A 130,056-nucleotide genomic window follows, 5' to 3' on the forward strand; every position below is an offset into this window, starting at 1 on the left:
CATGGCATTATCAGAGAGAAGGAGTCCCAGCAACAGAACCAAATGTAGCCATGCTTCATTTCTCTTGAGAGTTTGGAATGAGGGCATTTGGGCAACCCCACTGAGAGTGAGGGGCCAAAGGGTTGAACCAGCCCACCCAGAGGATCTGTTTCTTTCTTCCTTCCTTGGCCCCTGTCCTTTGCTGACCTCCTCTTCCTTACTCAGTGGACCCTGGTTCTCTTGGAGCTCACCCTGGGGTGGGGGCAGGGAGGAGTGACCTATCCACTGTTTTTCTTGGTCCTTGGCAGCTTTGCCTAAGTGGACAAATCATAGGACGGGCTGATTGGAAGTCTTCACTGCTCTGATTTCTCTCCCGTTGGTTGCTAACACAAGTGCAATGCCAAATATACCACAATAAAGCTGAGAACAGGAAAAGAACGGAGGACCACCTTTTCTCTCCAAAACTATTCATGGATTAATGGCGATTTGCATTTATTTTTTTTTTTACATAGACTTTCACAATTAATACACTATAAGGCCAGCGTAAGTCTGGGCAGTCCCAATAAATTGGGAAAATAAACATGAACAAATAAAAAAAAAGTAGAAACTTAAAAGGGACCACAGAATTGCTAAATCTTATCCTATTCTCCAAGTCCCAGGGGATTCAGAATAAGAGATTCTTGAAGAAAAATGTGGATCTCTCCCTAAGGAAAGCATAGTACCTTTCTTTCCTACTGTTAACTATAACCCCTCGCCTCAGATTGAAATTGTCTTTTTGATGTTTCTATATGAAAGAAAGATAACACTCCAAATTTGGAATACCTATAGGAAGGCTGGAATCAATTTATTTTCTTATACTTAGATATATTTGCATCTAAGAAATTTTCACAGCATTAGTTAAAATTGGAGATTTGCAGGAGCACATCTAAGTGGAGAGTTTATTTGATTTGCAATGTAATCTTGTTCTGACAACGCACACATACCTTAGACACAAGAGGGTACACAGGAAGCCATGATTGATGTTACTATTCTGTCTAGACATAATTTGATTGTGTCTAATGCAGGAACCAGGCACAACATGGAGGATACGGAAATTTACAAACAAGCTTTTAATATCCAATTGTGACTCATTGTCCAAACAATGACAAGTTACTACTGAAACTTCAGAAGGCCTTACAAATAGTAAGGGTCTAATCCCAATCTATAGGAACTATACCAAGATGTAACTATATTTTCTCCTGAGCTAAATCATCTTATGGGACAATTTAGGTAAGAAATACACTTCTTTAATTCAAAATCACTTAAATTAATAACCCTCGATAAACAGTCTGATGGATTTCCTATATATTTTGGGCAGTTTATCCAATGGAATTCCTAACACAAAATGTGTCAAGTTGAAACAGATGTTGCCTTATGGAATTGCTTCCCTTTATTCTGTATTACGAAGAGGTTGGTTAATTGGTTGGTTGGTTAATCCTAAGCAAATCTTCAGAAGTCAGTGAAAACACTGGGAAGCATCATGCTTTCCTGCAACAGACATTTAATTACAACAATGAATATAATACAGTATCTTTCCTTAAGTAGGTTTGTGTGAGTGAACCAGAAAAATGCATGCACGCAAAGATGAGCATGGTGAGTATTCAGGGGAAGAGAGACAGAAGAAGTAATACTGCTTGGATGTATGATGCTAGCAAGAGATTAATGTTAATATTTTAGGTGTACTGGTAATAATGTCGTGATTTCTAAAGATCTTTACTTTTTAGAGATATATTCTGAAATGTTCATAAATGAAATGATACCATATCTGAACTTGCTTTTAAGTGTCTCAGGATGGATAGAGTGGGTGGGATAAAAGTGAAAAAAAAATCAGCCATGAGATGATAATTGCTGAAGGTGTTGAGGAACATTTTGCATATGTTTGAAATTTCAACAATAAAGAGCATTTTTTTTTTTAAGTAGGCTCCACACCCAGAGTGTGTGGCACTCTGTGATGGCACACCACTCTGGGTGTGGAGCCTGGCTTGGGGCTTAAACTCACCATCCTGAGATCAACCCTGAGCTGGGATGGAGAGTCAGATGCTTAACCGACTGAGCCACCCTAACAATAAAAAGTTGTTTTGTTTTGTTTTGTTTTTTAAGTCAAAATGGGTGTCTGGGTGGCTCAGTGGGTTAAGCATCTGCCTTCAGCTCAGCTCATGATCCTAGGGTACTGGGATTGAGCCCCAGTTAGAGCTCCCTGCTCAGTGGGGAGTCTGCTTCTCCCTCTCCCTCTGCCTCTGTCCCCCTCATGCTCTCATTCTCTCTCCCTCTCTTGCTATCTCTTTCAAAAAAATAAGTAAAATCTTCAAAAATTATTTTTAAAAAAGCTTAGGAAAATTCAAAAATGAAATTAAGAATACAATTCCATCTATAATAACATAAAAAAGAATAACAACCTTAGTAATAAATTTTTTAAAGGAAATGCCAAACTTACAGTACCCTGAAAACTAAAACCAATTAAGGAAGATCTGAACAATTGGGAAACCATTCCCTGTTCATGGATCAAAAGACTTATTGTTAAGATGGCAATATTCCCCAAACTGATAAGCAGATACACACAAGGCTCATAAAAATCCCAGCTGACTTCTTTGCAGAAATCAATAAGCTGATTCCAAAATTCCCATGGCATGGCCAGGGATGCAGAATAGTCAAAATAATCTTCAAAAAGGAGAATGAGAGGGGAAGATTCACACTCCTCAATTTTAAAACCTACTGCAAAGCAACAGTACTTGAAATAGTATGGTTCTGGTACAAGGACAGACACAAAGATCGATGGAATAGAATTGAGAGTCCAGGAATCTGTGGTCCATTCATTTTTGACTAGGTACCAAGACCACCATCCAATGGTGGGAAAGAACAGTATTTCAACAAAAGGTGCTGGGACACCTGGATAGCTACATGAGAAAGAATGAACCATATACCAACATTATGTCAAAATGGATCAAAGACCTAAATGTAAGAGCTAACACTACAAAACTCTTTAGAGAAAATATGGGCATAAACATTCATTATCATGGATTTAGCGAAAGAGTCTTAGATATGACACCAAGAACACAAGAACAAAAGGAAAAAAGATAAATTAGATTTCATCAAAATTTAAACTTTTATGTCTCAAAGGACATCATTAAAAAAGCAAAAACACAACTCATGGAATGGAAGAAAAATATTTGAAAATCATGTGTCTGATAAGGAACATGTATCCAGAATATATACATTTAAAAACCCTTACAACCCAATAATTTAAAAAAATTAATAAATGGGAAAAGGATCTGAATTGATATTTTTTCAAGAAAGATGTAGAAATGGCCAATAAGTACATAAAAAAATGCACATCATTGGTCATCAGAGAACTGTGCATCTAAATGACAATGAGATACCACTTCGCACCCACTCAGATGGCTAGAATCAAAAAGGGAGATGATAAATATTGGCAAGGATGTAAGGAAATTGGAACCCTCATACACTGCTGGTAGACATAAAATGGTATAGCCACTCTGGAAAAGTCTGACATCTCCTCAAAGGATTAAAACATCAAGTTACCATTTGACTCAAAATTCTGTTTGTAGGTATATATTCCTAGGTCTGTTCCTTTAAGAAATGCTTGCAGCAGTGTTACAGTAGCCAAAAGGTAGAAACTGCCAAACAGTCATCAACTGACAAATGGATACACAAAACCTGGTATGGCCACACAGTAGAATATTCTCCAACATACTACAACATGGACAAACCTTGAGAAACATTATGCTCCTCTCAAAAGACTACATAGTGTATTATTTCATTCATATAAAATGTCCAGAACAGGGAAATCTACAGAGATGGAAAGTAGATTAGTGCTTGCCTAGGGCTGGGGGGAGGGGAATTGGGGGATGATAGCAAAAGGGTATGTATGAGGCTTCTTTGGGGGGTGATGAAATGTTCTAAAATTGACTGTGGTGACAGTTGAATATCTATGAATATCTAAAGTCACTGAATGATACACTTTAAGTATATCAATTTATAGGGTACAAATTATAGCTCAATAAAGTTGTTTTTTAAAAGATCATCAGAACACACACACACACACACACACACACACACACACACTTGGAACAGACCTGAGAACAGGGCAATGGCATAGTGGAATAATTTTTAGATCTTCCCAAATTGAAAAATTGAAACAAGAAATCCATAGAAAACAACTCCAACAGAACTATGGGACAAGGTATTTTTATGAGCCCCCAAAATGCAAAGGGGTAGGGACAAACCATCGACAGCCAGAAAACATGCTTGGGAATGTCAGCCTGTGTGCAGAAGAAAGCAGAGAGAAACCCACTGAGCATGCACTTCAGATTCCTTCAGGGAGGTGATGACTTCCTGACTCCAATTGTTTCAAAGTTTTTGATTAAAAGTCTAAAATTATTTGCCTTTGTCCTTACCCTTTAGAATTGCAGGGTATTTTTAAAACAAAGATCCTAGGAAAAATAAAACCAACATAGCCCCCACCTCTGCACAACTTTGTGTCACATTCAAATGGTGACTCCACTTTCTTCCCTTTATTCTTTCAGCCAGATCATGTCCTGTCATTTTCAAAATTCCAACTCAAACCTCATCTCCTGAAGAAAGATTTTTAGGATTGATCCTTCCAGATTAACCGCTTCTCCAGGATGACTCAGGATGACCCCCTCCCATTCTCAAACACCTCTTTCCACTGGATTAATTTCCTCTCGTTGAGGTTTTGTGCCTTTTCCAATTGAGGCTGTCCAATAAGATGAGGCATTCCTGGAGAGGAGGCTGTTTTGTCTACATCCCCCCACTGTGTCTAGGATATTAAGTAGCAAACAACTGGAAGGCAGTTCTAATGCCAGTTCCTGAATGATTGTGGGCAACTGGGACCCTTCATGCAGCACTTTGAACAGCTCACCAACACATGCATGATTTCTGCTTGCTCATCAAAGTGCTATACTTTGCTTTAAAATGATGAGCTATCTTAAAGAAAACTGCAGTGATCTTCCTAAATAATCCTGAGGAAAGTGTTGAAAATATTGCACTATGCACAGTAAAGCTCCCAACAGCTTTTCTGTTTTCTAAAACAGAGCTTTAACTGTTTTTAATTTCAAAAACAAAGTTGTTTCTAGGTGAACCTCAGTTAAGTGCTGAAACACATTTTTGGTAGCCCAGTCTGAACATAATTTGCATTTGGCTAAAGAAAAGAAGAGATGGGGGTATTATGCAAAGCCACTTGATGCAGCATATTTTAGAAGGCTGTCCTCCCACATGAAGGGTGATAGATAATACTGATTTGTAATTTACACCCGATTAAAGCAGCTATGTAAGAGACCATCTTTTCCAAACAGTTACAAAGCCTTCCTTTCCATCTCAAACAGGTTTTGCCTCCCTCCTGGGAAAGGAAGAACCAAAGATGGGCTATTAACCCTGTTTTTGCAACCTTTTGCATCTGCGTTCTTAAAATGGTCTCGTATCACCATGTAATTGTGTAATTAGAGTGCTTAAAATTAATTGGACTTTTAATAATGCACACATTCATAGTTGATGAAGGTGACCATTTAAAAGGCAAGGAGTCTGCCATTAAACTTGGTAGCAACCATTTTCAAAAGCAGATTTTGTGAATCGTGTTATTGTGTATCTGACGGCTGCTTTTTTTCTCCACTGATGGGAAGTTAATTACTCAACACACTCCAGAGAAATCATGTTTTTTAATGGCTAATGCAAACTTCACAAAATAACAAATTGAAAACGTAATTTGCCTGTCTAATGCTCTTCCCTGGAGTCCGCTGGTCAATAAGCATTCACTGAGCGTTCAGGACCACGGCTGGCCACGCCCTTGAACCACCAGAATCTATTGCTGGCTCATCAGAAACCTCACCCTAGCAGAGACACAATGTTACCAGTCAGATATATAAATGACAGTTCAGCCTTCCCCTGTGTAAAATGACAAAGGAGGGAAAGCCTTAAGGAATTAGTGGAGGAAGCTGCTTCTTTCTTTCTACTCCATTCCTCACAAAGAGTTCAGCACCCGAGTCTTTGTATTTTCTTCTTCTAGATCTTCCAAGTTCTACAGAAGCTTGGAATTAAGAACTTCAAAAATTACCAGGCATATCAGAGTGATCTACTTCTGAACTTGGACTTAGGCGACTGCCAGTGAAATCTTCTGTTCTGATGCTCTGTGGCATGCCCGCGAGGGGGGACGAAGGAGGTGAAAAGCTCTCGTGTGAGATCTGCAAGAGCCTTGAAGGTCCTTGGCTCCTTCCTGGGCCCCACTCTGTCCACATCCTCCAATGACTCTGCTTGCCTCATAGAAGCAAACCTGAAACACTAGCAGAGAATAGAGGCAAGCACCCCAGAACTGGCCCCTGTACCCTGTAACACACATACTTAAGGGGCTGGCCCTCTTGGCTCTGTTACCAGCTTCCCACTTACTCCCTGTGGTTGTGACCATCCCTGGATTCCTTGTGCAGCCTCTGGGTGCCCCAGCTATGCCGGCTCTCTGCCCCACTCAGTCCCTCAGATATTTTGTACGTCCTCATTGCCTTGAGGGAGAGACAGCATCACAGCCAACACTGACTCCTGGAAGCTTCACCCCAGCACCCAGCGTGCCCCTTCAATAAGGGACTCGTAGGCATCAGAGGGGAAGTGGAGTGTGACTGTACCCCTTGAATATATTCCCCAAATTGTCACCTCTGTTCTCCAAAGATAATGTACTGATTGTTCACTCCTCCAAAGGCAAGACCACGGCGAGATGATGCTAGGGCAGGACCCATGAACACCAGGTCCACAAGTGGCCAGATGGGAGTGGCACAGAGGGTCAAGAAGTGGTCCCCCAGGCCCCAGCTTCACTCCTCAGACATTCAACCCCAGCCAGGCCTCTGCTCAGTGAGAAGAGGACCTGGGGAAGAGAAGCAAAATCTTCTCTTCCTTGCTCTTTGGTTTTTTGTTTTTTCCTCCAGTTCTTCCTGCAGACATCTGTTGGGAGGCTACCTAGTGGAGGTGATCACACAGGCATTTAGCTTACTTGCTGATTGTTACAAACCTGACCATTTCCCTATCCTCTCTGCAAACTGCAGCTCACAGGCATGGGGCCATTGTCCTCAAGAGCAAGACCGCTGCTCAGAGGGCAGCCACAGGCAACGCTGACTAGGAAGGCAAAAATTGGGTGTGGGTGTCCATTCTTCTGGGGTTTTTTTTTTGAGGGCAAGGCTGTATGTGGGCCTGATGAAGCAAGATTTCTATTCAAAACCGAGAAAACACTTATTGCCACCTGCTAGGAGCCAGGGCCCGTGATCAATGCTTTCAATATTGACCCACAATCTTCTGTTTTGTAGACAACTTGAGTATGGAAGCTTTGATCAGTGTGAATGTAGATTTGATCAAATGTTCACTTGTAATCCTCAACGTATTTAGCTGTAATACATGTTACAAAATATATTTGACAATACATGAATGTAGAAATATTAATTTTTCCATTCTCTTATTTCTTCAGTTTTATTCAAACACTTTATGTGGTGTTGACATAAGTATCTCTCATTACCAGAGCCAATTTGGAGGCTCGAAAACAAGGCTCTAAAGCACACAACTTTTAGTTCTTGACCAAGTTGAGATCTAGAACTTGAGATTTATTTATTTATTTATTTATTCATTCTAGAGCACTGGAAAGGGAGAGAGAGTCACAAGCCGACTCCCTGCTGAGCATGAGCCTGATTCGGGGCTCCAACCCACAACTCTGAGATCAGGACCTGAGCCAAAACCAAGAGTCAGCCTCTTAACCAACTGCACCACCAAGGCGTCCCAGAGATACAGAACTTTTTGAACAGTGTATTGTGCTGCCAGTGGAAAATTCCACTCCCATCACAAATATCCATTCTCATAATTAACTAAGTGTATGGTATGTGCCAAAGGCTGGTTTGTGCAAGCACACCCTGAATGCCCCTGGTAATTGATATCTTGAGAATGTACAGATCCCACTCTCCCTCTCTGTGTCCATCAAGCAGAATATGTAGAAGAATGTGTTGGTCAGCATTCAAGGTCAGGGGCTCAGGATGTGACCAACCCAGAGTGTCTCCTCTGTAACAAAGAATGTCCGGGTGGCAGGCCTTGATCTCCTTGGAACACGGCTGTGCAAGGAGGGAAAGGCTACATACAGATAGTTGTGAGGTTAGTTGCTACACTATAAAAGCCTGCTGAATGCAGATTCCAGGCTTAGAGTCCGTTTACTGGGGTCCACCTACACACTAAGATAGTTGAGTTTTTCATGCATCATGTACATGTTCTCCATAACTTGAATAATCACTCTATTCCTTTCTCAATTGATATTTTCCTTTTTTTTTTTTGTTTTAGATTTTATTTATCCATTTGAGAGAGAGAGAGTGAGAGACAGCATGAGAGGGGAGAAGGTCAGAGGGAGAAGCAGACTCCCCGTGGAGATGGGAGCCCAATGCAGGACTGGATCCTGTGACGTGGGGATCATGACCTGAGCCAAAGGCAGCCACTTAATCTACTGAGCTACCCAGGTGCCCTCAATTGATCTTTATAAAGCCTGTGTGCTAGGACATTCAATAGTTGAAAGTTAAGGTCATATGCTCAGGCTAATTCTTAAACCTGTGTCAAACGTCTTCCTTTTCTTTTTTTAACAAGTAATTCTTTAGGTGACCTCTACAGATATCCCAAACTAGCATTTTTTAAGTCGCCCCTCTCTTTTTTTAAGATTTAATTTATTTAAGAGAGAGAGAGAGCATGCACACAAGGGAGCAGGAACAGGGGGAGAAGGAGTAGAGGGAGAGGGAGACTCCCCTCTGAGCAGGGAGCCTGATACGGGGCTTGATCCGGGGACTCTGGGATCATGACCTGAGCTGAAGGCAGATACTTAATCCACTGAGCCACCCAGGTACCTCCAAGTTCTTTTCAAGTTGAAATGTTGTTCAAAATAAAGTAATTGAGATTGCATTCTATTTTATGAATCTTTGTAATGACAAGTATTAGGTGACTTTTTTCTCTGAGGAGTGAACTTTAGAAGAAGGAAAAACCCTTTCCCTTATATTAGGGAATATATATATGCCAACTTGTTTGATCATCACAATGATATACTGAACAGGTATAAAAGTGAAAGATAACTTTATGACAGAAGAGAATAAACCCTAACTCACTGGTAGAGATTTGATGACTATCAGACCAAAGATTTGGAATAATACCCAATATTATTGAGCATTTATAATATGCCAGGCACTTTCCTAAGCGTTTTACATGAATTAACTCATTTAATCCATAAAACATTATGTGACCATACTATTATTGATCCCATTTAAAATAAGAGGAAACTGGGGTGCCTGAGTGGCTCAGTGGGTTAAGCCTCTGCCTTCGGCTCAGGTCATGATCTCAGGGTCCTGGGATCAAGCCCCACATCAGGCTCCCTGCTCAGCAGGGGCCTGCTTCCCCCCTCCCCCTCTGCCTGCCTCTCTGCCTTCTTGTGATCTCTCTCTCTCTCTCTCTGTCAAATAAGTAAATAAAATCTTTAAAAAAAATAAAATAAAATAAGAGGAAACCAAGGCACTAGGTACTTTTGTCTAAAGTCCTTGATCGCCTATCTCTTACTCATGCTAGACAACTGCATGAGAACATATATTTTGTTCCTTCTAAAAGTCTAGAATGTCAATGGTTGATTGGACTTAAAACACCAAGTGATGATTGGGCCCTAACCCAGACCAGCTCAGGTCATATCTCTGCGATAGGGGAGGGGTGCTATTTTTTGTAAACGCCCCAGGGAATTCTAATATGCCAGCAAGTTGAAAGTCCTCTGGCTAGATGGATGGTTCTCGGGAATCTAAATGAGATCTTAATAAATTATTACCACATCACCATCACCATCATCACCACAATCAGTGTCTCAATGGAAACAAGCAACAAAGTACAGACCAAGCCAATGGAAAAGCAATGACAATAGAAACAAAGACACCAGAAGGCCATCCAGAGAGCTGGTGCCATTGTCCTTAGGAACAATAAAGGTTATGGTCTCTTGTCCACCCTGATAGAATTGAGGTGTCTCCATGCATACGGCCCCCTCCTTACAAGCACATTGGCACTTCACTTTTGAATTGAGGGGTCATTTAGTCCATCCAAATGATTGCTTCTTACCTGCATTGATTCTACCAGCGCACAAACTTGCACTAAATGCCTAGGATGCACAAAAAGGAAATAGGGGAAATAGGCAAATAGGCAAGATGTGTTCCCCACCCTCAAGAAGCTCAGTCTATTAGGAAAGATAATAAAATGTTGAGGAAATTAAATGCAGAAAGGGAGGACTTCTAGCCAAGGATCAAGGAAACTTTCTTGATGGAAGCACTATTCCATCTGGACATTGTGGATAATGAAGGGTTTATTTCATCTCATTTTATTTTATTTATTTTAAATTTTTTTTTATTTTTTAAATTTGTTTATTTGTTTCAGAGAGAGACAGAGAGAGTGTCTGCACGTTGGGGGAGAGAGAGATGGAGAGGGAGACAAGCAGACTCCCCACTGAGCGGGGAGCCCTACCTGGGACTCTATCCTGGGATCCTGTGATCATGACCTCAGCTGAGAACAAATGTCAGACACTTAACTGACAGAGACGCCCAGGCACCTCATAGTAGGGGGTTTTAAATAGCAAAGAAAAGAACACAAAATTAAACTAGAGAATCAAGGGAGTCTGTGCGAGGAGCCCCCTGAGAACAGTGGTTTGGTTCCACTAGCATTAGGTTAATGAGAGAAGGAGAGGGAGAGAAGGAGATGAAGTGAGTGCCCAGAGGTTCAAGACCTGGCCTCTTTGCTCTCAGGTCCATTTCTTACCATTCCTCTGCTCTGTTCAGTATCTCACGGAGGCTCAGGCTGCACTCCCCAGCTCCCCAGCCAGCAGGCCACCTGCTGGGCTTGCCAGGAGGCATGGGCAGAAGGCTAGAGGCACGAAGAAGAGAGGAACCAGGGATGCGTCTAACCCTCTTCCTGCCTCAGACTCAGCTCCAGCACTACCTGTTTCTGCCGTGGCTTCAGCTCCCACTGGACAGGCTCACAGGTGCTTATAGCACCTGCTGGTCACCCTGGCTTCAGTGTTCTGGCAACACTGGCTTCTATCTCTGACCCTCCAGACAATCACTGATGGGGATGCCTTACTCAGTCTGGGCTGCTATACTAAAGTACCATAGCCTGGGTGGCTTATGAACAATAGAAACTTCTGTCTCACAGTTCTGGAGGCTGGAAGTCCAAGGTCAGGGTGCCACCATGATCCAGTTCTGATGAGAGCCCTCTTCTGGGCTGTAGGCTGCCATGTTCTTATTGCATTCTCTCAAGGCGGGGTGGGGGGAGGGGCGGAACTCCAGGCTCTTCAACTCTTCAGAAGGACACTAGCCCCATCTGCCAGGGCTCCACCCTCATGGCTTCATTGCCTCCCAAGGGCCTCATCTCCTAATACCACCACATTAGGGATTAGGCTGCAACATATACATTTGGCGGTGGGTTGGGGGGGGGGCAGTAATTTTTTGCCCTTGCCGAATGCCGCAGTGCTTTACCGTCCCAGCAGTCGCCATCATGATAAATTCCCTGTCTAACATAGGGTTTAAAATATCGTGAGTAGTTGTTTTTTTAGTCAGATCCTGACTGAATCAAGTGACCATTTTGGAGGGGGGAAAAAAACTCATGGGGTCTTTAAGAACAGGAGGATTGCATAAGAGTCTGGTTTCAAGAATAACTCTATCAGTACAGACTTCATGCTTTGAATTCAACCTCTCCTTGTCTGACTCAGGTAACGGCCCACGTTGCAGACCACAGTTTCTGCCTTTCTATTCACTTTCCTCCGGGTTTCTGCAATTCCGTTCTCTGCTCTCTCTACTCCTTCCTGTCACGAGCCTTCCTTTTTTCTCCCTGCAGTGTGTCTCCCAGAACAAATTACTGTGGGTTGGTGGTTTTGACATCACTCAATTTAGTTCTTCTGAGCCCCAGGTATAAATGTTGATCATTCTCCTGGACACCTAGCTGGTACACATCTCAATGTGTCCAAAATAAAATCTGTTCTTTCTTCCCAACCAAACTGTTTATCCCTCTTTTTCAACTAGTCTTGGTTGTCCGTCTATAACCAGAAAACTCTGTATTTGTATGTTAGAAATGTCTTCATTTCACCTCCGCTCTTGAATGATAGTTTAAATGTGTACAGACATCACAGGTGACATTATTTTTCCCTTTGTACTTTGAACGTATCCCATTGTCCTTTAGGTTCTATTTTTGGTAGTTGAGATGTTTACTCATAATGTAATTATTATTCTTTTTTTTTTTTTAATTTTTTTTTTTTAAGATTTTTTATTTATTTATTTGACAGGGAGAGATCACAAGTAGGCAGAGAGGCAGGCAGAGACAGTGAGAAGGAAGCAGGCTCCCTGCCGAGCAGAGAGCCCGATGCGGGACTCGATCCCAGGACGCTGAGATCACGACCCGAGCCGAAGCCAGCGGCCTAAACCACTGAGCCACCCAGGCGCCCCTGTAATTATTATTCTTTTAAAGTTGATACATATATTCCCTTTGGTAACTTCTAGAATTTTCTCCTTGAATTTAATGTTTTGCAGTTTCTCTGGTGGGAGTGCCTTGGTATGGATTTGTCCATTTGTTAATACATGAGGGCTCATTATTTCTTTCCATTCAGAAAACTTTTAAGGCACGATTTCTTCAAGTACTGCTTCTACCCCTTTCTCTCTATTCCCTTGTTTTGGAATCTTAGTCCTATGTTGGATCTCTTATTCATGATTCCATGTGTTTTATCTCCTATCCAGTATTTTCCACACCTCCATGTTATATTTTTCCTGGTGTCAAACTCTAGCTCTCAACAGATCAAAATCCAATGAGCTTTTTAAAAAATTGCAATGTCTAAAATTTTCTTATTTCTAAAATATGTGTGTTGGGATATGGGCTGTCATGACATCGACACCACTTTTAATGTGGTCCTAGTCTGCTTTTCCATGCCTTTTCAACTAATATACTCCTTTTCAGATCACCCAGCGACAATTTTCCCCAAAGTTTGCTCCTCCTTTCTCATTCCACCCTGCACTTATACTCAGGCTCTGTGCCCCATCCCTCTGGCTTCAGGCACTGGCCTTTGGTCCAGGCCAATCCACTCATTGATTCTAATCCTGTTGGCCGCAGTCATTGGTTCCGGGATAGGATCACGATGAGAGCTCGGCTAATTCTTCACTTTTCTCAGTGGAATGAGTATTAAAAGTTACCTATCTTCTTGGGCAAGTGTTGGCAGGCTTCTTTAAAGAACCAGCTAGCAAATATTTTAGGCTTTGCAGAACAAGAGGCAAAACAAGGATATGGTGTCGATACCTCGATGGCAAGAGAGAAAACACTTTTCTACAAGAATTTGGTTGACAGGGGCACCTGGGTGGCTCAGTGGGTTAAGCCTCTGCCTTCGGCCCGGGTCGTGATCTCAGGGTCTTGGGATCGAGCCCCGCATCGAGCTCTCTGCTCGGCAGGGAGCCTGCTTCCCCCTCTCTCTCTGCCTGCCTCTCTGCCTACTTGTAATCTCTCTCTCTCAAATAAATAAATAAAATTAAAAAAAAAAAAGAATTTGGTTGACAAAAATTCAAAAAATAATAACTGAGCACTATTTTTCATAATATAAGTCTATTAATAAGAATAATGGAACTCTTTCTTGTGAGATACCATCTTGCTAACTTGGTGTTCAATGTAGAGTTCTTATTAAAATCAACTGCAAAGGGGCGCCTGGGTGACTCAGTGGGTTAAGCCTCTGCCTTCAGCTCAGGTCAGGATCTCTGGGTCCTGGGATCAAGCCCCCCCACGTCATCTGCTCAGCAAGGAGCCTGCTTTCCCCTCTCTCTCTTCCTGCCTCTCTGCCTACTTGTGATCTCTCTTTCTATGTCAAATAAATAAAATCTTTAAAAAAATAAAATCAATTGCAAATGTTCACATGCTAATGCTGAGACAGCATGTATTTCATTCATTACTAAAAATGTCTTTCCATGCAGGGAAGTGCTCTCAAATACTGATATAAATCCGTGATTTTATTGAGAGTATGCATGCCTTGGAAAGCAGTGCTACAATTCTATGATTCTTGTGATACTTGCATTTAGCACGCCATTGCATTTAAAATGAACCCCTTCCAGTGGAAGGTTGGGGAAGCTCAATTGCATATAGTTCAATAGATTCTGCAATATGGAAATTTGGTTTCCACTTGCAATGAGATTTGACAAACACTGCTAGAACCGCGGGTTGAGCTAAATATATCTATATCTATCTATATCTATATCTATCTATATCTATATCTATATCTATCTATCATCTATCTATCTATATCCTCTGCAAATTTGTGTGGGAATGGAGATAACATTTCTTAACTTTTGACAGCATGAGAAGTATATAAAGCTGCTTGACACTATGTGTGATTTAAATCTTAGTTGTTGCTGAAATGGTTTTACCACAGTTGAAGTGTTGGCATGTAAGTGTTGTTTTCCCTTCTAGTTTTTGGATGAATTCATTAAGAAACATTATCAAGTCTGCAGCAGAAGTGAATTTCTAAAGCTATTTGATGTGTGAAAAGGGGGGTAAATGCCATACTTTTTGCTCAGAAATTCCACCTAAGCCCTGGGCTGAAACAAGTGCAGCACAACTTGGCCACTGCCAAGCCCTTGAATGCCACGTGGCCAGGCCACTCAGGATATTCAGCTTCCACCTGACTAAACATTCATGAAACTGACACTGGTGAAGCCCATTAGCGTGAATAGAGTCCACTGTTGGTGCTCTTTATTCAATAGCATATGAGATCTTTAAATATTTTCCACCAAATACCTACTGATGAATTCTACAATGAGTAGCTATAGGCTTTAAATTTGTACATTTATAAATTTGTCCAACTACGCTCTTCTTCTACTTCACACGTTTTGATCACCATCAGAGTAACACGTCTTAGTAGATTCCACTTCAAGTTGTAGTGAAGTAGTGTTTTCTCAGCCTCTTTGGAAATATTCTTACCTACAGCTCTTACCTATAGTCTTTCTACAGACTATAGGAACCAATTTTTTGGTTACTTCCAGCCATTCATTTCTTAAATAAACAACAGCTGAGCAATATTTGGTCAAGAGCAAAGAAAAACCACTTGAAATCACTTATATTTTATTTTTTGAGAGAGAGAGAGAGAGTGGACGGAGAAGGAAAGAATCTTAAGCAGGTTCCATGCTCAGTCCAGAGCCCGACTAGGGGCTCAATCCCATGACCCTGAGATCATGACCTGAGTCAAAAATCAAGAGTCAGACGCTTAAGCAACTGAGCCACAAAGGTGCCCCCAAATTACTTATCTTTAAAAAAAAAAAAAGTCTTCAACTCCGCAAGGACCTGTTTCTCACCAAATGGCAATAGATTTAGATAGGTTTATGTTCTCTGAACTCATTTCCCGGCTAGTGCTGTAAAATGTGGTTTAATTAACTCACCACTGGGGGCTCCTGGGTGGCTTAGTCATTAAGCATCTGCCTTGGGCTCAGGTCATGATCTCAGGGTCCTGGGATCTAGCCCCGCATCAGACTGTCTACTCAACAGTGAGTCTGTTTCTCCCTCTCTGTATTCTTTCTCTCTCAAATAAATAAATAAAACCTTAAAAAAAATTAATTCACCACTGGTAAATAGTTGTCCTTGCTTAGTAAATAATGTCCTTGTCTATTAGGAAATTTACTTTGCAGCCTTACTTTCACGTTTCATCAAGCAGGAATTCTGCTTGATGAGACTTTCTTTTTCAAATGTTCTAATTTTTCTGACTGCCACTTCCCTGTGAATTGGGTGCTAAGTCTGGTAATGTCAACCTAGGTCATATTCACTCAGCACGCTGCAGTGTTATCACATGATAAAAAAAAATGCTTTGCCATTTAATCTAGTAAAGTCATCTGCATTCTCCCATGCCTTAAAAGGAGACATTCAAAGTCCATTTTTCTCTTCTTTTTTGTATTTCGGCATCATGAGTATGCACTGGTAATAAAACTTAAGATGCTGGGATCTACTGGGATCCATTCGCAACCAAGTCACTGTCATGTGTGGTGTGCTGGGCAATGTTTTAAGTGACGGGTGTCACAGAAGGATTCTGTCCTGACTATTCCACTCTGCCCTTGGCGGTGCCATTGCAATCAGTGAGTGTGTTTATGCTCCCATAGAACTTGATAGACAGGGAAATGTACATTTCCTATCATTTTTCAGAAAATAGTATTCTCTTTCTGATCGCTTTAAACCATTTGACTTATAAAACCATTCTCCACCTGTAGGCTATACAGAAGCTGGTCAGCAGGCTATAGCTCGTTGACCCTGTATAGTAATCCTAGGACTCCCTGGGACCATGTTTCCTTTCTTTAGGGGCAATGCTATCCAGCATAAGAGAATCTGAGGGTGCACGCCTACGTGTGGGTGTCCATGTGAGTGTGGTAGATAACTATCTACTACATAGCTCGATAACTATCGAGCTCCTAATTTGAGGGCCAAAGGCCCTAGTTTTTCTTGTCCTCCCTTAATTTTGTAATTATTCCAGGCTCCCTCTTTTGAGGACATACAAGATTCAATTTTGTCATTTGTAACTGTAATTATTCTACCAGTACTACTCAGTTTATCAATTGCCAGCAACCTTGGACTGGGTGAAAACATTTGCTTTTCAAATACTAAGAGAGACACCGCTATAAGAGTAGTAACACCATGCCTGCAGGCTCCATTATCCTAATCTGATGAAAAACTGCTTCTGGGATGAGGAGGGTTAGTGGGACCCTTCTCTTGGTGACAGACTCCCTTGTGGCACCTACTGCTAAGTCATGACCTGCATTTTTGCAACATCTGCTGCATGCGATCATCTTTATAAGGTGATATAACACATGTAAAAATAGATATTTCATTTTTCCTCCCTTAGTGAAGGCAATTGTCAGCATGCCCTCAGGCCACATTTTCTGCATGACATTTCTGTTCCTGAGAATGTGAAAAATAGGGGGAAATGATCAGAAAAGTTGAAAGTGTTAATAAGCCCAGATGTGAAGGATTTTATTGAAATCAACCAATAATTCTACTGTTAATTAGTGATGCTCTCCATCCGGCATTAGTATGAAAGTTTGGGGAAGCACACTTCTTGCCAATGCATATTTAGTGTTGTAAGGGACAGCTCTTCTGAGCAAACACTCTAACACAGACAGCACTGAGAGAAGCGAGACTGACTGGTGTTAATGGAGTGTCTTCTCCATGGCAGGCACTGTGTGGTCTTACCCATACTATCTCCAACCCTCCCAGCAACCCTGAAATATAGGTACCGGTCAACACATTTTATAGATGGAAGCAAAGTACGGTGTCCAGAGCCACATCAGCTGTGGGGTCAGAACTGGAATCTGCATCCATTTGACTTTAAATATGAAATACTATACGCTCTTGTCCTCACCCACGGTGTGGCTGCTAGCTATCCTTTGGGAGGGTTACAGAAAACGTTAGTCTAAATGGTTAAAGAAGACTTACTGTGCATTCTCATGCGTTCTCTCTTCTCAGCAGAAGGGGACATACAAGTATGGGCATCGGAAAAATCCTTCAGGGCTCAAGCTGTCACCAATGCCTATGACTCATTTTATTTTGGGACAACATACACAAGTCACAATAATACATCCTCTTTCTCTCTCCCCCTACTTTTTTTCCCCAAGAAAGGATGTTGCCATGAGGATAAAGAAGGGTCAGATGCTAACCGGCTCACAAAAGCATCCACAATGTAATCAGACACACATACTTTAAGTTCTATAAAGCTTCAGGAAGCTTCTCAAGCCAACAAAATGGAACTTCTAAGAAAAATCTCACATAAATTGTGTATGGAATGTTATAGGCTACTCTACAAGGCCTATGCTTCTCCGTGGTTATGACATGGCTTTAATTTCAGCAAATCACGAAGTAAATAACCACCTCTATTTGATAAAATAATGCAGAAGGATTTCCTTAGGGAGATTTTTACAGACATTTTTGAGAGGGTTCTGGTGGGTATTTTAGTGTTATTTTTTTTTAATAGTAAGAATACATTTATTGTACCAGGAAAGAATAACCAAACCAGAAAAGCCATATTTTTGTTACATAATTACAAGGTCATGACATTCAGATTCTTATCACCAGTGAGGATAGAAAGTAGGAGTGTTCCTTGGGGTGCCTGGGTGGCTCAATGGGTTAAGCCTCTGCCTTTGGCTCGGGTCACAATCTCCGTCCTGGGATCGAGTCCCCGCATCGGGCTCTCCGCTCAGTGGGGAGCCTGCTTTCCCCTCTCTCTCTGCCTACTGCTCTGCCTACTTGTGATCTCTCTCTCTCTGTCAAATAAGTTAAAAAAAATAAAGTAGGAGTGATCCTCTTTTTTTGTTGTTGTGGTAAAATATACATAACATGAAATTTACCCTTTTAGCCATTTTTAAGCATATAGTTTGGAATCATTAAGGGCTTTCATATTGTGTGACCACTGCCACCATCCATTCCCAGAACTTTTCATCTGTCCTAATGACCCATTAAATAGGACTCCCCGTTCTCCTCTGCCTCAGTTTCTGGCAGCCACCACTCTACTTTCTGTCTCTATGACTATGTTGCCTCTAGATTCCTCGTTCTATTGGAATCGCACGGTGTTTGTCCTCCTGTGACTGGTGTATTTCACTACTTAGCACAATGTCCTCAAGCTTCCTCTAAGTTGTAGCCTGTGTCAGGATTTCCTCCCTTTTCAAGGTTGAATAACATTCCACAGCATGCATACCTTATTTTGTTTATCCATTCATTCACTATGAACATCTGGGTAGTGTCACTTAATTTTTCTTTTATTTAGCAATTCACCTAGGGATATCTCTTTTGAAGTTCTTTTCCAGGGAACATCTCCCTTAAGCAAACACAGCATTCGGGACCCTCGTATACGGAGAGGGGAAGGCCTCTGGGCAAGTTCTTGAGCTGCTATGTTATCACTGCTTAATGCTTCACCTTGAACCTATATATGAAACAAAGCTTACCTACCTTTTAAACAAAATACACAGACACCTACTTGTACTGAATCTTCCCCTGCTCTCCCTCCCTGCTCTGGGTTTTATTCTGCCAAAACACTTTCGTGTTGTCCCATTAACACTGAAAAATTCCCCATCTCAGCCTGGAGCGCTGACACTACCTTATGATGGAGATCTGCTACCCCCACGAGGTCTCTGCCTTTCCTTGCTGTTGGTAACTGAAAAGCAATCTGAAAGCTGCACATGAAGTACGACATAAAGTAACCAATCTTTTTTTTAACATGTCTAAATGTGTTGTCCTTCAAAATTATCACCTCTTCAAAATGTCTGTAGAACCATCCTCACACCTATGTTATGAGTTTTATTACTTTACCATCACCAGGTGCTGTCATGGCTATTTGCCTTGTCCCCTACATGACTTAATTCTGTCTCATCCCAACTTCCTGCGCTGCTGTCATTGACTAGGGGGGCCAGTCAGTGAAGTACAAGTGGAGAATGTGAAGATGCAGACTACTTAATGTACATTTGTTCATGCATCAGATGCTTCCCTGCTTGGAGAGCTTTACTAAGTGATAATTGGTTGTGCACCAGAAAACTCAATCAGAGCAGTCTAACTCCATGGCTTCATATGCCTACAAGGAAGCCATTCTCTTTTTAAGATTTTATTTATTTATTTATTTGGGGGTGGGGAAAAGGGAGAGGAGCAGACGGAGAGGGACAAGCAGACTCTGCGCTGAGCACAGAGCCCAATGCAGGGCTCAATCCCATGACCTTGACATCATAGGTTGGTCATTCAACCAGCTGAGCCACCCAGGCAACCTGGGAAGTCACCATTTTCTTACTGTCTTCTCCCCTTCTTTCTTGTTGTGTCAGTATATCTCGCCCCACTCCTGGCCATGTATATCACATACAGTTGTGCAGGTGGTGCACTGATTAAGCTCACAATGTCACAGACAACACAGATTTATATATTTACTGTGACAACTTCCTGCCAGATAGAAGTAAGGTGTATTGGGAAAGAAAAGCCTTTTTCTGCTCTCTATGAGAAAGCCATATTTTGCATTCTCTGCTTCTGAAGATCTCATGCAGGTGCTTCCTTACACACATATGTGCATACACACACACAATTTTCTTTCCTGACCACTGTTTGTGCCACAAATTCTTATTTTAATCTTTCTTCCCTAATATGTAAAGTATCATAAGGTCTGAAAAGCATGGTTTAGTAGCTGATACCCAATCCACCGAAGTAACTGATTAGTTCACGCTGCCTTGTAGGACAGTGCTCTGACCAAAGTCCCAGGTCAGTTTTCAGGAATTCTCTATTACCATGCTATCTTCCAGCTCAGTTATCTGAGTCTGGAACAGAGGACTGCTTTACACCAGACAAGGAAGGATGCTGCCTGCAGGATATGATACGAAGCCTTGGCTCAAAATGATCTCCTCCAGTGGTAGTTTTTATTACTTATAATTTGCCAAAAAATCCCTGTACCAGAAGGAAACTTGCAGATAGAACAGGACAACCCAAAGAGCGTTGCCCCACTCTTCCCCAGCCACGCAGGCAGCACTAACATCACAGCACATCTCCCGCAGGAGGGAGGGATGCAGGAGCCCTTCCTAACTCCTGCTTCAGGCAACCCCTACATTGCTCCTGCAGTTGGCATGCATTTGAAATCTCCTTGCAAATTCTGAATTCTAGACCAGCAGTCTCATTAAAATGCAAACACCTACCAGGAAAAATACTTTCAGGCTTCACCCCAGCATACAACATGAGAATCTTATGTGATTAATTTTTCACCCCTTTACCTCTACAATCAACCAGAACTTCCACTCTTCTACTTCTGAAACAACCCTCCACTTTATCGCCACGTCCTTTCTACCACGAGTCCTAGCGCGTTCTGGCTCCTGTCCACCTGGGCTGTTGTGCCCCTCCCGTGACTGTTCCCTACTCTGGCCTCTGCTGCCAGGAGACCTGGAGGACAATGGACGCTGCTGCCCCAGGGTGTCTGTGTGTGTGTGTGTGTGTGTGTGGTCACACCCAGTGTCTACTGACTAAAGACCAGCCCCTGAGCCTGATCAGGCTTGGGAAGATATTTTAAGGGTGACACCAGAGTATTTTGTAGAAAGGGAACTGTATTTGCCTAGAAAGATAGGAAGGGAAAGTCGCTAGGGTATGGGCAAAACCAGGGGAAACAAAGTGCACTGCAAAGAGATAAACAGGAATTCCAGGGTTGGGGTGGGATGGGGGGGGTCTAGGCATGAGGGGAGGGGCAGAGGAGAGAGGAGAAGACGGTATGTGTCTGTGTGTATGTGTGTAGCAGGGAAGGGACAGAAGACAACACAGATGGCTATCCCCGGTGGTGCAGCGGTCAAAGAACTCTTAGTGACCCAGCTGTACATGAGTGCTATAATCAGATGATGAAGCAAACGGATGGTGGATGGCAGGAGCCAGGTTTCTCGCTGGGAGGAGCAAGGGAGGGAGCTAGAGGGATCCATGTGGCAATGGAGTGAAGTTGGAGACATCAGGAGGAATGCATTCTGGGACTGGGGCAGGAAGTATACAAGATCAACCTGGAATACTTGCAGCCACAGAAAGTGAGGATGATGGATTGGATAATTAAATAATTGGATATTTATGAAAGGGTTTGATGAGACAAAACTCCCTTAATGAAGAATTCCAAATAATTTATATAGATATGATCCCTCAGGGAGTTGGTGCGTAACTGCCCGCTTTGCACATGTAGGCTGTGCAGAGTGGCTTTCCTGCAAAGAGGACAGAATGGGAAGGGGACAAAGAGTAGTTGCACAGTGGAAGAACCTGACAAACACACCTCAGCCAGGCAATCGAGGCCAACATCAGGCAGTCACAAATCACGATGACAGCATGAAGCCCTGACGTGAAGGGACATAAATCCTAGGTGAATGCAAGATGTCAATGACAGGGGGAAATGGGGGCCTGGGAATGATCTGTGCCATCTTCTCAATTTCTTCTGGAAGTCTAAAGCTGTTGTTTTTTTGAAGTGTAAAGCTGTTCAAAAAAAATAAAGTTTATTTTTTTTAAAAGACTTCTAGGAATGGGAATGTTAGATATGCAATTTCAAATTGTTCATGCGTCTGGCATATTAAATCTTCCTGCATCCCCAAGCCTGATGGAAGGTCTAGTGTATACTCACTTATGCTGGTGCGACAGTGGGGTGGAGAACAAAGACCTACCTCTCATCTGTCCCTCTCCTGAGACCCATGGCAGTAGTGTCCTCTACAAAGGGACTCCAGGGCAGGCATCAGGGTCAGCACCCAGGAGGAAACAAGCAGTGACCTGTGGCACAGCTGGTGTGGCATGAAGGAGAGAACCACGACAGGCAGCTCCAGAGTAAAGCTGAGATCCACTCTTCTTTCTCAAATACCTTAGCGGAAGATGTGTTGGCCAAGTCGAGTCCGGAAAATTAGTCTAAGTATTTCAAACAGAAGGAATGTAATACAGGAGACGGGTGACAAAGCTGTTGGAAGAGTTAAAAAAACAAAGAGGAGGGATTTTGGAGGCATAGGAAAGAATGGAGCGATACGCAGAGATGAGAAGCACTGAATGGCCATGTGCCCAGCCCTGGAATCGCCCTGAAGAGAAGCCTTGATTCTCTGATGAAATCCTCTAGACTGCTGGGGTCTGGCATCACCCACCTTTGCTAGCAAATGGCTAATGCTAGCAACTTCCAGCAACTGCTAGCAACGGCCACCCTTGGGAGCCAGAAGCAGAAGATATCTCTTCCTGCCGGTCTTCTACCAGGACCTCAGAGGGGTAGATCCTTTCAGAGGCTGGACAATGCAGTGCACACACTCCCAACCCCTGCAGAACAGAGCCAAGACCCCAAGTACAGAGGGAGGTTGAGGCGACCAGTAAGTGGCCCCTGACCAGGGCCTGGTGGATTCTTGGTTTGTACTAACTCTCAAGGCCTTCCAGAACCTTTCCTCTCCAACATTTGTACCTTCTCTTCTCAATCCCTGCCCAGACAAGCAAACATCTCCACTGTGCCCTCTGGGATCCCTTCCCTCCCCAGCGCCCCTGCCCTTGCTTTCCCTCCCCCCTGCCCCAAACTGGTCCACCCAGGGAGACCCATGCTCAATGTGCACGAGTAAAAATCTTACCTGCACTTTCAAATCCTGCTCACGCTGCTCTTATTCTGCCAAACCTTCCTCTCACTGTTCTCACCTGGATGCAGAGGTGTGCTGGCTAAAAGGGAAAAAAAAAAAGAAGCCCTGATTTACAGAAACTGCTCATTTCCATGGTTTAAATAAACACTCTAGCTGGAGCTGTTGACACTCAACTTTGGTAAGCATGTACCCGCGGACCTGGCGCCCCATACTTTCTAGGAGCAGTGTCTCTGGTGAAATTACTTAGACATCCACCCTGTCCCATAGCGCCCCATACTTTCTAGGAGCAGTGTCTCTGGTGAAATTACTTAGACATCCACCCTGTCCCATAGCGCCCATAGTGAAATTAATAGACATCCACCCTGTCCCATAGCGCCCACCACTAGTTACCAGGAATTGTGGTTGTTTCTGCGCATGTCTTCACACCACTGCCGAAGAGCATCCTGGCGTGGGGGAAAGTCATGGGCTACAACCCCATTCCCAGGCTTCCAGCTACTGCCTAAACTCTCAGGGCTTCTGTTGCTCCTCTATTGAACAACGCAGCAGCAAGAGCGCCCCTATCCCACGGGACTGTTACAAGAATTACAAGAGCCCACGCGTCAAAGCACCTGGCGTTAACAAGTCTCTGGCCTGTGATAGAGGTGTAAGCAGTGTTTTGAGGGCAGCCTGACTGCAGGATGGCGATTCCCATGGCAAAACAGCTCAGCGTGTTGCCTCCCATTCAGGGATTCTCAATGAATTACGGGGGAGATGAGGGATAGGGGGTTTTTAGCCCTCTAGGACGGGAGCCATATTATGATTGTTTTTAATTACCCCTTGTAACTAGTAACTGCTCAAAAATATCCTTGTTAACATATCCACAGAAAGAATGACGTTGTTGATTGCAAGGGCAAGGTGGGGGTGGGCACAGGAGCCCAGACCTGTTCTGGGGAGTGGAGGTGGGCCAACTGGGAAAAGACAAGAGAAAACAGAGAAGAGGGGCAGAAGGAATGACAGAACCAAGCCCACAGTTTCCCTGATGAGTTTGGAAGGCCTCTTTGGCACCTCCTTTCCCTGGTGTCTTTGCACGTCTACTGGGCACAATGCATGCTATTGCCTTCTCCGGAATTCTGGCTTTGGTTGAGTGGGTAATCAGGATTCCAGGCCACCAACAGCATTCTTGGTGATGACGGCAGCAGCAGCAATTTCCCTGCAGCCACTGATGACATTTTCAAGTACTTAATCCAGTGGGGCAGGAGAATGTGGCAATAGCACATGGTGGCAGAAAAAAATGCCCAACTAGGAATGCGGTACAGTTAGGTAGAGAAATAGCATATATTTCACAATGTGGCCCTGTTTGAATTGGTAGATACCTATCAACTAAATCCTACCTACTAACCAAATAGGCTTGAAATCTGCTTACAGCTTCAATCTGATTTCCCCAATAGGTCAAGTGTCAACAAAATCTTTTCTCACATCTCTGCTCGTCAGCTTTAATCTAAAACTCACAGGATCATAGAATCAGAGGAGAGCCCAGAGTCCTGCTTGCTCTAGACGTTTCAGAGCAACAATTACAGATCAAACCCAAAATGTTAATGATAGGTAAACTAAGATTCACAGGCAAAAAGGAAGTTATTCCAGGCTCACAAGTGGGCTCTGGAAACCCTGCCTCTGTGGGAACCTAGGCTTTTGGCTCCCACGGTAGGGCTCTCTCTGCCTCCAAAGGAAGTAAAGGAAGTGTCACTCAGGAGCTTCTTTTGATACTTCAGACTGGGATCTGGGCTCCTTCAAAGTTGGCCACTCCATGTGTGGGCAGCCTGACAGCAGGATATTCCCTACCATTCAGTGATTCTCAACCAGTTCCTGGGGGACACCAGGGATGAGGGGAAGTTTGCATTTAAATCACGCAATCCCAGCATTTGCTCTGTGTAGTTTCAAGGCTATAACGTATGACTGCTTTGATTTATTGCTAATTGTTTACCATTCTTGGAGGTTTCTAATAAAGCTAACACAAAGTGTTTGATTTTGGCAAAATGGGCTGGCCTTCCAGGGACGCTGCTGGCTCCTCTGATTTCTCCCTGGAGCTGAGGACCAGCACTTCTAGCCAGTAGCTCCCCAACATTTTCACTTGACTTGGCATCACAGGTCTGTGCGTACCATCTTTTCTTCTCTGTCGGGACCAGCTTTCTGTGACTCCGATGACGAGCGTCTGGTATCTGTGGGCCCTCGGACACACACTTGTTTGCAGCTGGCATTCAATAAATGCTTATGGAATAAATATATTCAGCCACCACATACGCGATCTGTACAGCACCGCAGTTCACCTAACTACTTGAGTACATATACACTCAACAAAAAGCTTGGAATGAAACATGTGCTGACATGTTCAGTGTTTTTCTCGAGGCGGAGACAAAGCGCGGTTTCATCCCTTCCTTTTCCTGGTTTGTCCTAATTCTATACCACCAGCATTACGTTTTCATAGCAATGACAAACTGTTTTTAGAAGAAAGACATCCCAATCCAATCATAGTAGAGAGAGAAAAACAACGCAGCGGGTTTTGACTTTAGCAGTGTTTGCAGGATTAATAACTTTCGCTGCCGCTATTGTAACTGAAGCCAACACAACAGCCCACGGAACTAGACAACTTTCTGAAAGAGGCGTTCAAAGAACTTCAAAGACTTGGCTAAATTTAGCATAAATATTTTTCGTCGCCACATATGAGTGCCCGCCGCCTGCCACCCTCCGGGCCAGATTCAAAAACCTGGCGACCGCGGTCCCGCCCTCGGGTAGGGGACGCACCTCTTAGGTACCGAACCCCAGCCGCACCTCCGGGGAAAACAGGCCGGCTCGCGCATGCGCCGCCCCCGCCCCGCCCCCGGCTCGCAGCCACATTCTTCGAAAACTGAGGCGCCAGCCGCGGCAATTGCGCCTGCGGGGAGAGGGAGCGGAGGGGCGGGGCGTTGGGAGCGCGAAGGAGGAGGCGGGGCGAGGGCGGAGTCGCGCGTGCGCGGTGCTGCCGCCAGCAGGAAACCCGGCGCGCGGGGGCGGGACAGCGGGGGCGGGAGGCAGGGGGCGGGGCTCTCTTGAGCCGCCGCCGCTGCCGCTGCCGCCGCCGCCGCCGCCTCGGTCCCCGCCGCCGCGCATTGTGCAGCAGGCGGCCCCCGCGCGGCAGGGCCCTGGACCCGCGCGGCTCCTGGGGATGGTGAGCAAGGCGCTCCTGCGCCTTGTGTCTGCCGTCAACCGCAGGAGGATGAAGCTGCTGCTGGGCATCGCGCTGCTCGCCTACGTAGCTTGTGAGTTCGCTCCCGGGGCCGGCGGGGAGCCCCATTCATTCCCGGGCGCCGCGGCCGCGAGCCGGGGGTCGGCGGGCTGCGTGCGGCCCCTCGGCGGCCCCGCTGCCCGATCTCCCGTCCCGCACCCGGCGGGACCTGCTCTCCCTGCTCTCACCCCTTTTCGGAGGCTGCGGACCAGTCTCCCCCTTTCCGCTCTTGTGGCAAAGCAGCTGGCCAACTTGGGCGCAGACCCTCCAGCGCTTAGGCCCCGGCGCGGAGACCGGGCGGCCCACAGGAGGGGTCCTTGCCCCGGGGCTCTGGGGCAGCCGGGCCGCGCGCGGCGAGACGCCTCCGGCCTCGGCCGGCCTCGCGTGCTCGGCCCCAGCCTGCTGCCTCAGTCCTCCCCGCCCCGACGTGTGGGACTCCTGTCCACGTCGCCCCGGCAGCCGGCGAGGGTCCAGCCGGCGATTCCCGAGCGTGCCGCGCGAGGACACCTTGGGGACAGCCGTGGCCGTGCCGCCGTGTTGGTTAAGTAGGATAAAAATACTGTTGCCGTTGGCAGAGCCCCCGCTTCGACTGTTTGCTCCGCAGGAAAATTACTCAGCATTTAACTATTGGGGAGCCAAGTGTTGCTGGCCCCCGCCGGCCCGTGAGGCTGAGCAGCCTCATCACGGTACCTTGTTTTCATGTCAGTGGGGCCAGATGTCCCGGGGCGCGGGGTCCCCGGGGCGCAGCGGATCGGCCCAGTGGGGAGGCTCAGCGCAGGGAGACCCAGGGCGGCGCTTTGCTGTGTACCGTGTGTACGGTTCCCGTGTCAGTCATGACTTCCAGCCTCTGCCTGAGACAGGGCAAGAGGGACGGACACTCTGCAGGCAGGTGCTAGACCCTTGTCTTCTTAGAGGCGGAAACTCTTCTTTGCTTGTGTGCTTGCTTGCTTTTTTAAGAAAGATCTATTCGATGGGAGTATATTTTAATTGTGGCTATTAATACTTTACCAACTACCACAGTTGGACTAGAAATAGCTGCCAGTGTGAGCTCCGTTTGGATCCTAGCCACCAGACTGATCTTAAATGAAACAACCTACTAACTGGTTTGGTTACCAAGATCTGATTCCAGAGGTGACAGGGGACTTGAGAAAGTGACTTCAGTTGAGCTCTAGGAGGACATGTATTATTCAGACCTAGACTGTCCAGCATAACCCAGCTGTTCCAGGAGGTGGAGTAGAGAAGGCTCAAGCAGGGCTCTCAGATCCTAGACAGTTTCAAGCCGGGGATGGGTGTTAGATGTGAGTGAGTAGTTTGAAAAGGAGAATGCTACCCTTAAGTGTTTGTGGTCAATCTTGAGTAAGCTGAGACCCACGGGAAAGATCCCTTGAAATTGCATAATTATTGTTATGAAATAATAATACCTAAATTTGTTTGAGTGTTTGTGTGTATGTGCAGGCATGAGTCTCATTGGCTTATTTAATTATCTCAACAATCCTGGGAAATACTTTGGTTATTCCCACTTTAGAGGTGAGGAAATTAAGACCAAGAGAAATTAGGAACATTTATGGATGATTATGCATATGACAAACGGTAGGGAACCAAGTTTTGAACCCAAAAAGGCAAAGGAGCTTGGTGTAGAACCCAGATCTGCAGCAGGCTTAGTGTTGTTTTTAGGACTTCTAAAGTTAGAGGTGTTTAGAATTAATAAAAGGGGATCTAGAGAGCCATGGGACGTTTTTCACCATCCATTCCACCGGGAAATCCTGTCAAGTCCTTACTGTTGTCTGTGACTGTGCTTGGTGCCAGGGGAAACTGAGAAGTGCCATCTTGGCACCTAGAGGAATGGTTCTCAAACTGGAGTGTGCATCAGAATTGCCCCGAGGGTTATCAGAACACAGATTTTTGCCTCCCACCTCAAGTTTTTGATTGAGTAGTCTGGGATGTGCATTTCTCATAGCTTCACCTGGGGAGCTGTTGCTGTGGTCTGGGGACCACTGTCTTAGAAGGTGAAGTGGCCAAGAATTAGATAATCACCCCAATGAGGGTTAATTTACAAACTGGTATGAAGGGGAGCGTGTATGAGAGTTTATGACAGGGACTCCTGGATTAGAGTGACCAGGGGAATTTGTTTCCATGAGGAGCTGAGGCTCCAGCTGAGAATTGGAGGATGTATAGCATCAGGAGGGCTAGGAGGGAATGTGTTCCAGAAGGAATAGCATGTGCAGAGGTCCTGTGGCAGCAAAGTACAGGGAGTGCTATAGGAATGCAAAGCAGGATAGTGTTCGTAGGGCACGAAAACAAGGTATCCTAATGAGGCTGTTCAGCAGACAGAGGCCAGAGTGGGCCAGCTTGGGAGAGGCCTTGGGCCAGCTTATAAAATCTGTGATTTTAGTTTTGAGGGGCTTAAGAATAGGGTGGATCAGTGTTACTAATGAGCAGGGAAGGCATATCTGAGACAGTGTGGGGGAGTTGGGGGGAAAAGTTACCGGGCTCCAGATTGGTAGTGTCCAAGGACACTGAAAATGTAAGTCAACAGGGCGACCATTGACAATCTTCCCTTCCTATTAGGAATGGCAAGAAGAGAAATCTCTTTGAAAAAACTGTCCACACTCCCACTTAACACACACACACACCCCCTCACGGCTAGCCAGTCCCTGTTCTGGAAGTGCATTGTCTGTTCCTCTCTAAGGTTCTGCTAGTCTTTCTCCTTCTCCTCGGATCTTTCTGAAAGATGTGGGGTGTTTTTTTTGTTTTGTTTTGTTTTGTTTTTTGTTGTTGTTGTTGTTTGTTTTGCCTACTTGGGCCAGAGTCTCCCTTCCTGCTCTCAGTGAACATTCTGGACCATGTCTAGGGCAGTGAGCTCGTACCACCTTGCACTGCACATGCCTGTGTTTCCTTCTCAATAAAATTCCCAATCCTTGAGGACAGGGATTGTCTCTTAAGTGTTTCAGCCTGTGTAGTACTCAGGTCAGTGCTATTAGCTCTTTGGAAGAGCTCAGAGGTCTGACTGAAAATCATGCCAATCTGCTAGGCCGAGGCTCCCCAGGTGGACTTATCTTTCCCCATTTTTTTTTTCCTTTTCCCGTTTTTTAACATGCAAATAGTTTGAAAAGTCAGTAGCCTCTGCAGGGTTTGTTGGACAAAACAGAGTCCCTGCCTCTCTTTGCCCCCGACCAGAGGCAAGCACTTAACTTCCTTTCGCTGATTTTGCTGTTGTCTTTGTGCCATAGAATGATACACTTCCTGATTTGTCATTTGTAGGTATTACTTAGTGACGTTATTCTTTGGAAGATAATTGTTTATTCTCTTAACTTGCCCTCCTCTCCCGTGTTCACCATCACCTGTGTAGATGTAGTGTAATTTTTTTTTTTTTTTTAAGATTTTGTTTCTTTATTTGACAGACAGAGATCACAAGTAGGCAGAGAGGCAGGCAGAGAGAGAGGAGGAAGCAGGCTCCCCGCGGAGCAGAGAGCCCGATGCGGGGCTCAGTCCCAGGACTCTGGGATCATGACCTAAGCCGAAGGCAGAGGCTTTAACCCACTGAGCCGCCCTGACGTGGTGTAATTTTGAGATCAACACTTGGTATATATGTGTATGACTAAATGCTGTTCTGATTGTAGTGAGCCATGCTGTCAGTGACTTTTTGTTTTCCCTGGAGCTAATCACTGACTTTTTCTTTTCTTTTTTTGTTCTCTATGTACTATTTCTGATTCAACACCAAAGGCTTTGTCGGTTGTTTGCTGCGTCTTCCCCCAAGATGTTCAGGAGCAGTGGACCTCTTGATGGGGTGCCTTCCTGAAGAAGGGCCCCCAGAGCCTTTGGACCTGCCCTGCCCATCACAGACGTCCTGTCTCCCAACTTACCCTTACTTATTTCACACTTCTTTCACTTGGACATGCATTGTGGAGGTGAATCTTGAGACCGTCATAAGTGCCTTTCCTTGCCTTTACCCGGTAGATTGTTGATGTCGAATTCTAGAAAAAGATTCCCTTCAGAACTTTTCAGGAATTGTTTTGTTACTTTCTGGCTTCTAGTGTTGACAAGTTGTTTCAGGTACATGCCTTTCCATGGGACTTGTGTTTTCCTTCGGGAAGATTGCGGGATCTTCTTTTGGCCCCTGATAGTCATCATTGACTGCCCATTTCCAGCTTTCTGCCCCTGGCTTTTTCCTCACTCCCAGGACCACTGCAGTCCCTGTGCCCAGGAGCAGAACTGCAGAACCGTGCTGCACTTCTGGGCCCAGTGAGTAGTCCAGAACATGTTTCCTCCCCTTTGGTTTGATAGCTGGCATCAATCAAGGTGATGGTACTTGGCGAGCAGCACCCCGCCCCACTTTGGAGTGACTTAAACTTGAAGAATGCATCTTTGTTTTTAAGCCTCTTAGGGTCTGGGCCTACTCGCTCCTTGCTGGAGCTCAGCAGAACCTGCCCTGACCAACCTGTCTCCTGTGGTCCGAGGTGTGCCTGGCCCACCTCGCATGCCTCCGTGCCCCACGTACTGGGTACTGCAGAAACAGGCAACCCAGAAACTCTTGTGGTTTAGTTCCCGGGATTTTCTTAAATTATTCCTTGGTTGTTTCCTCTCCTCCATTCTGTGTTTTCTCTCTCTGGAATATTACTACACTGATGTAGTATTGCCTGCTCTAGTCCTTTTATTTCCTTTATTATTTAAAAGTTTTGCTCTATTTTTTGGAAACTTCCTCTTTGTATTTTAAGGCTTCTGGTGATTTTTTAAAAATTTATTTTTGCTATCATTTTCCATTTATAAGAGCTCTTTTTCTCTCTGGATTAAAAAAAAGAAACTTAAAAAATGTGTTTTCATTTCATGGTTGTATTCTCTTCTTGGAAGTTTTATTTGGGCTTTGTCACACTGAAGAGTCTCTTCCCTCCGGGTCCCTTCCCATTTTTCTTGTTCGAGGCTTTCCTTGGCTTTCTGGTAGCCCTAGGTTGTATGCTCCCATTTGGGAGGAGTACCGAAGGTCTGTCCTCCAGGCTCTGAGCTCTGGTGACAAGGCTCTGCCAGGCTTCTGCTGGATGGGGAGGCTCGGCTGCCTGCGTCCTGGGGGCCAAGTGGGGACCGGGCTTCGGGTGTGAGCAGTACTTTGATCATTGTCCTAGGCGGACCTGGGGCTCCCCAGTTGGAGAACCCCTCCCCGGAGGTGGGGCTGCCCATCTGCCAGGGCAGGGAGTGGAGCTGCCCCTCGTCCTGTTGTTCAGACAGATTTGAAATTACGCCTTCTGTCTCAGTGGCCTTGTCACCCCACTTCCAGATGCAGCAGGCATGACCATTCCTGACCCCCCCGGGGTGTGGCCTGGCCTTCCCCACTGCCTGCCTCATCCTCCTTTCACCTTCTAGCCTTGTTCTGTTCCCCTTTACCTCTCCACCTAGGCTCAGACCTTTAGCAAGAATGGAAAAGAAGTCTACCTGCTGATGTAATGAGTTTAGGAGCCATTGTTTTCACCTTCAGCTCTTGGAAACTAGAGTTGTGATGTCCTGTAACATTCACTTTATGTTTGGTGTATCGTGGATCTTGTGCATTCCTGGCACCTCTCTATCCTGTTGCTCTTATCCCACTGCAGAGGAAAGCCACCAGATGAAACGCTGAAAACCATATAAAGGTATGGCGTTTGCATTTATGGGAACAGACTTCCACCTTGTCTGAGTTGGGCTTCCCTTAGAATACTTTTGCCCTTAAGCTTATCAGCCCCATGTGGCTAAGGGACTGTTCTGGTGAATTCCCTCAGTAAACATCCACTGGCTTGCTGCCAGGGAGACACAGGGAGCTGGCATCGTGGTGCCAGCAGACTCTAGGGAGTAAGGGTAGGGGAGACACAAGCAAACGGTCCAGGAGCTGGTTCCAGACTCACCTGAGCGTGAAGATCAGCTTTTGCTCGTTAAATGCAGGTTCTCAGGATCCTCTGAGACCCACCAAGCAGGGGCTGGGACTCTTCCTCCTGTCCCTCCTTTGGGGTTGGAGAGGGGCGCCTTGAAATTGTTTTGAGTCCTCAACATTTTATTTTAAAATTTCCACACATGTTCTATTCAGCAAATACCCAAGTACTACTCTGCCCAGATTTACCAGCTGTTCTTTTTTTTCCACATTTGTTCTTCCTCTCTGTTTTAATGTATACATTTTTTTTGTTGTTGAAATAGTTGGAAGTTGCAGACATAATATTGCTTCACCTTCAAATACTTTAATGTAGATCTCCTAAGACTAAAAGCATCCCCTGTGTAATCTCATACCCTAAAAATTAACATAAATAATATTGTCTAACATATAGTCCATGTTTGAATTTCCCCACCATCCACATCTGTTTCTTTTGTTTTGTTTTGTTTTTGTTTTCTAATTCTAGGATCAGTCAAGATTTATATGCTGCATTCAGCTGTTAGGTCTCTAACTTTTTTTTTTTTTGATTTTTCATAACACTTACCTTTTAAAAAAAAGCCCCAGCCAGTTGTCCAGTAAACCGTCTCGCATTCTGGATTTATCCAATTTTTCCTTACAGTTAAATTCGGCTGGACATTTTTTATACTAGTGCTTGTTAATTTGCATTCCATCAGGCTCATCGCACCGTTCCTCATACGTTGGACACCTGGAAGGGCTGGCCGTCACCACATTTCATTTTAAAGGTGCCTTTTCCCTATGCACAGTTCTGGGGGTGATTCTTGGAGACTCTGAGTATCTTCTTGTCCAGCCACTGCTTTTAGTGTCCTTTGGCGGTCCTCTCCTGGATCAGTTTTACACTGGGAAATCCCAAGTGGTGATTTTCTGATTCTGTAAGCCCTTCTGTGTTTATAAACTTGTGTTCTTCTGGAAAGAACTTGCCTCCCTCGTTCATCTCTCACTTTCTGTGGTAGTTTCCTGTGCCTGCTGTAAGAAATCACCACAAATTAGGTGGCTTTCACCTGGGAGAGGTTTATCATTTCACAGTTTGGAGGCTGGAAGTCTGAAATCAAGGTGCTTAAAGCTGCTCTCCTTCCAAAGGCTCCTTCAAGGCTCCAGATGCTTTGGGCTCTGGCTGCATCCTGCCATCTGACTCTGTGGGTGGTCACATTGCCTCCTGTCTGTCACATCTCCTCTGTGTCCCCTTTGAGGACACTTGGCACTGGATTTAGGGCCCAACTGGATAATCTAGAGTGATCTTTTGGTCTCAAGATCCTTAATGATACCTGCAAGGACTCCCTTTTCCAAGTAAGATCACATTCGAGGTTCTGGGGATTAGGATGTGGACATATTTTGGGGGAGGTCACCAATCAATTCACCCCTCCCCACCTTTTAAAAAACTCTTTGTGGACTCCGAGATTCTTTGAGTCTTTGAGCACTTCCTTGATCTCCAGATGTTTCAGGCTCATCTTGTTCTTTCCCTGCCCGGGTCCTGGAATTAGCTATTGCTTGAAGGAGTCCTGCTTCCTTTCATTGGGGAACATTCAGGATTCAGAGCTTGGACCCTAGTTGTATGCATTGCCATCGAGGTGTCCTTGCTCCCTTCTCTTTCAGGGGACAGAACCAGGAAACATACACACTTTTTCCAATCCTGAGTTTATGCCCATATGCCCAATTTAAATCTTACCAGGTTTCTTCCTTACCTTCCCCCATTCCATATTGCTGTGTCCTTTTTTCCTCCACTGTGAAAATCTCATTTCTGACATCAATAAAAAGTCATTGCCTCTCTGCTACCATACAGACAGAATGGTTTCAGAATTACTACGTTGATACCGTACCAACAACAAACTTATCGTACCAACAACAAACTTACCGTACCAACAACAAACTTAACCAAATGCAGGATTTCTGTAAAGTTCTTTTGGTCCTCACAATGTGTCCCACTGAGGATGTGCAGTTAGAGTATTGTGTTCCAAAACCACTTGCAATAAATTTTTTGATACCTGACGCAAGTCAGTTTTCATTTCTTGGTTTGTGTTCAGTTTTCTTCTTTCTGATAAAGTATTCAAGCCATATACATGGTCCAGAAGTCAAAGTATCTAAAAAATTGGCTGCCTCTTGGGGAAATCTCAAACCTTCAGCACCGTCTCTGTTTTAATCCATCTTACAGCACATGTCGGCATTAGTCTGTGTGGATGCATGCCCTTGCTCTGGGCGTCTACCCAGCAGGTAGCATTCTGTGCAGACTCTCTGCCTCCCTTTCCTGGAGAGCAAGCGCTCCGTGTGGATGCCCGTGGTTTGCCCCCATCCCCCCACCCCGTACTGTAGTACAGCTCTGTAATACTCTGGCATGCGTGTGCACCTGTCTCCTGTGGAAGGCATTTCAGTGATGTCAGATGCGTCGGTGTCACAAAGACTGCTGCCGCGAAGGAACCTGCGCACACGCTCCCACCAGGGCTGCCAGCAGCTGCTTCTCTCAGCCTCCGCGGCAGAGGCTGTCGGCAGACGTTTGCATTTTCACTGGTCTGAAAAATGGCATCTCGTTTTAATTTGCGTTTCTCTTATTGTGAGTGTCATGAAGCATCTCTTTTGAGATGTTTAGGGCTATTAATATATCTGCCTCTGAGAACTTGTTTTCGGGTTCATTCATTTCTCTGTTGAGATGTTGGTTCTTTTTTCCACTCATTTCTTTTTTAAGGAGGCTCCACACCCAATTTTGGGCTTGAAATCAGAACCCCAAGATCAAGAGTCACATCTTCCTCCCACTGAGTCAGCTAGGCACCCCTCTTTTCCACTGACTTTTAAGAATTCTTTATATATGTGTTAACTGTTGTTTTTGAAGTGGATGGCGATTATTTTCTCGTGCCTGGTGTGGTGTGGAGAAAAATATATTTGGTCTTTGTGCCCTGTTGGCATAATGGTCCTAAAACTCTTGGGATTTCCTGAATGATAGGAGTGTCTTTTGTTGCTTATGAGAACCTCTCCTTGGTCACAACTGAGTTGATGACAGTGAAGTGATTTAGGTTGGGCTCCTGGGCAGCCAGGATGGAGCTGGTCTCGAGAAGGACCCCACCCACTAGCCTCCAGGAGGGGAGAATAGGGTGCTGGAAATTGAGCTCTACAGAAACTTCTACAGTGGGGTTTGTTGAGCCCCCCAGTGGAACTCAATGGTGGGACTGGGAGGGAGAAAGGGCCAGAGAGGGCATGGTGCTCTAGTCCCCTCCCCATACCTTGTCTAGTGCATCTCTGCCGCTTGGCTGTTTCTGAGTTGTATCCTTTATAATGAACCAGTACGTGTAAGTAATCTGTTTGCCTGAGTTCTGGGAGCCATTTTAGCAACTTATCAAACCCAAGGGTGTGGGGCGGGGAGAGGGGGAGTCATGAGAATCTCCAGTTTATAGCCACTTCATCAGAAGCATAGGACTTGTGATTGGTGGTTTTTTTTTTTTTTTAAGCTTTATTTATTTATTTATTTGACAGAGGGAGATCACAAGGAGGCAGAGAGGCAGGCAGAGAGAGAGGGGGAAGCAGGCTCCCCTTCAAGCAGATGTGTGGCTCGATCCCAGGACCCTGAGACCACGACCTGAGCTGAAGGCAGAGGCTTAACCTGCTGAGCCACCCAAGCGCCTCTTGTGATTGGTGTTTGAAGCAAGGGCAGCCTTGTGGGACTGAGCCCTTCACTTGGGTCTGTCTTAACTCTAGGTTGTTAATGTGAGAATTGAATTGAATTGTCGGACACCCACATAATGAGTGTGCAGAGAGTTGGAGAATTGATTGTTAGTGTGGAAAAAACCCATGCATTTTGTGTCAGAGGTGTTCTGAGGGTAAAAGCAGATTTTAGAACGTGGGAGTTTTACTTCCAGCAGTTTTCTATTTCCTTATGTAGTTCTTCAGACACTGGCCAGGGTGTTTGATGTGAGAAATGAGACTGGGGACTGGGGAAGAATGAGAATGCCCTTAAGGCCCAGGGGTTGGTACTTCAGTGGATGGACAGTAGGATTGAAGGCAGTGGTGACAGCATGACCGTGAGCATGGAGGTGACTGTGCAGGGAGCAGGTCCTTCTGGTCCTTTAAGGCAGCATTTCAAGTCAGCCTCCACATACACTTCATTCTGAGCTGAGTAAACATTTGATCAACATATTTCAACATATTTCAGAATATGCAATTGCCAGCATTAGGGCAGGGCCACATCAAATCAGCCCATCTAGCTGGGACACTGCATGTGCTGCGGGCATCCCCCCACTTCATGTAGATGCACCAGCAGGGTTTAGGCCCGGTGTGTGGTCTTGCTGTGTAGGCCCGGAGATCAAGAGCCTGGTTGTTGTGATGTCGAAGTGCTGTCATGAGTAGATGTTTCTTTAACAGGCAGGCCTGGCTGCCAGATTCTCCATGTTCACTGAATCTGCAATAATGCCTACTCCCCAGCCCCCCCTCCTTTTTTTTTCTTGCTTTATGTTCAGGAATGTTTGGGTCTTAGGAGCTCCTGCAGGATACATGTGGGAGGAATGATTCCGGGTTGACCCTTTTTGGAGAAGGGCATTTTCACTTGCCCCCACTTGGCTCCTTCTGTGGCTTAGGGACAGTCATCTAACTGTGTTGTTTCATTTTTATGCACTTACAACATGGAGGTACTGTCTTCTCTTATACCTTGCAGGTAATAGTACTTTTTAGAAAACACCAAGAGGAATTGACAGAATTTCTTTACAGAGATGATAGCTTCGCTTGATGAGCCACTTGGGAGAAAACAGGTTTCTAGGTGCAGGTGTGAGAAAGTGACATGTGGGGAGGGCCTGTCCTCATGTAGGAAGGACAGTAACAGTGGGCAAGTAGGTGCTCCCCAAAGGGTGGGCCAAGGTGGTCTTCCTCTCCCTTTTATTCAGAATGGCAAGAAGTGAATTTCAAGTTAATCCATGAGCTTCTTTGAGTTTTTGGTTAAACTTTCCATTTTTCTAACCAAAATAACTAAGTGCCATAAAGCAGCAGCAACAAACACTTGAATTCCCCTTCTCGTTGTCTTTTTCAAAAGAGTCTGAACATCTTGGAAAATGAAAACAATTTTGTTAGGGAGGTGAGACCTTGGAATTTTATTCTTAGTATCTTTGAACATTTTTATCCTCTTTCTGAAAACGAGCTGTTTCTAAGTTAGAATTCAGTTGACATATGTAATGCAAGTGACCTGAGTTTCGTTTATTTATCTGTTTTTAAAGAGTTTATTTATTTCGTTTAGAGGGAGAGAGTCTGCCCCACAGAGGGGCAGAGGGAGAGTTAGAGAGAGAATCCCGAGTAGACTCCCCACTGAGTGGGGAGCCTGACACGGGGCTCAGTCCGTAAGATCATGACCTGAGCCAAAACTAAGAGTTAGATGCTTAACCAACTTAGCCACCCAGGCACTGCTATTTATTTATTTTTAAAGGTGTGAGCAGACAGCTGTGTTATACCAGCAACAGAAGACTGAAGGGGTAGGATGGCTGTGTTGGAATCAAGGGAAAGAATCACATTAATCTGACTCTTTCAGTGGCCAATGACAGTCCTTGTGGAAATCCGTCACTAGTGAATGGTAAGGGGCCATAAATGGTGGTTCTCCTTGAAACTTGCATATAGCCAAATCAGGATCTTAGTTCTGTTCTTCCTTTTAGTTTTTTTTTTTTTCTTTTATTTTTACAGAATTTCATTCTGATTCCTTGCTCTCCTTACTCCCAGTGCGTCTTATTTAAAAGACAAAATTTCTATCTTTGGCTCTCAAAGTAATGAAGGCTCCCCCAACCTCCGGCTTCTGCCACTGATGCAGGTGTGGAACTCTAGCATGAGGAGTAACTTACTTTGATAATGCTACTATCTTGAGGCATGGGGGAGGATAATCTCCCCTATTTCATAGATGGGGAAACTTAGGCAGAGGGCAGTTACATGACCTGCTCCAGCGAAAGAATGTTTCACTTTGAAGCAGCCTTGTGGGGGGTGCCTACAAGGTGGAGGGGGCAGGAGGCATTTTAGAGGATCCCTGAGCATTACTTTTGTCTTGTTGGTAGGTGGTCAACTGGCTTCTGGTTCTCTTGTTTGGCCCTGCCATAGGAGTCCCCCTCTTCTTTCTGACTCTGGCTGATGAGCATGGTGGGCCCAGGTGGCTGCTGGGTAGCTTGTCTCCAGTGAAGCACCTATGGCCCCCATGCCCCAGCTTGGGTGGCTGGACAGCCTGTCCCTCTGTTCCAACAGTGGTGTCCTGTCTAGACTGGGGTGCTGAGTTTGCAAGGCCCGCAGCCCTGCTGAGCCAGAGTAGCCAGACTTGTACTTGCATCTGCGTGGCTCACCCACCTGGTCCCCCACCACTGAGCACCTGGGACTTTCCAGAGGTCTCCAAGGCCTGCCACCCACTCTTACCCTTCCCCCTTCCACATTCCTACATCCACCTTCTCACACACCCACCTCACCTAGTCCCTGGTACTCCCCCCACTGTCTGCTCACTTCCCCCTTCCTCTCTCCCTCTCCCCCTCAATCTCACCCCTTCCTCTAAGGAACACCTTACTCTCTACCTGTCCCCTTATCCCCTCTCCTGCTCTCCTCCCCACACCTTCACTGAGTCTATACTTGCATCTCTTTCCCTACCTCCCCACTCCCTGCTCTCACCACCCCCCCCCCCAAACTCGCCTCCTCATCTGGCTTCTCCCGTATGCCCCTTTCCTCATATTCTGCTGAACCGTGCCATCCCTGACAGGGGCTGTAGGCAGAAGGCTGACATTTTCCAGATCTTTCAGGATGACCTACAGACACAGCCATTCCATGTAATTCTCACGCTGTGGATGGCCATGCCCCTAGTGGGAAATCTACGCCCTGGTCCTAGAGGCACACTGGTCCTAGAGGTGTGGTGTCTTTGGCCTCGGTCCAGATGACACCAGTGGGCATCGTGGTTTGGGATGTCCCTCCTCAGTCCCTCCTGCACCTTCTTTCCCTCTCCACCTCTTCAAACACAAAATGAAAAGGCTGACTTAAAAGCCTCATCAAGATTTTTTAAGTTCCCATTTAAAACTAAATAATTTGTCAACAGAAAATAGTGTACTCTATGTAGAAAAACTAGAGAATGAAGTACAAAGGTAAAATCTCAATCCTCACAATTTTAGCATATTAAAATGTCTTTCCATACAGAAATAGTGATGTCTTTTTGTTTTTAATGAAATCTTTCTTTTTGACCCTCAGTATAGTTTTATAATTTCTTTCATGTAGGTTTTACACATTTTTCTGTGAAGTTTATCAAGTTTCTCTTTAGCGTTCTCAGTAAAGATCCGATAACAAATATATTATTAATACAAAGCAACTTTTAACATCAGACTGCAAAATTACCCCCCCAAGTTGTATTCTATTTTTAAAATATTTCTCTTTTGTGCTTTGCACTAATCCTCATATACACATATTCTCTTTGTGTCTTGTTCTTAATCATAGTGTTGTTCTTTCTAAAAAAGGTCACTACACCTTGACGTGTTACATCATACCTTCACATTCTGGGTTTGGTCACACGATGGCTCCTTTCACTGTTTAGAAATTGAGGGGGAGGTGTGAATTTTTCTTTTCTTCCTACCTACTGTAAAAAAATTTTTTTTTTCTGATGTTCTTTGCCTTCAGTATTCTAAAAATAGATTCATCAGGATTTACGATCAGACTTATTCTGTGGTGTTCATTGGAGGCTAGTTGAAAAGGAAGTGCTTGTGTGGAGAGTTCTAGCTTTGTCACTCTTCAGCAGATTCACCATCCACTTGGCAGCAAACGTTGATTGAGTGGCGGGCTCTCTGCTGGGATCTGGAAGTGCACGCCTTCTCTTGACTTCTGTTTCCACCGGGAAGTGGGAAGTGATTGGTCCAGAGGGAAGAGCACTGGGTCAGTTTCAGAGTGAATCCTTGGGAAGGGAGGTCTGTGATTGTGATTTAAGCTTTGCGGGCTGTACTAGGGATGGTAGGGGCCATGACTTCATCTCTCCCGCCTGCAGCCCCGAGGCTGGGCTAGGCTGGGCTGGGGAGGATTCGCCCTTTGTTGCTCTCCTTTTACTTCAGTGAATCTGTTTCTTCTTTTTGTCAGAGAACTAATGGGATGCCTTTATTTGCTAGCCTCAGGGGACGTCTGTTTCCTTTTCTGTTGTTGGAGAGAAGGTATTGCCACACTTCCTTAGGCTAAGCCTACCATCTGTTTAAGTGGAATAAAGCAAAAGAAATGATGTGGCAACTTTGTATCATGCTAGAGATCTGTTGGTATCTGTGAAGCTATAGGAGAGGAGAAGGGAGAGTCCACTTCTTGTCATTTTATATCTGTCCCCGTGATTTGAAGAATCAAAAGAGCTTGTTTGCTTTCTGACGTGGTCTGGCATTATTCTATCTTTTTTGTACACGTTTCTCTAAACTCGATATTACTGTCTACTAGTTAAGATTAAGCAGCTTTTGAATGTTTAATTAAATAGTACTATGGGACACCTGGGTAACTTAGTCAGTTAAGCATCTGCCTTTGGCTCAAGTCATGATTCCAGGGTCCTGGGATCAAGCCCCATGCCAGGCTCTCTGCTCAGTGGGGATTCTGCTTCTATCTCTTCCTCTGCAGCTCCCCCTCCTTGTGCTCTCTCTCTCTCTGTCAAATAAATAAAATCTTAAAAGAAATAGTAGTACTGTGTAGAACCTTGAGAATACGAGGGGAATATGTTTACAAATTTATTGGTGTCCTGTTGTGAAGAGGTAGAAGTGATCTTCTCAGGTGAAGATTTGGGGACAGAATGCATCTTAATTCCAGCTGCAAGAAATAGACGCATAGTTGTGATAACATAGGGTAAACATGGTAGCTTTCTGTTGATAGACTGTTGCCTGAGTAATGACTTGAAGAACCTGGAGGAAACCAAGATATTTTATGGTGCTTAGGAGTAAGTTACAGTTTGGATAGTAAGGTGCAAAGGGCATTGATATCATATATGTCTTTGGGGCTCAGTTTTAATTCACAGTTTTTTTTTTTTAAGATTATTTATTTATTTATCTGACAGACAGAGATTACAAGTAGGCAGAGAGGCAGGCAGAGAGAGAGGAGGAAGCAGGCTCCCCGCTGAGCAGAGAGCCCGATGCGGGGCTCGATCCCAGGACCCTGGGATCATGACCCGAGCCGAAGGCAGAGGCTTTAACCCACTGAGCCACCCAGGTGCCCCTTAATTCACAGTTTTAACATTCTAACAATGTGGAAACATTTGGAAGATCCCCTTCCCTCTTCTTCCCCCTTCCAGCTAACTCTGTTTCCCTTCCTGTCAGTTCCTGGGTGACATTTAGTATGTATGTATGAATCATCTAGATAGTTTCCTCTGCATTATGTGTTCCTAAAATATATTTAGGTACTTTAAAAATGTAAATGGTTTTATACCATGGATTTTTCTGTAATTTGCTTTTGTACTTAACATATGGAGAAAATCTTTCAATGCAGAGATCTCATTTGTCTAAATGGTTGCCTGTGCTTTGTAAACCATGATGCTGCCCTGCTTGGAATGGACAGAAGCAACATAGTGTCCTCTCCAGACCTAAAAAATGTATTTCACACTTTCTTCCTGCAAGTTGTAGAAATTAAAACAATACAGAAGTATATAAAAAGGTCTTACCCCATGTCTCTCAGACTTCTGTGAAGACACCTGAATGTAGTTTTAAACATCACTTAATATCGACATTTTTACATGTAATAAAGACTTTTAAGAGGACCATATGCCCTCTGCAAAAGCCTATGGTTTCTTGCCTTTTTAACCACTTTGCGGGGGGGGGAAAAAAAGGAACATCTTGGGGCAAAATGCTTTCCCATGGGAATGTCTGTACAATTTTATTAGATAAGCCTATGAGACTGTATGAGTCACTTAAAATGTTGTATAGCCTACGGTCAGGACCTGCCAGTTGGGACTTAAGGGAGTGCAGGGCAGGGCCTAGAAGGTGCTGTTGTTCCTGTCTGCTTCTAGCACTTGCCTACTCCTGCAGCCTGGGCCCAGGAGGGGAAGCCTGAGGGAGGCCCCAGGGTGGGGTTGGTGTCACAGGTAGGGCACAGAAGCAAGTGCCTTCCCTGAGGCTTGTGAAGCTCACCAGTTACTAGAGGCTGCTCAGCCACCCCAAGTGGCCTTTTTCTTTGGGATAGTTTTCCTCCTGTCTTAACTGCTCAGGACAGTCAGAGGCCTTGCTGATTGCCCGGGGTTCTGGGTTTGGGCCTTGGCTCCCTTAGGGTAGGCAGGAGGTAAAGATCACCATTCAGTGACTGCCACTTTTTGAGGTATGATGCTGCCTGACCCTGAACCTCTAATTCTGTTAGTGGGAACTGAAGATGGTGACTCTCCCCGCTTCTGCACAACTGACTCATGGTTTTGGCTCAGGTTGTGATCTTGGGGGTCAAGGGATCGAGCCCCGCATTAGTCTTGGGATTCTCTCTCCTCTCCTTCTGCCTCTCCTGCTCATGCTCTTGTGTTCTGTCTCTCTCAAATAAATAAATAAGTCTTTAAAAAGGGGGGGGGGCGCCTGGGTGGCTCAGTGGGTTAAGGCCTCTGCCTTTGGCTCAGGTTATGATCTCAGAGTCCTGGGATTGAGCTCTGCATCGGGCTCTCTGCTCAGCGGTGAGCCTGCTTCTGCCTCTCTCTGCCTGCCTCTCTGCCTACTTGTGATCTCTCTCTCTGTCAAATTAAAAAAAAAAAAAAAAAGTAATATATATTCTTACCTTCTTTGAAAAACATTTCAGTTGTGCTGCTTCAGCATTTACCCGAGGGGAGTCCAATATTTGTTGTGTTCTGGTAGGAGGATTGTTGAGGTTCATCAGTGGTGGACGAGGGCGCAGCTTTCCTTGGCCTGTGCTGGTTCTGTTCAGGTGGAGGCAGGCAGCCTGGGTGGCTGGGGAGGGAGGGTTTCCCCAGGACGGCAGCAGCAATCCAAGCTTTTTACCTAGGCGACGAGTTTGTACCAGGCTGTGCTTTGGGCGTGGGGAAGGGTGCACATGTGCTTGGTTGGGAATCATCAGGTGGGGAGGAATTAAGCCTTGTATCCTGGGTTGACTTCAGGTCCGCCTCATTGCTAGATTAAAGGACTGTTTTGATTTTGCTTATGTTTTTGCTGTTTTTCCAACTACTTCAAAACTTAGGGGTGTAAAATAGCAACCATTTTATTGTGCTTACGGGTTCATCGGGTCAGGAATTTGAAATGTGGATAACTCTTCTGTTTCATGATGTCGGAGACTTGAGTTGGGATGGCTCAGACAGCAGGGGCTGGAGAATGTACTTTCTGGGGGCTTCTTCTCGGGCACATCTGGCCCCTGAGGACGGGATCAGCAAGGACTGGTTGTTGGCACCTGTACTGCACCTGGCTGTGAGCTGGCTAGCCGCCAGGTGGTCAGACCTCGTCCACCGTGGCCAAGGACCCCAGAGACAGTGTGCCAGCCCACTCTAGGGAAAAGCATGCAGTTTATGACCAGCTCCCAAAGCTGCAAAGCGTCACGTCCAGCCTCCCCTATTGCGTCACTTCCATCCTCCCCTGCTGCGTCACTTCCTGCCTCCCCTATAGGGGGAAATGGTCCCAAGTCCACCAGATTCAAGGGGAAGATACACTGACCCCACCTCCTGCGGGGAGGCTGTCAGAGGTTCTTGGACAGGTTTATAGTGCCACCTGGAAGGCCCTGTGTGTAAAACACAATGACACCACACAGCTCGGCAGTGAGCGCTTGGCACAAAGTGAGTCATAGCTGAGACGAGGCGTTCTGTTGTAGTTAACACGCTCGAAAAACCTGGAGAGGAACAGTAAACAGAGTCACAGAAGAACGCGTGCGGCCCCGTGCATGTGTTTGAGCAATGCTGCAACTTCCTCTGCCAGTAATACTCATTTCAGATGAGCTCAGGGTGCCCAGTGTTTGTACAGGGTTGCTGATTTGCATGCTTCTCCAAATTAAAGTGTTTTTGACCTGAGCAAACAGGGATTGGAATTGCCGTTTGCTCTCTCTCGAGATAGGGGCCTCGTCAGCATGCACAGAGGCTTTGCTGTCCCTGGAAGGATTTCATGACCTCAGGGTTTCTCAGTTTTAGCTGGAGCACCTGCCGCAGGCAGGGCTCAGAGGGGAGGGGATTAGCTCAGAGGGCAAGTTTAGAAAAAAACAAAACCAAGATGACTTTTATCACTGGAGATGGTGACTCTGGGGCCTTGAATGAGGCCTCCCACTTGAAAGTGTTGGCAGAGTGTGGGTGGTGACCAGCCATGTGACCTTGAGCAAGTCACACGAGGCTCCTCTTGGTTCCGGTCTGTGGCTGTGAAGTGGAGGTGACAGCATGACCTCGTGTCTAGAAACAGGGAGTGGGAAAGGTTAGTGTGGGATAACTGGCAGCAGTGACATTGGCCTCATTGTGCTTGCTGCTCGCATGCTTTGGCCTTGACGTGAGACTTCCCAGGGCTGTGGTCATCGCCTGGCTGGATACACACTCAGGGCCAATTTCTCTTGAGCCTTTGAAACGTTGTCCTCAAGCAGGTGTCTTACCTGTACCTCTAGTGGATGCTGGCCTTCCTGGCTCCGGGCCTCTGTGTCTCCTTGCCTGGTAGACATCTTTAGCCCGGATCACTACAGGATGCTTCCCCAGGAGTGTATGCTAATCCCAGGCTGGTATCCCCTCCCCCAGCCTCCATCCTCCACCGCTGGTGTTCCTGCCTCCTGATTACAGCCATTCACCACCCTCTTCTGTCCTCGGCATTCTCGACCCATCTGTCCCTCACACCCCTGCTTCCTGTTTGGTCAGAGCATGGCCGCACACTCTGAGTGATTGCTGGTCACCCTCTCACAGAGGCCTGCTGTCTTGGAATGCTGGGAAGGGGATCCAGAGGTGCGCATATTTGTTTCATCAGCAGGAGGCCCATCGGGGGCTTGGCCCATCCGAGCCTTCACTTTCATCTTTCCCTCCCAGGGTGCTTCTGCTAGCATTGCCCTCCCCACCCTTCACCGCCGAGGACATCGTCTTCACAGGGCAGTAGATGTCCCCACCGTGTGCTGCCTGCACCCCCATCTCCACAGGTCAGTGACCTGTTGCCTCCTCTCTGCTCCCCAGGAGTGGGCCAGTGGCAGCTTGTACTTCCCTGACGTGTATCGCGTAGAGGTGTTCTCCCTGTAAGGAGAAGATCTCCGGCACTGGGGAGGCACTAGTCATTCTGGGATCCCTTAGAGTGGGGATTGGTAAGCAGCTATGGCCCATGAGCCACAACCAGCCCACCGCTGAGCTATGAAGGTCTTAGCAGTTTTTACCTGGTTGAAACAAAGTCAAAAAAGGAGTGCTAATTCATAACACACGAAATTCAAATTTCTGTGTCCTTGAATAAAGTTGTGCGGGAGCAGGATCATGCTTTTATGAATTGTCTTGGACTGTGTCACACTTCAGTGGTGATGTTGAGTCGTGGCTTCAGATATCATAGAGCCCACAGAGCTTAAAATATTTACTCTCTGCCCCTTTACAGAAAAAGTTTGCTGACTCCTGCCTTAGAGCAGTGATTCCCAGTCATTTGGGAGAGCTTTTCACTCATGCATTCATTCTTTCAGCAAATACTGAGCGAGCACCGAATGTTACATGGAAGTATCTCGGTGTCATAGGGAACAACAGTGAATGAAATAGTCTTTGCTGTCTTGAGGCTTCCATTTTCTTGGCTGGAAACATACAAACACAGAACTTTATAGATAGGTACATGGGTATATTATCTGGTAGTAAGTACTGTGAAGAAAAAGGAAGCAGGTGGAGTGTGGGTAGGGAGGAAAGAAGGGGTGTGGGGGAGCACTGTTAGGGATGGACTGGTCAGGAAGACCTCACTGAGCTGATAACCTAGATGAACAGAGGGAGGCAGATAAAGAGGCATTTGAAAGGAGAGTTAGCACAAGATCCTGAGGCAAGTTGGAGAACTTATCAGGGTCCAGAGTAGCTTGAGCCTGGACTGTCTGAGCAGATAGGTGGGCAACAGGCGAGGTGTGGCTGTGGCAGGCCACCAGATCCCTTGGCGTGCAGGCTTTCCACCTCCTGTCTCCACTGCCTCTCTCTCCAGGTGACTCTGCCCTCCTGGGGCATTTGAAAAAAATGCAATGCCCAGGCTCCTCTGCAGAGATCCTGATTCAGGAGGTCTGAAGTGTAGACGGTGTAGGGCTCCCAGGCTCTGGGAAGCCCAATGTTTATCTCTTGAGGCTGGAGAAGGTAGACCCTCACTCCACTCTCCCCCAGCCCCCTGCCAGTTCCTAGTCATTGTTAGGTCCTGGAGAAACTTTTCAGTCTAAAGGGCACCATGGGTTAGGAGCTTTTTGCTGCAAGACCTCATGAAGTACTTGGCACCTAGCAGGGGCTCTATATCTAAAAGTTTGCGCTTTTAAAAAGAGGCTTACATTCATGCTGGTGACCGTCCTCTCCTATTGGTTTTTGCAGGCACACCACTTCTCCCACTGCCCTGTCTTTGAAGGACTGTTTATGAGCTGGGTCAGTTCCCCATTGTCTTGTGGGTGGCTGGCGCGCCCCACCTTTTCCTGCATGAGCAGGATCAAGCTGTTTCCCCTACCGTGTCTTGTCAGCTGAGCCTCATCTCCTCCCCTGGCCCACCTTGCTTGGGGTCCTCCCTGACCATCATGTGTATGTCGCCCACCATACAGGTGAAGTCATGCACAGGGTCTTAGCTCTCTCCTCATCCTCAGGCCCCAGTCTTGTTGGATGACTGGCTGGTGGCTGAGCGAAAAAAGGATTTTTTGTGAATACTGAAGACAAAGCAAATCCTGCATGGTTCTCCAAATGCGGTCACACTGTCTAATGTCACCAAGCCGAGTCGGTGAGCCCCGGCGTGCTGTTTTGTAAGATGTCTGGTTGTCTGGGCTCGCCTGCAGGCACGCTGGACATATAGTGTCTAATAGAGGTGTGTGCCCATTAGCCGGGCTGGAGAGTAGTTCCCCTAACTTACACTCCTTCCTCTGACTTAGGATAAAAGTCCATGTGCTTTCTAGGTGAGAATGGTCATCAGAATGCCCAACAAAAACATGCTAAAGCATATGGCAGCCACTTAAAAGGTACAGGTGTGAAGTGGAAATGGTTCTGTTTGAACCAGTGTCGTGACAGTACTTAAAATAGGGTCACAGGATTCCTGGTGAAGAACCCTCACCTTCTGTGCAGCCTGGCATTCAAGGACTCAGAATCTGTCCCCATTCGAAAACATTCTAAAACCAATGTGCCTTTAAAATTTCAAGCTTTTATGGGGGATTTTTGAGAGCTCTGTATGCGTGGTTTTGCCTGGACTTCCAAGGATTTTCCCCCTAGACTTCCTGAAATCAGGAATGTGGTGGAGACCCACAGGTTTCAGATTGAGAAATTATGTTCTAAAAGGATTTGTCTTGAGTGCTATCTGATTAATATTTAAGAAACCAGGTTAGGCAAATAGGGACTATGAAAACGTTGAATGAGCATTTTAATTTTTTCTTTGTTGGGAAAGGATACTCCTTTTTAATCATCATACTCTTAAAAAAAATCACTTAATTTTTTTTGGGGGGGGGGCCCTAAATGAAAATTTCTATGTGAAGGATTTTCGTGAACAGGGTTTCCCTGCATAGCATGAAGTCTGGATACAGACAGAGAATTGGGAAACCAGTGTGCCTCAGATTGTGGGCAAAGTATTTTTAAAATAAAAATCAGAATAAATTAAAATAGCTTGAAAGCTGTGTAAGGGAATTTGGTTTTAAGCCATTTGTCAATGATGGTGAATGACTATCTTTTTTCAAATACTTTTCTTAATCCTGAGTCCTTGTATGGTATGTAATTGACTTAATTTAGTTCCATTTAGTACAGGTATCTTTAGGGTATAGCTCTTAGTAATTCCCAGCGATCCCTCTGCGACACTGTAAGGGGTCAGATTCACTTAAGCAGATTGCAGAATTCTAAAAGCAACATTAATTTTTAATACTGTGTAACTTTTAAACTGCGTGCCCTGCAAGGTTCCAGGCCAGTCTCCGCACAACACAGGCAACAAAGCTCCGTAGTTGTTGGAAATTGCTTGTGTTTTCCTCCTTGGAATGAGTCTGCGGCAATTTGGGCCATTGGGCCATTCAGGAACTTTTCCTGCCTGCTGTTTGTCTTTGGTCTGTGCTGGGTGCTGAGTTCTTTTTGTTCTCTAAAACAAAGCAGGCGGAGCTTTTAAGAGTTTAGAAGGAGGCCAGCAACACTTGACATAAAAACATCATAAAGATTAATTGGTAATAACAGTTCTGAAGAGAAAAAGTACTAAGTAGGGGATTAATGTAATAAAGTGAAGACGTTTTTTGACCTCCTCCTTTCGACTAATTTTGGTGGTTGGCCTGCTTGTGTTTGCTCTTGCAAATGTGAATCAGAAACCCCTCACCTTGCAGGGAGAACCATCTGTAAACTGCCAGTTAAGAAGTGTGTTGTGGGTGCTGTGATACCTCAGAGGGCTCCTGATGTCCCCTGGAGCAGGCAGGGAGGTTGGGGAGGTTTTCCCAAGAACATCATGCTCAGGTGAGGTGTGTGCACTTCTGGCCAAGGAGAGCCCTGAAAATGAAGCTGCTTTAGGGAGGGTGGAGGCTACGAGTGGACAGGGGTCCTGGGGGAGAAGCCTTACATGAAGGTCTGATTAGTGAGGAGGGGAGAATGGGGTTCATGAAGCTCTTGGTGGCAGGGGGAGGTGAACTGGAAAGAACAGGGTGAGTTTCCAAGTGCAGGGAGCCAATCCAAAAAGTCTGAGCAACAAGAATAGGATTAGGCGTTAGCCGCGTATAGCCATTATTACCTCTTCATAAATGGCGGCAAAGAAGCGTTCCCTGGGGTGGATCCCGAGGCCCTCACCTGCTTCCCAGGGAAGGGACACTTGAGCAAAACCAGGAGGAAAGGGAAGAGTGCTCAGAGCCCTGGGGTCTCTACTTCAGGGAGGGAGAAGACACCCAGGAAGAGGGACAGCCTTACTTGGTCTTAGGTGGTGTAAGGGATGACAGAAGCATCAAGAAACACCTTTGAGATAGACCTTTTAAACCGACTCAAGAAAAGGCTAAAAAGAAAACGAGAAACTAGTAACCATGGAATGATTGGAAAAGGTTGTCACAAGGCATAATCCACCGTAAGGCATCTTCAGGAGTGGTTAATTCCCCTCCTGAGGGTCCACAGCCCGAGAGGGATCGCTTCCTGGTGTATTTTGACAAGCGACAGCATCCTAAAGCCAAAATGAAGTGATGTTTGTTTGAGGAACACAGTGAGGAACAGGACCCGTGAGGTTTGGCAGCTGTGGGTTCGTCCACAACAGCAGCTGTTGTGAGCAGGGTCTGAGCTGACCGCTGACCCACAGGTTCTCAGGTCTTCTGTGGGGAGGGGCATGGCATTCAGCAAGGGTTTGGAAATCTTTTCCCTCCTTTTTAAAAGGCAGGGTAAGAACACGTATAGATACAAGGAAATGTAAACAATTACATCACCATTTAAACGGTATTTTGGCATCTTCAGACAGTCTTATTCTAGGTGATTTTTAGTAATGGAAATCATACTGCATGTATATTTTCTCATCTGGAATTGTCATAACTGCATTACCATTTACAGTGTATTTTCATAACCATATTTTTTTAACCAAGATATAATTGACATGGAACATTTATATAGTATTACATTAGTAACATATGTAATATTATGTATTAGTTTATATTATTTAATAGTTATTATCTACTTATATGTTATTATATATATTTATATACACAGTGTATATTATCATCATCACCACACATAGTTACACATTTGTGTGTGTGTGTGTGTGTGAGATGAGACCTTTTAAGATTTACTCTTAGCAACTTTCCAATAAGCAATACAATATTAATATCTAGTCACCGTGCTGTACATTACATCCCAGGACTTATTTTGACCACTTTCACCTGTTTCACCTACACACCCCCTGCTCACTTCTGGCAACCACTAATCTGTTCTCTGTATCTATGAACTTGGGTTATTTTTTCCGTCTGTTTTTGACATTCCACATATAAGTGAGATCACATAGTATTTGTCTTTTCTCTGTCTGACTTATCTCATGTAGTGTAATGTCCTTGAGGTCCATCCATGTTACCTCAAGTGGCAGGATTTCCTTCTTTTTATGGCTGAATAATCCATTCATCCATGGATGGAAACTTGGGTTGTTTCTGTGTCTTGGCTGTTGTCAGTAAGGCTGCAGTGAACATGGGGGTGCAGATATCTTTTCAAGTTAGTGTTTTTGTTTCCTTCAGATAAATACCCAGAAATGGAACTGCTGGATCATATGGTATTTTTATTTTTAATTTTTGAGGAGCTTCCTACTGTTTTACATAGCAGCTGCCCCAGTGTACATTCTCACCAATGGTGCATGACTTTTTCCTTTTCTCTGCATCCTTGCCAACACTTGTTATTTCTTGCCTATTTGATAATAGTCATAGTGGTATTTAATGGCTTTCCAATTTCATTGAATGGCTGTATCATAATTTATATAGCAGTTCCCCAACTGTAGGATTTTAGGTTTATTCCCTCCCTCTCTCTCTCTCTCTCTCTCTTTTTTTTTTTTTAAGGTAAGTAAATCCATGATTTGTGAAGGTTGCTTTCCTGTGTATATGTATATCCTGAGGTTAATACTCAAAAGTAAGCTCACATGGTCCAAAGGTATAAATATTATTTTTTTTAATGAATAAGGAATATAGTATGGGTTTATTTTAATTTTCCCATTTCTTGCTTATTTGCCACTTTTATTTAGTTATTTATTGCTCTCTTTTGTATCTGTTGCTTACTACTCTGTTTGGAGAGGAATGTGATTGTATAGAATCAGCAACATGTGATTTTGGAAACTGAATCCTAGTCGGTAAACATTTATTAAACCCCTACTGTGTACCAGACAATGACAATAAGAAGATGGCTGGGAGTAGATCCTAACCTGAAGGCATTCCTGAGCTCACAGAATCACCATCTTGCGGGGGTGGGAGTGGGGGTGGGTGGGAGGGAGGTTTGCATTCGTTCTCTTTCTTTCTCTAACACCTAAGAGCATCGTGCCTTTAAGAGTCATTCAGTATTGGGGGAATGACTACAGGAGGGCTAAAGAGGAATGAGTACAAATATTAGAGACACTCATTCGTGGGAAAGCTTTCTTTATTAAATAATTCTCTGTTCAGTAATTGCACGTGGTGGCTCATAGTCTTTGTTTTTAAAGTCATCCATGGCAAAACTTCACTTGGGCAGCTGGGCTGGTTTATTTACATTTATTGAGCACCAGCTGTGTACACATGAAACCCGCCCTCCAGGTATCTGTAATCAAGGAAACAGGCCAGCAGATGAGAAACTAGACTCCAAGAGAGATGTGGGAAGTGTGAGAGAAAGGGTGGACTTCCAGGTGAAGTTAAGCCACAGTGTCAGGCCAGGCCGTTATCTAACCTGTCTGGGTTTTGGTTTCATGGACATTTAAAGGAAAAGGCTAGGCTGAGCCCTAGGATCTTGTTTTCAGACATGCAGTTCTTTGACGCTTGTGACTTGCTCTTCCTCAGACAAAGGTTGGGGACATACTGTTTATCAAAACACAAATACCGTTGAACTGCAGACCCCAAAAGAGATATTCCAAAATTAAAGAGATGTATTAGATCCTCTTTTCACTTAATCAGTAGGACTTAATACTTCAAAAGTGTTCATTTTGTTGTCTTCCTGAGCTGTAATTTAGATTCCTTACTGTACTTGAAAATATTGGTTAAACATTAAAATTGTTCTAATTGGAATCCTTGAATATCATGAAGTTAAATATTGACCTATTTTCTTCTTTCCCTTCCAGCTGTGTGGGGCAACTTCGTTAATATGAGGTAACTTTTTTTAATAACTTGGATGTTGTGGTTTGGTTTTATAGACACATTTCAGTTATTACAGATAGACTGTAGGTGGCATGGGCTAATTGAAGAGTTTAAAAATGAAACTTTTCTTTTTTGCTATTCACACCTGAGCTTTATCTTTTTTTCTTATGGATATTCTCCAGGAATACATCGGATTTTACTATTTACTCAGGGAAAGCCCATTTTTACTGGCTGGCTCCTCTGCCTTGCCCACCTCAGGGTCCCTTCCCTTCTTTTGTATACCGGAAAGGGTTGACCCTAGCTTCTACCATGCTAAAATGTGATTGTGTTCCTGGGTGGCTTGAACAAAGCATATGGTGGGGGTGTGCCTTTTCAAAGCCTTTTGAGAAGGGGGCATCTTTAGGAAACCAGGGCTGGCCCCAGGCTCTGGGAGCAGATCAGTGAATTCTGAGGCCACCTGTTTATCTCAGGACTCAGCCCTGAGCAGCCTTCTGGCCCCAGGGTGAGTTTTTTGTGCTTTGTGATAAATGTAGGAGGGACACTCAGAAGAGTAAAATCCTGTGTTGAGATTCCTTTTTTTTTTTTTTAAGATTTTATTTGTTTATTTGAGAGACAGAGATCACAAGTAGGCAGAGAAGCAGGCAGAGAGAGAGGAGGAAGCAGGCTCCCTGCTGAGCAGAGAGCCCGATGTGGGGCTCTATCCCAGGACCCTGGGATCATGACCTGAGCCGAAGGCAGAGGCTTTAACCCACTGAGCCACCCAGGTGCCCCCTGTGTTGAGATTCTTTAAAAAAAAAAAAAAAGATTAATAAGCATTCATTGTAAAAACAAGTCTGCTGCTGTTAGTACAGATTTACATTTAAAGAAAAATTTGTTCCACTTTGTATTCCTTGGTAGTGAAAATAAAAGAGCAGCGATCACAATTGTGGTGCTGGCGGTGGGCTTGGCAGTCAAATGCCCCTGCACTGGGCTACTAGGGTAAAGCATTGCTGTGCCCCCGCCAGGCCTTTCATATTGAGTAGATTTTGCAAGGTCAGTGGGGTGGTATGGATCTGATTCCTACCACCCGGGCATGAGTATCTCCTGACAAAGACTTTCTGTGTGCGGCTAGGAGGGGTGCTTAGATCCCATTTAAAGGAACTCTTGTTTTTTTACTTGGCAAAGCTCCATTTTGCCTCAAATCCCCAGGAAAGCCCAGCGAGAGACTTGGACTCCTATAGAGACACTTCCTGCCTCCAGTTTAAAATCCCCGTGTTGAGCATAACGTGAAAGTGAGATTATTTTAGTGGACTAGAAATAACCCTTACAAGGTAGAGGTGAGTGCGTGAGATGTATTTGAGATTTCCTCTCCTCCATTGTCTTCCATTCCTTGGGTGCACCCCCTTCTGGAAGGAATCTGGAACCTGGGACTGATGTTTTTGGGAAGGGGAGTGGCAAGATGGTCTGCAGCCTTTGGTTTGTGTTGTCATTTGTTCAGAATTAAGTCTTGATGTCATCAGGCCTCTCAATGGATCTCAGTTTCGCAGCTTTCTACTCAACAGGTCTATCCAGGAAAATGGCGAACTCAAAATCGAGAGCAAGATCGAAGAGGTTGGTTCCCTTTCCTGTATTTTGCTCCTGTTTTTTTGTTATGTTTGTCAATTTCAGTTCCTTCTCTTGTGTTTGTACCTTTCTTGTGGAAGCCTGATGCTAACCCATGATTTTGAAAACATCTCCTCAAGAATTACTCCCTTATTTAGAGGAGCCTTTCCTCTGGCTCCGCATTTGTCCATTTGATCAAGGTGTGACGTGCTGTAAATTCTACCTCAGAGGCAAAATGGATTTACGAGTTTGTCAGACTTTTCAAGTGACCTTCCCAGAATTTCTTAGAGAAAGAGAAGTGAGTACCTTCACCAGGAATGGAGGCCAGTGCCAGCATCCACTCACCCCAGCAGGTGCTGTAAGGAGAACTGGCCCAACTCAGATGCTGGGACTCGGGGAGCATAGGGAGTGTCCATGTGCACAGTTGGGGAAGCCCACACCTGCTCACGGAAAGCTACTCCTCTGGTTGATTATCCACCTTCTACTTTAAAATAATTGCTTGTGTTTTGGTCAGTTAATTGTAGACATAGGTACGCGGCTGTAACGTGGGCTGCAGGAGGAGAAGGGGAGTCTGTCATTTTGATCCGAAGCCAAATGTCACAGTGGCAGGGACGCTCTTGGATTGCTCTTGTCCTTCTGCCCCAGCTCCCAGTGTTAACACACAGGGATGTGGGTCTGCTCACAGCCTGCCCTCCATTCGTGTGCTGAGCAGATGACGTGGAGATAATGTACAGAAACAAGAGATTAAGCTTTGAGGGCAGCATTGAGGGGATTCTTTCTCCTGAAAAGAAGAGGGGGTGTTGAACTGCCTGAGGTGAGCCTCAACCACCTTGCTTGTTGTAAGGAAATTGAAAGGTTTATTTTCCCAGAGACTTAACTGTCCGTAGAGTAAGAGTTCCAGCATGCAGTGTATCACCTTGCTTCTTGACTTGTGATTCAAGTGATATAACGTAATTTCAAAGTGGAAGTGGATAGAAGAGGAAGTTAAAATCTGTTTTGCCTGATGTCGTGCCCATGTGGAATATCAGAGAGGGGGGAAGTGGTGGAGAACTGTCTTTGCTTCAAAACTGATCTTGGTTATTTTTGTTTTAGATCGTTGAACCACTGAGAGAGAAAATCAGAGATTTGGAAAAAAGGTATGTGCACTTTTGGAGGTTTTTTTGAAAATACTTCTTTCTTAGTGACTTTGAGTCAGTATCTGATACAAATTCATCTCAACTGTATAATTAATTCTTTTTTTTAATGTGTTATTCCATAATATGAAAGATACCAGGCACTTTCAACACAGGAACTTTTCTGTGAGAAGGTAGATGTTTACTGTAAAATCTGGATGCAATGTTTTTAAATCTTTTTTTTTTTGTCATTATGAACTATTTTTTATGAAAGCTATGGAAGCTTTTTTTGTCTCTAGAAAAAATTACTTATTTTAATAAAGTTATTTTTTCAGGAGGGGCACCTGGGTGGCTCAGTGGGTTAAGCCTCTGCCTTTGGCTCAGGTCATGATCTCAGGGTCCTGGGATCGAGCCCCGCATCAGGCTCTCTGCTCAGAAAGGGAGCCTGCTTTCCCCTCTCTCTCTGCCTGCCTCTCTGACTACTTGTGATCTCTCTCTCTCTGTCAAATAAATAAATGTTTAAAAAAAAAAAAAAAGTTATTTTTTCAGGAGTGTTCCTGAAGCCCAACTACACAGATCCTGCATTAAAAGTCCTTCCTCTGTTACCCTCTGTCAGTTTGATTTCTACAAACTACGATGATATAAACTAATGGCCACAAAAATTTTTTGTGGGTTTTTTTTTTTTTTTAATTTATTTGACAGAGATCACAAGTAGACAGAGAGGCAGGCAGAGAGAGAAAGAGAAGCAGGCTCCCCGCTGAGCAGAGAGCCTGATGGAAGGCTCGATCCCAGGACCCTGAGACTATGACCTGAGCTGAAGGCAGGGGCTTAACCCTCTGAGCCACCCAGGCGCCCCTTGTTGGGTTTTTTAACCCTTATTTGAATGGTACTCAAAAAATCCAAACATTAGAAGAAGAGAGGCTCTAAGGTGTTGTAATCTTCCTTTTCCAAATTCTGTGACTTTCTCAGTTCCTGCAAATTCATGGCATACAAGTTGAAGCTAAGCCTTACCTTCTTTTAAGTTACACAGGGCATTCGTGTGGTTTCTCTCATCTGTTGATTAGTTTGGGAGAATTCCAGAATAAGAAAATAAAGCTGGAGGACCTAAAACCTAGTACTGTGTGTAAGTACTATAAGAAATTAGGGTCAGTTATTTGCTTGTCACCATACATCAGGAAGGTTCCAGAACTGAGTCCAGATAAAGTGGATGGGAGGAATCATATAATCCAGTGGGAACATATTTGAATCAGATGCCAAAGCAAGTTATGCCTCCCTTTTTGTCGTGGTCTTCCACAACCCCCAACTCCCAACCCTCTGCCTGCTATGTGCGTCTCTGCTGCACCCACATTCTGTCTCTAAAACAATTGAGCTGCAGGTGCTAGAACTTTTTCCCTTGAGTTTATTGGGGAAACTGTGTGTCCAGAGTTGGTCTTCAGAAGTTTAAAAAAGAAAAGTAAAAACACTCACCCAGCATTTATGTAATGTTTTGTTTTGTTTCTTTTCTGGAGATGAGTCGGGATGATCTGCATTGGGATTATAGAAACCTTTTGTCAAGCCCAGATTAAAGAGGAGGAAATGGAAAGCCAGTTTTTCTTTGGGTTCGATATTTTCAATAAATGATCAAAGAGAACTAAGGGTGGAGAAAAGTCATCAAACAAAATGTGTTCATTCGTTTTCTTCTTGTCTTCAACTGATAGTTTATATGCTGTCAGGAAACTTAATTTCAGCTCTTACAGGACAAAAAGTTGTAATAGATCATGTTAATACAGGTTAATTAACAGATCATGTTAATACATATTAATACAACAAATACAAATTTGTTATTTGTCCTTTAAATTTTCTTGCCATCATTTGGGCTGAAATTAATTTGTTTTATAACATTACATTGGATGGGAGCCAGAAATCCTGCCTTCAGTAAGACTGGAATAATTTGAGAGATTTTAATTAGAAACTAAAAATTGTGTATGGTAAGAATAACTCACCAGGCTTTATGTTGCCCACCCCCCCCAAAAATTGCTCACCACTGATATCTTTTTTAGAGAGTAATATTTGTGAAAAGTGAATTAATTGGATAACTTCCCTAAGGCAATGGTTTACACACATGATCTTTTGAAATTGGAGAATTTTGTGATTCCTTTTGATATTTATGTGATGTTCTTTGTTTTTTTTCAAATTCGGGAAAGTAAAGCACAAGTATAAATATAATCTTGAAGAATATACCAGTAACTCATTCTTATCAAACTGAGAGTTACCTTTAAGATAGGTGCAGAGGTTAAGTGTTTTCTACTTATTTCTGCTTTACTAGTTACTCATCCTAAAATGGTTCTGGTCTCTAGGTTGGTGAGCAGGTCAGGTGACAGATGAGCCGAGGTTGTTGTGTTAGCTAGAAAGTCAAGTACGGACATGCCTTTGTGGTAGAAATCAACGGAGCTTTGTCTGGCTTTATTTTTCCTGAGTGATTTGTATGATAAGAATGATCAAAAACCCACCTTGACACGAGCGAGATAAGAACGTAACTGGACTATGTTGTCTTGATGTGCTTGTCATTTGGGGGCAAAGTGACCCCCAGGAAATAAGGATATTTTTGAAAGGTAGGGATTATATGTATACAGGAAGAGAAATGGGAACAATGCCATTCTAGAAGCCTGAATAAGTGGGTTATGTGAGTTTTTTCTCTTCAGTACTGTATCCCCCATTTCTTAACAGTTTGATTGCTTGCCATTTAATTTCATCTCAATATCTTTAAATGTTCTGTGAATAAATAGCAAGTAATGATGAGAATTTAACTTCTAAGTAAAAATGCTTCTTGCTGGCTACCTTCATGAACAGGAAGGTTAGAGTCTGGAATGGCATAAAATAATTACTAAAAGATTAATTTTGGGTGGAAAGAAGAGAACCATTATTCAATTCCTGCTTCATTTACCTCCCTTGCTTATCTCTCTCACACTCAGAAATGCAGAATGCAGGCTTCATGTGGGCAGCGCCTTGCCTCTCTGTGTTGTTTGCCTCTGTGTCCTCAGTGTATGGCACAGAATAGGAGTCCGATAAAAAAAATTCCTGAATAAATGAATGGATGGATGAGCCAGTACACCGCTGCATAGGGTTTTAACCTACTTCAGGTCTTTAAAGAAGCATGTGCCTTTCCCTTGGCCACTTTGACCAGTGCTGGTAAAGTGCAAGAGGGGAAGTCTCTGGCGTGCTAAAGGCGTGGCCGAGCTAGCACCACAGCAGAGTCACATCATACAGTCACCATACAGTCCCCTCACGCAGTCTCCTCAGGGTCACCTCATACAGTCCCCTCACGCTGTCACCTCAGAGTTACCTCATGCAGTCACCTCACACAGTCCCTTCACACAATCACCTCAGAGTTACCACTCAGTCCCCTCATGCAGTCCCCTCACGCAGTCACCTGAGAGTCCCCTCACGCATTCCCCTCATGCAATCCCCTCATGCAGTCACTTCACACAGTCCCCTTACGCAGTCCCCTCATGCAGTCACCTCAGAGTCACCTCACCCAGTCCCCTCATGCAGTCCCCTTATGTTGTCCCCTCAGAGTCACCTCACACAGTCCCTTCATGCAGTCCCCTTACGCTGTCCCCTCAGAGTCACCTCACACAGTCCCCTCATGCAGTCACCTTAGAGTCACCTCACACAGTCCCCTTACACAGTCGCCTCAGAGTCACCTCACACAGTCCCCTCACACACCCTCCCAGCTCTGTCAACGGTGACTGCAGGAAGGCAAACAGTGTAAGTGCAGACTGAGGAGGACCCTGATGAAGCTTACCACTGCTCTTATTTCTGGCTTTGTGTGCTTGACTTCTCTAAGGAAGAAATGAGGGTTGTAAGAGGGTTCTTCCAGCAGTTTAATAACTTGATCATACGTATGAAATCTGAAACTTGGTTGCTACATGTTGAAGAAGAACAAAGCAAGAAGCCCAGCCAGTGTTTTTGTTTATTTTAAAGGTTTTTAGCACACAGTGTTTGAAGTAGGTTTATCAGTCTGTACTCCACATGTGACCGTGTGTCAGGCACTTACATATTTTCTTCAGTTTTGTTGAACTGTATTTCCTATAAGAAAACTGTTTGGTATTTTCTCTCCGGAATAAATGGGCGACAGTGGGCTGGTGGGGAGAGGGTCAGTCTGGAAAGAGAGAGACACCATAGGTGCGCCACATGGCTGGCTGTGGAATTTGGGATTGAGGCTGGATGGTGGATGTGAGGCGCTCAGAGAAGAGAATGGATGTCGGGGCCATGTGAGGGGAGCACACAGCCAGTGCTGTGGTTTGCTTGGCGACCCTCCAGCTGACTGATGGAGAAAGTATTTGGAGTGACAAGAAGTGTCACTTCACAAACAAGGCATCTGTCAGGCTCCCAGAAGGCTTCCACTGTTCGAGCAGGAAGAATGTGCCCTGCCCCACAGTGAGAACATTCACTTGGCCATTACCCTGCTGCCTGTGGTGAGGACAGCTCCTGCAGGGCAGCCCTCTGGGGAAGGTGCTGTGATTACCCCTTGACAGCAGGAAGCCCTGAGGTGCACAGAGCTCTTGGGGGTCTGGGTCACAGAACTAGTAAGGGGGGTGGCCAAGGTTCTCACTTACTCCCTCAGATTCCCTCAGATTCGCCCACCTGCCTGCCTGGTTTTGTAGTCTGCAAGGGGTACTTGACCTTTGGAGAATCTGGAAGCTCTTAATAAGGGAATTCATCTGCATCGTAAAAGAAAGCCCTCCTGCCCCAAGGTCCAATTTAACCATGTTTCCACTCGTCCAAGAGATGAGAAACACTTGCTTCAAGGTCTTCTGTCTAATGACCTGTCATAGTCTGTTCAGTTCAGCGACCATTAAGCAAATGCCTTCGGTATCCCAGCTGGGATGTAGAGGGGATGAGACAGTGCCCCCGGCACCTCTCCAATTAAAATAATGACTGTAAAGTTGGTTTCTCTGAATTTACTAAAAGCACTTTTGTTCCTAACTGAACCACTTAACCACTTTAAGAATGGATATTTCAAATCTGCATTTATCAACTCCCATTTGATCTTTAATCTGCTGCTTGTACTACCCTGCTCCCGAAACATCAGTAGGGGTTGGGGACCCATGGGACCTTTATGGGGGGAAGAGGCATTATAAGGTGAGACTTAAGGTGGGTGCAGAGCAGACAATGGAAGGCAGAAAGTGCCGCTGCCCCGCCATTTTGTCCGGGGGCACTGGTGCAGAAGGAGATGCTGCAATTGTGAAGTTGCCCAGAATGAGGAAACAGGCTTAGTTAGTTTTTTTCTTTTCTTCCCCTTGCAAGGCACGGTGTCCTGCTTTGGGTCTGTAACTTCACACAGCTGCTTTCTTCCTTCCAGACCTCTACATACAGCATTGTAAGGAGGCCACCACCTCCCCTATTTTGTGTTAGCTCTGGCTGTTCATAGCCTGTACCTTGGTAAATTTTCCCTTCTCCAAGATGGAATCTCTATCCTCAGCTTGATTGCACACAAGAAGCCGGTTGCATATTTCTTGAATTCAAATGAGCCGATAACCTCTTGGTTCCTATAGCCCTCACTTGGAGAGGATAGAAGTAGTGGACAATAATAATGCCACAATCTGTCTTTGTTTTGATGGTCGTAGAGAAAATCCTCACAGGAGAGGTTTAACTTTCTTTTTCTCATCTCTTCTTTTTCTACAGCTTCACCCAGAAATACCCGCCAGTAAAATTTTTATCAGAAAAGGACCGTAAAAGAATTTTGGTAAGTTTGTTCATCTGATTAATATTTATAGTATCAAAAAACTGACTTTTTAAATAGAGGTATAATTCACATACCATAAGTCACCCATACAGAATATACAGTTTACTGGTTTATAGTGTGTTCACAAAGTCCTCCGACAGCACTCCACTCTAATTCCAGAATATTTTCATCACTCCGGGGAGAAACCCTATCCCCATTGTCAGCCATCCTCCTCCCAGCTCCTGGCAATCACTGAAACTACTTTCTGTGTCAGTGGATTTGCCCATTTTGGGCATTTCCGATGAATGAAATGATATAATATGTGGTCTTTAGGATCTGATTTCTTAAACTTATAGAATGTTTCTAAACTTTATTCATTCTGTAGCACAAATCAGTACTTCATTCCTGTCTGTGGCTGGATAATCCATATTATGGAGGTACCACATTTTGTTTATCCATTTCTTCAATTGATGGACATTTGGGGTTGTTTCTACTTGGAGGCCATCGTGCATAATGGGGCTATGAAACATAGGTGTACAAGTGTTTTGCAGACATAGTTTTTCGGTTCTCTTGGGTATATATCTAGTGCCACCAGCTGTCGAGACGAATCATGACCCATTGAATTGTCTTGGCACCCTTGTCAAAAATCAGCTGATCATACATGAAAGTATTTTTTTTCTAGACTTGTAGTTCTGTTCCTTTGACCCTACCTGTCCTTATGCCAGTACCACTGTCTTGGTTACTGTAACTTTATAGTAAGTTTTGAAATTGGGAAGTGTGAATCCTCCCACTTTGTCTTCCTTTTCAAAATAGTTTTGACTATTCTGGATCCCTTACAGTTCCTGGTAAATTTTAGGGTTAGCTCATCTGTTTGTTCAGAGAAGCCACTTGAGATTTCGATACAGACCACATTGAATCTGTGGATGAATTTGGGCGGTATTTTCATCTTGTCTTCCGATCCTTGAACACAGGGTGTCTTTCTATTTATTTAGGTTTTCATTAATTTTTTTAACATTCCTTTTGTAGTTTTCAGAGTATAAGTCTTACACTTTTGTTAGATTTATTCTAAAGTGTTTATCCTTTTTGATGTTAGCAGAACTGGAATTGTTTTTTAGTTTCATTCTTATGTTTTGTATTGCAAGTAAATAGAAATACAATAGATTTTTGTATTTTCTTATACATTGCAACTTTGCTGAAATCATTGGGTTCTAATAGTTTTGAGTAGATTCCTGAGGACTTTTTATGTACTGTTCAATATTATGTCATCTGAGGTTATGGAAATTTAACTTTTGGCTTATAAGGGAGGGTGCTTTCTAGTTCACTTCCTTGCCTAATTGTCCTGGCTAGAACCCTAGTACAGTGTTGGATAGAAGTGGGAAGAGCAGACATCCTTGTCCTGTTCCTCATCTTAGGATCCAGAGTCTCATCCTCCATCAACTGAGCCAGGCAGGCTCCCCTCATGTACTCTTTTTCTTTTAACTTTTAAAGATTTTATTTATTTATTTGACAGAGAGAGAGAGATCACAAGCAGGCAGAGAGGCAGGCAGAGAGAGGGGGAAGCAGGCTCCCCATTGAGCAGAGAGCCCGATGCGAGGCTCGATCCCAGGACCCTGGGATCATGACCTGAGCTGAAGGCAGAGGCTTTAACCCACTGAGCCACCCAGGCGCCCCTCCCCTCATGTACTCTTAAAAAGGACAATGTATTATGCTGTTGTTGAGTGTTTTGTAGACATCTGTTAGGTCTAGCTGGATTGCATGTTTTTCAAGTCCTTCTTTTTCTTGCTAATCTTAATAGTTCTGTCATTATTAGGAGTGAGGTGTTGATGCCTCCAACTATTGTCAAAATCTCTAGTTCTTCCTTCAATTCTCCCAACTTTTGCTTTGTGTATATCTTGGGTCTCCTATTAGGTGCCTAAATGTTTAAAACCCCTATATCTGCTTGATGGATTGACTCTTTTATCATTATAAAATGCCACACTTTATCTCTTAACATTTTTTTGTTTTAAAATTTATTTTGTCTGATATCATCATAGCCACTCCAGTTTTCTCACTGTTTCTAAAAAACTGTATGTTCTACTTTTTTACATTCAGCACATTGTATCTTCCAGTCTTCTGTGTTCCCTTAAGATTTAGTATAGCTGGACCTTGTTTTGTTTTGTTATTTTCCAATTCGGGAGCCTTTTGGGTGGTTGGCTTAATCCATTCACGTTTAATGTTATTACCAACATAGTTGGATTTATAACTGCCATTTTATTTTGTGTTTCCCGTATGCCTCATATCTTCTTTGTTCCTCCGGCCTTCCATTTTTCTTTTCTTATGCATTAAGTAAATCTTTTCTTATGTGACATTTGAATTCCTCTAATTGTTTTTTATTTATTTTAAAAATTCATTTTGTTGCTATTTGTTCTAGTGCTTACCATCTATATTTTATCTCAGGATACTCTACTTCAGCTTTATACTGAATTCCAATGAGATACAGAAATGCCACTCCCACATAGTTCTGTTACCCAACCCTTCTTGTGATATCATTTTTCTGCATTCTATGTATCACTTTAGTCCAAGTTACAAATGCCACAGTGCATTATTATAATTATTTTATATTTTATTATTTTTAAATTTTATATCTTGTAAATAAGCTGAGGGAATAAAGGAGAGGAAAGATGTATTTACAGAACTTGTTACATCATCCTCTTCATTTCCCTGTCTAGTTTCCTTCATTGTTCCTGTGGGTTTGAGTAAACTTTTGATGTCATTGCCTTATGGCAGTACAACTTTGCTCCTACCTACCCTCTTCATGCTGTTGTTGGCAAATGTATTTTCTTTTTTTATTTTACAGGGCAAGTAATATACTAATATGCAGATTATTTTTTTTTTATTTTTTTTATTTTTTATTTTTTTTTTTAAAGATTTTATTTATTTATTTGACAGAGATGACAAGCAGGCAGAGAGGCAGGCAGAGAAAGAGGGGGGAAGCAGGCTCCCTGCTGAGCAGAGAGCCCGATGTGGGGCTCGATCCCAGGACCCCGGGATCATGACCTGAGCCGAAGGCAGCGGCTTAACCCACTGAGCCACCCAGGCGCCCCTGCAGATTATTTTATATAGTTGTTTTTGCTGTTGTGGCAATGGTGGAATATACATGACACAGTTTATCATTGTGTCATTTAAGTATATGGATCTGTGGGCTTTCAGTATGTTCACATTGTGCTGTACAATTTGGTCTTTAAATCGATCAAGAGTGGAAAGGAGAGCATGCCATTATATATTGTCTTTTATAATTACCTAATTCCTTTATTTGTTCCTTCCCCTCTTTTTTCCTCTGTGGGAAATGCTGCCTGGGATCATTTGGCTTCAGCCTGAAGAACATTGTTTGGTTTTTCTTATATGCTGGCTATTGGCAATAAATACTCTCATTTTTTGTGTATCTGTTTTTGTTTTTCAGTTTTAGAAGTTTGAGTTCTATATAAAATTCTTGGCTGACAGTTTTCTTTCTTTTCTTTGAATGTGTTACCCCACTGCTTCCCCCACTAGTTGAGATAGACAGTAGGCTTTTGGTCATGCTGAGGGTTCCTTGTGCGTGAGGAGTCCTTTTCTTTGTCTCCTGTCTACTTTCCGTGGGCCACTGCCACAGTCATGAGTTCATAGCTTAAAACAACAGAAACTGAAATTCTCCCACTACTGGAAGCTAAAATTCTGATGTCAGGGTATTGGCAGGGCCGTGCTGTCACTGAAGTTTCTAGAAGGAAGTCTGTTTCATGCCTTTCTCCAAGCTTCTGGTTGTTGCCACTGGTTCCTGGATTCCTTGTCTTGTAGAGACACATCCATCCAGTCTTTGTGTCCATCATCACACGGTGTTCTCCCATGTGTCTCACACTGGATCCACAGTTTACCCAACTCCAGCATGACCGGATCTCAACTGATTACATCTGCAGCCGCCCTATTTCCAGATAAGGTCATGTTCTGAGATTCTAAGAAGGATATAACTTTTGTAGGGCAGTATTTAACCCAGTCCAACTGCTTCTAGAATTTCCTCTTTGTCTCTGATTTTCAGCATTTTTAGGATGATCTGACTCCATGCATCTGTGTTTGCATTTATCCTCCTTGCATGGAGTTTGTGCAGCTTCTCGAATGTGTACATTCATGTGTCCCATGAGTCTGGGGAACTCTTCAGCCATTATTTCTTCAACTGTTTTTTCCGTTCCTCCCTTTCTTCCTTTCTGGTGCTCCCATTACATGCGTCTTGGTGTGTTTGTTGGTGTCTTGTACTGGTCTGAAGGGATCCACTTCCCTTTCTTTTTTCCCTCTGCTCTTCAGGTTGCACAAACGCTTGATTTATCCTCAGCTTTGCTTTCTTCCTTCTGCCACATCCAATCAGTTGTTGACTCTCTGTCATGAGTTTTTCTATACTTACCAACCCCCAAATTTCCATTTGTTTCTATTTTGTATTTTTTCTCTTTTTAGTCTCTGTTTACTTCTGGTAATTCTCACGAACTTGTTTATGCTGGCTGACTTGAGGACTGTTGAAGGTGACAGCTGGGCCCTGACATAGGCAGTTTTTGTCACGTGGTGGTTTTCCTGGGTCCAGGTCCCTGGGTACCTTTCCCCTTTCACCAAGCCTTGTTTTATTTTTTCGTGTTTATATACTTGTTTAGTGACTTGGCTGTTCTCCTTCAGTGATGTCTGCTCCCCTGGAGTATGGGACTCTGATGGTCGCTGCCCAGAGGCCACAGCCTTGGTGACGGACACTGTCACCCTGGGATCCAGCGGTTCTAGCAGGCTCTTACTGACCATCTCGTAGCCTGATTGTTCTGTTAAGCTGTCTGCTTGTGTGGTATCACACTGACCAGTAGGCCCCAGTAATTGCTAGTTGAGCAAGCTGTGCTGTAACCAATGCTTCGCATAAATTGCTTCTCAGTCTGATCCCGTTAAATTCTGGCCCCTTTGCAGCCGTAGATTTTTAGGCCAGTCTTTGAGGTTTGCTCTGACCCCCAGGGGACTCTTGGGCCTGTCTTTCCCTGGCTCTCACTACTAAACTAGCTGGCCTGGGGCTAAGCTTGTCTTCCTAGAACTATCAGGCTCCTTTCTGTTGCTTACCACTTAAATCTCCAGGGTTTTTGAGATAACCTTTAGGCTTGAACTTCTCCACTTTCTCTTTCAAATTAAGTCTCTTTCTCTGGGGAGAGCTTTGGAGCTCCTGTGTTTTTATTCACTGTCTCATCCCCCAGAGGGAAACCTCTGAGCCAGGACTGTGAAGAGGAGGGAGTGACTTTGCTGCTTACAAGCAGGGGGCTGGCAGGAGCAGTACGCCTGGTCTTCCTGCCTTGCCTTTCTGGGCATGGAATCCACTCTGTGAGTGAGCCCGGGCAAGGGTGACCACAAGCCCATTACTCAGTCACAGTGTGCCATGCCTGGAATAGAGCTTCTGCCACGGGAGTGGGAGCTGGAGGAAGAAGGTCTCGCTTAATCACTTGGCTCACGCCTCACTAATTGAGCCTGTGTGTCTCAGGGAGGTGGGGGGGGATGAGAAGTGTGGGTGGCCTGCCCCTATCTGGTGAGATACCATTATCTTTTGACCGGGAGCACCGTTGTTTTGGCCCCAGCTAACAGCACCCACTCTGAACTATGAGGTGAAGGGTAGAAGGTGCGAGTGGGCCATGGCTCCAGTGTCACTGATTCTGTTCTTACTGAATTTCAGTAGATTTTCTTGCATAAATGTTTCTTCATTTGCTGTGTACCCTTAGGACAATTTCCGGAGACTTTAAATGGTTAGGCTTTTGAATTCTCACCAGTTACCTTTCTTTTGCTGGGAGACAGGTCTGTGGAACGTCTCACATTGCCACTCTATAAGAAATGTTTTATCTGGGACGCCTGGGTGGCTCAGTTGGTTAAGCAGCTGCCTTCGGCTCAGGACGTGATCCCAGCGTCCTGAGATCGAGTCCCACATCGGGCTCCTTGCTCGGCGGGGAGCCTGCTTCTTCCTCTGACTTTGCCTGCCACTCTGTCTCTCTGTGCTCGCTCGCTCTCGCGCGCGCTCTCTCTCTCTCTCTCTCTGACAAATAAATAAATAAAATCTTAAAAAAAAAAAAGAAATGTTTTATCTGTGACTTTGATATGTAAATGGTTGGTACACAAGGTGTTTTTTTTGTTCTTTTACCTGCTATTTCAGCTGTAGGACTGTGTATCCCAAACACGGAAATACTAGTCTTGAATCCATATTAAACCATGTATACCCATAATCTCCGTTTTCTTCCGGAAGTTACGAAAATCTCACCCTGAGCAGACTCTAACATCTGTTATATTTGTACTCCCATCTTTTGGGATTATTTCTACCATATTAAAAACGTGTAGGCACTTAAGCGTGAATTGAGAAATACACCTGTGTCTTCAGCAGCAGAGAAAAATTAATTTTTCCAATCTTTCTGCTGCCACATGTCAGAATGATCAGAATATTTGATGCCCCCCATTAACATATGAACACTGCACAGCCTTGAAAGGATTATTATTATATCCCTGTGGGATCATCTTCCCGTCAATGCCGAGTATTACTGAATTTATTTCACTTTTCACATCAGCACAATAAATGGGCTGAGCATCCTTCACTCCTTGGCCGTCTCATAGGTTAAGCCACATTTCAGAGTCATCTGGTGCCACGTTGTTGCTAAAACCCAAAGCCTTTTCAGTGGTTGTGGGGGCCTTGGCACAAAGAAGTGGTTTGTTACAAAGGCATTCTTCTTGCTGACTTTACCGAGCAGCCTGAGTTTGATTGCTGCCCTTGAACTGGACCAGGTTCTCGGCCTGTGAGCTCCCACAAGAGCGGAAAGTACAGGCAGTTGAGGTGAGCTCATAACTGCAGAGCCATGCGAAGCTGCCTGGAACCCATTCAGTTCCCCTGGAAGAGGTGTCTCCTGTCCTTTCTTCCTACTATCTTTTTAGGGGGTTAGCTCCTTGTTATTCATAAGGGTATTGCCTGGGTTTTGCGATTCATTTTGTGGGGGGGGGGGTGTGCTTGTAAGTGATGAGATTCTGTCAGTTTCGTTTCTGTTTGAAGTGCTTACCTATTGGGCTGAAATTGATTAGCGAGAGACATTGTATAACCACCCAGCTATGTTCCATAAATCTTTAAGTGTTTTTGATAGAAGGCACTTGCTCAAGAAAAACAGTTCAAATGCATTTCAAGCAAGGCTGAGGTGCTTCCAACACGTTTATGTTACCACTAAAACTAGCGAAATGTTGGAGGCAACCATGTATAATTTAGTATACTGCATTTCTGCTGGCTGTGAGTAGTTGCTCGGTTATTTTAGGTGTGGAGATAAAGTTAGCATGCGACAGAACATCTCAGTTTAAGAAATATTTGCATATAGATATAGAGTTACATTAAAGAAGGTCAAATTTCTTTGAAAAGAGATGTAATTTTTTTGGTTTATGAACTGTGGAAGGTTTGGGAAAATGCAAGGAAATGAAGGCCAAATAAAATGAATGTTCACCCCTCAAGTTAAGCAGTCATGGAGCTAGATTTGGAATTCATGTGTTTTTCCTGAAAATTCTGTCTTCAGGTCATCATTCAGGTATACAGGTGAGATGTAGGCAGGCTGAGGGTAAAGCATGAACCAGACAAATCTACAGGTAGTGGAGAGAATATGAGATTAGGAAGACTGTGAGCTTATTTTGTCCTCACTAGTGATCTGGGGATCGTGGTCAGAAACTCTGATCCCCTGGGTGTCTTGTTTCCTATTTGCAAAGCAGAGGATCTGGGAAATGGGGCTCTCCGTAAATAATAAATACAGCTGATGGAACTCTGTGGAGCAGCAGGACCTTCCAGCCATCCGCATTCTCAACCGTGATACAGCTGACCCTTGAATAAATGGGGGTGAGAGGCGCTGGCCCTCCGTCCCCCACTCCCCACGTGCTTTCAAGAATTCCGCCTGTACCTTGACTCTTCGCCTGCTCCTGACTGACCGGTTACCATAACATGGATAGTCAGTTCACACGTGTTCTGTGTGTTACGTGCATTACATATTTTGTTCTCAGATGGAAATAAACTGGGGAAAGGAAAATGTTACAAGGAACATCATGAGGAAGAGGAACTGCCGTCACAGTCTTGGCCCGTGTGTTTCAGCACACAAATCAGCCTAAGATTGGAGCCATGCAGTCCACACCCACGATGTTCATGGCCCAGCTGTGTTTGTATTGTCATCAGACCATATGCAAATGTCCGATTGGTGTGGATGGGTTCTTCCGTGGCTGGCGTGACCCCTCCCTGTCCCCCAAATGGTCCTCCTTTGCCCCGGGTTGCTTTGCTCTCACCCGTGGTAAACATTTGACTTACTCAGATTTTATCTGCACTTCATGGCAAACTAAATGTTTTAAAACCATACACCTAGGGTTTTATGTGTTGTGTTTGTTTTTTGTTTTTTGGGTTTTTTTTTTTTTTTCCAGTAAGAGCTTTGGAAGAATTGGCTTTTTTTTTTTTTCCTGGCATTAATTCTTTCAGTTTGGAACAGGAGGGTGAGGTGAGCGCAAGTTTTGATGGCAGAGAAGGCAGAGCAGAGAACAGAACAAGACAGAGAGGTGGTTTCCCATGGCTGCTCTGCTTTCTGGGTTCATTCTTCTCACTCCTTCCTCCCTAGAACGCAGTCTGCTTTTTCTGGCCCCCTCCACTTATACCATGTAATTTGAATAAAGCCTTTCTATTAGTTTAAACAGTGTCTTTCAGTCGTGATTGCCTCTTCATGTTGGTTGTGGCTCAGGTTTGGGAAGCACAGATTGCCAGCCCCCTGCACCCCGCAGCGGCATCCTGTCCCAGTGGGTCCCGCCCGCGGATCCTACACCGTAGTCGTGCTCCCGCTCAGACAGTGACCAGATGGTTGAACTTAATCACTTAGAGCTCTGATCTGCAAACAGTATCTTGTTTCTTACTCATTTTTTCCCACAAGCAGATGGAAGGATAATCATTTTTTTATGATGTTTTTGTGTCCAGTTTAAAAAAAACCACCTGTATGATTTGGTACTTCACCGAATCTCTGCATGTTGCTAGTCACTTTTTAAAAGAAAGTCATTCTGCCACTTTGCAGGAGTGGTGCTAGAATTAGACAAGTGATGTTTAGTGTCTCTCCGTGATAAAATAAGAACTTTTTGATGTAAAATTCTGTGAGAGGAGACATTTGGAAACTTGAAACTACTTTTCTGCACTGTTGACTGGGTGGTAGCTTTAGTGTTTAGGCTGCTTAGAAGTCAGTGGTAGTATGACGACTTGTTCTGGAGGAAGAGCGAAGATGCTGTCCGTAAACTCTTGGTGTCTTCCTTCCTTGCTGTCCTCCCATGTTTTAAATTGTGGCTGCTCCAAAGTCACCCTGTCCTCTTGTGCTTTCTCTGGGGACGTGGGGCATGTGCAGATAACCGGAGGAGCGGGCTTCGTGGGCTCCCACCTCACTGACAAGCTCATGATGGACGGCCATGAGGTGACTGTGGTGGACAACTTCTTCACGGGCAGGAAGAGGAATGTGGAACACTGGATCGGCCATGAGAACTTTGAGCTCATTAACCACGACGTGGTGGAGCCGCTCTACATTGAAGGTGAGAGAAAGCAGCCACTGACTGCGTGTTGAGCCTGGTACGTGGGCTCCCCAGAGCTGCCAGCCCCCAGCCGGAGCCTTTTGCCCTGACCACAGTGAGTGTGAGCTGTGACTCATTTCTGAAATGGTCTTACTGGGTACAAGGCACTGTCGTAGTTTCCGTGATAAAGAGCAGTGATGGCAGTGTGGGTGTTTGACTGCACTGCCCCAGCACTCCTGGCTCTGGGCATCATGGGCTGTTCCGGAAGGGCTTGTGCAGTGCACGACCCTCCCCACTGCATAACACATCCGATGCCTGCCCCACTTGTGTGGAAGTCGAGCTTCCTACAGGGTGCCGGCTGGTGTGGAATGCTACTTCCAGTGATATTCCACAGCAGGAGTTTAAAGCCTCAGTAACTTTGCCACTCTCAAGGAGTCAGGGATTGGGGGCTATAGTGGGTTGGACGGTGGTCCCCAAAAAGATATTTCCATGTCTTAATCCCCAGAACCTGCGAATGTGAGCTTATGTGGGGGAAAGGGTCTTTGTGGATGTGACAAAATTAAGGATCTCAAGACGATACCAGCCTGGATGCCCCGGGTGAGCCATATTTCCAGTTGCAAGTGTCTTTGTAAGGGACAGAATGGAGAAGCCACAGATGCCTGGGGAGAAGTGCTGGTCTCACAAACACCAGGGCTGAGATTGAGGCCACACAGCCCCAGGCCAAGGACCGCCTACAAGGCAAGGAGGGATTCTCCCCTAGAGCCTTTGAGGGAAGCGTGGCCTTGCCAACACCTTGCTTTCTAGAACTGTGGGAAAAGAAGTTTCTGGTGTTGTAGTTCACCTAGTGTGTGGCCCTCAGCTACAACAGCCTCAGGAGGCTAGTGGGGGGTTGTCTAAGGTGTACTGATGAGAACCTCCACCAGGTGCTTGCTCAGTAGGCCTCTTGGGGTCACCCACCTTCTCTTTCATTCTCACTGAAATCTGACCAGAGCCCCGAGAGGTAAATGGTATCATCCTCCCTTGCGTATTTGCAGAAAACTGGCATTGGGTTGTGGGCTTCCCAAAGCTGTAGGGCTCTTAAGTGGTCAGGCCAGGACTCAGCCTCAGGTTTCAGGCTCCAGAATCATCACCTGGCCCTCCCCCTCCTGCATGGATGGTGTGGCGTTCTGCTCCTCTAAGTGGCCTGGTAGTGAACATTTTGGAGGGACGGTAGAGTTGCTGAGAAGTGTTTATTGTATGGGTATGCCGTGCTTTATTTACTCCTATCCTTAAATGTTCTCCAATGTTTTATTATAACATGTCTTCCTTTGAACTTTATTTCCTTAATAAAAGACTTTTAATGTGAATTTTGCCAAATGCCTTGTCCTCATTGTTCAGTGTTGTCTGTTTCACAAACAGGAGTAGCACTGAGCATTATCTTCAAAAACTACTAACAAAATAGTTTACTAATTTGATAGAAAACACATGGTTCTTTGAATAAAAAAGTTAATTTTTTTCCTAACACGTTAAAATTCACAAAAGAAATCTAAATAGTTCTTTTACCTTTTTAAAAAAATTTGCTTTTCATGGGAGTTCTTCATAAGAGGGATATTAATCAGTAGATATATATTAAACATTTGCCCCTTCCCCCAATTCTGGTTTTGCCTTCTAATTCTATTGAAATTTTATAATTACAGTCTCACGTGTGTATTTTCCCCATTTGTTGTTCAGTTTCTTTTATGCTCTCAGTGTCCCAAGAATAGAGAAATATTGAGCCACGGTGTTTTTGTTTATGTGATTTTTTTTAAACATGTGATTAATCTGTCAGGGATTTATTTCAGGGTTAGGCTGTCGTTTGTGAGGTGACCCAGATGATCTAGGTAGTAGATATATTGGCTCACATTCCCCCGGACTAGATCCTTGATTGTGGGTTTGCTGTGAGGGTAAATTGAGGTAACACACATGATAGGGCGCTCACAGGAAGAATTGCAGACTGTGGGAGTCTACGTGCTGCAGTGAAAGTCCTCACTAGTGGAATTAAGGTCATGAATCAGCCGGCAGCAGTAGGACATCGAGATTATCTGGGATTATGTGGGTGGACCCACATAATCACGAATATTGAAAAGTGGCAGCGGCAGCAGGTGGAGGAGCTTATTGGAGAGATCTGGTATCAGGGATGCCTCCACCGCCACAGGCATTAGGGAGGTCAGGGGGATTCAAAGTGTGAGGAGGACTTGACCCATGGCCGCTAGCTCTGAAGGTGGCCTTGAGCCAGAGCCTGCAGGCGGCCTCTGGGAGCTCCCAGCCCACACTCAGCAGCAGGGAGATGGGGACCTCTGTGCTGCAGCCTCATGGACCTGAATTTTGGCAACAGCTTGACTCGCCCACCAACGGCAGGAATGCAGCCCTGCTAACACCTGATTTCAGCCTGTGAGGGCAGAGAGAGAACCAGCTGGGCCACACTGCGCTTGGCTTCTGATCTGCAGACCTGCTAGATTATAAATGGGCACTTTTTTTTTTAGCCTCTAAGTTTGTTAGGGCATCAGATGAATTAGCATACAGTGAAATCCTAGCCTAAAGATACTCCTGTTTATACACGTTCTTTCCCCACAGTCCAGACCAGAGCCCTGGCATAAACTGGACAAGGTGTCCCTCTGTGCCACATGGAATGTGCAGCCCAAGCCCTTGTCAAGGGCTTAACACAGGGGCTGGGCCCTCCTAAGTACTCCCCAAATGATAGATGCTATTATTATTCCTCTTTCCCCTTTCTTTGCACACGGCAGTAAATGTTTGTGAAACAAAACTATTGATCACATAATTTCAGTACTCCCGAGAAACCAAAACTGGGGAAAAATGGTATGTTGGTAAATAAGTTATCTGCTTTGCCTCCGAGCTTTGACACCAGCACTACTGGAGACCGTTTCTCCCGCTTCTGGCGGTAGACTCCATGTGGAGACACATGTGAACGCAGTGAATGGACTCACACCAGAAAGGGTTCACACTTCTGCCCTTTGCTGGTGGGGGGAGTGGCCCCCGTGTGGGGGAGCAGAAGACATTTCTACACCTCTATAGTCTTAAAGCCTGTTTTTCACTTTGTCTGACCTTAGTGTAAGATTCTTACACATGCCCGGGACAGTCTCCCCACCTCCTCCCCGTCTGGTCGCTCTTCTCCCCCCATAGTGCCCACCTGACTCAGCCCCAGACGGGGAGAAGAGCACCCATCACTGGATCCCACTTGTGGGTACAGCTGTGCATCTCAGAGGTTGTGATCCTCCTCCCCTCACCGAAGCCAGGCACAGCATGAATTTAACCAGATGAACTCAGTTTGGTTTTCCCCCTCCCCTTGGTGTTGTCACACAAAGGATGACATGATTTAGGGCACCCTTGAGTTGACCTGTCCTCGCCTTGTGCTGACAGTGCCTGCCATAGTTCACCTCCCCATCAGTTTTTCCTCTGATCAAGTGTCACAGCCTGTGCTCATCCTAAGGGGTATTACCATTTGGTGTAGTGTGCACACCAGGCTCTCAGCCTCGACGAACGAGATGTGCTGATGTGACAGAATCAATCTCCTCTGTGAGGGACAGTGTATCACAAGTATGTACACCCTGTGTTTGGTACATACCTCTCCTTTTGAGTCCCTTCTTCCTAGTGAAGGAACCCCCACTTGATGTGGTATTGACACCATAGCAGGAATGTTCTTCAGCTCTCAGAAGCATTTTATGGGATTTGGTTTGGTTTCTTTGTTTTTCCGGGGCTGGCAAGTTGTCTGGGTTGTAACGGGGTAACAGTGGTGTCCCTTAATTTGGCATGTCCGTAGCAGAGCTTCATTCATTTTCCTTCCACACAGAGTTCCTCCTGTTGTTATTTTCAAAGTGTAACCATTAAGTTTCAGAAGCAGAAGCATTAGCGATGTAACTGCTGTGGGAAATTAACTGTTGTCTGCCCTCGGGATGTGGTGGTGGCATTGGGAAGGGAGAAAGTGATTGCCACACACCTGGGGTCAGGGCTGAGAGGGGGGTACCGGGGAATTCAGGGATGGCCACATGGTCACGAATTGTAAGACTGATGAAGACCAGCGGTGCTGGTGGCATTGGGGTTCTGTTAGAGGCCTCTGTGTCCCCCTGCTGCATTGGAGGGTATTATAATACTGAAATAACAGAATCTGGTTTTATATTGCTTTAAAAGAACTCTGAATTTTATCAAATGAGACATTGAATTCAGATGGGGAATCTCGGGAAGGAGCCAAGTTAATCCTTCCTCCCCATCTAGTAAGGGTGCAGGGAAGTTTCAGACCAGCCAGAGTTGGGGGTAGTGGGGTGTTTTCAGGTTTTGTGAGGGAGATGCCAGGCCACGGAGATGGTGGAAAGGAGGCTCAGCGTTGGGGCAGCCCCTCTTTCAGCCTGGAGGGCTGGCCAGTGGATGTCGGCGGCAGGCGGGCTCCCAGAGAAGGAACCATGTCTAGGGAAAGAGCCGGGTGTTCCTGGAGGCAAGGATTAGGGATACAGGACACTGAGCACTGACCCTGGAGGCTTTTTCAGAACAGAGCTGACTCTGTGGGGGGGAGGATGGAGATTTAGCCAATCCTTGACTTAGAATGGTCAACTTAAATCATCTTCTGACTTTATAGTGGTGTGATAATAGTACACATTCAGTGGAAACCGTACTTAAAAAAAAAATTTTTTTACAGGTTTTATTCTTTTGAGAGGGGGCAGAGAGAGAGAGAGCACTCGTGTGTGCATGAGTGGGGGAGGGGGAAGGAGCACAGGACGAGGGAGAAGCAGCCTCCCTGCTGAACAGGGAGCTTATATGCAACTCCCTCCCAGGACGTGGAGATCATGACCTGAGCAGAAGGCAGACACCCAACCTATTGAGCCACCTTGGGTCCCATACTTCAAATTTTTAATCTAGATCTTATTCTGGGCTAGGGACTTGCAGTCCTGTCCTCTTTTGATGCTGGGCAATGGCAGGGGCCGCAGCTCCCAATCAGCCAGCAATCACAGGGGTTAGCACCCTATACATTTACAACCATTCCATACCCAGACCACCCTTCTGCTTTCAGTTTCAGTACAGTACTTGATGAGGTACATGGGATATTCAGCACTTTATCACAAAGTAAGCTTTGTATTAGAGAATTTTTGCACAACTGGAGGCTAATGGAAGTATTCTGAGCACATGTAACACAGGCTAGGCTAAGGTATATGTTCAGGAGTTTATTTTATTAGTACTTGAACCCTATGAATATAGTATAGTTTTATTACTGGCGAGTTTGCAGGTACGGGCCATGATGACTGTTGGGTCCGTTATCAAAGGAACGAGACTGATACAAAGTGAAAGTTATGCAAAGCCTTATTCTGTGCCAACCATTGGAAGTCAGACTGACCGGCCAGGGCCGCCTCCGAAGAGAGCGACCCCTCTTTGGTCTTACAGGCTAGTTTTATAGGGCACAACTGCAGACCTCTACGTATGTGGATTTGGCTGATTGGATGTCTCCTACCTGTGTGTTTTAGTAACGGTTACCCGGAACCGATATAGTAACTGCTGAGGCGTTTATTAAACAAAATGGCCTTGTTTTAGGTGTGTGTTTTAGCAACAGTTACCTGGAACTGATATCAGTAACTGCTGAGGCATTTATTAAACAACGAAATGTCTACCTGGGCAACATGGAGTCACTATGGCTAAGTAGGCCCAGGCAGGCCCTAGGGGTTTAACAGGTTTTAATGTGGAATTGGCCCCAACAATGACCCCTCCTTGAGAAAGCCGCCCCACATACACATCAAAGTCATTTTTGTTGTTGCCTTTGACTCATGTCCAGGCTCCTGGTGTAGACAGCCTGGGCCCCTCCCAAGAGCTGTCCCAATTTACTTGTCCACCATCTGCCTTAGCAGGAATCTTGAAACCAGCATTTCTATAGAGGACAGAAAAAGAGACACTCCTCGCATCATGGGGAGTCCATTCCTGGGACATGCAGTACCTGTGAGTACGAGGTGTCCGGGGCAATGAAAGCAGAAAATGACAGTCGTAAACACTTCATGAATACTCACTGTGTTCCAGGCACGGTTCTAATCACTGCGTATAATTAAGAGTTTGAATTCTTTCAGCGTCCGTGAGGTAGGCAGTTATTATCCTCACATCGCAGGTGAGGGAACGCGTGCGTGGAGTCCTATAACCCACCTTTTCCCAGGCGCAGGGATCCTGTGCAAGGCCAGGAGGGGCAGGCGCGAAGTCAGGGAAGACAGGAGAGGCTGGACTATCGCACCCAGATGCCCCAGAGTTGACCGTGAATGGTGGCTAGTAACTGTGTTTGCCAAGAGCATTGGGTCCATGTTGATGTAGGTATTTGAGGAGTGCTATTCTGATTCAGAGATTTTTGTTGGATTATAACTTAGAATTCTTTTCCTCCTGTTCAGTTTTTTTTTTTTTCTTCAAATGTAAACATAAAATGCAGAGGCTGCAGATCTGATGTTCCCTCCCACCTCCCCATTGAACTTGGAGCGGTGGGGGGGCGGGAACCCCTGCAGTGAGGGTCCGCCCCATAGGTGCTTTCTCGACACGGTGTTATCATGGTGATCCCTGAGCACGTTGAGGGGATTCTGAGGCAGATGAGGGTGGCTGCCAGCTTCAGGAAATTGACCGGCAGCTGTGCTGACCAGAACTTTTGATCCTGGGGCTGAGCCAGACCTCGGGCATGTAGTCTTCTCTTTGCATTAAGTCAATATTATTTGATATGAAATCAAGCCAAAAATCCCCCTCTTTTAGTTCTTCATGCTAAGAGAAATTGGGTCTTTACACTGAAAAGTCCTCTATCTTCTTAGATCCTGTTTTCTGTCATAAATACCGGTGTTCGGAGACAAGGGCCCAGCCGCACATTCCACGTGGCACATCTTGTCCAGTGTTTATGCCAGGGCTCTGGTCTGGACTGTGGGGAAAGAACGTGTATAAACAGGAGTGTCTTTAGGCTAGAATTTTACTGTATGCTAAATAATACACATATTCACAGCAAGAAACAACCTTTTATTTTATGTATTTTCAAAGCTTCAGGGTGCAACTCCTTGATGGGTATCTTATCAGTTTAGCAAGGTGTGGCTCTGGCACAGGGAAGCAATGGACAAAGGCTACACTAGGAACTTATATTTAAAAAGAAGAAAGAAAGAAAAATCACAGGGAGATGCAAAGATTCAGTTGGCTTTTATGTGGATTTCCCCTTTGATAGGAGATTGCACTTGATTTCTTAAAAATTTTTGTTTATATATTTTTTAAGATGTCCTTAATGAGAGAGAGGGGGTGGAGCATGACCAGGGGGAGGGGCAGGCAGAGGGAGAAGCAGACTAACCTCAATCCCAGGACCCCGAGATCATGACCCGAGCCAAAGGCAGACGTTTAACCCTCTGAGCCTTCCAGGCGCCCCTACACTTGATTTTTTTGATGGAGTCTGAACAACGATTTTGAGTGATCTCGAGTTGTTCAATTTTGACACCTTTTTCCTTCTATATTTAAGTATCATCGGCATGTTTTCCAGGCACAGTGAAGTTCATCCTGAACACCCGTGGGAGTTTGGTGTGTGGTTAGTGTAGCTGCAGGGTCGTTGTTTTCCAGATTCTCGGTGGGGCTGAGCGCGCCTCAGCTGTACCCCACCCCTTGCCCATCCTCTTCCCAGCATAAAAATAACGTCCTGTGTTCTGGCAGGAAGGCTGTTTTGGACCTACTTAAGGAAATTCTGTGAAAAAGGAAAACACTAGTTTGCTTTACTGTTTCCCTTCCTTGATCATTAATTTGAGCTCTTTTAGGGCTCATTGCTTAGGTCCTGTTTTTCTGGCGATGATTACAGCATATGGGCCTTGTAAATGTTTCGGGGTCACAGGAGGGTCACCTGGTGGACACAGTTCCAGCGAATGAATGGCCCTGCCTTTCTTTCTCCTGTTGTCTTCCTCTCCCTCCCTTCAACTTAGATTTTTGGATGTCATGCTCATTTTTGGTGTATGTTTCTTATGATGAAATTGACATCTTTTGAGGGCATTATTCCCCCTCCACTGTGAGGATTAGCTTTGCTGCTGTATTATTATTAATATCGCTCAGTATTTTTGTAGCACTTCTCATCCTGATTATTTACGCTCCTTCTAAATCCCTCCACCCCCCAACTCTCCTTTTCACAATTGCTAACCCAAATAATTACTCAGCAGCCTCTGTTGCTTGGTCCTTTTTAGGACAGGAACTGGAGTTAGAGTCATTAATTCTCCTGGCAGAACACATTCTCGTGGGAAAGAGGAGCTGTTGGAAATACTAATTTTCATAAGACTTCAGATTCTTCTTCTTCTTCTTTTTTTTTTTTTAAAGATTTTATCTGTCAGAGCGATAGAGAGAGGGGACAACGGGGAGAGCAGCAGGCAGAGGGAGAAGCAAGCTCCCTGCCGATGTGGCACTTGATCCCAGGACCCTGGGATCATGACCTGAGCCGAAGGTGGACACTTAACCGACTGAGCTACCCAGGTGTCCCAGACTTCAGGTTCTTCTTAAACACGATGCATCAGTGTTGCTTGTTAGACCACGTGACATAGTTTTTACGGCACACCTTAGCCTTTCCAGGTGAGATGACCAGGAAGCTGCAGTCAGGCTGAACCACAGATGTGAAAACAACAACAAACCAGATGCAATAGCCTTTTGGATGAACAGGCCCCAGTCTCTGGGTCGGCTCTTCACCCAGCTCACTTTTAGTGAGCACAGTTCCAAAACGGGCCATGGCCGCGGCGGGGGTTGGTTTTCCATCACAGATCCCCAACCCTGTCTAGCCCTTCTGATGCATGAGATCTGCCCAGGAGTCTGCATTTATGTGTGTGCATGGGTGACAAGGTGGGGGGCACCCTCCTGCAGAGAGCAAAGCTATGTGGAGAGCCTAAGGAAGAAGGATCACTTGTTCTCAGTGACTGTCATCTGGTGAGGTGGGCATGCCAGCATCCTGAGCGGGACAAGGCAGAATGTGGGAATTAGCGGTGGGGCAGTGGATGGGAAGGGTGATTATCCCAGATCAGGGTGTACAAGAGGGCTCCCCTCACAGACCGACTTCTGAATTGAGCCTTGAGGGAGAATGTGTGGACTCCTGTATAGGCAAAGGAGACAGTGAGGAGGTTGGAAATGTTCGTGCCTTTTGCTTGGTGTTGGACTTGTGAGGGACGAGCTCTTTGGTCCCCTTTTTCTCTAGTCTCTGAGGCACTGACTTTCTTTTCTGCAGGTCTTGTCACCTCCAGAGTAAAAACAGTGCTAAGTGATTTGTTCTGTGAGGTCACAACCCATACCCTTGATTTAAATGGTCTTTGGGAAGAAGGGAGCCAGCTCCAGGGGCCAGGCACACCGGCCGCGTGCTCTCTGAGGTGGCGCTCAGCTCTGAAGGCCTGGCCAGGTTTAGTCCGTGGTGGGACTGGCCTCCTCCTGCTTGGGAGCAGCACTGGGGTGCAGTGAGAGGTTTTCCAGAGAGAAGGTGCAACATATGCATGTGGAGCTGGTGGGCTGCTGCGTACACCTGTTGTCCTTGAACTTAGAAGCAGGTGAGTGGGGACAGACCCGTGCTCTTACCCGTCCTGTCCGTAAGCTGTGCAGAGGGTAACAACATAGCCTAAGAAGGGTGGCTTTCTGTGACACCTGGCTTGTTAACTTACACCTCACACAATAAACTTTTTGTTTGCTTTTTATTTTTAACAGTGGTTCAATTCAGAATGACTTGGGTGGAGGGCGATCAGAAAGCATTCACAGGATTTTCCTATCATTAAGATGGAGACTCTTAATGAATTTCCATGTTAAGACTATAAACGATGTCAAAAGGTTTTGGGTTTTCTTAGTTTTCTTGAAGAAAGATTAGCCTTTCAAAAGTATGGGTTCTGTTTTTAGATTAGTAGTTTCCAAATGTGGCTTTAAAATGTGTCTGCATGTGTGTATGTGTGTGTACATACACACAAATCTATATATACAGACACATAAATCCAGAGTCTCTCTACCCGGAGTGTCTGCATCTGGATGCCAGGGGTCCAGGTAACCCCCGTTCAGAAGCCTCACGGGGTAACTGCTATATAACAAGGACCGACTGAGGACCTTGAATGACTGGCTCAGGAGCCTGATGTTAGCTCTTAGATTCCCGGGGTAGAGAAAGGGAGGAGAACGTAAACCCAGACCATTCATTTTGACTTCAGCCTTAGTAAAAGTCATACCCTTTTCCCACTAATACTCTTTTCATCTGCTTTTACTGCTCGTGAGTATCTTATTTTGTGTTTTGCTGTCCTAATCATTTTCAGTTGCACTAGCCAGTCCTGTTAAACATACTGTGTTAGAACCGATATCCAGAACTTTTTCACCTACAAAACTGAAACTCTGTACCCATTGAACAATAATGCTCCTCCCCCAGGCTCTGGGACCAGTGATCTATCTTCTGTTTCTGAGTTTGATGACTCTAGGTAGCTCATACAAGTGGAATCCTATAGGATTTGTCTTTTTGTGACTGGCTTATTTCACTTAGTGTCATGTCCTCAAAGTACATCCCTGTTGTAGTATGTGACAGAGTTTTTTTTTTTTTTTTTTTTTCATTTTAAGGTTGAATAACATTTCACTCTGTGTGTGTGTGTGTGTGTGTACACACATGCGCACTGTATTTTGTTTATCTTTTAATTTGTCCGTCCATGGACACCTGGGTTGCTTCCACCAGGTGACTATTGTGGATAGTGCTGCTATGAACATGGCTGTGCCAATATCTCTTAGAGACCTTGCTTTCGGTTCTTGGGGGTTATGTACCCACAAGTGGGATTCCTGTTCTTAAGTTAATTCTATTTTTAGTACTTTGAGGAATCATCATACTGTTTTCCATAGTGACTGCACCATTTTATGTCACCACCATAGTGTGCCAAAGTTCCACTTTCTCCATATCCTCAACAGCACCTGCTATTTTGGGTTTTCTTTTCTTTTTTTTTTTTCTTTCTTGATAGTAGCCATCCCAGTGGGTGTGAAGTGATACCTCATTATGGTTTTGATTTGCCTTTCTCTGATGATTGGTGATGTTGAGCTTCTTTTCATGTGCTTGTTGGCTATTTGTATTTCATCTTTGGAGAAATTACTCCTTCAAGTGCTGTGCCATTTTTTGAGTTCTTCGATTATATTGTTGATTTGTAGGAGCTCTTTATATATTCTGGATATTAACACCTTCTCATATATATGACTTGTAAATATTTTCTCCCATTGTGTAGTTTGCCTTCTTACTGTTGATTATGTCCTTTGATAATGTCAGAAAAGTTTTTAAACTTGACATAGTTCCGTTTTTCTATTTTTGCTTTTGGTGTCACATCCAAGAAAACTTTGCCAAATCCAATGTCCTGCAGCTTTTTCCCTGTTTCCTTCTTAGAGTTTTATTGTTTTAGGTGTTACATTTAGGTCTTTTGTCTATTTTAAGTTAATTTTTGTATGTAGTGTAAGATAAGGATGTAACTTTTGTTCTTCCGTATATAGTCAGTTTTCCCAGCACTATTTGTTAAAGAGACTGTTACTTTTCTTCACTGAATGGCGTGGTATCCTTGTAGAAGATCATTGACCCATGTACACAGGATCTATTTCTAGACTCCATATCCTTTTCCATTGGTCTGTGTGTCTGTCTTTATGCCAGTAACACGCTGCTTTGATTACTGTAGCTTTGTATTGTTTTGAAATCAGGAAATGTAAGTCTTCCCACTTTGTTCTTTTTCAAAATTGTTTTGACTGGTCAGGGTCCCTTGAAATTCCATATGGATTTCAGGATGATTTCTTTTTTTTTTCTGTTTATGCAAAAATCACTGTTGAGGATTTGGTAGAAGAAGAAGACTTTTTAAAACAATCACTTCAGGAGTTGGCCTGAATAGTCTTAGCCAAAAAAACCTCATAAATATCTAGAAGATGAGACCTACAGTCTTTTACAGATTGTTCTTGCCTCCCTTGAGGAATGGTCACTGTATAGGAAAAACCATTACCGGGTTGTTCCATGAGCCTATTGCACTACCTAGAATCCCTTCCCGAAGATACTGTCTGCTAGATAGAACCATCTGGCTTGCCCCTTGTCCTCATCTTTGTGGCTCGTGTGTACTGAGCCTCCCAGTTGTGTTGGGCTTGAAAGACTGAAATAATTAGGATGAGTTAAGTGGAGACCAAGCTCATAGCCTAGAATATCGTGCTCCTATGTCGAGTGACCACTTCTATCCCTCATCTGAGTATAAGAACCTGCCATCCGGCCCTCACCCCTGGGTGGGAGAGTGTGTCCAGAAGCCACTCCACTGCCCCTGTCCTGGGCATGACAGGAGATTTTCAGTGGGGGAGATGTGGTGAGTGGATGTAGTTAGAGAGGTTGGGCATTTTGGGAAGGGAGGGGATGTTCTGAGAAAGTTCTGTTGGAGAATTCACCATGGGGACTGTTTTTCCCCATTGGCCTGTTTTGCCTGTTGTTTCTGAAACCCAGCCCCTAACATGCCATTACCTAAAAGCAGTGGTGCCTGTCTGGGAAGATGGTGGGAGGCCAGGGAGATCCCTGTGGGCCCTCTTGCTTGGGGGTTGAGGGCGTGTACAAGGAGGGTTTGTTTTGGCAGCAGCGTCTCTCTCGGACCCCCCATCCTTTGGCTCGCTGTGATGGTGATGATGTTTTTGCTCACCCAGAGCTGAAGTGGGATATTGTGCACGGCACAGAATCATTTGTCTGCAGGGATGGCCTTCCGATATATGCTTCTTCATCCCTGCTGTTTCATAGGGAGACGTTGCTTCCCAGGAGCCTCTCTCCTCTGTGGCCAGTGCTGTCTGACCCTGGAGAACAAGGGTTGGGGATGGCTCACAGTGAACTCCTGTGCAGGAGGGGAGTTGTGGAGAACCCAGTCCTTTTGCCATCCACAGCCTTAAAAACCACTCTCCCGATCTAGCTCTACTGATGGCAGTACCATTATAATGCTCAAAAAGCTCTGGGTTTGGATGCCTGTTGAACTGGCTTCAAATCCAGGCATTGTCATTATTCAGCTGCTCCACCTGCAAGCTTCTTAATCTCTTGTGTAGAACAGGAGTAATGGCACTTTACCCTCAAAGTCCTGATAATAATTATGATGCATTATCTGCTGCTTGGTGTTGGTTGTCAAAATCTGTGTCTTCAAAATGTCTCCTGCTCGGAACTCCGCAGTCTTCATTATTGGTGCAAGTCCAAACTCTACCCTGGTATTTAAAGTCTCACATGCTGTTGCCATACCAAACTTGTCACTTAGACCTTTCAGAGCCTCTGCAGAAATTCTTGTCCTTTCCCATCCCTGGTGCACAGCACCCTCATTCCTAAGTAGCCTGAGCGTGAATGAGCTCCTAGCTCATCTCTTCCCACAGCTGGGTCCACCTAGAGGCCAGACCCCTTGCCCAGTCACCTTCATCAGACCAGGATCCTCCAGAGCTGGCAGTTTGTCATTGTATCTCTGCCTGTGTCCTTCCTGAGGTAGGCGTTTGATGCCTGAAGTCTTGTTCTCAGCCTTGGTCTCCAGGGTGTCTCTTTGCTCATGAGCCACTGAGCAGATCCTCAATAATTAATGTCAGTGAAAACAAACAAACAAAAACAACCCTCCAACTGTTTTTTGGTTTTATGGACACAAAATATGTGAGAACCAAGCAACTAAAGCATATTTTAGTGCTTTTATGTCAGATTGACTTCACAAATTAAAAACCTTGTTTGCTTTAGATAGTCGTGCTTCATTCAGTGTCCGGAAAATCGGTCTTCCTTCCTGTTTTCATGCTGTGTCTGGGTCAGATCTCAGAAACAGTCGACTCAGTAATCAGATCGCCTCTGATCAGAAGAGAATAGGCCCAGACAGACTTTGTGTCTTTGTTTAAAGTTCTTCTAATTACAAAAGCAGATTTGTTTTTATGAAGAATGAAAGAGTTACAATGACAACTTAAGTGAAAAATACAGAAGTGCCTCTGTTGTATAGCCCGATTCTTCGGAGTCAGAATGTTTTTAGTGTTTTCCTTGGAAATCACGGACTTCCGGTTTTGTCTCCCTTAGTTGACCAGATATACCACCTGGCCTCTCCAGCTTCCCCTCCAAACTACATGTATAACCCCATCAAGACCCTGAAGACCAATACCATCGGGACACTAAACATGCTAGGTAAGTTGTCCTTTCCTTATTTTGCAGCGCTTGCTAGGAATGTTCTAGACAATTCCACGCATAGGTCATTGACATTCTGTCAGTTTGATCTTGGTCTGTAGACCCCTTCCTCATCCCCTGTCCGTGCTCTTTCAGAGTGCCTTATGAGCCAGGGGACACAGTGGTCCTAGTAACTGGTCTGCATGGCATCAGTTAAATCCCCTGGGAGTAACCACCGGTCACTGTGACCACGCATCCTTCTTCCCTTTCCCCTGTGACATGGTGTGTGGGCCTCTGGGCTGGAAGAGGCACTGGTGACTCTGACCCAGGGTTGGGCCGCTGTGGACTGCACACACCGGGGTGTCAGGAGCGCTCCTGGGAGGAGCAGAAGACTAGCCGAAATGATGGGGTTGGCCAAGCTGAGTCCCCGCGTCTAGACCGAACTGCGGGGTTCACTTTGAAGGCGAAAGGTGACAGCATGAACACCGTAAAGTGGCCGCCCGTGCGCGTTCACAAACAACACGCCTCAAATTTATAGCTGTGGTGACCCATACCTATTAATGCTTAAATTATAGACATCTGAAGTTTGACACGGGTCTCAAAAGCTAGGGGTCTGATGAGTTGCAAAGGAGAAAAAAGGAACCACTTTTTAAAACGTCAAGTGGAGATGGATTTAATTATGGGAACATTTAGAAGAGCTTCTATAAATGGATTTTGGAAAATACAGCACTAAATTTTAAGCCTGGAGACAAGGGATTGAAAGGGCAGCCGGAGATTGGTTTTTTGATCTCTCAGACTAAACATTCTGGGGGGTCAAGCTCTGCGTGAAGTAAAATGATTCATTCCCCTAGTCTAGAAAGGGCATTTGTTCTCCTCTTTGTTTCGACCTGCCCTGGCCACCAGAGGAAACAGAGTCACACTTCTGCTCAGAGCTAAGACGTTGGGAAAGCTGCTTGCTGTCCATTCTTGCCTCCGCCAGCTCTTGCCCCTGCCCATACTCTCTGGCTCCCCCAGCTGCCTCCTTCTTACCCGAGCTAGATGCCATGGGGGAGAGGCCACGAAGCCCTGGCTGTTTAAGAAGATGGTATTCATGGTGCAATCACTGTGCCTGAGGCACTGTCCTGTCCTCAGATAAGGATCATCCTCAGGCTCTTCTGCCAGGGAACTTGGCCTTGGCGTTTCCTGGAGGAGGTGATATAGGGACCAGGCACCAGTGGCATGGAGGAGGAAGGGACCTTTCCAGGGAACGCTGTTAGAGTTCCAGGCAGAAGAGACCCTTGAGCCATGGCTGAGATTGGACTCGGAAGTCTGGAAGGAAGGGTAAACTCCTTTCAGGAACAACAGGGGCAAAAGCCGAGGTCGGGGGGACAGTTGCTAGGCTGCAGAGACCCAAGCAGAACTTCATATCCTGAATGGAGAGAGATGCTGTCATTAATCATTTCACACTTGAGACAAGATGTAGTGAACCCCACGCGGCCCCTTCCTGGTGGGCCCCTTCCCCTTCTGCGGCTCCCTACTTCCCTGGGCCTGCACTCAGCTTCTTCAGGGTGAGACTGCTTTGTCTGGTCTCCGTGTAAACATCTGGGCACTCCAGCAGTGCACGTGCGCTCCCCTGGGTCCCCCACCAAAGGGTCCTCGTGGTGATGGAGATGTCATTGTCCTGAGTGTATCTGCGTCACTGTCATGCTTGTGATACCATAGTTCTGCAGGTTTTTACTGTTGGGGGCGGGGGCGTCACAGTAAAGGGTACACGGTAAAGGGTCGTCTGTATTGCTTTGTACGACTGCATATGAATCTGTAGTTATCTCAGAAGTTTATTACCAAAAAAAAAAAAAAAAAAGAAAGAAAGAAAACCCCAGCTTGGGCCCCTTCCTTTTGAAACTCCTGTCATCATGGTATAAATTATAAAGCCTATAAATTGCATGTCATGCTCTGTTCCTCTAACATTTTTTATTCCACTGCACTGTGGCATTTGCACAGATGATCTCCAGATCCTTAGTGCTCAGCAGCCCAATTCTCTTGTTCCTGTTGCTGGTCTTCTGTCCTCACAGCTCCTGAACTTCCCTCACCCGGTGCTCCCACACCCGCCACCCTGGGCCCTGCACAGTGGGGCCTTTCTAGGTCGCCAGCCACCCCTCGCAGTGTCTGCAGGTGGCACGTGCATGCCCAGCTTTTCACGGGCAGCTCCGTGTGCAGCACAGCTGGCCCCTCAGTCTGGTGATGTCTGTGCACACAGGCTCCCTGGGGGAGTACATTCCAGAGGCCCCGGGTTAAGCAAAGGGCAGTGGGTTTCTTTGACTCAGGGCAGTTGTGAGCCTCTGAGGAACTGCTTAACATTGGGAGTTTGTGTCTGGAGGACTTTCCATACTTACATGACCACCATAGAGAATGATGTTCTAGCCTGTTCTCCCTGCAGGGGTCTCATGCAGGACACAGTTCAAAGCTGGACACGGGAATGTGGAGACTTGCTTTGGAGAAGGAGCCATTGACGCTGAGCCTCGAAGGAGGCAGGAGGACAGGCTAGAGGGGCCGGGGGGTGGGGAGACTGGCTCGGGCACCGTCGGGTACCCGGTGACCTGTTGAAGAAGTGGCAGGTGGACCAACTTGCAGGGGGGCAGTAGAAGTGAGGGTGCAAAAGGACTTACCTTCTGCCTATCAGTGGTAACCCTGAATCCACACCTTCCCAAACTAACAGACTCGTTTTTGGCTCTGCCTCCACTTACCACTATCCGACTAAATACTGTGCTTCTCAGGGTTCATTTGCGTTTTTCTTACTGTTTTTGTTTTTGTTTTGGTGCCAACATCGGTACAATACGAGGGAATGGTTCACAGTGCACAGATGATTAGATACGATTCCTACTAAAAAATTGCATAAATTGGCTACAAAAATGAGCAGGCCCGTGTCATCCCCTCGTTTCCCCGAAGCTGACAGCCTCTCTGATTGTATCTTTGCTTTCTGTAGGACTGGCCAAACGAGTCGGTGCTCGTCTGCTGCTGGCCTCCACCTCGGAGGTGTATGGAGGTGAGTGGTGGGGCCCCACAGGGGCACTGGCTCTGGGCCCACGGGACTGCCTTACGTGAAGAAGGAAGCAAAACTGAGTCCAGGCTTCCACTGTGAGAAGGCCCCGTCTGCTCTCCCTGTTTGTGCTCAAGGCGGTGGAGAGACTTCCCAGCTCAGCCATCCATGTCTGCTCTCAGTGGGCTGAACCCCTTTTCCTCCTGTGGAAGAACACTCTCAGAGGGCCCCATCCTGTCCCCCGGCCATTAAGGCCCCACCACGGATGAACACACTGAAGTATTTTTCCCAGTCTGCTCTGAAAGGACCCCAGAGATCACTGGTCAGGGATTTCTTTTGCCAGTTGGTTTAGCTGATCCCTGTTCTTCAGTGTGAGCAGTGGGTGTGGTGAGCCTGACCCACCGAGATCTCTGAGGTTGGCCTTCGCTCGCTTGGTACAGAGAGAGGTGCTGATTGTCTGACCTGTTGTATATTGATTTCTGCAACAGTCTTAAGTAGGTAGTGCCAGAAAACTCCTGAGTGTGTTTTGCCAACCTGCAGCACCTCCCCTGCCATGAGGCCCATGAACGTGGCCAGCATTTGGACCGGGGCGAGGGCTGCGGTGCGGTTCATGTTGATTTCTGTTCGGCCCCAGACCAGCTGCTGCAGCATTGTGGAGAACTGCTCAGCTGACGTAGCGGAAGCTGGACTCTGACGTGGTGTAATTCGTCTGCTGTGCATCATTATTCTGGGTGGAGAAGTGAGGAAGTCAGGACAAAATAGCAAGAGATGTGTGTTGTTTTTTTAAATAAGGGAATCAAGTGAAAAAAAATCATAGAAACAGAAATTCTGCTAAGTGCAGTTCTAGTCTTTGTAATCCCCGTGAAGAGGGACAGCATCATCCACTTTGAAATCTGGGCAGTTAAAAGCAGCTGCCGCCAACCTGTTCGCCCCATTGCTTTTGGAACAGGCATTGAGTGGACTTGCATTCCCCCTTTCTGTCCTTCCCAGAGCCAGACTTCCCAAGGGATTGGTGTGTTTCCCTTTGTAGAGCATGGGAGGATTCCCCTTTGCTTCCTGTGTCACAAGAGGAGTGGTGTTGATACAGTTCAAAGGGCTGAAGCTTTTTAAATGTCTCAAATATGAAGGTACTCCTCTTATTGGTCCAAGAGGACACAGTGATGTGTTTTTCCATGTCCAGCCTTCTTCCTCATTTATTATCTGCATATTTGATGACACCTTGTGTTCCTTAAGGTTCTTAAATGACCCCAGGGTGTAACTGGCTGGCTCTGGGGTTTGATCAGTGCAGTAAACGGACGCATTGTGGAGTGGGGGCTTGATGTAGGTTAGCCTCACAACATGCTGAGAAATTGGAAATCAATTTTGACTCTAGATCTTTTATAACGACAATGTGGGGACTTTGTAATACCATCTCTTGAACCTTGAGCATCTGGACACCTCAGCCCGTGGGTGCCCATTGAGGGGCGGAGGCAGGGGTGTGTCTGATCTTCTGTTTCTTGCCATTTGCTAAATTTAGGAAGGTCTCTTTGGAGTCTAGGAGGCCCAGTTCTTGTCAGAAATCCCCAGAAAAGGTCTGCTCTCCATCATCTGTTACATCTGTGTGAAATTAAGTCGCTGATTTCTTCTCTTGGGAAATATTCCCTATGGATCCTCCCTCTGATCCTGCAGGAAAACTATGCCCCCTTCTTAAGAGAATTTTAAACCACAGCAGCGGCTAGAGAGGTCTGAATCTGTGCCTTGATGCCGTCACACTGCAGGGGGCTGCCAGCCTCCTGAAGGGGGCCGGCTGGCTCGGGAACTTGTGCGTTCACTGCTTGGGTCCTGTTGTCCCCATGAGCTATAGTCAGATTTTGGCTTTAAGATAAGCAAGAACTGAATGTATAATATAGAGTCCCTGTACATTGTCCAGATTTCTTGGCAAAGATTTATACATTTAAACTGTGGCCGTATGTACCATATACGTTAGGTTTTAATTCACATTCCAAAAATATACTTGCGTTACAAAAGAATTTGTTACTAGGTTTCTTTAAATAGTCTGTTCTCTTGGCACATCGTAAAATGGGATTGATTTACACACCAGAAAAACAGGAATTGGAAAATATAAAATGTATGTTAAAGGAACAAGCAGCCCTTACGGCACTCTGTCCTTCTACCTGCGTTGACCAGGGTACTAATCGTCTCACTGAGGTTCTCTGAGCTTCTCAAGTTTGTTCTTGGGTTGTTGGCACATGGGAAAGTCCTTGTGATCTGCAGAGATGCTCTTAAAATCATTTCAATAAGTACTGCTTTACTATAATTATGTATTTTATAAATATAAAGATTCACATAGATTACATTTAATTATAGTCTTGTTAAATGTTAAGAACAATTTACAGGAGAGAGGAGAGTCTTGAATTTGAGAGACTTTGGTCTTTTACTTTTTTTCCATGTAAAACACTGTCCTTAGTTAATATGAGAGGTAAGAGCAGTGTGTCACTCTGGAACTTGGGAGAATGGACTGTCCCACACTGATAGGAATCTCCCCATCTGTAAATGTTTACCTTGGTCTTTCTAGAACAATCTTGAGCATCATAAATATTCATCATTGAGAATGCATATGAACCTGATGAACACAGTCTCACTTTCCTGTACTCCTAGATCCTGAAGTCCACCCTCAGAGTGAGGATTACTGGGGCCACGTGAATCCAATAGGACCCCGAGCCTGCTACGATGAAGGGAAGCGTGTTGCCGAGACCATGTGCTATGCCTATATGAAGCAGGTATCGAACTGGGTTCTGGGGGCTTGGGGTGTAGACGCACAGAACGCCTGTTCCATCAAACGCAGAGCACCATACGGGAATGAAATGCCGTGATTAAGTCCGCCTGACAGTGGTGACTGGGGAAGCTTAGTTTCCCACTTCTGTAAATGAGTAGTGTTATCAACAGCTTTTCCTCTGTATGTCCTTTTTTAAAAACAACATCTCATGGAGATAAATGTTTCACTGTGGCGTGCTGTTGTGTGGCTCTGAAGGTACATTTCTCTATTGCCTGATTGTCCACCAGCAGTTAGTAAGTGCTTCTGTTTTCCTGAAGCCTCCAAATCAGTGAACTTTATTATTATTTTTTTCTTTTTTACTTTTTTTGGACTTATTTAATAGGTATAAAAATGAATTTGTGATTTCTTTAATTTGAATCTTTCTAGGGATTGTTATTTATAGTTATTTACTACTATTTCCTGATTTCTTAATTATATATTGCCACACTGTGGGGCTTCTCCCATGGATGACGTCATGTTGCAGATCTGCTCATGCACATGCTGTAGCAGAAGGAGCCCACGAGACTGAGAGGTGGAGTGTCAGGCACCCTGGCTCCGCCTCTGTGTGCCTTGGACCCCTCTGTCACAGCTCTGTGACTGCAGGCGAGGGCCCAGACTAGCCCGTCTTTTTTTTGGTCACTGTCCCTGAGCTTGGATCAGCTTTTGGATACCATCACAGACGTGCCCTCTAGTTGGGGGAAGGGGGGGCATGGGGTCAAATCATTGCAGACTAGAGTCAGCTGGTCTGGCCTGTGCTCCTAGGACCTGGAGATTTGGATGTCTGTCCCTGGGAGCAGCATTCTGAGGCCAAGGGTCCCTCATGCAGGCGAGCTCAGATTCAGAGGGTCCTGTGTTTTGCATGACAGAAGAGGCACCTCGATGTGCCTGCCACTGAGAGTCCCTGAGCATTTTTTTTTCTCTCAGAAGAGAGTTGTTGGGAGCTTTTTTCTTCATATTTTTAATGAAATACCAACATTGGAGACACAGGATACTGTGCCAATGGAGGTGTTTATTTATTCTGTCTTCTCTCTCAGCCAGAGGAAAAACTAATTGCTTTCTAAGCTACTTTGGGCCACCAGCTTGTTATTATCTATTTATTTTAAGAGGCATAAATGAGCTCTGGAAAGGACATTTCTTTATCGGTCTTGAGCCCAGAATACTTGATGCCACAGTTTGGGGAGGTCTCTGAGATGTGGAGAACAGCCTTTGGATATGTTGGTGCTTGAGAAAACTAACATGAAGGCTTGAGGCGGCACGTGTTGCATTTTACTATAGAATAAGTTTGAAGACTGTTGTGCTTTTCAACTGTGTACTTGTGCTTTCAGTCTTGTGGTATTTCTTAGTTTTTATATAGGGTAAAGCTGGTGGGCAAATAGGACATTTTAATTCATCTCTTAGTTTTTATTTAAAGAGTCTAGTGAGTCTCTGGAGAACACCTACTTCCTCAGGGTAGGTGCTCACGGTAATCGTAGTATTTAGTAATAGTAGAGCCAACATTTATTGAGCACTGACTGTCTGCCAGGAACTGTGTTACATACCCGGGCACTAGCCAGGGTGCTCTTTTCAAACACAAACTAGTGCTGCATCTGCACACATCAGCCAGCTCATGAGCTCAGGAATACAGCATCTCAAAAAATCTGTATCTGTCAACATTTACCTTTCTGCCCACAGAGGTCTTGGGAGGTTAATGGCAGAGGCAGCATTGCCCGGAAAACTGTAAAGTCATGTTCCCATTAGAAGCTCCTTGTGTATACAGTTGGTCTCTGCCTACATGTCCCTGATAAGAGTGCCGACACAAGGGTGTCCCTGCATAGCAGGGGCCGTCCTTGGGAAGGATAGTCACTTCCCGGACTACTGCCTCTGCTGTGGAATGTCTGGCATGTGCTTCACATACAGGAGGCCCGAACAGACGACTGTTGCATGGATGGGAGAGTCACACGGTGGTCAAGTCAGTATTGGGTTCTCCCTGGGACACTGAGGGCTCTGCATGTGGGAGCAGTGCATGGATGGTCCTAGGTCTGAGAAAGCCGTTGGGAAGCAAGACTCTGTGCTTTTTGAGGAACTTGGGGTCTAGGCTGATAGCACCTGGTAGTCTGTAGATCCATCCAGTCTCATCACACTACTCAGCACACCTGCCCAGGGACTTGGGTCTCCCTGGGGGAGTGTTCTGGTCACTGTTGTCCGGAAATGCCACTTGCCTCTCTTGGTGAGTTGGTACTTCTGACCCGATGTGATGCAGTAGCACTGCTCCTACTCCTTCGACATGGCCATTAGGTCAGGGAGGGACCAGATCATTTCTAGTTCTGGTGGTGGCCCAGCAGACAAGTGGAGGTTATGTCTCTTGATGTGGGGACAGCGTGGTCAAGGGTGGTGGGCTGGGACCTTGCCTGAATCACAGCTCTAAAGAGGCCTGTGAGGAAGGCACAGCACGGGCTTCCCACCATCCCTCCCCTAGTATTTGTCTTACAAATACTATGCTCCCTTACAGGGAAAGCCCTGGGTCCAAGACCGGACCCCCTTGGGGTTCTCTCTCTGTCTTTACTCTGGACCCTTGGTGAGGAGGAGGAAAGAAACATGGCTGTGTTTCCTGTGGTTGAGAGGTGTTTGGCGTTCTGCTCTGTGGCAGGAACAGACACTAAGAAAACACATATGCGTAGGAAGGAAGAGAAGTTGTTACCCATAATCCTATCTGGAGATGAAAATAAGGACAAAACAAAGGAAAATAAACACCACCCTGTGAAGATTGTGAGAATGTAAATACTTACATCATTAAAACAAATCTTTTACTCAGGATTCTGTCTTAGCTACCAAAAAGAGTGGGTCGAGCACCTCCTGCCCACATGGGGCCGGCCCTCTGGGAGTGGCCTGGCCTTGGGGCGGTCAGGGTTGGCCTTCTGGGTGTGGCCTGGTCTTGGGGGGTCAGTGTCGGCCCTTTGGGTGTGACTTGGTCTTGGGGAGTCAGTGTCAGCCCTTTGGGTGTGACTTGGTCTTAGGGAGTCAGTGTCGGCCCTTTGGGTGTGGCCTGGTTGAGGGGTGGTCAGGGTTGGCCTCTGTGGGAATGGCCTGGTCTGGGGCAAATCAGACCCTCTTTGGGGTTCCCACCCCAAAGTGCCTGATTTTCAGAACTCTAACTTTGCTGCTCTTGTTCTTAGTGGACATAGCCCTTCTGGACTCAGCGCTCAGCAGGGCACCCTGCAGTCTGGAGGCTGTGCGGTGCCAGGCTGCAGTGGGTACTGCAGAGGACCCAGACCCTGTGGGCGAGGAGTGCCTGTGGGGCGCTGGCCTCTGTTAGGGCTCAGCCTATAGGGCAAATCTGTTGAACCTCACCTCATTCTCATGACCCCTTTAAGGTAGTAGGTGGGTCGCCCATTTTATAGATGGGAAGGTAGCTGCAAAACTTGTGTTGAGGTCCTTGGCTAGTAAGTGGAGTTTGAACCCACACCTGGCTGTGCAGCTGCCAGTGACCCTGATGGGGCATTGCAGGTGAGGAGGCTTGGTTCAGCTGGAGAAATTGCAGCTGCAAGTCCAAGGGCATTGGCGTCCTCTGAGGGACCATGGGCAGTGAGGACACCCAGAGCCAGTAGTCCACACAGGTTTACTCAGAAATTGCCAGCTGCTCCTTAGAATGGTGTGGGTAGCTAGCAGGGAGCAGTGTCGTGACGTGCCCTGTTCATAATTAGAATATTCAGCCTTTTGGGATAGCAGGATAGATTCAAGGCTTTAGGTGTACAATTTAGGCTGTGTGTCTGGAAACAAATGAAAAAAAAAAAGAATGACCAGCGAGAATGGGAAACCATCATCCTTTGGCATATTTTTAATTAATTATTTTAATAACTTTAACTCTTTTTTTTAATACATGACACATTTTTCTTAAGTGTAAGTTGTCACTTCATTGTGAAGACTGCATATGGTATGCGGTCTTTATCTTACTCTGAATAAATCCAGTGTATAAGGATTGAGAATATAGTCAAGAAAAGAGGTATGAATGATCTTTTTCGAAAGATTTTAAAGATCTGTTTCTAAAGAACTTTTCTGAAGATCTAAAGGAAGATTTTTTTCTTTTCCAAAGGATTCTTGGAATTCTGAGTTCATTTTCATGTATGGAAATACCCTAACGTATTTGAATTAGAACTGGATTTCCCAGAAAAATCTGTCCCACATACACATTTCCAAACACGTCCTTCACAGAAAGAGAAGGTCCCGTGAGTCTTCCAGGGAATGGAATGAGATGGAACCAAAGAGGATTGTCACCTTTACAAAAATACGCGAAAAGCGAAGCTAGTGTTCAAAGTTTGTTTTGCAGTGAGCCGTTACCAAGGTGGTGACACCCCGCGCCCCATCCCCAGGAGCCCCACTCAGCATGGTGCCAGATGTCAGAGCTCTGACCTCTGTTTCTGTGAGCATCTGAGCTTAATCTTGACATGCTGTTCACGTTAGCAAGATGTGTCTGCAGTATCAGAAAAGCCCTAAGACGGGCTATTCTGGGGGTCTGGGAAAGTTCAAAATTTTTTCCATAGAAGCTGATGGTGAGTGCTTCTTTATATGTCATTCCTGCTTCTGAAGGGTTTCATAGGAACGTGCGACTTTCGGATACCAGGAGAAACCTGTCCTTTGAACTTGGTAGGGAGCAATTAAAGTGCACTTTCTCTGTGCCCTTGGCTGCAGCACTTGTATAAATGTGGGGACTTGTCTGCATGCTGTGGTCAGTGGTTGGTGTGCATGTGAGCTCCTGGCCCTGAGTGAGTAGGACTGTCTGGGGTCTGTGGCCCACCCACGGGGCTGGGTCTGCAAAACAAGCCACCCTTCATAAAACCATAGACTAGCAGAGCAGAAAGCCAGAAAACTCAGAAATCTTCTAGTCCAGGGGTCTCAAGGGTTTTATTTTATCTTCCAGCATCAGAATACTTTTTTTTTTAAATGTTATTTATTTATTTGACAGAGATCACAAGTAGGCAGAGAGGCAGGCAGAGGTTGGGGGGGGGCGGTGAAGCAGGCTCCCTGCTGAACAGAGAGCCTGATGCGGGGCTCAATCCCAGGACCCTGAGATCATGACCTGAACCAAAGGCAGTGGCTTAACCCATGGAGCTACCCAGGTGCCCCCGGCATCAGAATACTTTTAAAAAATTAAATAGTTGGTATGTTTATTTTAGTTCAAAAATAGATATTCAGCAAGCAGCTCTCCAGTCAAATGTTTGAAGGTGGTATTCACCCCTTGGGGTGATGTCCCAGAGTCACATTGTTTGCCAGTTTTGCCCCTTGCTCACTGAGCACCTGCCCTCCACACCTAGAAACTGGCAGAGTAGTACTTGACCCCTCCTGGCCCCAGTGTGAGTATTGGCCTAGCCTGCTGTGTGGCGAACACTCTGAACTGATTGTTAAGACCAAACCAGGGCTGTTGAGGGAGATTGCCAGATGGACACATAACTGCTGTCCCCTGACCTGGTATGGCCTTGTCCCTGTGCCACCACCGAGAGTGGATTACAGCTTTTTAGCACCTTGGAGAATCATGCTCAGCAAGATTGCTCTGTGTTCTGTAGTGGCCTCCGTCCTCTCCCCAGGGAGGGAGCAGACCCCATTAGGACGCATTTAGGAGAGGCCATGGGGGAATTACATGGTTCAGTGTTCATGGTCTCATGGTCCTGTTGCTTTTGTGATGTGTGCCCTTCTCCCAGTGCGTGGGGAAGATTATGGAAGCATCACCAAGTTAGGCCTATTGGACCTGGGAGCCCTTTTTGTTATTTCTCTGACCCCATCCCTGCCTTAGGTATCCCCTTCAGGGCAGGCTGCCTGCACCGCAGAGGGGGTGACAGATGGTCAGCACCTGCTCCCTCCCTATGCGAGACGCCTGTGTTCCATTTTCTGGCACCTGCCGTAGTGAAGACAGGGACCATGATCATACTGTGTGGTCCAATGGCTTGAGATGGTACTGGCCAAGGAATGATTGCATTTGAAAGAGAGCTTTTGAGGGAGAGCCCATTTAATCCCTGCTGGCAACATTTCTATCCTTTGGAGATGTCTGGGGAGGGAGAAGTCTTTGTTCCAAACATCACTGTATTTCTTGGGTTACTGCTGGCTGATCAGTCAGGCCTGCCTACCGAACCGCTCCCCCTTCCTGGGCACTAGAAATAGGGAAGGAGACATTCTGATGGCAGCTCACACAGCTGGGGTTGTGTAATATTGTAGCCTGGCCACTGTTTCTGAAGCCCAGTTATCAGAGCAGGCCACGTGCTCTTTACCCGTGTGTGCTGACATACACTCACTCAAGTGGCACCCTGAGCATTGTCTTCTCTGAAGTTGCTTCCGGTTGTATGTTCTATGTTGCTGTGCCTCAAACTTGGAGGAGTCGTCCTGATGCTTCATAAAAACTTCTTGGTGCTTGGAATCATAAGTGAATGGCTCCTGATCCCCACCTGGGACAGAACCACAGACATGGTGAAACCCAACCATTCTTAATGACCAGCAGTTCCTTTCCTGAATCAGTGTTGTGTGTGTGAGTGTGCAGAGACCCGGCATTGTGCTGTGGTGGAAACTCAGATGCACCAGCCTGGGAGTCGGCAGGACTCTTCCCCCGGCAGATGGAATGCTGAGTGTGAGATAAGAGCCTGCGCATGTGTTTGCTCATTGGTCCTGCAGAGGAGGGTCTCCCTGAAGAGGCATCACTGCCTGTTGGGCACCTACTGGGTTTCTATTCAGGGAAGCAGGCTTTGGGTCAGACATTGACCCTTTCTTCAGGCCTGAGATGAGGAGTCATTATACTTTCCTCCCAAGTGTGGATGTGAACACCCACTGGGCTGCCACCATAAGCGTCCGTGCCAGTACCTGCTGACGGGTCTGCCCTCCTACTTGGGGCCCCTGCAGGATCCCAGGGGATGAGGGCTGCTGAACTGTGCATGCTGAATGGGGGTGGCCTTTGTGTCCTGATGAAGCAGTACAGAAACTCTAGGAGATGCCAGAGTGTGAGAGGAGAGCAGGTCTTAAGTTGAGGGAGCCTTGGGTTTATGTTTATTTCATTTGAGTTTGAGAGCTGGAGTGGTCAGAAAAGCATGGTGGCTATCCCAGCAGCTGTGCTGGTCCTGAGACGTTGTCCTGTAACACCTAAGATCACAGTTCAAATGGGAAAACCAAAACAAACAAGTCCATTTACACTGGCCAGTTCATGTCTGCAGAATGCAGCTTCAATGAGGCCATGTTCTGGAAGGTGGTTCTGGAGGACAGAGAAGTCCAGAGGAGGAAAGCATTTGATTGGTTGCAAACCTTGCATAGCTCATCGAGCTTCCTCCTACTGGGCATGTTGGTTTGACTCTTGTAAAATTGTGGAGGTTTTCCCAGTCTTTTTCTGGAATAACACCCTATTCACCTACTTCTAATTCTTCATCTTAACAATTAAATGCAAATGGATACTTTTTGAGTTCTTTTCTGTTGGGATCAATATCTCTGCTTTTACCTCCACCCCCCATTTTGGAAATACTCTCTGGGTAGTCCAGCAGAGAAACAAGTTGACTTAATCTTGGACCTAGGATTATAGTTCATACCTTAATCCTAAAACTCTGAATAGCTCACAGGAGCATTATAATGCATTGCTGGGAGGAATCAGCAAAAACATAGCTGTCTGGTTTCTAGAAGTGAGCTAGCTGTATGCTGGATCCATGCTTCCCGACCGTTTCAGATCTTGGTGCCTATAAAAACTACTCGTGTTTGTCTAGTAACTGGGGCAGAGATGAGGCTGCTGAGGCCAGAGGTGGCCAGCGGGTGCCTCCAACCACAAGGAGGCCACATGGGTCCTTGAGACACTGCACCTCGTCACCTCTCACTCATTACACCGGTGGAAAAGTCTGTGCTAAGTCAGCCCTGTTCATTGAGGGTCCTTTAGATCCCAGCCTGTGCCAGACCTGAAGCGGTAGAATTAGGAAAGAAAACTTTCTGGATGAGTAGAGACAACAGTAGCAACAACTGCTTCTCACTACAAGGCCCGTGCCAAGGGTTATGCAGGGACTAGCTTTTTGTGAGCCCCTGTGAGGGGAGTACCTCTCCTCTCCCAAGCAGTACAGCTGAGCTAGGGGAAGTGGGGCTGGAGGGCACACGAGCCCCTGGGCCTCACCCTGCCATCCTGCCTGCCCTCGGACACCTGGAAAATGCACGTCTGTAGTCTGATGGGTGAAACAGACACATGGACACTGTGAAAGTCCACTAGTTCGGAGTGTGATAAAAACGTATAAACTTTTGGTTCATAAAGAAGCAGCCTGTGAAATTAACAATTGCTTGAGAGAGTTTTTAAGAAGGCTTTGAGGGTTTAAAAAGCATACATTCCTTATTACATATTTTGAAATATACTTTTCCTAATACGAAAGTAATGCATATTTATTGTAACAAAAACAGATTTAAAAAACAGAAGAAAATAAATACTTATAATGCAACCACGTAGAGACAGCTGCTCTCAATGATGGCGCCCATCTCTCCGGGCCTTGTAGCCAGTAGCCTGTAGGGGGCGCTGCATTGTTTTTTTAGTTTTTCACTAAAACTAGTGAAAAAAACTAGTCTTTCACTAAAGTTCCCATTGGAACAGATTGGGGGTGTAGGGCAGTGTGCCTCTTTAAGAATGTGTGTATGTCCCTCCTTTTCCAGAATAAAGACCTTGCTTGTTTTTCTTTACATCAGCTACTAAACATTCATTGACATTTAAAATCACTGTTGACTAGTAAACTTGGGCAAAATACCATGTGAAGAAGATTATAAAAGAGTATGCACGGCATGGTCCTATTTGGGAAATAGATATTTATTTACAGGGAAAAAAGTGTTCAGCAAACGTTTCTTTCCTTTGTACTGTTTGCTGCCTCTCAGGTTCTCTGCTGGTGGCTTGATAGGGCTGGAATCGGGGACACATTCGAGTTTAGTATAACTCTGTGCAGTGCTCAGATTTGTTAGTGAACATGTTGTGTAGACACAGCCAGAAAGCCTCTTTCATCTGGGAGCGAAAAGCAGGGCGTTTTCAGACATATTTACGGTCCAGGCGCCGGAAACACGAGGTGAAATGAATGCATCCCACACCCTCCTCTCCTGTTCCAGGAAGGCGTTGAAGTGCGCGTGGCCAGGATCTTCAACACCTTTGGGCCACGCATGCACATGAACGATGGCCGGGTCGTCAGCAACTTCATCCTGCAGGCGCTGCAGGGAGAGCCGCTTACGGTAGGTGCCAGCCTCAGAGTACGGGTAGAGGGGTGCAGGGTCGGGGGCGGGGGTAGAGAAAGAGTTGGCAGTCTGCCAGCAAGTGACAAGGGAGCAGTGCCTCTTGGTTTGGGCAGTTACTTTCCTGAGGTCGCCCGTCCATCCCACTTCCCTTAGTGACAAGGAGGGAAGGCGCAGGAATCCAGAAGAGGAGCGACGGAGCCCTGGTGGCCTTGCTAGTGCATGGGCTGCAGCCTGGCGCATGCAGACCGGGCCTCAGCATGCATCTGCTCACACCAGCCTGCTGGCAAAGACCTTTCCAGATGTTCCCCTGGCCCATGAGCTGTAGCCAGGGCCATGTGTATCCTCGGTGCCCCTCAGGTTGCTGAGAAGTGAGGTGTGTGGGGTAGGGTTTCGTGGTTTTCTTGGTGATGCCCAGAAGCATGCCCTCTGCTGGTCACAGTCAACCTCGGAGCCTTCTGGAGCCCAGGTTCTGAACCTTGATAGTCTAGGGTCAGTGGTTCAGGGACATTGGGGTGGGCAGCTCATTCCACACACGTCCCCACCACCCCCTGTCCCCTCCTCGGGGAGGAGTGACCCTCTCCTGCTCTACGAAGGATTTGCTGATTCAGTTTGGTTGGTTTTCTTTGGTTTTGCTGAATTCTTCCTCTCCTCTTCCCCTCCTCTTCCGGCTCCTCTGTTCTCTTGCTTTTCTCGTTCTTCCTCCTCCCGTCTGCCTCCGTGTCCTCTTGCAGCCCTCTGGCCTCTGTGTCCTCTTGGGCTTAGTGTTGGGTTGACATCCATATACTTGTTACCATCTTGTTACTCTGAAAACCACAGGAGGGTTTGCTCATCAGCTGAGTGGATTCCAAAGGCGAAAGTTACAGCTCTGCATCCATATGCATCTGCCTGTCTCTCAGTAGAGTAAGTTTACTGTTTTCTGTTCAGTGATGGTCACGTCCATTAATTCACTTCGCTCAGTGCTCACAGCAGATGTGTGGGGCCCATTGTCCAGATGGGGAGACTGAAGCGCAGAGGCTAGAGGAGTCGCGCAAGCTCACGTGGCCAGACGGTCGCCGCTGGTGTCCGCTCTTGATCACAGTTCTCCGTGGTGCTTGTTTCTTCTTGGGTGGGTTAGCTACCCTGCTGCCAATTCAAAACAAAAAGCTTAGGCTGTTACAAAATGTTCTGCCCCACTCCCACCCCAGGGTAAGACACACGTTCTAGGTGACTTTTGACTTTTGCCAAACACGTTGCAGGGGAGAGGTGAATCCAAACCTCACCTCACAGTACCAGTGCCGTGCTCCTGCTCTCCCCTCCCCCTACCAGCTGCTAGCCTCAGGGCCTGCAGATGGCCATGCCATGGTCACCCTGGCTTCTCTCCTTCTCACACCACATATTGCTGCAGTGGTATATGGCCTGGTGGTCTTGCCCTAAGAAGATCCAGGATCCGGCCCTATCCACCTCTTCTCCCGTTTCCCCCAGGCCTCACTGCCATGCACCCCCAGTTTATTGCCCCAGCCTCCTAGCCACTCATTCCCCCTGTCGGGGGCTCTCCATCCAGCAGCCAGGGGAGCCTCTAAAGAAAAGCACCAGCCCTGGGGGGGCTTTCCCATCTGCTGGGAGCATGATTCACGGGCCTCCCTGTGCACCCCAGCCTCGCCCCTGCTGCTCTGTAAGCTCAGCACTCCACTCCCACTGTCCCAGGAGCATGCTCCTTCCAGGCATCTCCCTGTTCAGTCACCCTCTCGTTAGGGGAGCACTGGGCCATTCTGTACGTGATGACCTCCAGTGGCCACTCTACCCCTCCTAACCATGCCTTCTGTTGTTTTCCACTTCTCAACGCCTGAAATACTATTTTTCCAGCCTTCAATCCCCCTCTTTGAAATCAGGAACTGGTTTCATTCATGGCTGTGTCCCCAGCTGCCAGAAGGGTCCCTGGCATCCAGGCAGCATGGGATAAATGCTGGTCAAGCTAAGGATTGGGTTTATAGTGGCCGCTGGCCTTTTTGAGGAGCACAGGTGCTCTGGGGCTTGTTCGGAAGCAGTGGTCATAGTGTGACTGCAAGGTGAAGCTGCCCCCCAATCCATGCTCCCCTTCTGCCTGCTGTTTGGGTCCCAAGCGTTCCTGCAGCCCAGCTGCTTGGTGGAGAATTCCTCACCCTCAGGGACACTCCCGGAGCTTTTTTAGCCACTGCCCTCACTAACTCTCCTCACACCCTCGATCAGAGCTGCTTTGTTTGCAGAGCAAACTGTTAAAAGCCTTCTGAGGCTTCTCGACTGACTGCCTCCTGGGCAGCAGCCAGGGCCCGGGGGTCAGGTGGGCCCGCCCAAGAAAGCACCCATTGTGGGCAGCAGATGATAACTCATGTGTTGTCGCCTCGTTGCCCGGGACCGAGGAGCCGGGTGGCTCGTACTGTGCAGGGCTGCAGCTAGTCCAAAACATGCCGCGTTTCATCTTCTCTAGGCGCCTCTGGTGGCAGGAGTCCTCAGGGAGGCCTTTCAGAAATGTGTGGTCCCTCTTGTCACACAGAATTCCATGTCCCCTCAGTGTTTTGATGAAGCCGCTCACCCTTCATCCTTTGCTGTCCCGTTGAGATGGCATCTCTTGCTTCTGTCAGACGGCTCCGTGGAGAAGTTCTGAAGGAGGGGGCCATGTGTTGTGGCTCTCAGTTCAGCCCTGCTTCGGGAACACTTGGTTTAATTTAGCAAGGCAGGAGAATAGGGAGGTCCATCCATCCTTCCTTTCCTGCTCTTTTTCCAGCACGTTCTTTCCAAGCCTAAAGACCTCTGTCGTGGCCCCTCAGTGTCCCTCCCCTTTTCCAAGCTGGATTACTGTCATCACTTGCCTTCCAGCTGCTTTTTCCTAAAGCCCTTTGTTATCTTACCTCAGGGCAGATTTCATGCTTTGGGCCTGTCCCCGCATCTTGAGTCACAGAGGTCTGTCAGGGTCACTCCGGGAGGATTTTGCTGAGTTCTGCGAGTCACGCACAGAAGCTATGTACCAGCTTGAGCACACAGAAGCTCAGAAAATACTGTGTTCTCATTTACAAGATCTAGAAAATAGATGGTACGGTTCAGGGAGAGCTAGCTCATTAAGTATATTTTGAAGAGACTGGAGTTCACCATTCGGTCAAAGCCCTCGTGCATGCGTACCCATGTGAGCATTATGGCTTAATTCTGTTTTATCACCTTATCGTGATTTATTCCAGTTTGCAGATGAGAGAGAACAACTTGATTGAGGTGAATTTTTCCAGATGTGACAGATATGGGGTTTGAGTCATGGTCTGTATCTTTTAAAAAAGCCTTGCTGTATTTTCTAGAGGGAAATTTTGGAGAAACCATACTTCTTAGACCAAAGTCTACAGCTTATTTACCCTTTGTATCTGCATTGTGGTATTGGAAGTGATCCCTAACTTTGGGCTGTCATTCATGGAGCCACTTGAGGCCCAGCTGTGGGGTTGGGGTTGGCATAGTGCTCCCCATGCTGACCTACAGTACTCCCCATGCCTCCCCGCCCCATCCTCCCTCCACATTCCCTATGCTCCCGGGGAAGCTCCCTGTGATGCTCTGTGTTCCCCTGTGGTGCTCCCCTGCAGTTCTCCTTGTGCTGCCTCCTATGCAGGGTATCTGCAAAAGGGTGCTCCTAAGGGCCTTTAGTCCCTGGACCTGAAGGGAGCAGCCTGAGCTTCCCCCTGATGACGGGTGCCTGCAGCTCAGCTCTAGGCCCCTCAAGCCTTGTGGCGATGTTGTCAGGTAGTGAGGGGTGCCTGAACACAGCCTGGCCCTCTGGGCATCACTTCCCCCGTCACCCCCCACCCAGAAGGACGCTCGGAACAAGGCAGCTGTGTGAAACCCTCTTGAGACGCCGATTAATTCAGTCTTCAGGAGCTTTTCTGGGCTTCCCAGTATGAGACTCTAACCCTCTGGGTCTCTGACAGTTTGTGACATTCAAGCCACTGAATGTCGCCAGCATGATTCTCTTGTTCCTTTCATTGAGAAGGTGATTCTTCAGAGTCCTAACCCTGGCAGCCCTCTCACTTCCCCCTGGCTGTGGGCTCAGCCAGCACACAGCACTGAGTCATGTTCCTTCTGACACATCTGATGGGACGGAGCGCTGCCCCCGCGTGTTTGTCTGTGGGCTCAGCTCCCGGGCATCACAGCTTGGAGGCCTGATGGGAGCTAACACCAAGCCTTCATTGTTGCTCTGCATGGGCAATGGGCTCTCTGTGAATGTTGGTGGCCCACAGCAGCAGACCCCCTGGCCAGGCATGGTGGGAAGGTGCAAAGAAAGGAGACAGAGGAGTGTCAGGACCCTCGGGGACCCTAAGCACACCCAGGCACGGCACGTCCATGGAGGGAACCAGAAGCATAGCTCCACACCCACACACCTGTGCGTCAAGGATGCTGTACATCAGGGTGCTGATGGGTGTCACCCAAATCTGATGCTTTATAATGAGACGGGAGAATGGCTCAGTGCCAGCTTGCTGTGGGCCGCAGTTGACAGCTGGAGCTACAGGCGGTTCTGAAATTATTGATGCAGAGGGTGAGGAAGAGATTCCTGAACTTGGAGTCATGGTATGTTTTACTCTCTTGGACGCTGGGTGCTGCGGTGCTCAGAGCTCTCGTGACCTCATCTGTAACGAGGTTGTGCAAAAAATAACACAGGTGTCCCACCGGCAGGGCTCCTCGGGTGCAGGTGGATTTCCAGGATAATGCAGTGGTGGACAGACCTCCCTTCCTACTTACTGGGCCTGTGGTTTCGTTTCTGACTTGCCCAAAGGTATCAGAAGGGTTAGCAAGACCAGGCAGTGGGGTTCCGGCAGAACTGCCAAGGAAGGGTGAGTCTGCTTCTGAGAGGCTTGTTCACCTTTCTTCAGTGTTCCTGTGCAGAGTTTGGCTGTTGCACTTGTGTCTTATAGACAGAAGCAAGTCAGTTCCCCAGCCTCTTCTTGCAGGGGGGGGTCTCTGCCTAAGTAGGTAAAGCCGATGCCCCTATGACATTGGTGTATATGTGAACGCTTATTAAGATAACAAAAGCAGCCTGGACTCCTGGGTGGCTCAGTCGGTTGGGTGTCCCCTTCGGCTCAGGTCATGATCCCAGGGTCCTGGGATCATGCCCCGCATTGGGCTCCCTGCTCAGCGGGGAGCCTGCTTCTCCCTTTGCCTGCCATCCCCCTGCTTGTGCTTGCTCTCAACCCCCAACCCCGGTGTCCAGTAAATAAAATCTTAAAAAAAAAAAAAAAAGATAACAAAAGCAGACTTCTAAACCTGCTTTTAAAAAAATGAAAAAGGCAGCGGGTACCTATGAGGCATTTTTTTCTTCCCTTTCCTGTTCCTTCCCATTTGCTTCTCCAATCTGGTGGCCTGAGCCCTAGGGAGCCCTCTTGGAAAGCAAGGCCACTGGGGGCTGGTATGTGTTGTAGAGCTGTTGGTGTCTGGCTCCTCTTTGGCATCAGATGGCCAGTGACAGGAGGCACCAGTGTTGTTCTGTTCTAGGCATGGATTTCAGGCTGTTCTAGAAGGCAGTCCCTCCTCCCAGCTGCTCCCTTTCCACCAGAGCAAGCAAGCAAACAAAAATCCCCTCGCTTTTTGGGGGTGAGGGTGAGGGAGCGCCTCAAAGAGCCCCTGCCTCAGTCTCTACATTCTAAGCAAGTGGCATACACCACAGACCCCACAAGGTTGTTGTTCAGTACGTGTTTGTGGAGCGCTGGTGGTATGCGGGGTGCCTGGGGCGCAGGTGAATCAGACACCGTGCCTGTCCCCGGAGCTCACCGTGGGAAGCGAGTATGAGTGGCAGAGTCTGGAGGAGGGGAGGATGGCTGAGCACGGAGGACAGAGCCTTCATTCTGGCTGGCGGAATGAGCCAGAGAAGTGCCACCAGGAGGGAACATTTAGACAAGAGGGTCTGTGGAGGAAAGGACCTAAGTACAGGCATGGAGATGTGGCAACATACAGGGGACACAAATGGAGCGTGAGGGCCTCCCTGTTCCTTCCTTCCTCCACCTCTGTCTCCTGTCCAGAGTTTCCTGGGTCATTCTCAGACTCGGCTGCATGTTAGACTCACGAGGGGCTGTCTAAGTACCAAGATGCCCGCCGCCTCCTCCCTAGAGATTCTGGGCTAGTCTGAGCGCCCAGCTGTTCTGATGGGCAGTCAGGGTATAGGACTCAGGTTCTAAGTACTGCCTACTGCTTGCATGTGCGTCTGTCACCCTACTGGGCTAAAATGATCCCCGCCACGTCATAAGACCATAACAGATGCCAACTCCTTCCACTACTGACTTGGAAGGACAGACCGGTACGTGGATGCACGCACTGTCCCACTCTCGGGGCGTAACTCGGAAGTACAGAGTGAGTTGTGGCGTCACTGGCCCTTCAGCCTCAGTTCTGAGGTCAGTCTGTGCCCCTGGAGTTTCAAGGAACCCCGTTTTCCCATGACGGTGTGGCTTTCTCGGGAGGCCTAACTGTTGCTCTCCTCCTAGGTGTACGGGTCCGGGTCGCAGACGAGGGCGTTCCAGTACGTCAGGTAAGGCAGCTGGCCTCTGCACTGCTTCCGGCAGGTGGTGCAGACCAGACGGTCCCGCATCTGTTGGATATGTGCATTATTTTCGCATCTCTACCATGGCATGGTTAAAAATCCATTTTAATTTTCAGATGGGAAAGCCCTTGGGGTTCTCTGTTTAAAAGGTAAAATTTTAGGGGCTCCTGCCTGGCTCAGCTGCTGGAGCATGCAACTCTGGGTTGTGAGTCCAAGCCCCAGGTTGGGTGTAGAGATTACTTAAAATCTTAAAAAAAAAAAAAAAGGTGTACATGTAAGTCTGTGCCATTTATGACTCATGTGCTGATCTTTTACTGCCCCCTAGTGTTTCTTAGGGAAACTTGCCCAGTTCCTGAGGGCGACTTGATTTCAGATCGCACCAGTTGGACAGCTGTCCTTAATCTAAACCCAGCAAACCTTCAGGTGCTGAAATCAGACCCACTTTAAATGTGGCTGTCTGGGGCGGAGGAGATTGTCCTCATTAAGGGAAAGATAAGGTAGACCGTCCTCATGTCAGATTTTATGTGGATGAGATTTTATGCGGGTAAAAATAGATTTGAGAACCTCTTCTCTTAGTCAACGGTGGTAATTATTATCCTTTTCTCATTAATCCTCCTAAGTCTCGTGTGCTTGTTGGTCAGTTCAGTTGGTGACATTTTAAAATGCAGTTTGAGTTCTGGGAAAAGAGTTTATATAAACTATATCACTATAATCACTTGCATAGAACAAAATATTTCCCCCCATGACACTGTTACTATGAATTCTGTACGGGTTTCTGATAACCTGAATCGTTGTAAAATCCAGTTCTGTGTTTCACCTTGTAACGTAAATACCCAGGAATGCCTGTCAGTTGGAAAATGCTGCTCCTGCTGTGTCCCGAGGCCATCCCAGGGTTCTGTAACCGTGAAGTGGTGCAGTGGCGGTGTACGTCTGGGCCACCTCAGCCACAGCGACCACGTAGACTTCTGTCGGATTATGCGAGAATCCTGGGGAGAAGTGTCTTTGAGAAAAAGAACTGCTAGCAAATAATTATAATAATTAATTAATTAATTAAAATTTAAAGCAGCCACTGTGGATTTTTTTCCCCAAAGATGTCAGTTGTCACATTGAGTCTGAAAGAAAGCTATGAATAAACATATATCACAGTCAGTGTTTTTTCCTCCCCAGCCGTGAGTGTCTTGCCAAGTAGGACGCGAAGCCTGGGGGTGAAATAAAACTGGCACACTTTGGTGCCCGAATATCCCAAGAAGAGACTTAACCAGGAAATACCAGGATCCCTCTAGGGCTGTTTTCATTTCAAGGCACTTACCCTGGGAACCATGTGCTCCGAGACGAGGCATCAAGTCACGTTTCTGTATCTGGACCATCTTAACTGGACTTTGTGTATTGAGTACTATCTTCTCATAATAACACACTTTCGCCCACCTAACCCCCCTCCCCTGGTCTGTGCATATCATGAGGGAGTTGTGCGGTCGTCTGTGAGTTCCACCTCACTGGTGGTCCCCAAACTTCTCTGGCTAGGACAGCTCGTGAGGTGTCACAGAGGTGGCAGTAAACGGCAAAGCAGTTAGAGCTCCCTCTCCTTAACTGTGCTCATTGACTTCAAAGGCAGCACATGCAAAATTTATTTAAAAGCAGACTTTCTCTGCTGGTAATTAAAAGATGTTAAGAATTCAGTGATGCACAGGCTGCACGCCAGCCCAGCTCAGGGGCAAACGTGCCTGCAGTACGAGCCCTGCCCTCATGTGCTTCTAGGACGTACCAAGCTCGCACAGCTTTTCCAACTTCCTGGTTTTGTTATTCAGCATTCCACTGAGTTAATGTACAGTTTTGCTAGTTTTAAGAAGCTGGGTTTTTTTTAAGAAACAATTAATTTTGTAGTTAAAAGTGCACGATGTCTGAATCTCCAGTTCCCTCACTAAGTTAACTGCTTCCAGAATCCACAGTGGCCTTGAAGCGGCATTTCCCGGCTCCTAAGGTCCGGGTGACCATACCATATGCATTCACATCTTGGCATGACTGTGTCTGATGTTTTCCCGGGCAGGTTATAGCCTCATCCCCATAACAAAGGCATGCTGTCCTTTTTGTTTTTTTTTTTAAAAGTCACTTTGTCAAAATGACACTTTTAAAGAGCTTCAGGTTAAATGGGTGTGATCTATGCAATTTTGACCTTAAAAGTTGCCATTTCTATTATATAAAAGATATTCCCCCCCCCTCCGCCCCATGAGAATGATTGTGTGAATCTGTTGTCTTCTGGCTTCATGTGGATGCCTCCCACCCCCGTTTTCATATTAAAATGGATTGTGGATGCTGGTGAATGGCAGCTTTTAACGTCTTCTGACGAATATGCAGAGACCTGTGCCATGTGAGACATGTTGTGATGTAATATAATACTATAATACTAATATAATACTGCCATCATGATGAAGTGACTTTTTTTGCCGGTTTCTAGAAAAGTCCTCTGAAGTCAGCAGTTACTTGAATCTGTGCTTGACCTATGAGACTGGAACGGACTTTAGGGATGTTCACTTAAAACACCCAATCATCAGAAACAAAAATTCAGAAAACAGTTTGTTTGCCAAATATCCCCCCCCCCAAATTTTTTTTCTCGGACAAAAAGAAAGCAAAAACAGGTTCCGTTTTGAAGTTGACTGTAGCAACCTGCTCCTTGCTGGTAATGGAGGAGGAGGAGGGGAAGGTTTCAGCACAGACTGCGTTTGGATCAGCAGAACAGAGCTTTCAGAGCCTTCTGAGAGGTACGGCTGACGAAAAGCAGACGTAGAGAACGTGCTCGTGAGCAGCAGTGAGGTGTCATTTTTACGAAGTAACTTTTTTTTGACAGAGCCACACTTTAAAAGCCTCTGAAAATAAGAACCAAACCTTGGTAAGCGAACGTTTGCTTACTTCTCTTCACCTCCATGGCCCCGTCGGTCACGATTCATCTGAAACACCCAGATCGCCGTCCGTTCCGTGCGAGGAGTCTCGGGGGGCGGCAGGGGGCTCAGGGGGGAATCGAAGGTGAGGGCGTAGGGAGCAGCGGTCCGGTTGATTTCAACACTGTGTTGTTTGGCTTTATCTGTGATTTACCAGTATGAGAATTACATACTGGAGTGCACTCATTTCAGTGGGTCGGAACTGTTGTTGTTTTTTTTTTTTAATCATTGCTTTTTCATATGGACCAGCTACGTGGGCTCACGTTTAAACATCAGAAGCTGTATTAACACCATCTTTTGGGGGCATTTGTCTCTTTTATTTCTATTCTTCGGTCGTTAAAGGGTTTCAGAAATAGACGGAAATAGAGAACTTGCCCATTTCGCTTCCATTCCCGTTTCCCGTTTAGCCATCTACACCCCACGCGCTGAGATCGAATCCCAGACCTCATATCATCACCCATGAATACCTGAGCATTCCCAATGCTGCTTATTTGCAGGATTTTGTTTTGGCATCGGCTTTCCATGTGGGGTTTGGTTCTCTTCCGGGAGGTGGCGCGGGTCTGCAGCGGGCGGCGCCTGACCCGGCCTTCCGTTCTCTTCCAGCGATCTGGTGAACGGCCTCGTGGCTCTCATGAACAGCAACGTCAGCAGCCCGGTCAACCTGGTGAGTATGGCCGCTCCTCCCACGCCCCCCGGAACAGGCCAGAGTTTCGTGCTTTTGTGAAACCATGAAGAGCCGCAGCCTTTGCTTTATTTGCATGCGTGTGTTTGCTTGCTGAATGGTAGAGGGGGAGAAACCCCAGATCCGTGTGTGCCAAGGAGTAGCACATCTGCACGGCATGGGTGAGTGTTTATCACCATCATCCTGAAGGGCCTGGGTCTACCCATTTGTGAAAGCCTTTGATGGCAGTCCATAGACGGTTTTTGTGTGCGTTTCTTTCTCCGTTGTTTGGTGTCATCTGATCTCCCTGAGAATTAAGTGAGCTTTAGATCGCAGAGGTTAAGAACATTTCCCAGGTTCTGATCATGTCTGTAGTTCAACCGCCTGCTCGGGGCTCCTTTGTTGCTTCTTCCTTCATGGCTTCCTAGGGCCCCAGAGTCTCCCTGTTGGAGGGATCGTAAGGTTCTTTTGCTCCGTGTTTCTAAGCACTTGTATTGCTTGGTGAACATGTGTCTCTTCAAAGGACTTTATTCTGTCTCTGGCCAGTTCTCACTGGCAGGAAGCGTTTCCTTATATTTAGAACTAAAATCTCGTTCTCCTTGAGCTACTCACTGGCCTTACTTCTCAGGGTGGGGGCCATTCATGCTAGTCCAATGTGGTCACAGTTGGGTAACTTTCCAAGGATTGGAAAGGCAGGGTCATGCCCTCTGAGTCCCCTCCTCCCCAGCTCTCAGCCAGAGTTCGTGTTCATGTCTGGAGTCCTCCTACCCTCTCACTCCCTGTCCTCTGAAGAGCTTCACTCCATCTGATTGAAAATGTGAAGTGTCCAGTACAGACTGCCCATCATTCTAGATGTTCTGCTCCTGCCAGTGGCCCCTAACATTAGCTTATCGGGAGCCATCCCCTCCGCTTGGCAAACCTGGAGTCAGCTTCAGGTTCTTCTCCCAAAAACCACCTCTCTAGCTTCCTACAAGGTTTTAAGGTCCACAGGGGTGGCCGTGCCTGCTGATTCCTCAAAACCACTTTACTCAAAAACCTCTCTCTGTAACCAGCAATTGGACACATGTTCTGTCGAATCTGTTTTCACTGAGTTGGGAGGGAGTTCTTATGAAATAGGAAAGTGGAGGTGTAACTCCCTTGTCGGGCTGTTGACCACTTCTTCATGCACTTCTCAAGAAACATGAAATTAGAAATAGAGTGAGACATGTCTTGGGAGCCTCAGTTTCTTCTGAGCATTTACCTGCCTGACACTGTCAAGGCCATGCCACCTTCACCCTGGCTGTTGCTCCAGGCCCTTTAAAATGTGGGTGTTGTCAGTGATGTCCCCTACTCCCCAAGGAGCCACAGTCTTTTCTTTAGATACTGGGTTCCTTCTTTCTTTCCAAGGGGGCCTTGACACAGGGCCCTTTGAGAACTCCCATCCCTGGTAGAAACCTGTTCTCCAAAGTCTGAAGAGTGTCTGCTAATAGCCCTGACAAAGATGGGCCCCTCCCTCCCAAGTTCCCATCGCTTCACTTTGCAAGTCAATCCTTTCTTGGTGCTCACATGTAGGACTTGGTCCCTGCCAGCTTCAGGCCAGACCAGGAAGTTGGAAGTGCAGTGTATGTGGGACACCTGTTTGTCACACCTGATGGTAGTCTCTTACGATGGGGGGGGGTGGGGGGTGGCAAGTAAGAGTAGCAGGATTGGAAAGGGAAGAGGGCCAGTGGCCGCTCTCTTGTGTGATGCAAGGAAGGAGAAAAATGGCTTTTTTTGATGTCCCCTAAGGGCATGCTCACACTCTAAACCACATGGAGGCTTTCCCTCTGGCTACCCAGAGCCCTCATCTGCCAAGTGCATTTCAGTTCCTTTACTGCTCCCACATGCAAGTTTGCAAGTCTGTTACTGCTTAAGTTGTTGACACAGTGCACCCCGAGGGAATCATATTGTCTTAGGAGAGCTCATTTTGCAGGCCCAAACTTTTATGCAAAGTGACAATGGAGTTACAGTAACGTTAGATTCGGAAATTGTCCTGTCTCTTGGCCATGTACCGTGTGTCCATATTAGAAGCTCCTGACCTAGCCGAGGGGCATTCTTGTCAACAGACACTTAGTCTAGAGGACAAAAGCAGGACCAGACACAATTTAGCCCTTCACTGGGTGGATCAGTCATCCCGATCAGGAAGTGCCCGAGGAAACACAAAGAGGCAGAAGCCTCGTGATTTTCCAAGATGCCAGAGTCAGCCTGTGGGTGCTTGGAAGACATGCATGTGGTTTGAGTGGCGGTCTCTGCTGTTGTGATTACACTTATAACCAGCAACCGTTTCTTCCTTAGGGGAACCCGGAAGAACACACAATCCTAGAATTTGCTCAGTTAATTAAAAGCCTTGTTGGTAAGTAAGACCGAATGAATGAAATTGGCTGCACTCACCCTATCAGCTAATAACAACCTGATTAGAAAATGTGTAATTAATACAAACTAATTGAATTGGATAAAAAGCAGAACTTTATCAGGAACACTTAATTGTCTTCTGATTCTTTAATGAAGTAATGGAAAGATAACGATGCAGGGGGTGGGTTGTGTTCACGAGCACATCAGCAGGTGGGGGTGGAGTGGGAGGAGTAGATTTGTTCCCGGTGCTTGAGGTGGGACTGTGTAGATCGCGCCACACAGGTGACAAGTGTTTGATTTCCAAACATGGGCAGTGATGACAATGAGATTTCAAAGAGCCAAGCGGGAGTGGTACCCAGTACCAGCTTGTGTGTTTCTGATGGAATCTGTTGGCGACTTTCAAGTTCTTGGCAGTGCCAGCCAACCTGGCTGTGACACGTTGGTGGCAGTGTAGACACTGGGAGTAACCCCAGGGGCGGGCTCCGAAAGTTGTAAGAAGCTTGTGTGTTTCAGACAGCCCTCGTGTTGCACATGCATGCGGGTGAGCCCTTTGTCACGTCAGCAGGCTTACTAGAGCTCTGGGAAGTCTGGCTCTTGGGGAGGGTGCTTTGTTTTCCATGGTTGATCAAGATATTTGATACAGGACACAACCAGATTGGAGTGTGGCTCCCTAGACTAGACTGGGGTAAGCCTGATGGAGGACGTTCTGCTTGCCCACACCCCTGCTCAGCTGAGTTGATTCTTCGGGGCTGTCCTTCCTGATTCGGAGCTGTCATCTACCAGCATGTTCTTATCAGCTCTGGACACTTGGACAGGAAGGGGGCTGGTCTTCCTCAGTCATAAATTGCAGAATCGTGTTGCCCCAGCAGCCTCCCCAAGATTTGCTTCCCCAGCTTTCCCATCCTGGGTCTGCCTGTCTCATCCCAGGTAAGGAAGGGATGTGCTCAGATAACAGTTTGTCCGGGATCTAGGCCATCCCAAACCTCTACCCCTAGTGGGGACCCGGGGCCAGCATCTTTGGCATCACCCAGACGCTTGTTAGAAATGCAGAATCACACACCCCACCTGTGTCTTCCAGATCAGAATCTGCATCTTGATAAGATCCTCAGGCATTAATAACCACTGTGCTTCTATGAAAGGCTGAGTAGCATGCCACCCTGAACTGCAGAGGCTTACAATAGCAACTGCTGTGTTTTCTGTGGTTCTGTGCTCAGGGCTGGCCTCCGCTGGGGGTTTCTCCTGCGGGTCTTTGCTGGTGGTCCCTCGCGTGGCTTGCTTCTGCTGGCCAGCAGGGTCTGGGCCCCGCTAGGATGCTGGACAAGCCAGGCTCTCTGTCCTGCTGCACGTGGTCTCTGCAGCAGGGTAGCTGCAGACATCTTACGTGTTGGCTCAGAGCTCCCACCTGCAGGTGCATAAAGGGTTAGGTCTTCCATAAGGCATAAGCCGGGAACTGGCCCATGGTCATTTCCTCCTGTTCTCTACTTGGTTAAACAAGATGACAGACAGGCCACTTCCGGGCCAGGGGCTCCTGCAGTGCATGACTGCCTCAGGTGTGGCTCCCTCGGGCCGTCGTCATCACAGGTGACCGCACTTGACGTTTGCCACTTTTACTGACTTTGGAGTCTGGCTCTGTGTGCGTGCCTGCTGTGTTAGCTGATGGTGGGTGGTCTGCCTGGGGGCTGGCAGCTAGGGAGCCCTGCCCTTTTCCTCGGGAGTGACTGCCTCTCACCCGGTGACTCAGTGGCTCCGTGGGAAATGCGTTCTGTCCCCTACAGCCTTATTCACTGCATGGAGGGGGTTTCACTTTGAGGATTACAGTGAAAGTCCCCACCTGGAGTGGTTTGTGCATCACTTACCTTTCTTTTTTCTTAATGCAGGTAGTGGAAGTGAGATTCAGTTTCTCTCGGAAGCCCAGGATGACCCACAGAAAAGAAAACCAGACATCAGAAAAGCGAAGATGATGCTGGCGTGGGAGCCCGTGGTGAGTGCAGGGCCCCGTGCTGCCCCATTGACAAAGGCCCACGACAGGTCTTGCAGGCGCTGGCGTGCTTGGGCGGACAGGATGTAGGGTTTTCTCCAGCCTGTTCTATGGCTTCTCCTTTTGTGTGTCTCATTCTGTGACAGGGACATGGGAGCCCACTGTGGAGTCTGCTTTTGTAAACTTGCACACGCACACGGCTTACTCCATGAAAGAAGTGTCCCGGGCAATGGCCGTGTGCTCTCTGGGCCTGGGTCGCCCTGACTGACCTGCCGGTCTCTACTCGGCCCAGGATGTCCTTGAACATGCAGGGTGTGCGAGGTTGCTGTGGGATCCGGGGCAAGCAGGGTCACCCCAGTTCCCAGGAAGGCGGAACACCAGGTTGGAAGGGTGAGACACCACAGGCCAGGGAGCGGTGACCCTCCATACCTTTCTGTTGCTCCTAGACTAAGTCAGACTCCTTGTGGCCTGCGGGGAAATGCAGCGAGAGTAGCATGCGTCCCGCAGGTAGATATGGGAGATACCCAGGGAAGCATAAGTTACTCAAGAGGTGGCATAAGAATTAGGCTTAAATACCGTCTTAAAAGGGAAAGAAGAGGGGCACGTAGTCCTCTTAGAGGACAGTAAATGATTTTTAAGAATGGTGAGTGGGCCCTTAGAAGAACAGGTAGGAGATGAGAGAGCCAGTGACGGTGTACCTGGTGTCCGTGTCTAGTGCCCTCCCCTGCTGCGAGAGTCAGTGCTCCCTGGTCGTTGACCCCTCTGGGAGGGGACTCAGGACAGCTGAGTTTCTGTTGGGAGGGCCTGTCTCTGGACTGACTGGTCAGAGGAGTGCAGAGAGAGCCTCGCCCTGCACTTGTTCAAGACCCTGAGCCCAACATGGTCCATATACCAAAAAGCTCCCACAGTCGTGTTTTGAGGTGTTCTCTTCTGCTGTCCTCCAGAGAGCTAAGTGAATGGAATCCCACAGTGTTGGGTCTTAAAGGGACTCGAGAGTTCCAGTCTGATCTTTTCGTATCCTGGAAACTACAGATCTGAGGGATCTGAAGGCCACAGGGATTTGTCGAGTGCACTAAAAATATGGTCATGCCCAGACCATACCCAAGAACTCCCGCTGCACAAAGCAGCAAGTGCACGTGTTCATTTTGAGAAGGCATTTGCCATGGGTCCTTTTGTAAGTAGAGCCCCTATATTTTAAACAAAATATTTTTTGAAAAGCTAAATGCACACTCACTATGTAGTAACTATTGCTTTTATCTTAGTGAGGTATGTAGGTTTTTTATTGTTCTGGAGTTTAGATGTGTAACATTCTAACACATTTAGAAGATGAGGCCTCTACCACCAGTTTCTCTTCCTGCTAGTTCCAGCTCATTAGTAATTTTTGAGGGATCTTGTCCAAAGAAGCGCTTAGTCGTATATCCATCCTGATTCTTCCATATGTGTCTGTTTGACGGTGCTGTTGAGGCCAATTTGTAGCAAACTGCCTGTATTTAAAATGTACAACTTGATAAGTTTTGATGTATTTCTCTACCCATGAAACCATCACCACCGTCAAGGTAACAGAGCCCTCTCCCCCATCAGTTTCCGGGTGCCCCTTGGCAGTGCTCCGCTCCCGATTTCTCCCCTTGTTCTCATGGGCAGCTGTTTGGATTTCCTGTGGGCTTCCATGGTGTCGTCGTAGCTTCTTCTCAGACTCCGTCTGTTAGGTCACTGGGAGTGAATGTGGGAGAGTGAGGTGTGTGGGTCACACAGGTGCTTCCCAAGGCACCCTCCCTCCACCATACAATTCCGAAAGAAAGGCACACACTCGCAGGCATTATTTTCAGGCGTTCTTTGTGGTTGATTCAAACTGGATAGACCCCAAATCAGCAAGAGGTAGTTCGTGGTCTTTGGGGATTAGAGCCTGTCTTCTGTCCGTCAGGGGTGTAATTTGTCAAATCACCCAGTGCGTTCTGAAAGCAGCTTTGGCAGGACCTTCTCCTGGCGAGCCACGATGCCGTGTGAGCCTCCCGCGGTGCTGTGAGTGCCTCTGCAGAGGGCAGAGCGCCCGTCAGCACTTCTTCCTGCGAAGCCCCGGGGATGTCTGGCGTTTCCTGCATCAGTGACCTTGTCTCCCCTTCTCCCCTTCTCTTTAAACAGGTCCCGCTGGAAGAAGGTTTAAACAAAGCCATCCACTACTTCCGTAAAGAACTCGAGTACCAGGCAAATAATCAATACATCCCCAAACCAAAGCCCGCAAGGATAAAAAAAGGACGGACACGCCATAACTGAAAACCTCACTTCTCGGGACGGGAGATTCCGTTTCACACTTGATGGGATGTATTTTTTTTTCTTTTTTCTTTCCTTTTTTTTTTTTTTTTTTTAAAGAAAGACTTAAACAGGTGTCATGAAGAACAAACTGGAATTTCATTCTGAAGCTTGCTTTAAAGAAATGGATGTGCCTAAAAACTCCCCTCAGAAAACTGCAAATTTTGCCTTGCACTTTTTAAAATCTGTCTTTTTATGTAAAATAGGGTAGATGCATCTTTGCGTATTTTCACGTTTTTTATCTTGCTATGAGAGCATATGTCGTGACTGTCATTGACAGTTTTATTTACTGGTTTCTTTGTGAAGCTGAAAAGGAACATTAAATGGGGTGAAAAATGCCAATTTTATTTATAAAAGTGGGTACTTATAAATGAGACATTATACTATGCATAAAGGACAAAAACAAACAAACAAACAAAAAATTTAGCAGGATTGTCAGGTGGGTGACACACCGGCATTTATTCTTCAGGCAGATTAAAAAATTCTGTTTGAGAGCTTTATGTTTCTTTTAATTCAGAATTTTTCCAAGGTCTAGTTTTTAGTTGCAAACTTGACTTTGAAATACTTCCGTTGGTTATCACGATCAAGGATATTTGAAATCACTACTGTGTTGTGCTGCGTATTTGGGGCGGGGGTGGGGGGGACAAAGTTAACGTATTCTTGGTTAAAAGTGGTTAAATATGCTATTTTAATAAAATATTGGAACACACTGGCAGTTTTAAAGGTTGGCTCTCTGCTTCACACAGTGTATTGTCGGATTGCTGAAAAAAATACTGTAGAACTTAAAGGAAAACTCCAAAAACATCCAGGCTGGTATAGGTAATTTGATGAGTGGGTATTAAAAGCACTGCTCTGCTCCTGAGGCTGAATCTGCATATCATATTAACTGCTGCGTAGAGAGACTTTTCTAGTCCCACCCAGGGTTTGAGTTGCTGCATGTCCTTCCCTGGCAGCACAGAGCAGATGGAGAAAAAGAAGTGCCATTTGTTGTAAAATCTGTAAACGAGGCACATTGAGAGAAAACTTGGAGAGCTTTTGCTTTCATTAAGAATTCTTTCAAGCTCTTGCGTTAGGATTTTCATACTCATTTTGGAATAAATGGGAGAAGAATGCAGGGAGTTCAAGCCACTGCATTTTCCAAGCCAGCTGGCTCTGCACAGCAGCAACAGAGCCTGACCTGGCACCAGGAGAGCCTGAGCCGTTAAACAGAATGCCTGTTTCCATAACCAGCCAGGGTAAGCCAGACTCGCCTGTCCCTCGCAATCACTTGGGGATTTTTTTTTTTAATTGGCCATGTTTTTCCTATCAGAATTGCTGAGACCAGGCCAAGGAAGCGGTGGTTTTGTTTTATTTGTCACGCGAAATTCCCCAGAAGATTCTGGAGCTTGGGGTTGTTGCTAGATCAGACGTTGTGTGAAAGAGGATTCACAGAAGGTTTCTTATTTTAATTGTCATTATTGTAGCCCCAACTGTGCGATACACCATTTACTGGGCGGTGAACAGAGGTGAACAGAGCTGAGAAGTTTGGGAGCATCCAGACATCGCAGAACGAGCAGAGACCTGGAGGGAACTTTTCTAATCTTAAACTGGGCAGAGCAGTTTGGGGATACCCAAAAGTCCTGGGGTTCAGAATTCTCTTGTTATTTGCTCATATCTTGAATTCTGGAGTCTTTTGACTTTCATCCCCATGATTTTCATAGAAGTTTTCAGGGAACAAGGAGGAAGGGAAAGGGGGGTAAGGTCTAATTCCCCCTAAGGAAAAGGGTAATACATCCAGGGAAATAACGTGAACTTTGGATTGAGTGCATGACTGTCCCAGGGAGAGAGGAGAGTGGTACTGAGGGAGCCTGGGGAGGGGCAGGTGGCTGGTTAGATGACGGTGCCCCTGCATTTCAGGATTGGCTCCTGACCTGGGTGTCACCCGTGGGGTACATCTCCTCTTCCTTCAATGGCAGTGAGTGAGCTCAAGCAAGGTGCACATTACAGAGTCAGAACCTACTGGATTTCACCTGCGTGCTCTTCAGCAGTGAGCCTGGCTCTACGGGTGCTCTATGAGCCATGGGGGTGTCTTCGGTCCTGGCGCTGGCACTGGGTGGGCTGTCCCTCTGATAATTCTGAGTGGGACTGGGAGCTTGACTTTGTTCTCAGTTTTGAAGTTGTATTAAGTGAAAGGCTGGTCTGGATGCGACAATGAGTCACAATTTGGCCTCATAAGAGACTGTGGGAAATCCTGGAAGTCTTCTGTGATTTCCTGGGGCAGAGGAGCTGGGAGTTTTAATGTTTCAGTTTGCATATGAAAGTGATTTGTGTGTATTACCTAGACTTTGTCTGTGGTCGATTGTTATATTTGATAGGGAATTGAAGAGTTGCATTGCCTTGAGAACCATTTACTACATAGGGTATCCGAAGGTGGGGATACACACTGCTTCAAAGACTCTGGTAGGGCTTTGTCCTAATTACCAAGATGAACCCACCTGTTTTCTCTGTATTAAAAATTCTTGACTGTGTGCTATTTGTACCCTAGGCACATTGGGGAACAAGGGTCATTGTGATCTACAGCTGTGCTGTGGGAAGGAAAAGTAGGGATTTTATGATCAAAAATCTCAATTATTTTTTTCTTCTTTTAAGTGGGACAACATCTAGCAGAGCTGGCATGATTTCCCCTTTCCTCAGGTCAGGCTCTGATATAACCCCAGCAGATTAGACTGAGGAACTAGGGCCTCCCAAGGGCAGGTGTTGTTAGGGAGAAGAGTCCTCTGTTGTCCTTTAAAACAGTTCTTTTTGTCTCCTAAGCACGAAATTCCACTCTTTACCTGTGAACACCAGGTGAGTTCCTAGAGATAAAACTCAACAAATTGCAGGGTCCCCCTATGACAGGCTCCACCTGCATTTTTTTTAACTCATACTTGTCCACATCTTGCCTCCAGCATTTTGTCAGTTACGGTTCGATGGTCCTCCCTCAGCCCTCGCTCACGCAGAGCCTGCTCGTCCCGTAAGTTGCAATTCTGTACGTTCGCCAGTCAGTCTTCAGTGTGGGGGACAAGTTGCCCTGGGACCTCACTATTACCTCTAAGAAGGGATGTTGGGGTTTTTGCAGTTCTGGTTTTTAGCAGTTAGGACGGAGAGATGACTTGTAAGCTCCTTCCATGTTGGTAAAAGGGTTTGTTCAAGAACTTTAATGCTTGTCAAAAGTCTTGCTCTTTGGGTACATTTTGAATTTTGTGTTTCTGTATTTTTTTACACATTTTATTTGAAGTGAAACTAATGTGACGTGGTATAAAGACCCAGGATGCGGCGTCAGTACTGCTGGGCCCTACCACTTACCAACTGTGGAAGGCCAGTTCTTAAAGAAGCAAACATAAAGAAAAAACATGAGGAGACTTGTGTTTCCAAGAAGATGGAGCAGGTAGACTTTGCCTTTTCTTCCCACGAAAGTACAATTTAAAATTGTGGACATGATGTGTAAGACACACGTAGGAGGATTTTGGAAGTGCATAGAACAAAGCAGACAACTAGGTCTCTCAGAATCTGAGGAGGGATAGAGTAGTGTCAGAGGGGGTAGGCTTGTGTCCCACCTAAAATTCACATGTTGAATTCCTAATCCCCCAGACCTCAAAAAGTAGGCTGTATTTGGAGATAAGGTCTTTAAAGAGGTTTTTCAGTTAAAAGGAGGTCTTTAGGATGGATCCCAATCCTTTCTGACTGACTTCCTTATAAGGAGGAAATCCAGATGATACATGTGCACTTGTGCACAGGAAAGACCGTGTGAGGACACAACAAGCAGGCGGACCTCTGAAAGCCGAGAGAGACTTCATGAGAAACCAGATCTGACACCTTGAACTTGGACTTTCAGCCCCTGAGACTGTGAGAAAAGTTTTGTTGTTTAAGCCCCCCAGTCTCCAGTATTTTGCTAGGGCAGCTGAGGAAACTAATACAAGTGGTGAGTTCCCTAGATTTTCTTTTTGCATCCTATATCCCAGATTTGAGAAGCCAGCAGTCTAGAATGCCAGTTCACACAGTCAAACCTCCTGAAACCTGTTCACTGTAGCAAATGTGCCAGGAAAAGGGAAGCCTGGTAAGGCAGAACTAACTTTCAGACCATAATGTGTCTACTCTAGCCAAATACCATGTGAGAAAATTGCAGCCCATCCCCCGTTCCTGACAGCAAAGGCCAAGTGGGGCCTGAAGTTCCCCTTGCCTGGCTGGAACAAGATGCCTCGAACTCCCCACCCCTCTTCCTGGTAGTATCAGGGAAGGCAAGGTGGGAACTAGAAACTAGATGGCCGGATCCAGGACTTGCCTCTCCAGTGAGTGGTAATGACCCCATCTCCCTTTCGCTTCCCGCAGGGGGTGGTGTCCAAGGAGTCCTAGCGGAGAGTCAGAACTTTCAGCCCTTTGATCAGTAGTTACAAAGCAGTGCCAGTGGGGACCACTCGGGCGGCAGTAATGGGGTGCCTCTTTCCCTTACAGCCTGATTGTCACCAGTGAGGAGCCTGGACTCATACCCCCACCAGACAGTAAAGAGCAGTGCTCCCTCTCACTCACTGGGGTGGGGTCAGAGAAGGCCTGCCATGGCCCAGAGTTTTTAATCTTAGAACATTCAACCGGGTTGCATGTCACATCAAGACATGAAAAATCACTTCACACCAAGAACCAAGAATATTTCAAACAGAATTAAGAGACGATAACAGGTGTTAGAATTATCTGACAAATACCTAATTTATTTTTAATTTTTTGTACTGGATTGTAGTTGAAACACAGTGTTAACATCATTTGAGGTGTAGAGCATAGTGATCTGGCAATTCTGTACATTACACTGTGCTCACAAGTGTAACTACCATCTGTCACCATTCAGTAGATGTTACTTCACACCATTGACTATATTACTGATGCTGTACATTTCTCATCTCCACCTGACAAATATTTTAAAGCATTTTATTAAAGTATTTTAAAAAATACTTCAGTGAGCAATTATAAATGTGCTTGAAACATGAAAAATAGAAAATCTCAGAAAAGAAGTATAAAGAATTAAATGGAATTTTTAGAAGTGAAACATAAGATAATCAGAATAAGAAGCTCTGTGGGTGAATTCAGCAGCAGAGCGGGGAGGCCAAAGGGAAGACTCCATGAACTTAAAGATGGAACAGTAGAAATTCCCCAGGCTGAACAAGTAGACTGAAAAAGAGATGTGTGGAACTATTAAAAAAAAAAAAAAAAAATCTGTCCTGTCATTGGAATACCAGGAGAAAAGAGTGAGTGGAACTGAAAAAAATATTCCAAGAAAAAGAATGGACAAATTCCTCAAGTTGCCAAAGTGACATAAACCAACAGATTCAAAATGCAAAGTGAACCCCAAATAAGATAAAGCCAAAGAAATCCATGCCGAGATCCATAATAGTAAAATCGATAACTAAAGCCAAAGGAAAGCAGTCTCAAAGGCAATCAAAGGGAAATGGCACATTGCCTCTAGGGGCAAAACAATTAGAATGGCCATGAGTTTCTCATCAGAAACCTTGGAGTCCACAAATAAGTGGCACATTTTCCAAGTGCTGGAAGAAAAGAACTGTCAACCCAGAATTCTATACCCAGTGAAAATATCCTTCAGAAATGGAGGGGAAAACCTTCCTTCCCCTCATATGAAGGAAAACTATGAGAAGTTTTCACAGCAGACCCATCCTAAAAGCATGACTAAAGTAAAATTAAACAAAAAGGAAATGATAAAAGATGGAACCTGGAGATATCAGGAAGGAAGAAAGGACATGAAAAGAGCAAAAACATGGGTAAATGTAATAGGTTATCTAGAACAATCACTGAAAGACTTCTAAAGAGAGATATCCCAATGAGCCAGTAGGATTGTAAAAAAGAAAAGTGTGATGCACAGGAAGGTGGGGAAAGAAAACAAACACACGACAAGCAGAAAACAAAAAGTAAAAAGGCAGATTCAAGCCTTAACATGATAATTATATTAAATATAAGTGTCCAATGACATCAATTTGGAGACATCAAGAGAATATAAGGGAATAGGAGGTACAACTTTGTACATAAATTTGACAACTTAGATGAAATAGACCAATTTCTGGAAAAACACAAACAACACAACTTTCCCAATATGAAATGCATAATTTGAATACTCTTATAAGATAGAATTCCTGATAGCCTCCTGAAAAACCTCCAGGCCCAGAAGGAGTCACTGGAGAATTCTACCAAATATTTAAAGAAGATTGCACATCAATTCTACACAATCTCTTCCAGAAACTAGAAGAGGAAAGAACACTTCCTGATTTATTTTATGAAGCAGTATTACCCTGACATCAGAACCACACAAACACATGCAAAAAAAGAAATACAGAATAATATACCTCATGAATATAGGTGAAAATTTTTTATTTTATTTAACTGTTAGGTGCAAAATTTTTAAATAAAATATTAGAAAATTTAATTTAACAACAACATATAAAAAGAACTATGTACCATGACCAAGTGGAACTTATTCAGGGATACCGGTCTGATACAGTATTTGAAAACCCTGATCAATATATTCCACCATAAAAGGAAAAAAAAATCACATGATGCTAAAAATCCAATCATGTTAAATATTACATCTATATCATAGTTGTGCTTGATGTCCTGTGCTATCTTTCTGACAAAACTTGAACTTAAAAGATTACTTTTAAATCAAGGAAAATTTGGTAGGTATTGAAAAGGATCAAATAAGAATCAGGAGCTAAAAATGGAATTTCATTAATCAGGTATTAATGAAATAAGACTTGTTAAAGATACACAAAAAAGATACAAGTGCCCGTGATAACACCTGATCTTTCCTACTTTAAAGGTGCTAATGAGGTTGCAGTGATATAATACACAGATGTGAGGAAGACAAGATGATAATTGTGTTTCAATGTCCGGCAACAGAACTGTGTCTGAGTCAACTGACCAGCTGGAAAGGTCATGGGTGGACAATGAATCAAAATCACCATTCCCAGTTTTACAGATCAAATGGCAGGAGGTGAAATTCATCTGTTGTCAGCGCAATAAGGACCCTCTGTCAGCGTCCCTATCAGCATTTGGGCTTCTTTGATATTGGATGCTTATTTACCATGTTCTCATTCCCATTTCCTGGTTTATTTTCACAAAATTTGTTTCTCAGCAAAAAGAGAAAAGGAACTGGAAATCAGAAAAGAATAGGATGACAGAGCTCAATTAAAAACAACAAACAACCAGCCGTGAATTACATCCAATGCACACACCTCCTTTGTTAATGGAGTCTAGTCCACACATTTTGCTCAGAACTACTACATCTGCCTTTTCTGCTGCTTCTCAGCATCTGTTTATGCTGATGGTCGCAGCTGTAGCACCTCTTGGTGTTTTTCTCTGCTCTCTTCCCAGGCTGTTTTATGTCAGGTAGACTAGGTAATTACTTACAAGCAAAGAAATGAACTTTCAAGGAAAAGACACAGCTCTTATAAATTCAGATTTTTGGGATATATTTACCTTTTCCCCCTAATTGCTCCAATATGATGTAGAAACAAGATAGATCACAAACTACTAGGGAAGTAGTAACAAGACGGCTTGAACATTTATTCAGTGGTCTGTAGCCTGAATAGGGTGTATTTCTTTTGGCTCTAACATTTCCACCATTATCTAGTCTTGCCTATGCTCCTTATGTATATATACTATTCGTTTTATGAGAGAAAAAAGTTTAGTCAGAGTTTCCGAGGAATCAGGTGCTACATCTCTTCACAAGGGCTCAGCAGGAATGGAGAAATGAGTCGCTGTTGTACAAGAATCACCACTGGGTATCTCATGATCTCAAACTTTAAGAAACTTTAATCTTCAAATGCAGAATTTTAATAAACAGCCTTCACAAAATGTTCACTCACCCTGCTGGAAACACTTTATGAAGGAACCCATTCTATATTTGGAAGTTTGAGCTAAAATTGGGTTCTGATTGTGCCCTTGGGGCTCTCCAAGAACAAGACAAAGACTTTTTTCTCTTAACAGTCCTTCAGATGTTTGAAAATGAGCAGTCTGGTCCCTCCAGGCATCCCACCCCAGCATAGATTCTTAGCTCCCCCCAGATGCTGTCCACTCAGTCTTTAAGAAGATGGGACAGAGGAAGATGCCGAGAGCCATGTCTAGGCATGTCCCCTCCTTCCATTTCCATTCTTTTCATCTTTTTACAATGACATTTTTTGCACTTTGTTGAAGCTTTATAGGAAAATAGTTGGTTTATAAAGTCCTGGAGAGTAATTCTGATCCATTTAAAAAACAAAACAAAACAATATTTCTTTATTTAAAAAGGGACGCTCAGAGAATTAGGTGGGATGATGTGAAAAGCACTTGGCCAAGGGCCTCTGACCAAGCTTGGGAAAGCTTCCTACCCAGACTGGCCTTAAGTCCTCACCCTTGTTCATAGGAGCATCTACTCAGAAGGCTATCAGGGCAGTACTTAGGTGAGGAAAAATTCAGTAGTTCCACTCTGAGTGCAGGTTCAGGAAACTATAGGCCCATGAGGCACACTTTGTAGGGGGGAGGTGGACACTGTCATGGGGGAAATAGGGGTGGAGACATGAATAAGGTAAGGTAGGTGGTACTTGTCCTGGGAAGGAGAGAGGTCATCTGGTATGGGAAGGACCACCAGTTCTGGGTTATAGTTCCTATTCTGTTCCTAAATCACTTTGTATCTTAGGAGGTATCTGTCATCTCATGCTTCCAGCCATTTTCCTCAAAAATGACACTAGATCAACTTTTCCCTTCCTGAATGCAGTCAGGCTCCATCCAACCCACACCGAAAAGTATTTACTCCGATGGGCTCTGTACTAGGTTCTGGGTGAACTAGGTTCACTAGGTGTACTAGGTTCAGTGGTGAACAAGAGATAGTCATGCTCTCTGTCCTGGACTTAACAGTCCAGGAGAGAGAAAGAGGTTTGTCAGATAATGGTCCAGGTGACAATATTCTCTAGGGAAGTGCTGCATCCCAGCACTGTAGCAAAGCCTGCGGGAGGAAGCTGACCTGGAAGAACCAGGGAGGGGGAATGACCACACTGAACACTGGAGGAAGTCTGGGAGTTACTCAGGCAAAAGAGGGAAACAGAACCTTCCAGGAGGAGGGAGTAGATAAACCCATCACACTGAAGAGGGCAACGAGGATGCTTCCTTTCAAACAGCTGGGTAGGGGTGGATGGGTGGGCATGGAGTGAGCACCCATGAGAATCTTAACTGCAAGATGTCCCTATGTGGTCTATAAATCCACAAGTGGAGAATGTAATCTACAGTTGTCCCAGTTTGGTTAGGCTCCCCTTCCCCCCGCCCCTGCACCCAAGGGCACTGATAAAGGGAGATACAAGTGACATCCAGAAGACTTCAGCTTAAATCAGGCATCAAATATTTCTCAACCAAATAAAGCTCTAAAGAAAATGAACAGGAATTAGACATTACATGGAATCAAGGAGACGACATCATGAGTGAAAAACAATGAATGGAAGGCAGGTGGTAACAGATCCACACAGACTTCTTCAGATACTGGAGGGGGAAAACAACAACAACAACAACAACAACAACCAATAAAAAAGAAGGGCCATACATTTAAAGAAATAAAAGAGGAAATTGAAAATCTGAGGAGATAACAGGAGATGTAACTTATATTTGGAAAACGGAAAATATAACTGAAGTTTATATACTTGAATAACATTTTGGGAAGAGCTAATAGAATGGGGAGGAAGAAACATTCAAAGAAGCAATGAGGAAAATTTTCCAGATTTGTTGAAAGACACTGACTCTCAGATTAAAAAGCCCAACAACCCCCAAACAACACATAGACCTAGCTGTAGGAGACAGCAGGCATGTAGGTTATAAAAGACAGTTGGAGGGACAGTGTAATGCACAGAGAAGTAATAGAAAAGCGATAGAAAGTGACAGAAAATTCTTAATGTCAACAGTGGAAACCATATGCTAGACTCATATCCTCAAAGTGCTGAATAAATAACTAAAATTCTGTACCAAGGGAAACAAGGGAAAGTGCCAAACTTGAGAGTTTACCACAAAATGACCCTCACTAAATGGATTCTGAGAGATATAATTCCAGCTGAAGGAAAATGAATGCAGGTGTATGATCTGAGCTGCAAGGAGAAACAGTGAACCCAGATAACTATGTGGCAATCTAAACAAACTAATGGCTATGCATGAAACAAAGATAATCTGTGGGGAAAATAAAGCAGGCTAGATTTCAAATGCCAAGTTACAGTCACTAAGAAGTTGGGTGAGGAGACTGGAGAATAAAGTTTTGCAAGGTCTTTGTATTGTCCAGAAGACCATGGCTACCGAGTGCCTGTCATGTTGTCTAATAGGCATTAAAAAGAGCAAACACTAATAGAATAGACCCAATGTATACCTTCAAAAGAAATAAAGGGGAAAAAATAAACCAAGGAAAGCAAAGCAGTCCAAAGGAAGGCAAGGAAAGAGGAAGAGATGGACAGGAACAGGTGAAATGGAATGAATGAGTCAAAAGTTCAAAATATGGGCAGCTGGGTGGCTCAGTCAGTTAAGACTCTGTCTCTTGATTTTGGCTTAGGTCAGGATCTCAGGGACATGAGATAGAGCCTCCCATCAGGCTCTGCGCTCAGCATGGAGTCTGCTTGAGATTTTTTTCTCTCTCTCTCTCTTCACTCTGCCTCTCCCCCTGCTTGTGCTAGAAATAAATAAATCTTTTTTTTTTAAGTTCCAAAATATGGTGTTAGAACTAAAATGAAATTCCTAATCATGATAAGTATAAGTGGACTAAATTCTCCCATTAAGGCCTTAATAGTTACACCATGTTTAAAAAACAAAATAAATTTCGGCTATGTACTCTTTACAAAAGACACATAAAGCACCCAGAAAAAAAGGCCAAACTATGGAAAAGATATACCAGACAGTTAGTAACCAAAGGGAGAGGGCAAATACAGTTATATTAATATCAAAGGAGAATTCAGGCAAAACACATTATTAGAAATTAGAAATTTGCTGCATAATGATCAATGATTCCCTTCACCAGGAAGATGCATTGATTCTAAATTTGTGTATACCATGTAAAGTTGTGTATAGCCTCATGTGAATCCAGACTGACAGAATCAAAGGAAAAATTTGTCAAATCCATCATCATCATAGATTTTAACATATTTGGGAGTAATTCGTAGTTCAGACAGACAAAAAAAACAGTAAGAAATTAGAAAAGTCAAGCTTGAACTAACTAATGGACTTGACAGCATCTGACGTCTGGAAAAGACACAGTCCTTTTAAGCACACTTGGAATATTTGGTGGACCTGATGCACTGGCATATAGAGCTGACTTAAGTGTAGTTCAAAGGACCAGGGTCTGACTGTAGTTTTTTGGGTTTTTTAAATTATTTAATTAAAAAAATGTTTTTACCACAATGCAATTAAGTTAGAAAACAAAGCCAATATGATAATTAGAAAAATCCATTCACTTGGAAATTTAATAACACTTGTAATCAACTTAAGGGTCAGAGGAGAAAATATAATTGAGATGATTTCATTTCATCTTAACTTTTCACATCAAACTCATGGGATGCAGTTCTTGGAAGGAAACAATACTAAATGCCTACAAAAAAATATTAAGGCTCAAAGAAGAGCTAAGATCTAATATAAATCAAAGACCCACAGACATAGAAGGAAGGAAATCAAGAGAAAAGAAACTCAAAATAGAGAACAGATCAACAAAGCAAAATCTTTATGTTGGAAAAGATGATTCTTTTTTTTTTTTTTTTTAAAAAAGGGCAAGTGGAATGGAATGAAAAAGTAAATAAAACCACAGATGCTACAGAGAAAAGCAGTAAGAGGATATTAAGAACAACTCTTAAGACTTTAAGACTTTGGTATCATGGATGACTACCTAGAAAGATTGAATTTAGCAAAACAGCTCTAAGGAGAAACACAAAGTCAGAGCAATCCTTTATCTGTAAAAGAAATGCAACAGATAGGAAACAAGTTTACCACAAAGAAAACACCACATTCAAATGGCCTTATCTGAAAGCTAGGAAACATTCAGGAAGCAGATCATTCCATTCCTACACAGAATAGAAAATAAAACAGCTCATTGTAAGAAGCCAGAATAAGCTTGATATCGAAACTGACAAAAACAACCAGAAAAAAACACTAAAGCCAACATTCTCAGGAACATGTATACAAGAATTGAGAACACACATCCAACCAGATTCAACAATAAATAAAAAGAAATCACGATCAGGTTAGGTTTCACTCTAGGGATTCAATTCATTAATATTAGAGTTTTATTAATAGAACTCATATTAATTAACAGATTAATAAGGAAAAGTTGTATCATCTCAACAGATTAGGAAAATAGAATTTGACATCCAGACATGACATTCAAAAATTATCTTAGCATATTTTTAAAGCCAGCACGATGAATAGAAAAATCCATTTTTTGACTTGATAAAGTTCCTTAATTTGATAAAAGACATCTGCAAAAATCATCCAGCAAACATACTATATGGCAAGATTGGGAAAGAAGCTAAGATGTCCTCTCTGTCACCGCTCCCTCCCTCCTCTTTAATTATGCTGGGGTTTGAGCCAGCCTCATAGTAGACAAGAAAAAGAAACACATTTAAAGGGTGAGAATGTAAAATAGAACAGCCACTGTGAAAAACATGTATGGCAGTTCCTCAAAAAATTAAACAATCACCATATGATCCAATAATTCCACTTCTGGCCATATACCCAAAAGAATTGAAAGCAGGGACATGAAGAGCTATGTGCACACCCATGACCATAGTGTTACACACAACAGAAAAAAGGGGGAAGCAACCTAAGTGCCCCTTGACAGATGAATGGATGAATAAAATGGGGGTATAAACGTATATTGGAAAACCATTCGTCCTTAAGTAGGAGGGAGATTCAGACACAGGCTACAACATGGATGAATCTTGAGGACAGTATGCTAAGTGAAACAAGCCAGACACAAAAAAACCCTGTATGATTCCACTGAAATGAGGTACCAGAGTAATCCTGTTCATAGAGACTGAAAGAAGAAAGGGGACCATCCGGAGCCGGGGGAGGGAAATGGGGAGGTCTCGTTTCATGGGGACAGAGTTTCAGTTAAGGAAGGTGAGAAAGTTCTGGAGATGGGTGATGGTGATTATTGCACAATAACATGAAAGTACTCAATGCCATTGAACTATACACCTAAAAATGGCAAAAATGGTAGATTTTATGGCACGAATATTTTACGAGAATTTCAAAAATTGTAAAGATTCCAAAGGAAGAAGCAGAATTACTCTCAAATTCAAATGTTATGAGTGTCCATAAACACCACTCTCCCGAAGTCAGTAGCTCTTACTCAGCCGGCATTTTTTTTTTTTTTTAATTACTCATGATTCGTGAATGGAGATGTGTTTCAGGGAGTATATACAAAATTATCATCTTTTTGAGAAAGAAGAAAAAGCTTCCATTAGACTGTCAGAGGGGTTTGTGACCCACAAAAGTGTTAGAATCATTTTGAGGGGAAGGCCCCCGCCTTCCCCTCAAGCTCTGCTGGCTTCCCACAGACTGAGACCAGACTCCCTCCATCAGTAATGTCTTAGGAGCCCACTTCACCTCCCTTCTCCCAACCCCTCCCTCCCTCCCTCCCTCTCCCCACCCCCCACACCACTTTTCTATTTCACCCACCTGGGTTGTTTAAATACTAAGTGAAGTATATTCTTTTTTATTATGTTATGTTAGTCACCATATAGTACATCAGTAGTTTTTGATGTAGTGTTCCATGATTCATTGTTTGGGTAGGACACCCAGTGCTCCATGCAATCCGTGCCCTCCTTAATACCCATCACCAGGCTTACCCATTTCCCTCACCCCACTCCCTTCTAAAACCGTCAGTTTGTTTCCCTGGAGTCCATAGTCTCTCATGGTTCATCTCCCAATCCCGATTTCTCCCCCTTCATTTTTCCCTGCCTTCTCCTAATGTCCTCCATGCTATTCCTTATGTTCCACAAATAAGTGAAACAATATGATAATTGTGTTTCTTTGCTTGACTTCTTTCACTCAGCATAATCTCCAGTTCTAACCGTGTCGATGCAAATGGTGGGTATTTATCTTTTCGGATGGCTGAGTAATATTCCATTGTATATAAGGACCACATCTTCTTTATCCATTCATCTGTTGAAGGGCATCTCGGCTCCTTCCACAGTCTGG

The 130,056-nt window shown here is 45.5% G+C and overlaps 1 protein-coding gene across 2 annotated transcripts; it reads left to right on the top strand.

Annotated features, from left to right (window-relative positions):
* The first annotated feature begins 26,165 nt into the window (after positions 1 to 26,165).
* UXS1 (UDP-glucuronate decarboxylase 1) lies at positions 26,166 to 116,571 on the top strand. 2 transcript variants are annotated; one of them, XM_080814079.1, is made up of 15 exons: positions 26,166 to 26,416; positions 52,045 to 52,072; positions 53,587 to 53,650; positions 54,734 to 54,777; positions 60,421 to 60,481; positions 69,850 to 70,030; positions 84,009 to 84,113; positions 87,055 to 87,114; positions 89,746 to 89,867; positions 98,966 to 99,085; positions 105,547 to 105,590; positions 109,139 to 109,199; positions 111,510 to 111,567; positions 113,444 to 113,547; positions 115,684 to 116,571. In XM_080814079.1, the coding sequence occupies exons 1-15, from the start codon at positions 26,323 to 26,325 to the stop codon at positions 115,813 to 115,815; spliced, it is 1,278 nt and encodes a 425-aa protein (XP_080670205.1). In that variant the 5' UTR covers positions 26,166 to 26,322; the 3' UTR covers positions 115,816 to 116,571. The 2 variants fall into 2 exon arrangements, with proteins under 2 accessions (XP_080670205.1, XP_080670206.1); XM_080814080.1 differs by having other exon boundaries at positions 26,176 to 26,416; positions 53,602 to 53,650.
* Positions 116,572 to 130,056: the final 13,485 nt, after the last annotated feature.

This window comes from Martes martes (genome assembly GCF_963455335.1).
Source record: "Martes martes genome assembly, chromosome: 9".
Taxonomy (NCBI): domain Eukaryota; kingdom Metazoa; phylum Chordata; class Mammalia; order Carnivora; family Mustelidae; genus Martes; species Martes martes.

Excerpts from the sequence above, each read along its gene's own strand:
- UXS1 (XM_080814079.1), top strand. The coding sequence starts at position 26,323 with ATGGTGAGCAAGGCGCTCCTGCGCCTTGTGTCTGCCGTCAACCGCAGG. Across the intron at positions 53,651-54,733 it reads TCGAGAGCAAGATCGAAGAG|ATCGTTGAACCACTGAGAGA; the intron begins GTTGGTTCCCTT and ends TTTTTGTTTTAG. Across the intron at positions 113,548-115,683 it reads TGCTGGCGTGGGAGCCCGTG|GTCCCGCTGGAAGAAGGTTT; the intron begins GTGAGTGCAGGG and ends CTCTTTAAACAG.